The sequence below is a fragment of the Balaenoptera musculus genome, chromosome 3, assembly GCF_009873245.2.
Source record: "Balaenoptera musculus isolate JJ_BM4_2016_0621 chromosome 3, mBalMus1.pri.v3, whole genome shotgun sequence".
Taxonomy (NCBI): Eukaryota; Metazoa; Chordata; class Mammalia; order Artiodactyla; family Balaenopteridae; genus Balaenoptera; species Balaenoptera musculus.
Window position 1 is genome coordinate 162,522,747 of NC_045787.1, and position 106,761 is coordinate 162,629,507.

Below are 106,761 nucleotides of genomic sequence, written 5' to 3' on the forward strand. Positions count from 1 at the left end.
ATCCCCAGATATGGGGATGCCAACAGGAAATGATCTCAGAAAAGTCATTTCTCCGACCAGTCAGAAAAGACAGTGCTCTCTGCCCAGAGGGGCCCTTTCCCCTTCCCTCACCCCGGATCCCAGTGGCTTCACCTACAAGACACTTTCGGCTGAGGCGGCACCACTCCTGCACACAGGACACAGGTCTGCTGCCCCATCCTCACCTCCTGCAGCATGGAGTTGATTGACAGCTCACAAGCATCTTTCATTCCTCTCTCCATAGACCACAGGTTGTTCCTTCAAACAACTTTTCCTTTTTTTAATTCTTTTTTTAAAGATGTTTTTTAATATTTATTTTTATTTATTTATTATTTTTATTTATTTTGGCTGTGCTGTGTCTTAGTTGTGGCATGCGGGATCTTTGTCGGGGGGCATGTGGGATCTTTTGTAGTTGCGGCACACGGGCTTCTTAGTTGCGGCATTTGGACTCTTAGTTGCCCACACGAACTCTTAGTTGCAGCATGCATGTGGGATCTAGTTCCCCGACCAGGGATCGAACCCAGGCCCCCTGCACTGGGAGCACAGAGTCTTACCCACTGGACCACCAGGGAAGTCCCCCTTTTTAAAATTCTTAAATGAATTTATTTTGAAAGGAAACTTTTGCTGTACAGCTGAAACTAACACAGGATTGTAAATCAAATACACTTCAATAAAAATTAATTTCAAAAAAAAAAGGAACTTTTATGCCACTGCCACAAAAGGAAAACAACACCATTTCCGTAAGTGGAGGGCAGCAGAAAAAAGAACTACATTGGTGGGGGCAGTGGGGAGGTGATATTAAAGTCGGTTAATGCTGCTGCCTTCATAAGACTCAGAGCTGGGACTAGGGTGAGGTGAGGAGAGTGAGGCACTCAGGAGCAAAATTTAGGGGGTTGCTGGCTCTCAGGTCTGGGCCTCACTCCCAGGGGCCTGAGAGCCATGGCCTTGCCCTCTATTCCAGCCATGGATCAAAGACTGCTCCCTTCCTTAAAAAAAGGAAAAAAAAAAAAAAAAAGAAAGACAAAAAGGAAAATAAATGAAAAAGGAAAGAGATTACTGAGGTGTTGAAAGGTGTCAAAAGCAGCTCATGCAGCTCAATATCAAAAAAACAAACAACCCAATCCAAAAATGGGTGGAAGATCTAAATAGACATTTCCCCAAAGAAGACATACAGATGGCCAACAATGAAAAGATGCTCAGCATTGCTAATTATTGGAGAAATGCAAATCAAAACTGCAGTGAAGTATCACCTCACACCAGTCAGAATGGCCATCACCATAAAGTCTACAAATAGTAAATGCAAGAGACGGTGTGAAGAAAAGGGGGCCCTCCCACACTGTTGGTGGGAATGTAAATTGATGCAGCCATTATAGAGAACAGTACAGAGGTTCCTCAAAAAACTAAAAACAGAGTTACCATATGATCCAGCAATCCCACTCCTGGGCATGTATCCGGAGAAAACCATAATCCGAAAGGATACATGCACCCCAGTGTTCATTGCAGCACTATTTACAATAGCCAGGACATGGAAGCAACCCAAATGTCCATCGACAGATGAATGGATAAAGAAGATGTGGTGTGTGTATATGTACAATGGAATATTACTCAGCCATAAAAATAGAATGAAATAATGCCATGTGCAGCAACATGGATGGACCTAGAGATGATCATACTAAGAGAAATAAGGCAGACAGAGAAAGATAAATATCATGATATCGCTTATATGTAGAATCTAAAAAAAATGATAAAAATGAACTTTTTTACAAAACAGAAATAGACCCACAGACATAGAAAACAAGGTTATGGTTACCAAAGGGGAAAGGGAGGGGAGAGAGGGATTAACATATACACACTACTATATGTAAAATGGTAAACAACAGGACCTACTGTATAGCATAGAGAACTATACTCATTATTTTATAATAACCTATAAGGGAAAAGAATCTGAAAAAGAATACATATATATGTATATATATATATATATATATATATCTGAATCACTTTGCTGTACACCTGAAACTAACACAACATTGTAAATCAACTATACTTCAATTTTAAAAAAAGAAAGGAGAAAAAAGAAAAGTGTCAAAGATATAACTACAGTAAACTCAGACTTTGACTTTCATCCATGCAACCATTATTTATTATTATTTTTTAAAAATTATTATTTATTTATCTATTTATTTTTGGCTGTGTTGGGTCTTCGTTTCTGTGCGAGGGCTTTCTCCAATTGCGGCAAGTGGGGGCCACTCCTCATTGCAGTGCGCGGGCCTCTCACTATCGTGGCCTCTCTTGTTGTGGAGCACAGGCTCCAGACATGCAGGCTCAGTAGCTGTGGCTCACGGGCCCAGTTGCTCCGCGGCATGTGGGATCTTCCCAGACCAGGGCTCGAACCCGTGTCCCCTGCATCAGCAGGCAGATTCTTAACCACTGCGCCACCAGGGAAGCCCTATTTTTTTTTTAATTTTTTTTTGGCTGCCTTGGGTCTTCGTTGCACTGCATGGGCTTCTCATTGCTGTGGCTTCTCTTGTTGTTGAGCATGGGCCCTAGAAGGCAGGGGCTTCAGTAGTTGTGGCTTGCGGGCTCTAGAGCGCAGGCTCAGTAGTTGTGGTGCACGGGCTTAGTTGCTCTGCGGCATGGGGATCTTCCCCGACCAGGGATCGAACCCGTGTGCCCTGCGTTGGCAGACGGATTCTTAACCACTGTGCCACCAAGGAAGTCCCATGCAATCATTATTGAGCACAGCTGTGGACCAGGTGCTGTCAAAGGTACAGGGGACACAGCCTTGACCGCAGCAGGTGTGCTGGAGTGATGCGGACAATGAACAATGAATAAAACAAGTGGAGGATTCTGGTTCCCCCAGGCACTCAGAGGAGGCCCTCAGAGATTAGGGGAATAGGAGAAAACCCACATAGGGCTAACACTTTTCTTGCTGGTCAGCTTCCACACCTTGCTAGGTGTTAAAAATATTTTAAATGTCACCTCTGACTTTATAGCTGCTGCACACAATATCACCCCACGATCTCCCTGGCCTTCTCTCCTATTTCTCTCCCCCCTATTCACTTGGCTTCAGCCACACAGGCCTCCTTGCTCTTCCACACCTACCTCAGGGCCTTTGCACAGGCTGTTCCCTCTGTCTGGAAGGCTCTTCCCCAGATCTCCCATGGCTCCTCCCTCCTCACCTCCTTCAGGTGTTTCCTCAACTATCATCTCCGAGAGGCCTTCCCTGACTGCCCTATTTAGTTCAGCAACCCCCCAGCACAGCCCCCTTTCACTAACCTGCTTAATGTTCCCACTCCTAACATTCTGCGTAATTTCTTATTTATCATGTTCACAGCCCTCTCCTGTGATGAAACGTCAGCCCCACAAGGCAGAGATTTGGGATTGGCTTGTTCACACCTGCACCCCCCCAGTACCTAGAACAGTATGCAATAACATAGCCTGGCATGCTATGTTTGTTGAGTGAATGCATGACTGTCAGATCTGTAAAAGGAGGAACGTAATGCCTAATTCATCTCAGGGCAGTGGAAAGATGAAATGAGGGGAGACCTATGAGCCACAAAGGAGAAGTTGTGACAGGAGAGATGGCCATGGTGGGGTTGGGGGAACACTGCTGTGACCGGCTCAGGATTTTTTGAAATTGGGGTGAGATTCACGTGACATAAAATTAACCATTTAAAAGTGAACAACCCAGTGGCATTTAGTACATTCGTGCTGTGCAACTTCCACCTCTATCCATCTTGTAGCATGTATCAGAACTTCATTCTTCTTTATGGCTGAATAATGTTGCATCGTGTGGATGGACCACGTTATTTATTTATTTATTTATTTATTTATTTATTTGGTTGCGCCAGGTCTTAGTTGCGGCTCGCAGGCTCCTTAGATGTGGCATGTGGACTTCTTAGTTGCAGCATGCATGTGGGACCTAGTTCCCTGACCAGGGATCGAACCCCAGCCCCCTGCATTGGGAATGCAGAGTCTTAACCATTGCGCCATCAGGGAAGTCCCTGGACCACATTTTGTTTATCCATTCATCCATCCGTGGACCCTTGGGTTGTTTCCACCTTTTGGCAGTTTCTAAACACACTACTATGAATGTGGGTGTCCAAGTGTGTGCTGGAGTTCCTGTTTTCAATTTTATCAGGTATCGACCTAAAAGTGGAATTGCTAGCTCATAAGGTAACTCTATGTTTGACTTTTTGAGGAATTGCCAGACTGTTGGCCAGAGCTGTTGAAAGCAGACCCCCATCTGATAGAAGACTGGAGATGGGTTTATTCCTCCCAAAGCCCCTGCCCAGAACACAGCACTTCTTTCCAGGACTGGTCATGACCATCAGCAGCATCTGTGGTCTCATAGTCCATAACCCTGGAAACCCGTGATGTGGGGGCCCAGATGGGGAAGATGAGTCATGGGGAGAAACTGACGAGGGCACTTAGCCTAAACCCCCTTCCTTCCCCTCCCCACCCCCACATTCCAGGACCCCCTTGCAGTGGCCCTGGGAGGCCGGAGTCCACCCTCACTGGGCATTGTCAGCTCCCAGCCTGCGGCTCCCAGAAGCCCTTGCAGAATGGGGAAGGAGCCGAGAGCTGTGAGAAAGAGGTGGAAACGACAGCTAGGCTTGCACACTGTTCCCAGCTTGGGACTGCAGACCTTCCTGTTGGTGGCTGCCAGTTCCCCCCTCTCGCACCCCTACCGCCCACCAGCACCCACCACCCCCAGCTGCTCCCCTTCCCCAGCTGTGCCTCCCCACCTCTGACCACCTCCGGCTGTCTTTCTTTCCTTTGCTTCTCGTTAAAGCCTTTAAATTTTTTTTTTTTTAATAATGGGAAGACTTTTTTTTTTTAATTATTTGCTTTATTATTATTTTTTTTTAATTTTATTTATTTATTTATTTATTTATGGCTGTGTTGGGTCTTCGTTTCTGTGCGAGGGCTTTCTCCAGTTGCAGCAAGCGGGGGCCACTCTCCATCGCGGTGCGCGGGCCTCTCACTATCGCGGCCTCTCTTGTTGCGGAGCACAGGCTCCAGACGCGCGGGCTCAGCAATTGTGGCTCACAGGCCTAGTCGCTCCGCGGCATGTGGGATCTTCCCAGACCAGGGCTCGAACCCGTGTCCCCTGCATTGGCAGGCAGACTCTCAACCACTGCGCCACCAGGGAAGCCCAGCCTTTAAATATTTGTAAATTTCAAAATATCGTTTGCAGGGCCTGGTTCACAGAATTGATGAAATGTCATTCTCATGACCATGGGTCTATCCATGACCCACTTTACTCATTAATTTTTAAAAATTCCTTCAGGTATACCCACAAGCCCTCAACAAGAAGTGGGAGATGGCCCTGCCCTCTCCCTCCACCACCCTGAATTCTGTTTGTTATTTTCTCACTCCTTTATTTTTTTAATAATAATCACTTGTATTTTTATTTATTTATTTTTAATATTTATTTATTTGGTTGCACTGGGTCTTAGTTGCGGCAGGTGGGCTCCTTTGTTGCGGCTCCAGGGCTCCTTAGTTGCAGCTCGCCGGCTTCTTAGTGGTTGCATGTGAACTCTCAGTTGTGGCATGCATGTGGGATCTAGTTCCCTGACCAGGGATCGAACCCGGGTCCCCTGCACTGGGAGCACAGAGTCTCATCCACTGTGCTTCCAGGGAAGTCCCACTCCTTTATTTTTTTAAGTTTTCTTAGACATGTTGGTATGCTGAAAACTTATCTTGTATCAATTTCTCTGTCTGAGCTTTATGACTTGGGTGGCTTTCAGATGGGCTTTGGGGACTTCTTTTTTGCTCAAGATTCGACTATGATCAAATCATCAGATCACAGGCTTTAAATATATTACAATTTTATTTGTCAGTTACACCTCAATAAAGCTGGGGGGGTGGATAAAGATTCTACTACAAAACCTGTCCAGCTGCAAATTAAGATTTTTGCACTGCATCCAATTTTTAAAATGAAGAAAGGAGTGTGTTGCCAGGACCCAGCCATCTGGCAGTTGGCCCCCGGGGGTTCTTTTCCACAGCCGTGTAATATTCCACTGTTTCTCCAGTTGCTACTGAGGAAACATTAACGTTCTGTTAAAGTCTTAACAGCCATCTTGTTAATGTGCTGCCTTTAAAGAATCATTGGTGTTGCTCCTTTTAAGCAACTCGCTTCTCTGTTCCCTCTTACTTCCCCAAATCTTGGGGATCGCTGGGAGCGGGGGGTGAAGTTGGTACACTTTGGGTTCTGGCTACCCCTGAGGAGCGCTCTCCAACCCGAGGCCATCAGCTGCCCTGTTGGCCCTGCAGCTGCTTATAAACCAGCTATTTATAGCCCCACCCCACCCCCAGCCCATGTCACTGCCCACTTCCTTGGGGCCACCAGTGAGCTCAATGCTGATGGGGAAGGGGAAGTGGGTTGCTAGGTGCTGGGGTTTGTTTAGGGTTTGAGGGTGCCCCTACAATTTCCTGAAGGTCTTCATTTCCTAGAAGCTGAGAACACTGAGGTGATAGCTCAATCTACTTTTCTTACCTCAGTCAGTTCGGGGTGAGGGAGGAGGTGGAACAGGGCGCAGGGACCCCGTGCCCCTTCCTTGGCCCTAAACGCAGCCCTCTAAGGCATCACAGCTTCTTGCTTCACCTCTCATTGGCTTTGGGCTCCTCCTCCACATCTTCCTCTATCCTCCATTCAAATGGGGTACAAAGTGCCCCTGAGACCCCCATAGCCCCAGCCCCGGGAGACTGAGAGGCCTGCGCAGTCTTGGGGGCCCGGGCTAAATAGGCACATGTGCAGTGCCCCCCCCCACTCTGCCCCAGGGCCGTGGCCCCAAATAGCTCAGCTTCTATATTTAGGGGTTTGCTCAGCAGTGCCAGGGAACTATAAATACGGCCCAGCTCTGCTGCTGCCTCCCAACTCCCCAGGCTGGGCCGGGCCGGGTAGGGGCCAGGGCTTAGGAGGATGCCAGCTGGGGCAGGGCTGAGTCTGCACCAGGAGTCCCTGGTCAGGTGGATTCTGGAGGCCTGGCCTCAAGGGAACCCAGGTGTCCAGCCTGCAGGAGGAGACAATGGGTCCATTGTTGGGCCTTTCCCCAGGTTGAAGGCCATCAGCCTCTGGCCTCCCACCCCCTTCCCTCACTCCATGGGGTTTCCTGGCGCAGGGACAGCTGTCTGGCCTCACAATAGCTGTGCCGTCCTCCTGGAGCCAGCAGCTGGGCTCATCCGCGTGGGGGCTGGCCCGGCCCCTTCCTCTGCCATTGTCTCCCTTCCAGGGGGTTTCCTGTTATGCCCCCTCTACCCGAAGACCCCATCTGACCCCCTCTCTCAACCTGGGCTTGTGAGGGTGCTGGGCATGGGCTGATGGCACAAGAAGCCAGGGGGCAGGACATTGGGGTCCCCTCATCTCCCTCCCCACCGCAGAGGGCAGCAAAGAAAAGGGTATCATCCTAACAGTCACTGCTGTAGTTCACTGTCTACTCTCAGCTATATCCCTGCAATCCACTCACTCTCTTATCATCTTCACCAGCCCTGCTGCGAGGTTCTGACCATTTCATAGATGGGGAAACTGAAGCCCAGAGAGGCCACATCACCCACCCAAGACCACACGGTCCAAAACATGGGGAATTCCCTGGCAGTCCAGTGGTTAGGACTCCATCCTTCCACTGCAGGGGGCATGGGTTCGATCCTTGGTCGGGGAACTAAGGTCCCGCAAGCCATGCGGCGTGGCCAAAAAAAAAAAAAAAGGTACATGATCTCCCACAGCACCACTCTTACTTATTACTAAATAGATTTTAAAAAAATAAAATGAGGAAGAGACTGGGTTTGTCCAAGACCTCTGATATGAGATGGTGGTGCCCTGTGACTGTGCATGTCATTTTACTACTCTGTGCCTCAGTTTCCCCATCTGCCAAATGGAAATCACAGCACCTGCCTTCTAGGCTACTGGGAAGATAAGTGAGTTCAATCCCTGCAAAGTGATTAGAGGGCAGCCAGGTATATAGTAGGCGCTGGATGAATACTGTCATCCACTGTGATGATGTGTTACCATGGCAGCTATAATAATAAAAATAAAAATATGATATAATAAATAATACTATCATTATGATTGGCTGACTAGTCCTGGATCTGCTACTTCCTAGCTGAGGAATCTCAGGCCAGTGGCCCAACCCCCCAAGTGCTGGTTTTCCATCTGAAAAACAGGGATGCATGTCCCTACCTCACACCATTGTGGACAGAGGTCTCGAGATTGTCCAGGGCTCTGGGGCTGGAACTTCAGGGCAGAGGAAAGGGGGAGAAACACTGTGACACCTCAGCAGGGGCAAGATCATGAAGCCTGTAGTGGGCTTCCTTCAGTGGAGGGTAGTATTACTAATTATGCAGCCCTACTGGGTGCAGGCTTTGCTCTGGTCCTACAGAGACACAAATGGACCAAAGTCCTGCCCTCCAGGCTGACAGTCTAGGGGGGGTGGGGGGCAGACAGTAAACAAATTAAGTAGGTAAATTTCGTGATGGGGGGATGGTGAAGGGCGACAGAGAACTGAAAAAGTAGGGAATATTCGGAGGATTACATTTATGACATGGGGACGGGGGGTAGGGGGTAGGTCAGGGAATGTTTGGGCAAAAACATGAAGGAGAGGAGGGAGCAAACCATGAGGTTATCTAGTTCTCTGGGTAAGAGTGCTCCAGGCAGAGGCAACAGCCTGTGCAAAGGCCCTGAGGTCATGCCATGCCTGGTGCTTTCCATAAGGAAAAACTGTAGCCAAGCTACCAAGGAGAGAGTGGGAGGAGGTGAGGGCAGGGAGGTGACATAGCAGAGCAGGCTGGGCCTTAGGAGCCGAGGAAGGACTTAGGATTTTACTCTGAGTGAGGTGGGAGCCATGGAGGGTGCTTGAGCAGAGGAGTGATGAGATCTGACTCAGTTGTTCCCAGGCACCCTTGGGCCACTTGGAGAGGAAAGGAGTTGGGGTGGGGTTTGGGGGGGATGTCCCTCTTCGTGCCTTCCCCAGTCCTTCTCTCCTGTATCACTGGTTCCTTCCTTACCCTGCTCTGTGAGGCCAGTAGGCAGGAATTAGAATCCAATTCACCAGAAAGGAAAACTGAGTCCCAGGATGGTTAGACCTGCTCCAAGGGCTCAAGACACATCCCTGGGGGAAGAGAAGGCATGATTGCAACCCTCGGGCAGCGGGTCCCCCAGGCTGGAACCCCTACCCCCCAGCTTTTTCAAGCACCAGCTGTCAGACCTGTGGGCCTGTGGGGGTGGGGTGGGGGCATGTCCAGCCCTGGAATTTCCAGCTTTAAGGGAAAAAAGCCAAAAATCCACCTTGGGCCTGGTCTGGTCCCCTCCCCTCCCAGTCTCCTCCCATGTCCACTCCCCTCCCCCTGAGGAAACTGAGGCACAGAGAGACCTCAGTTACCCTGATGGGACCCCTTTCCATGCCCTGTCCAGGTCAAAGGGACAGCAAGAGCATGAAGGGGTTAATTTTAGGACTAGGGGTGCTCCATCATCCCTGGGATAATGCTTCTCTGCCTTTGGCCATGAGTGACCTTTTTTTTCCATGACTGCAATCCTCCCCTTTTAAACTATTATGTACTTAATATTTTATTTAATTTTCTAAGAAGCTGTTGCATCCTTGAATCCATTCATTTAAAAAAGAATCTTTATATTGATGTCCTGACTGGGAAACCCTTCTCATTGCCTCAAAGAGTCTGTAAATTTACAAATAAATAAGAACACAAGGAACATAAAACCATGGATTCTAGCTGGATAAACCTCAGGGCCACCAAGGTGTTAGCACCCAAGAGAGACTTTCTCCTGGACCTTGGGCTCATTGCAGGGACCTGGGGACTGAGCTGCCTACCTGTGGATCTCTGCCTAGCCACTTGTTACCTGTACCTCAGTTTTCCCCTTCTGCAAAATGGGAATCATAGCAACACCTGCCTCGAAGGTATTTCGAGGGGTAAGTGAGTTAAAATAGATAAAGAGATAACTCTAGGCAAATCAGGCCTGGCTCAGATTAAGTGCTTTCTAAATAATAGTGTTTTTTTAAAAAATGATCAGAGGCTCAAGATAAACCAGTCATACGACTTATTTGAAAAGGAAAACATCTCTCTTATCATGTGTTTCTCTATTGCACTCTGTGCAGTGCCCAGGAATGCCCAAAATATAAGTTTCCTACCAGGTGAGACGCTGACCCAGAAAGGCCAGCTCCAGGAGCATGGTGGCCCCGAGGTCCCGCAGTCTCTCTTCTTGGCATCAGCCTGGCATCCATGAGGGCCCCTTTGTGTCCCTCCCCCAGCTCTTCTTTGGACTCTGGCCTCTCTGTGCCTCAGTTTCTTCAACTGGAAAACAGAGGAGGAGGGTCCTGTTAGCTCAGAGGCTGGCCCTGGAGACTCAGCCCGACGAGGCAGCAAGCACAGGGTGGTCCCCCAACGTGGGTGCCCTGAGCTATCATTTCGGACGTGGCTCCTCCCCAGCCTAAATGCCAGACAAGGCAAGACTTCCTCCTTGCCCCTGGGATCAGCCAACCCGAGTACACAGGGGCCAGAGAGTTCAGACACTCAACCGGCAGGTTGTACCTCTATGCCACTTTCGAGTGTGTGTGTGTGTGTGTGTGTGTGTGTGTGTGTGTGTGCGCGCGCGCGCGCGCGCACACAAAGCGCCCCTGGGTCTGTGTTTTCACTGCACTTTCCTGTTGGCTTTCAGCTGCCCTGCCAGTTCCAGGGAGGGCCCTGGGCCAGTGGCTGCCCCCGCCTTTATAAAGCGCTGGCGGGCCTTGGGGAAGCCTGCACAGCTGCCCAGCCTGGAGACACAGAGAAGCCCTGCCCTATCTTCTGCTTCCCCTGCGGGCAGCTTAGACCATGGGAGGCCCCCACGGCGTTGCCTCATTCGTCTTTCACGGTGAGAATTTGGGGGCCCCGTGGGGTTGGGAGCAGGCAACAAGGGAGCCCCTGACAGCACCATGTGGAGCTCCGGCCCCCTTTTCCCCGGGGAGAAACGCAAAGTGCGGTTGGCAGCTCTGGGGCCAGCCTCGGAGGAAGCCACATGGTCAGGCGGGCGCTGAGGGCACATGGGCAGAGGGGCTGGTAGTGCCCAGCACCCCCAAGCCGTGGCAGGATCCCTCAGGGCGCTCTAAGAGCCTGCCCCCTCTCCCAGAGAAATCTCTGAGCTCTCTACTGGAGCCACTCTGGGGGCTGCTTCCAAAGCAGGGAAACAGGTTTGGGGAAGGAGAGGGGCAAAAAGCGAGTGCTGGGACTCCTGAAGACAGCCGGGCATAGGGGAGCGCTGGGGGGCTGGAGGGCTGGGGGGTTGGGGGTGGGACCTCCCCACTGAGGGCTTACCCCCAACCTGTCCCCCACTGTCTCAGTGGCAAGGGGCAGCCCCAGAGACCCTCATTCTGGCTCCCCCAGGCCCAGCTTGGACTCAGCTGCGGGTGGAAAGGACTTTGCCGGTGGAGGGTTTGAACTTGACTTTTGCTGCGACTTCCCCAGGGCCTCCCTTCCCGCCCCACCCAGGGTGGCTCTACCGGTTATCGGGGACAGTTGGTTGCCAGAGCAACCAAGCAACAAAGAGAATGAAGAAATGGCATTTGGGGTACCAACCAGAGCTTCCCCGGGCCACAGGGGCGGGCTTCCCCGTGCTGGTCCGGGATGGCAGGCGTGAGCCCAGTGGCTCCCAGACTGGGAAGCAAGAAACTGGAATCTGTGTGGGGCACACCTGATGGGGGGCAGTGTGTCACTGGAACCAGATCTCGCAGCCCCTGAGTCTCACTTTCCACATCTGTAAAATGGGGCAAGGCTGGTCTTCACTTTACAGGGCTGTGTTAAAGGTTAACTGAGTTTGTATGCAAACTATTCCTGGCTTGCAGAATTAAGTATTAAGTAAACGGTATTTATTATTATTATTATTATTATTATTATTATTATTATTATTTCACTGGCTGGTCTGGGGGGTAGACTGGGGGGTCCTTAGCAGGAGGAGCAAGGAGAGGATGACTGCCCCGTCCCCACCCCAGGAATCTTACGGCTCAGGGCTCGGCAACGGGAATGCAAACCAGATGTGACTGGGAGCAGATGACCAGCCGCCCCACTCCCAGCTCCTGTTTGGGCGACTTCCAAGGACCCAGATGGAGAAGTCCTGGCCCAAGAGCCTCCGTGGTGGGGGAGCAGTGCCCAGCCCAGCCGGGGCAGAGGTCACAGGGCACAAAACAACTGTCCCATCCCCCTGAAGCATCTGGGGACCTTGACCCCATCAATTCCACCTTTTCCAAGCTCCTCTGTTCACCAGCTTCTTCCTGAATCTTTTTCTGGGCTCCAAGCCTCAGTCTGTCCATCTGCAGAATGGACACAAACAGGGCAGTTGTGAATGTGAAAGTTGCTACTGGGGACTTTGGGAGCTGGGGACAAATCAGCCCAGGTCCCATCCTACCAGGGAAGGTTATTTTGTGGTGTGTCCTGCAAAGAGGAACTGAGCCCCAGCCGAGGGGGAAACTAGCCACGCCCGGTGACCGGAGAGGAGGACGAGAGAAATCCTCACACGAGGGAGGGGAAGGACATTCCAGCCTCAGTTTACCTTGGCTGGGAGTGCTTGTGGGAGGGACTCTTGCCCACCGCCAGCCTGAGGGGTATCAAGTTTGGACCTAGGGGCTGAGTGGTCAGGGGACCCTCCAGCCTGCACCCTTGACAGCTCCGCAAGCTTTTCTCATGATGATGGACCCCAGAATTCCCCTGGGAGCTCCCTCCAAAGGCAACGAGCTATGAGTCATCCCTTCCCTTGGCCCAGGAAGTGACTCATGCCTGCCCTCCCTCCCGGCCCCCATCCCTCCGCCCACCGCCCCTTTTGGGTCTCCCTGGATTGCTGGGGTCTGCGCTGCCTCCCTGGCATTCCCACGTGGGCAGGGACTGGACGCCTCCCCCCAAGCCCTCCCCATGCCCCCACCTGCTGCTGAGCTGCCCTCCCCGCCTCTCTCCCTTTCCCTCTGTTTCCATCCCACCCCCTTTCTAATTGTTTTTCTCTATCTCTCTCTCAATCTCCATATCTGTGTCTCTCTGTCCAATCTCTGCCATTTCTGTCTCTCTCTGAGTGTCCTGTTTCTCTGTCCCTCTCTCTCTATCACTGTCTTAACTTCTGTTTCTCTCCATCTGTCTCTCCTCATCTCTCTGTCTCTGTCTCCCTCTTTCTCCCTCTCTCTCATCTCTGTTTTCTCTCCATCTCTGTCTTCTTGTCTGTCTCTCTCTGGTGAACCGTGAGGAGATCCCCACCTCTGAAGCCCCTGATGACTTGAGGAGGCCTCGACAGTGGGGTGCCCCTGAGCAGCAGGTACAGCCGGGGCGGAGGTGCTCGTCCAGCACCGCCCCCAACGTGAGCCCACAACATCTTCCTGTGCACAGGGGAGGCTGGGGTGAAATGTCACCACTGGGTCTCAAGACAGCCATGAGGGCTGACAGATGTTGTGGGCGTGGTGTGCATGCACCTGTGTCCCCGAGGACGGGTGTGCGGGCTGGAAGATCTTAGATTCGGGGGTGGGGAGGATCTGAGAAAACACCCAGTCCTTTTCCTCCAACCCCCTCATTCTTACATAGAGAAACGTTGCACAGGGAACTCTACTCAATATTCTGTGATAACCTCTATGAGAAAAGAATCTGAAAAAGAATGAATACATGTGGGACTTCCCGGGCGGTCCAGTGGTTAAGATTCTGAGCTTCCACTTCAGGCGGCACGGGTTCGATCCCTGGTCGGGGGACTAAGATTGCACATTCCTCGCGGTGTGGCAAAAAAAAAAAAAAAAAAAAAAAAAAAAGAATGAATATATGTATATGTATAACTGAATCACTTTGCTGTACACCTGAAGTTAACACAACGTTGTAAATCAACTATAATCCCATATAATTTTTTTTTAAAAAAGAAAAGAAACGTTGATGACAGTAAACGCTTTGACACACCAGGTGATATTCGCAGGCTTATTTCTCACACTACTCTAGGAAATGGGTCCCGTCACCATCCCCATTCTACAAAAGGGGAAGCTGGGGCTCTGAGAGATGAGGTAACCTGACCACAGTCCAGAATTTGAACTGCGGCTGCCAGGCTCCAGTCTGTTTACTGAACTGCTGCCCACAGAGCCCACAGGTCCGCGGGAGCCAGGACCCCCTCGGTGCTTGGGCCCCTTCTCCATCCCTCAGTTTCTGAAACCCACCTCCAGGTGGCAGGTGGCAGACCCTCTGGCCATGGGTGTCCAGTCTCTGGGAGGTGCCACGTACTCACTCTCTCCTTGAGCAATGGGCAGAGCCCAAGCCTGGGACGGGCCAACAGCCCCCTTTCCACAGTTGCTTCTCTCTTAGCATTGCATCTGCCCTTCCCTGCTCTGGTGACCCCCTTGACCCTCCCCTTCTCTGTTCCAGTGCTGTGTGTCTTGCTGACTCTGTCGGAAGCTGGATCTCAGAACACCAGGGGTGAGTCTGCTGGGAGCAACTCAGTCCACAGCCGGAGCCTGGGGAAGGGGCCCTAGACCCTCACCCACCCCCTCAGCCCAAACAGGAGAGAGGCCTGTTGCAGGGGGAAGGCCAGGGTCATGCCTCCCCAGCACCCCCTCTTATGGAGATGATCCTGCCCCCCTCCCCAGCCCCTGACTCAGCCCTCACGTTCTGACCAAGGTCTCCATCCCCACAGACTGTGCTCCGTGGTGCCCTCTGAACTCCTCATGTGTCAATGGCACCGCCTGCCGCTGCACTCCGGGATTCAGTTCTTCATCTGGGGAGATCTTTACCAACTTCTTGGAGAGCTGTGATGGTACAGAGGCTTGGGGGTGATGGAGGGACATGCAGAGATTGTGGGGTACAGTCCAATGCCTGTGGGGGGACATGGGTGTTGGTTGGGGGCTTCAGCCTTTCTCCTCAGGACCATCATCAAGGACAGAAAAAAGAAAAAGGAAAAGCTATGAGAGAGATGGAGAGATGAGACATGAATAAACATGGCTTCCTGGAGAGAGAGGAGCTGTGTCTCCAGGAGTCTGGAGTCTGTGCCTCAGTTTGCCCTTTCGGGACTGAGGAGGGGGGTGCAGAGCTTCCACCCCCCCCCCACTTAAGCAGTTCCCACTGTGTCCCAATCTGAGGTGCCAGCCAGAGGGCCAAGAAGAGCAGAGCTGATAGACAAGCTTTAGGAATGGCTTGCTCCAGCCGCAGCCCAGCCTCAGCAGTATTGCCTGAGAGTCTAATTCTTTCTAAAAAGACACTGATTAACCATCAGGACCAGTGCTGGGGAGCCAGGTAGGGGATGGGGATCTCTGCCCTGACCAAACTCACGCCTTTGGGAGGTGACCCTTTGCCCTGCTGTGTTCCAGACATTAACGAGTGCGGACCACCCTTGACAGTGTCCTGTGGAAAATTAGCAGACTGCGAGAACACGGAAGGGGGCTACCACTGCATGTGCAGCCCAGGATATGAGCTTATTTCTGGGGCAACAACGTTCAAGAATGAGAGTGAGAACACGTGTCAAGGTAAGAATGACCCTGCATCTTCCACCTCTCCATCCATGAGGTTTGGGGTCACCCAAATACTGAGTCATTCCTGTAGCATCCAGGGGTCAGGGCTTTGGTTACAGGTGTAGCACCCAGGTCTGAGTTGGGAAAGTTGTACCTGTGCCTTTCCCACCTGCACAGAGAGGCAGGGCGGCATGAGCCAGGGACCCAAATCCTGGCTTTGCCACCTGATAGCTGTGTGTGTGACACTGGCCAGGATACTTATTCAGAAATCACTGTTAACATGTGAGATGTGATAATACTATTGTGAGTGTATGTTTTTGTTTATTTTTTAGAGTCTCTATCTTTTACAGATAAAAACAAAAGTAGCTTTGCCTTTTAGTAACTGTGTGATTTTAGGCAAGCTACTTCCCCTCTCTGTGCCTCAATTTACCCATCTGTAAAAAGGGGGTGACCAGTGGTGCTTATTACCTCATAGAATTGCCAGGAAGGTATAGGAGATCACAAAACACAAAACAGTGACGGCTGTTGGGTTTTTAAATTATAATGATTATGAGTTAATGCACCCTCTCCAGGATGGGCATCCCTGTGGTTCGTGCCCCACGGTGCGTGCTCAGGAGCAGCTGTCCCAGTCCATCCCCTTACCAGGGACCCAGGAGGAGCCTGGTCTCCACACATCACCAGGTCTTGCCCCCTTTCCAGAGGGGTCAGGCAGGCAGGGAAAGGGGCAGATGGGGCCAGCAGTGGACAGACAGGAGCCACGACTCCAGAGAGGGGTCCAGAGAGGGGGTTAGACACGAATACTGAGGATGGGGAGGGGAAGGTGGGAGGTGAGGAGGAGGCTGAGCCCAGGGTCCAGAGGACTCTGAGTAGGGTCCATAGGCCCACCCTGCTGCTACCTTGGTCCCAGCGCCTTCCCTCCTGCCCTGCAGAGGGAGGGCGGCAGAGCCTCCCTGGTGGGAGGGAAGAGAGGACCTGCATCTATGTGGAGGTGCTGCTGGTCCACAGGGGCCTCTGTGGGGGTACGCTATGCTTGAAACATGTGGCCTGGCCAGAGCCTTCATGTGAATTGGAAAAATGTCCCTCATCTCCAGGTGAATACGGTGTGTTTAGGGAATGGAGAGTGAGCTGGTTTTCCTCTCCCACTTGCCTCCTTGGCTGGACACCCTTGTGCAGTCAGCAACCTGCACAACTGCACGTGGTGGTCATGGAGCCCACTCAGTGTGCCTTGACTGGGGGTGCCACCCACCCACTGTTGTGAGCCCCTGCAGAGACACGGATGAACAAGAGTGAGGTGTGAGAGGGACCTCTACGGACCTCAAGGAGGGTGACTGCGAGAGAGCAGCCTGCTGGTTTGGACCAGAGCTTGCTGCCTGAAGACCTAGCTCTGTGACTGGCTCAGCTGGACTGTCTGTGCACCCCTTCCTCAGCATTCCAACCTTTGTCGCACCTGAGGATGTGTCCACGCATGTCCTGGCCGTGGGGTCTGCTATGGGCAGGAGACACAGGCTGCTCCCTGGGTTCCTCATCCCACTTTCTCCAGGCGTCAGAGGGCCGTCCTGTGCACCTACCTCATCTCCCAACCCTCTCTGAACCCCAAGGCTCAGAACCCTTTGCAGAGGGTCACTTCCAGATGTTTGGAACATCCCCCCGGCCACCTGGCATCTTATTTGCATGAAACAAAAGAGGCGCTGGCATTCAAGATACTCAATGAGGTCACAGCACCGTGTGTTCCGGCACAATATCTGCCCTCTTCGCCGCTGTTAGTGACTGCTGGGAGGAGACCTGCCCCGCTGGGGCCCTCTCAGACCCCCTGGGCCATGGTGGACCCTGGGACCCTGTCCAGAAATGCGGGAGGAGGGAGATTCAAGGACAGGCCCACCGTCCCTGGCCAGCCCTGCCCTGGCTCAGAAACCTGCCTGGAAAAGATGCTTCCTGGCACCCTGACCCCAATTCTCAGCCGCTCAGCTTCCGTCTATTTCCCCACACAAGGCTCCACCCTGACCCTCCCCAGTAATTCCAGTTCACGGACCTGAGGCAGCTCTGATGACTGGGGCCTGGGAGGACGTTGTGTCAGGGGTGGGCAGGGTGACATCGAGCCCCCAACACGCTGGAAGAATCAGATGAACAAAGAGGCTCCCATCTGGACCAGATGACAAGAGAGGTTGTCATCAGGGACCATTGCCCCTGGCCTGACGCTCTACTGAAGAGATCAACCCAGGCCCCACGATGACCCAGACCACTTGGGGACAGAAGATGGGAGGCTGAGCCCCACTCAGCAGGGTCCACGGGTCTACGTCCCTGGTGAGAGGCCAAGGGCCGAGATGACAGAAACACCTGCCACCCTTCATGCATGAGCGCCTGCTCCTTGCTCCAGCCACTCAGCCATTGCCCACTGCACGCCTTGCTCAGATGTGGATTCTCACCACTTCCTGCCAATCTAGGCGATGCCTTCGTGGGAATCAGAAAAAGGCACCTTCACAGGCCCAAGGCTGCCTGGCCAGACATCAGCCCCACTGTCCAGCACAGCCTGGTGCCCACTGCCCAGGTGGCCCTGGCCTTTCCGGCATCACCCTCATTTTCTGTGCCACTGCCCCAAAGCCTCGTCCTTGAGGGACGTGGCTCAGGGGTGGGTCGTGGTCCATCTCCATGCGGCTGGAGTCTCAGAGTGAGCGTGGATAGGAGAGTGCTGTCCCGCCAGGGTCACCAGGATCCAAGGAGAACTCAGCTGGCAGCACTCACTCTGGGGGAGTCAGGACAGAGTCCATCACCGGGAGCCAAGATGGGGCCTCCCTACTCAGGGAACACAGCATCTCTCCTGCACTCAGTTCCCAGGAAGGCACCCACCACAGCTGGGAGCTTCCCAGGGAGGCTGAGAGAGCCAGAGCCGGCAGACAGGGGAGGACTTGGGTCACTCCTGGCCCCATCTGGACAACAGAACAACTGGGCCGCCATGCTCACCCACAGGATGCCTCCATGTGAATTAGAAAAGACCCACTCACCGGGGAAGAGAGAGCGGGCCCTTCTGGATGCTTCTAGGCCAGGAAATGTGGCCAACCCCCCAGCCCAGAAGGCTGTCCACAGCTGCAGGCATCCATCATCCTCTCCTTCCCCTTGCAGATGTGGATGAATGTCAGCAGAAACCCAAAATCTGTAAAGGCCGCAGCATCTGCATCAACACCCAGGGCAGCTACACCTGTCAGTGCCCACCCGGCTTGGAGCTCAACCTGGAGGACCCAAGACTGTGCACAGGTAGGGGCCCTGGGAAGACAGTGTGAGGATGGCCTGGAGCTGGAGAAGGAGTCGAGGCGGTTCCTGGAGCCTGAAGAGGAGGGAGAAGAACCTCAGGTTCCTGCAATGCCAAGGGCCTGCCGGGGCCCTGCCCAAGGATTCGCCTCCCCGAAAGGTCCCACCACAGGCCAGGGAGGCGGCAGAGCCTTCTGGGCCTGGGGTTCCCTTGTGGAGTTCCCTGCCCCCGTGAACATCCCCCAGACCTCGCCCCTTCCTCATCTGTCACATTCGAGCAGAGGAAGCTGTCACTTCCTGTTCCCAGAGGGAGAACCTCAGTCCAGGGCTGGACTTCCAAACCCCATGACTCAGTCTCCCTCCTGGTTTTACCGCCTATAAAGTGGGGCCCCTGCCACGCCCATCTTGCAGGGAGGCTACCCAAAGCCTAAGCTTTGAGGGTGAAGTTGAAGGTCACCAGGTGATGGCACGTGCAATCACAGTGGGGTCCTTGGTGCTGGGCAGTGATAAGCGGGTACAGTGAGAAGTGGAAGTGGGGGCCGCCTGACCCTCTGGCTTTGTCCTCAGATGTGAATGAATGTACCTCGGGGAGAAACCCATGCCACAGCTCCAGCCACTGCTTCAACCTTGTGGGCACCTATAAGTGCCACTGCCGTCCAGGCTGGAAGCCAATTCCTGGGGCCGCCAGCGGCCCAAACAACACCGTCTGCGAAGGTTCAGAGCTCAGATGCTATGTTCTTGGAGACCCACACTCAAAACATCTGATCACATATTCAGTGGCACCCACACAAACCAAACAGAAAGAATGCTGGGGGAGCCCTGCTGTGCCAGGCATTAATTCCTTTGAGGCTAAATGTCAAAACATCTGGGGGTCCTGGAGAAGGAGCTGGGGTGCCAAGAGAAAAGCTCCCAGGGACTCCAGGCAGCAGCTAATTACTAACTGAGACGAAGATACTTCAGTATTTTCACAACCTGCCTATCTGTATGGGGCTCACCTGCTAATGTGTCAGAACTCTGCACACTTCCCATAAATAACCTCAGCGCCCACCGTTCGAGGATGTGCAGTCACCAGACGGCATCACCTCCGGGGGGTGGGAGGGGGCACTAATATGGGAAAAAGAGGGGCCTCATCAGGGCTGGGACAGAGCCAGACCCCCTTCTTCGTGTCCCCAGATACGGATGAGTGCAGCTCCGGGCAGCATCAGTGTCACAACTCCACCATCTGCGTCAACACCGTGGGTTCATACATGTGTCACTGCCGCCGAGGCTGGGTGCCCAAACCCGGATTCCAGGAGAAGCAAGTGGACACCATCTCCTGCGAAGGTACCTGTCCTGACCTGACCCCAGACCCCTCCTACAACAAGCACAGACACTCTCACACCTAATGAACTGCTGTCCTGTCCCCTGCAGAGATCTCCTTCCCCACCTGGACCGCACCCCCTGAAATCAAGAGCCAGGTGAGTGGCCCCAGCAGGGAGCAGGAGGCAGGAAATCCCTCCACCCAGCTCACTCTGTCCGCCCGTTTTCCCCAAGCTCCCCCATCCAGGATGAGGTTCTCTGACCCCTCTTCTGTCCCCTCTCTCCAGAGTCTCTCTGGCTTCTTTGAAAGAGTCCAGAAAATGAGCATAGACTTCAAGTCAGCCTTGACCCAGGAAACCATCCAGGTAAGGGCAGGCCCTGGGGGGAACCCCAGGACAGTGTGGGGTGGCTGGAGGATGCTTCCGTGTGAGTGGAGATGCCCAAGCAGGGGCCTCTGTGTCTGTATGCACAATATACACACACCATATATATACATTGTACAAACACAGACATACATATGCACTCCAAAAGGTACACACACATTTGAGAGGGATATAATGGCAATAGAATGAAGCAGTTGAGAATTTCACCTCTGGAGCCAGGCCTCAAGGTTCAAATACACCCCATCCTACCCGCTGCCACTTCCTGCTGTGTGACCTCAGGCAAGTGACTCCCCCTCTCTGGGCCTCAGTCTCCTCACTTCATAAATGGTGCCTGCTTCATACAGTTGGTGAAAAGGTTTAAATGAACTAATAGAAGTAAGGCTCAAAGAATAGTGTCTGGCACACAGTATAAGCAGTATACGTAAGTTTTGGCATATGTCCTTAGCCTGGTAGAAATATTGAGCCCCTAAAAAATAATAATAATAACTTTTAAAAAGAGAAATATGTGAGGAACTTCCCTGGTGGTCCAGTGGGTAGGACTCCACACTCCCAATGCAGGGGGCCTGGGTTCCCTGGTCGGGGAACCAGATCCCGCATGCATGCCGCAACTAGTAAGAGTCTTCATGCCCCAACTAAAGATGCCGCATGCCGCACAAAGATCCCACGTGCTGCAACCAAGACCCGGCGCAGCCAAAACAAATAAATAAATATTAAAAAAAAGAGAGAGAGAGAAACATGTGAGCCCCTTGTGTCATTTAAAATTTTCCAGTAGCTACACTTTTTTTTTTAAGAAATTCACGTTCTTTTATTTATTTATTTATCTATTTTTGGCTGTGTTGAGTCTTCGTTTCTGTGCGAGGGCTTTCTCTAGTTGCGGCGAGCGGGGGCCACTCTTCATCGCGGTGCGCGGGCCTCTCACTATCGCGGCCTCTCTTGTTGCGGAGCACAGGCTCCAGACGTGCAGGCTCAGCAATTGTGGCTCACGGGCCCAGTTGCTCCGTGGCATGTGGGATCTTCCCAGACCAGGGCTCGAACCCGTGTCCCCTGCATTGGCAGGCGGATTCTTAACCACTGCGCCACCAGGGAAGCCCCCAGTAGCTACACTTTTAAAATATAAAAGTAAAGAATAAATTTAAGAGTAAAAGTAAACAAGTGAAATTAATGTGAAAATTGCATATAACCCAGTAGATTCAAATTATTACCATTTCAACGTGGAGCCATATTTCAAGCGACACCTGTGGCTCGTGGCAACTGTTCTGGGGCAGTGCAGACTTAGAAAAGGGCCTGACATAAAGCCCGTGCCTGATAAATGTTAAGTGCTGTTGTTGTTATAATACGTGCACACAGGCATATACTCAGTCCCCTTACTTGTCTTCTGGCTACTGCAGTGTCTTGAAGATTCCCCTGTGTCTGTCCCCCAGGCAATCCAGGTGGTTCTCCAGTGTGTACCCCAGTTGTTGGGGCGGGGTGAGGGGAGGTGAGATCAGGGTCCTTCAGGCAGCCCCTGTGGTGCAATGACCCAGCAGCTGTCACCCAACACCCACAGTACCTCATCATGTCAGTGGATGACCTGTTGAAAACCCCAGGGGACCTGGAGGCCTTGGACCTGTCTTCCAGGCACCACACAGCCACCTACCTGTTCTCAGGCCTCGAACAAATCCTGAGGACCCTGGCCAAAGCCATGTCTGGAAGCTCCTTCATCTACCATTCGCCTGGGGACACAGGTGAGACCCTGTCCTGCCCCGCCCCAGCCCCGGGCCCCCCTCATACACCCAGAGCCCCTGATCACTGCCCCCTCTCCCCTCAGAGCTGTCCCTGATGGTCCAGGAGCAGGGGAGTGGAAACATCACCGTGGGCCAGAGCCATGCACGGATGCTGCTGGACTGGGCCGTGGCAGCTGGAGCCGAGCAGTCCGGTAATGGCAGGATCCGGAGTGGGCACCTGAGGGAGAGGGATGGAGAAGCTGGGATATGGCTAGGGGTGAGATTCAGAATATGCAGCAACTGAAAACTGACCCATGGGGAGGGACGCCAGGCATCACAGTGGACTTGGTGAGCCTGAATTAGACATCTTAGGAGGGAAGATGGGGCACAGAAGGAAGCAGAGCAGAGGGTAGCCAGCGTGTCTGTCCCCCAGGCCCCACCGTGGTAGGAATCCTCTCCAGCCCGAACATGCAGAAACTGCTGGCCAACGCCTCTTTGGACCTGGACTCGGAGAAGCAAACCGAGCTGGAAGAGATCTACGAAAGTCCCGTCCGCGGCGCCCAGCTCAGGCTTCTTTCAGCCGTCAACTTGGTCTTTCTGAGCAACACGAACACAGATAAACTCAACTCCAAGGTCACCTTCGCCTTCTCCCACCCTGTGAGTCCTTGGGTGGGGAGGGGGGATCAGCCCTACTGCTCACCCCATGGCCAAGGTCACCGTGGTCCCTCTGCAGCATTTGTTTCCCCACCTCCACCCACTCTGCTCCTTCCTTACAGGTATCTCAGGGCCTTTGCACTTGCTGTGCCCGCTGCCTGGGACACCTTTCCTCCACATGACTCAGTCCTTTACCTGTCTCCAGTCTTTGTTCAAATGTCACCTTCTTTTCTAGGCCTTCCCTGACTTGCTTATTTTAAATTACAATCTGTAATCACGCCCCACCTTTCCCCTTTGCTCTTTTCTTTCTTTCTTTTGCACTCAGCACCTTCTAACACACTGTCTAGTTTACTTATTGAATATTTATTAGGTTTATTATTTTCTGTCTGTCTCCCCCACCAGTATGTGAGTCCCAGAAGGACAGGGACTTGTGTCTGCCCTGTTTACTCCCGTGTCCCCTGGCCTGACACACACAGTAGGTGCTCAGTAGACAAATGCCAAATGAAAAACAGCCGTCTTTGGGTTCAACCCAAGCCCAGCACCCAAGAGTTGGTTCCAGGCTAACCTCTACCACCGCCCCTACCTGCTCACAGCGGGAGATGCCCGGGACACGGCAGGAGCTGATCTGTGCCTTCTGGAAGAGTGACAGCAACAGGAGAGGGTACTGGGCCACCTCGGGCTGCCAGACGCTGGGCAGCGGGAATGGCAGCACCACCTGCCAATGCAATCACCTGAGCAGCTTTGCCATCCTCATGGCCCACTACGATGTGGAGGTGAGCAGACCAGGGGCCATCCTCAAAAACCCACAGGTGGCACGGTTGGCTTCGGTGAGACAGGCAGCTGGTTCTTGGGGATACGGTCCACCTGGTTCTATATGGTTGCACAGCGCAGGTGGCCCTACACCACACCTCCCAGCCCCTTCCCTGGGACCCCCCCCCCAGGCCTCCACATGACCCAGCAACTAAACAGAGTGGCCTGGCACTGCAGGCTCTGCTCCGGCCAGTGCCCCTCTGACCGCTCACCCCTAACAAGTTGTTAAATATCCCTAAAAGCTCCTGAGGGAGCACCACTTTCTGTACGTGGCCTCAGAGGGATGCATAGGTACGCTGGGCCATGTGAATACCTGGAATGGGCCAGGCAGAGTAGGGGAGGCTGGTGGTCCAGGCCCAAGGCCCAGGAAGGACAAAAATGTGGGTTTTGAGGAGCTCATAGTTGTGGCCAGGTGTAGGAGGGGCAAGAGATGAGGGTCAGAGAGGTGGGCTCATCAGTGTTGGGAAAGAGGGTTGCAGCCATTGAGGCCTCACTGGGGACCTTCTCAGGAGAGCTGTCTGGGTGTGTAGTGGGGAAGCCCATCCGGAAGAACTAGGGATCCCTGCTGCACCCATGGGGGTGGGGGTGGCGGTATTTAGGATGAGACACAGCAGGTTTACTCAGATGTTGATGGCAGAGGAGGTGGGGGGGAGATGAGCCACCTCATCAGAGTCCTACAGGCCAGGTCCCAGGTGCGTGTTGGTGGTGGGGCCCACAAGGAGGGCAGGAAGGCCTCAGAGTGCTAATCGAGTCCCACCCACCCCGTCCTGCATCCAGGACTGGAAGCTGGCCCTGATCACCAAGGTGGGACTGGCTCTGTCGCTGGTCTGCCTGCTGCTGTGCATTCTCACCTTCCTGCTGGTGCGGCCGATCCAGGGCTCGCGCACCACGGTGCACCTGCACCTCTGCATCTGCCTCTTCGTGGGCTCTACCATCTTCCTGGTGGGCATCGAGAACGAAGGCGGCCAGGTGAGGCCCCGCCCCGTGGAAGGCCCCACTCTCGCCTGAGCGCTAGACCTACCTGCGAAGGCCTGGAGTGGAATAGCCCCGCCCACTCCCAGCTGGGTCCGGTGGTCGGGCCCGGGAAGCCCAGGGCCCCGCCCATTCGCCCGCTTTAACCTCGCACGTCCACGCCCTGACTCCGCCTGCCATCCGGCCTCGGGCCCGCCCATCGCTGACGTCACCCGCCCCTCTGTCCCTCCGCCCCGCCCCCGCCCCGCAGGTTGGGCTGCGCTGCCGCCTGGTGGCCGGGCTGCTGCACTACTGCTTCCTGGCCGCCTTCTGCTGGATGAGCCTCGAGGGCGTGGAGCTCTACTTCCTCGTGGTGCGCGTGTTCCAAGGCCAAGGCCTGAGAAAGCGCTGGCTGTGCCTGATCGGCTACGGCGTGCCGCTGTTCATCGTGGCCGTCTCGGCAGCCATCAAGATCCAGGGCTACGGCCGCCCCCAATAGTGAGTGCGAGGTGGTGGGAGAGGGCCAGGGCGTGGAGGCTGCACCCAAACACAGTGCCCCTGCTCCCCTCTGGGTTTCCTGGGTGCTGACCAGACCCCTCCCTTCTCGCCCAGCTGCTGGTTGGACCACGCCAACGGCTTCCTCTGGAGCTTCCTGGGACCTGTGACCTTCATCGTTTCGGTAACTGCCTCACTCCCCACCCCACCCCACACCTGTGGAAACCTGAGGTGCTTGGCTCCACAGAGCCGGCTACACCGGCTTTCTCCCTGTGAGTTCCAAGGACACCCCCTAATCCGAATTCTGTGCTCCCCACCCAGTGCAATGCTGTCATCTTCGTGATTACTGTCTGGAAGCTCACTCAGAAGTTTTCTGAAATCAACCCAGACATAAAGAAACTAAAGAAGGCCAGGTGAGAGCAGGGGCAGGGAGGGGGCCTGGCAGGAGTGGGTGTGTGAGGTGAGGACCTTACGCGGCAACTGCCCACCTCCCCACAGGGTGCTGACTGTCACCGCCATCGCCCAGCTCTTTGTGTTGGGCTGCACCTGGGTCTTCGGCCTGTTCCTCTTCGACCACAGTAGCTGGGTGCTGTGCTACACCTTCAGCATCCTCAACTGCCTGCAAGGCCTCTTCCTCTTTGTGCTGTACTGCCTCCTCAACAAGAAGGTGGGCTGCAGGCAGGGCTGCGGGCTGGGACCCTAGTCCGGGGGCCCCCTCCTCCCCTGACCTGGCGCCCTGTGCCCCACAGGTGAGGGAAGAGTACCGGAGGTGGGCCTGCATGGTCACCAGGAACAAGTACTCCGAGTTCGCCACATCCACCTCTGGGTCTGGCTCCAGCCACAGTCAGACTCAGGTAAGGGCTGAGCCTGGAGCGGGGGGTGCAGGCCATAAAGCAGCTGGGCCTGGGATCAGTTCTCACGGGGCTCCTTTCTCTCCAGGCCCTCAGGCCCTCAGAGTCTGGCATGTGAAGGCGCGGTTCTGGCCGGGCCAGCGGCTCCCGTGGCCTCAGTAGCTTCTGCACATGCTGAAGACCTCCTCTCCTCTCCCACTGCTCTGCTCCCTCCTGCCTTGGTCCCCATACGCACCATGGAGAGAAGGGTGACACCTGCCATCTGGCACCGAACTCCAGAATACCCAGCAAGGGTGGAGAGTCGGACCTACTGGGCCTGCTTCTGGCTGCCTCTCAGCTCCACCCCAGCCAGGACCCAGGGTAGGGGCAGAAGCTGGCCCAGGACTGCAGCCCCTTGCCCTGGTACACAAGGCCCAGACAGACTGAGGGCTCCTGTGCCCAGCCTGGCCCGCCCCCCTCATCTGTCTTTGCTACAGAACAAGAGGCCAGGGTGCTGGGACTCAGCACCGGTTAAGCTAAGACTGAGGTCAGGGGTGGGAGGAGGGCAGGGCCGAAGGCTCATGGTACAGAGGCCCATCTGCCCCCAGGGCAGAGGGTTCTCACTGATGTGAAGGCTGTGGATATTGTGTAATGTTTTGTATCTGTATAAACCTTTCAGTGTTGACACTTAAAATTAAATATCACATTGACATAGAAAGTGGCATTTCTTCCTGGCTAAGGACTCGGAGACCAGGCCCATGGTGTCCACGAAATGCCGAGAGCTGACAGAAACAGACATGGTGGGAGCCAGGCTTCCATAATAAAAATTTATTCTTACACAAATCTACAGCTTTTAAACAGTAAAAAGAAAGGCCCACTGTCACCTAGGAAGAGAACTTGAAGCAACACGTGGGAAGCAGGGAGGCTCCGGGACATCCGGGCACGTGGTTACCGGCTCTGCTCAACTGTAAGACACATACAGGGAAGGCCAGTGAGGAGGGGGCAGGGGGAAGAAAGGGCCCCACCACCGTGGCCCCCCAGCCCTGTCTGAGCCACTTACTGTATGTGGAGATGTCTATTTCTTCTGGAAGCTCTGCCACATTCACTTCAAACCGGTCCTGGACATCATTGAGAATTTTGGCATCATTCTCATCAGACACGAATGTAATGGCCAGGCCTTTGGTACCAAAGCGACCCGCACGGGCCACCTGCAGGGAGACCGGAGCAGGGGTCAGGCCACAGGACGCAAGCTGGGGATCTGAGAACAAGCAGGGAGAGGTCCTCATCCAACACCAATCCTGGGAAGGGGGCACCAGGGAGGGGACACCTCTGGGGGGCCACTCACGCGGTGGAGGTAGGTGTCTGAGTCCTCGGGCATGTCATAATTGAAGACAATGTTGACACGCTCAATGTCCATTCCTCGGCCAAACAGATTGGTGGCCACCAGGATCCGCCGCTGGAAGTCCTTAAACTGCTGATAACGTGACAGGCTGGGCGCAGGAGGAACAAGGGGCGGCCATCAGAGACAGGGATCCTGGGCGGTGTTCCCCTCCAAGGGGCCTGCCTGGGGCTTTGAGGGCGGCGTGCACTCACCGCTCCTCCTGGGCCATGCCCCTGTGGATGGCAATGGCTGGGAAGTTCTGCTCCACAAGGAGCTGGGCCAAGGCCATGCAGCGCTGCACCGACTTCACAAATATCACCACCTGTGAGGGAGGGAGCGGCAGTCAAGGCCAGAATCCCTCCCAAAGGCTTAGAGCCCCAGGACAGGCCACAGGAGTGCGGAAGCATCACCTGGTTAAACTCCAGCACATCCAGGAGGTCAAAGAGCTTGCGGTTCTTCTCACTGTCCTTAAGTTTGACGTAGTACTGCTGCAGCCCATGCAGCGTGAGCTTGGTCTCGTCGTCCACAAACACCTCCATGGGCTGCGCCGGAAGGAGAGGAGGAAGGGGCAGGCAGGGCTTACTTCTGGGCATCCTGCCTGCCGAGAACCTTCCAGGAGCGACTCCTTTGCTGTAATGCTTCCAGAGAGCCTGCTGTACCCCAGTAAATACTTCTCTCTCAGCAGCTGCATCTAGGGTCTGGTCTGGCTCTAGTGTAGACCAAGCTCTCAGCTCCCAGTGTGACAAGCGAGGAAGAGAGCTCTGCTGGCCTCCCAGCATTCGTGTGCCATGAGGGCAGTGTGGGAGTGGGGGAGCAGCAAGGACTCTAGGAGGCCAAAACTACTGCACCGAGGTCTTGGCCTCTACTCACGTCTTGCATGAACTTCCTACAGACGGGCCGGATCTCCTTGCTCAGGGTGGCGCTGAACATCATGCACTGCTTCTCGTGGGGTGTCAGGCGGAAGATCTCCTGCACGTCCCGCCGCATGTCTGGGTGGGGAGGGCAAGAAACAGGTGGACGTGAGCGCCTGCCAGACCACGACCCCCACCCGAGACCAGATCCAGCCCCTCCCAACCTGTGCCAGGGAGCCGTTGGCACCATGACGAGGGCGGTGTGAGCGAGGACTGGCTGGAGGGGAGAGTCCCAGGTGCCTGAAGGCCCGGACTCGGGGTGAGCACAGGCGCGGGAGGAGCGGCAATCCACTTACACGCTGCCAGAGCGGAGCAGCCGTGCCAGCGCGCCTCGAGCCACGCTTCAGGGAGGGGAGCCTGAGGCAGAGACAGCCGCTGGGGTGAGAGCTGCAGCCGCCTCCCAGGACACAAGCCCCATCTCCCACCGGCCCTGTCAGGGCTCACTGAGGGCAGGCAGGGGCCTAGAACTAACCCAGCAGGCAGCGAGGCCACGGTACTCTGAGGGCTAACGGGGACGTGTGCCTGGATACGGCTCACGTGGGGCGCCATGGTCCCACTCAAGCTTAAGCTCAGAAGAAGCAGGTCACTCTGCCAACACCAGAACTCTCCCTAAAATTGCTTACAGGAGACCTGAGTGCTGGCCACCCACGGGACCCCACTTCGGGGAAACCTCCGGCCTGCCCTGTCAGGGCCCGCCTAGCTCTGACGTCTGGGGGGCTGCGAGGGCGAGGAGGGTGCGGCTGCGTGGGCCTCCACAGCCCCCAGGCCCAGCGAGGACACTCACCCAACTGCTCCAGCATCTTGTCACACTCGTCCAACACGAAGTGCTTCACGTTCTTCAGGTTGAGGCTCCTGTTCCGCACAAGTGCCAGGATCCGGCCCGGTGTCCCCACCACGACATGGGGACAGTTCTTCTTCAACACCTCCTCATCCTTCTTGATGGAGAGGCCCCCGAAGAACACAGACACCTGTGCAGGTGGAAAGGTGCTTTCAACCATCTGGCGGCCGAAAGCTCACACCCCACCCTGTGCCTACGGTCGCTCAGCTAACGGCCCCGCCAGCGGCCCCCCAGCACCCCAGGCCTGGTGCCTGGAGCCAGTGGAGGCCTGAGAGTCTGGCCCCAGCTTCACCGAAAAGCAGCCCCAGGGCTGGGACCGGCACAGGCCTCTGGGGGCCATGCATAATTCATCAAGCTTTTAAGGAGCATAAACCACCACAAACCTCAAAGGCAGCCACTGCAGCCAAGCTTGGTTAATGCTGGCTGGGCTAGAGCTGAGGCCAGCAAGGCTGCAGAGGACCACATGGCACCCAACCTGGCCTGAGGGGGCTCACCTTGACGCTGGGCATGTATTTGGAGAAGCGCTCATACTCCTTGCTGATCTGGAAGGCCAGCTCTCGAGTGTGGCACATAACCAGGACCGTCACCTGTGGGGCCGGTCGGGGAGAGACACTCAAGACAGTCCCCTAAGTCCTCCCCCGGCCAGAGCCCACGCCGGTGCTCACCCCTTGGCGGCCCCCACCCCTCGGGCCATTGGAAGGCCCAGTCCAGATGCCTCCATCTTCTCAACGCCCGTCACCTGGTGCTCATTCCCTGTGTCTTCTCACAGCTCCTCAGCTGTGTCTCCCTACGCCAGGTCCTGCACTGAGGCCTCAGTAAGGGTTAGACCCAGCCTAGCTGGCGACGCGCCCCACGCTAACAGCTTCCTGAGCCTGCCCTCGGGCCGGCCTGTGGCCACCGGGGGGAGGCTGCCCCTGCCTCCTGGCCCACAACACCAAGCACTGAGCCCACACCATGGCCTCGAACGAAATCCTCCTCTCCTTGACCATGCACCCTAAGGTCGGTAACAAGGGCTCGCGCACCCACACACAGCCCGAGGATGTGTGCCCCAGCATGTCAAGAATGAACACCAGCATGCACCTCAACTATCCCCCAAAACAGGGGACTACAATGTTCACGACAGGAGAAGTACAGCTATGGCCTATCAGCAATAACAACAGGAACAAAACCGTGTTCAGTGTAATCCCACCTTCGTAAGTGTGCACGATCTAGAAAAGCACATATGGAAATAACAGCCATCTTGCTGGATGGTCAAATTGTGGGCACTTTTCAGTTTTTTCTCTTGGCTTGTCGTTTCTGGGGCGATTTTGTTACAACTAAGTACTGTGTTTAATTTTAAAAATCCAGAAAGAGGATGCGGGAACAGGGATTTTTAAAAAGAGGAGCCATGACTCCTGCTGCCTCGGGTAGCTTGGGCCTAGGAAGGAGGGTGCCCACCCACCTGTCCGTTGACGGGCTCAATCTGCTGCAGGGTGGCCAACACAAAAACCGCTGTCTTGCCCATCCCTGACTTGGCCTGGCACAGGATGTCCATGCCCAGGATGGCTTGTGGAATACACTCGTGCTGGACTGAGGGGGAGAGAGCACATGAGCTATCAGAAACCGGATGTTCCCTCTGCGCAGGCCCCTCACCGGCTGGCTGAGGGGACCACACTGAGGCGGTCAGAGGCGGCCTCGGCGGGAAGGACCAGGGAGGCATACCCTCGGATGGATGCTCGAAGCCACAGTCCACTATGGCCCTCAGGAGCTCAGGCTTCAGCAGAAAGTCCCGGAAGCCAGAGCTGTGGATGGAAACGTAGGAACCCTTGACATCTTTCTTGGGGGCAGCTGGAGTGCTCTCCGGAGGAGCCTGGGGCTCTTCATCTTCCTCGTAATCCAGAAGCTCGTTTTCCACATCCTGTTCCGCCATGGTGCTGAGAAACAGAGGAGGGAGGGAAGGGCTGAGGGAAGCAACTAAGGTGACCGATGCGTGCAGGTAAACCCACCCAGCATGGGAGAAGAGGGAGATGGCTGCACAGAGGCCGCAGGCTGTTGACACAGTTCCCAGAGGGGCGAGGTGCTGGCGTCAGCTCTTGCGAGCTGGCACAGAAAGCCACCCAGCCACTGAAGTCAAGACCGGACATCGTCCTCCGATCCCTCTTTAGCTCACCCCCGACACTGACTCCAAGAGCAGGTCTCACCACTCCATCTGCGCAGCACCTCCCAGCTTCTGCCTGTTGTGGCCACATCTCCACCACGCCCCGCCAAGCCACCTCACCTGTCCCTGCACCCTGCCAGCCACGCCCACATGTGCACCCACACCCTCCACCTCCAAGGGCTTCCCACTGCTCTAAGCGAAACCCCAATTCCTCTCCACTCGCAACCCTCCCCACTGGCCCCTGCCCACCTCATTCCACACCACCCCTTTCAAACCACCCCCAGCCTTATTTGGCTGCTGATACTCATCGAGCCCCTACTCCAGCTCGGGCCGCCCACCCCCACCCCTGGAAACGCACTGCTGCACTGCTTCCAAGTCCCTGCACAAATGCCTCCTTCTCAGCATCAAGGTCAAGGTCTCAGCTCTAATGAATGGCCTCAGACCAGCTAGCTTCAAGGAGTCCCCTCCCCTTCACTCCCCAAGGACCCACCCAGCCTACACCGGGCAGGACCCCCCCACACCCCGCTTTCCCACTCCCGACCTGGATATGTGGCTGCCAGGATGCTGGAGAGACAGGAGTTTGTGAGGAAGCAGTGTCTGCCCAGGCCCAGCTACTCCTGCTATTTGTGGTCTGCACAGGGGAACAATTAAGTGCTCTCATGAAAAGACCTCCCATTGGGCCCAGAGCCAATAAGAATACAGCTGAGGTGGTAAATGGAATTAATACAAAGCACGCTCACCTCCTGGCTTCGTTTAATCCAATACATACAGAGCGCCTACTGGGTGCAGGCTGCAAGGGACCCAAACATGAGAATACTGTCTTTTGTCCTCCCTGCTGCAACCCAGCCTCCAGACTAGGGGGTGGAAGTACTAAAGCAGTCCCTCTTCTTCCTGAGCTGGATGCTGAGGGTCCCGGGCCCAATTTCTGGCCCTTCTGCCACTCATTCTCTGTGACCATCAGCCCCAGGGCTTTAACCACCTCTGTGCAGCCTCCCAAGCTGTGCCTCTATGGAGACACAGACTCCATACTCAGTTACCTAGCTGCCTCCTTCACCTCTCCCCCTGGAAATGGAGGCCTGTTTCCCCCGTCTCAAAAAAGGCAATTCCATTCTCTAAACTGTTCTGTCTTTTCTCTCTCTTTCCCTGTTCTATCAGCCAACGAATCCCGCCAGGTCAATCAGGCCACTTCTCACGCCGGCCACCTTGCCAGTCTCAGGCTGCCATCTTTCTTTTTAGATTAGAATGGCTTTATGGAGATATTCACATGCCATACAAGGCACCAATTAAAAGGTACAATTCAGTGGTTTCTTGTACAGTCATATATATGCGCCATCACTGCCACTATCAGCTTTAGCACACATTTCCTCAAAAAGACTACATCCTTTAGCTACCATCCTATGCCACCAACTCCCTTTGGCAACCACTAATCTATCGTCTTTTTATGAATTTGCCTATTTTGGACATTTCATATAATGGAATTATACAACACGTGATAGTTTGACTTCTTTCACTCACATGCTTTCAAGGTTCGTCTACATTGTAGCCGTGTATCAGTACATAATTCCTTTTCGTGGTTGAATAATATTCCTTTGTACTGCGATACCACAGTTATTTTATCCACTGTCAGCTGACGGACATTTGGGCACCATCATCTCTTGCCTGGATTATGCCAATAGCCTCCTTGTTGGTCTCCCTGCTTTCCATCCCCGACTCCCCCTTCCATGCCCCTCAGCAGCTGGAGGGAGCCTATAAAAGCTAAGTCAGAGAATGTCATTCCTCTGCTCAAAACCCTCTACAGGTTCACCCTGTGTTCAGAATAAAACAGTCCTCACCACGGCCTAGCAAGCCCCACACAACCTGACTCCCTTTACACTCAGACCTTATCTCCCCCATCACCCTCACTCACTGGCCTTGCTGCTGCGCCTCAAACATGCCTCAGCGCCTTTGCACTTGCTGTTCCCACTTCTTTCAGACCTCTGTTTCTCCAAAAAGGCATTTCCCGTTGGCCCAACTGAAAATGAACCCCCTCCAGTCATGCCAGCCCAGCATCTAGTACAGGGCCTGACATACATGCGTAAGCACTCAACAGCAATGGCTGAATGAATGGAATTAGAATCAGGGCCTCAAAGCAGAGTTTAGAGGCTAAAGTTAAGCATGTATCCTTGTCTGATTCTTGAAAGAAGCAATCTGATACCAACACTGGCAAAGACACGAAGGAGTCAGTCCCCGGGCATCAGAGAGAAGAACAGGAGCCAGCAAAGGCCAGTCCAGAAACCACCAGACCCTTTCAGGGAATGGAAAGGACTGGCTGCTTGAAGTAGAGGCAGAAGACAGAGCTGGAAGAGCTGGTCAAGCCCAGGGCACTCATACTTAATTTACTAAGCAATAAAGAATCGCTGATTAAGTTTTTGAGTTGTGACTCAATCAGGATTTGCCCAAGAGCAAGTTACTCCAGAGAAGATGGAATGGGGTAAGAGACCAGCAGCAAGGAAAACCAGACACCAAATTAACTACAGTGGGGGCATTGTTAAGGAAGAAGATGGTGGAACACCCTACAGGGTGGGACCACCCCCTGGGAGAACCTCGGACAGAAAAGAGCCAGAGTCATCTACTCTGGGCTTCAAACCTGGGAGTAGATAGTGTATTAAAAAAAAAAAAAATTAGGAATTGAAAGTCTTTTTGTTTTGATGGGGAAACAAATTTGGGGACAGACTAAGTTTGATATACAAAATTTTCTAGACTAAGTGACTAGACAGGATCTAAAGCGCAAAACAAATTAGATCAGGAAAGGATTTGGCGGTGTTTGTTCCACCCAGAGAGGGTGGCCGAGACAGCTGAGGCCCCAAGAGCTGATGAACTTGAAAGCTGACACCAGAATAAGTAACAACTCTGACTCGAACGCGTACCCTTTCACCCTGAAGTGTCCCCAGAGAGAATTTCTACCTAAGAGTTTGTTCCTTATTGAATATCTTTATTGCCCGAAATCTCTGGAACCACGAATCCTAAACGCAAGAGTGGGGGAGGAGAGAGTCTCTCGAACTCGGGGAAGACCGTCAGGTCTACAAGCTCCGGCTTCTCCCACCGCGGCGCCACACCCCGGCGTCGCCCCCTGACGCCCTCCCCGAATCGCCTCGGGCCTCCTCGAACAGGCAGGCCTCCCAGAACCGGGTTCAGCCTGCGGGCGGCCATGACAGGCCCTGCCAGAAGCGGTCTCCGCACACCGCGCGCCAAAGGCCGGCCCGCCCCTTGCGCGTGCGTCCCAGCGCCCAACGGCCGCCAACGCGCGCGCCGGACACCACAACCGCCCCGCCTCCCCTCGTCTCGCACCCAGTCTTCGTTCTTCCCTCAACCCCTGGCGTCTCCCATCGCCCGCTCGCCTGCAGGTCCGACGTCTCCACACCGCGGCCCCGCGCGTGAGCCCGCCGCTCACCTGATTCCTCGTTCGCCTCCGCGTGCTGTGAGGAGCGCCAACCGACTCCTGTTACCGGTCGCGCGCCCCGACACGAGCTATCGCGCTTCCTGTCTCGTGCGTCCGACTGCAGCTCGGCTCACTGGACCGCTCGCATTTCATTCAAAAGAGGCGGAAGCGATGATTGGATTCTGCGAGAGGCGTCTGGAAGCTATTGGTGGAGAATGGAAAGAGGGCGTGCCTCATGCCTCGGATTCATTGGTCAACCTAAAAGTTGGAGCCCGAGTGGGCTGACTGAGGCGGGCGTCTGCTAGCGTGCTGTCATGTGATCGGGGTTGTGAGCTCGGTGGGTGCCGCCATATTTGGTACGGGCAACTGAAGCCTGGATATGGGCCCGGGGTGAGCGTCTCGCCCTTATGAAATATGGCCTCTACGCTGGGCTCAGAACTCAGTTTTCAAAGTGGATGTCCATCTGCGAACTCCTGGTCCTGCAGAGTGGAGGCTCTGAAAGGGTTCTGAGAAAGCTTGGGAGCTTGGAATGACTCCAGCGTGGAGAGGACATTTAGCACCAGCAGTGGGAAAGGGGCCCCTCAGGGCGTGGGAGTGAGAGAAATGGTCCTAGGCCACAATTCCCGTTTGCTGAGAGTCATTTCCTGGGTCAGACACTGTGCCAGTGACAATGCAGGTTCAGGCCAAAAAACCAAAACCAGATGTTTTCGTCATAAAACTGTTTTGTTGTTGTTAATTTTACTTTTCCTTGTATTAAATTTCCCCAACCTTTTTCTCCGCCCCCCCCCCCCAGTACTTTACTGAGTTGAGCTAAAGTGTATAGTAAAAGGAACAGGTCCATGAGTTTTGACGATTGACACCCGAGTGACAATTACCTGGTGAAGATATGGAACATTTCCGTCACCCCAGAAAGTTCTGCTGTGTCCCTCTGAAGTCAACCACACCCCTTTCCTCCTGCCCCCACCAGGCAACCAGTATGTGGATTTCTATCACTATCGTTCTGTCTGTTCTTGAATTTCATATTAATGGAATCATGCAGTAGATTGTCTTTTGTGTCTGGCTTCTTTTGCTCAACAAAATGTTTTGAGATTTTCCACATCGCTGCACATAGCAATTTTCCTTCTTTTTCATTCCTGAGTAGTATTCCACTGTGTGGCTATACCACAATATAGCCAGTATAGTTTCTCCACTCACCTATAGATGGACATTTGGTTTTTTCCCAGTGTTTGGCCATTATTAATAAAGCTTGTACAAGTATTTTTGTGAACACAAATTTACTTCTGTAGGGGAAATACCTAGGAGTGGAATGGTGGGTGGAAGATGATGTGGGTGTTCAGCTTTAGTAGATCCTGACAGTTTTCCTGAGTGGTTGTTCCACTTTACACTCTCGCTAGCACCCTGTGAAACTTCCAGTTACTCCCAGTTCTTGCCCATACCTCAGTCTTTTCTCAGCTATGTTAAGATTGGGGGATTTGGTGGGGGGGCGGGGAAGGAGGGAAAGTAAGTAGGACAAACTCAATAAGCCTGCTCCAGCATTCCAGTCTCCCTAAGCCCCTGACACAACTAAATCTTCCTCCACAGTTTTCCAAAGAGGTTCAAGCATTTCATTTTCATTTAGTATAAGCTATCTCAGGGTCCATGTTCTAGACAACCTCAGAGCTAAAGTCATCAGAGGTATGTAACTTCAGCCGAAAAGCCCAATGAAGAGAAACCAGTCAATCCAGAGGGAGGCTTTACATAATATAAGGTAAATATTGTATGTACAATAATAATTACATCCTAACACTTATAGAGCACTTCCTGTGTACCCAACAGGGCCAGGATGAGGGTGATGCATGCAAAATTTAAGGGGGCACCAGGGACTTCCCAGGTGGCACAGTGGTTAAGAATCCGCCTGCCAGTGCTAGGGGACACGGGTTCAAGCCCTGGTCTGGAAAGATCCCACATGCCGCAGAGCAATTAAGCCCGTGTGCCACAACTACTGAGCCCACGTGCCACAACTACTGAAGCCCCCGCGCCTAGAGCCTGTGCTCCGCAACAAGAGAAGCAACCGCAATGAGAAGCCCGAGCACCGCAACGAAGAGTAGCCCCTGCTCGCCACAACTAGAGAAAGCCTGCGTGCAGCAACAAAGACCCAACGGAGCCAAAAATAAAATAAATAAATAAATTTTTAAAAGGGGCGGGGGGCACCAAACACCAAACCAAACAAAAAAAACCAAAAACACTCAGTCATCAAGATAAATTATATTTGAACACACTATTTTAAAATCAAAATTAATTTTAAAAATCTATCTAAAATCTATGATGAACAAAATATCAAAATTTTAAATAAACACAGGGTCAGTAATAGTGCTGCGTGAAGCCGAGCCATATTGGCACCTGAGGCAAAAGGAAACGATAAGATCTACTGATCCTATCTTTCTTTGGATTTTCTGCATTATTTTGATTTTTAAAAAACTGTGCTAGGACTTCCCTGGTAGCACAGTGGTTAAGAATCCGCCTGCCAATGCAAGGGACATGGGTTCAAGCCCTGGTCCAGGAAGATTCCACATGCCGCGGAGCAACTAAGCCCCTGTGCCACAACTACTGAGCCTGTGCTCTAGAGCCTGTGAGCCACAACTACTGAGCCTGCGTGCCACAACTACTGAAGCCCGCGCGCCTAGAGCCTGTGCTCCGCAGCAAGAGAAGCCACCACAATGAGAAGCCCACGCACCGCAACCAAGAGTAGCCCCTGCTTGCTGCAACTAGAGAATGCCCGTGTGCAGCAACGAAGACCCAACACAGCCAAAAATAAATACATTAAAAAAAAAATTGTGCTAAAACATGTGTATCTTGAATTTGGGGGTGCCTCTTAAATTCTGTGTCTGAGGCAAGTGCTTCCCCTCCTCACCCCAGTCCCTGTCCCGGTGTTCAGCCTTGTTCTGAGAAATCTAAATATAGGAACAGACTAATCACCACCTGGAGCAGATGAGGTGCGTGTATTAGCACATCCATTGTCCATATCCATTGTCGGGTGGTTAACGAACAGGAGCTCCAGAGAGGATTAATCTCAGTCCCAAAGTCACACAGCTGGCAGGGATTCAAGCCCAGGCCATCTCTCATCATTAGACATGGCCAAAACCTCTACAGGTGGAGACAGAGGCCAAAGCCAGGTAAGTTGGAAGCCTGGAGAAAACCAGTCCCCAGGGAGAGAGGAGGTGCTCCAGGAAAGCAGGTGGGAGGTGAGCTTGGAGTAATTAGATCATCTGAGATGATGCAGGAGGAGGAGGAGACAGAAGCTAGTTGAGTCCAGTAAAGGAGTCTGGGAAAACAGGAAAAAAAAAAAAAAAGCCCAGCACACCCACCATCCATGCAGCTGTGGGCGGGGCAGGGGGGCGGGTTTCTATGCTTCAAAACAAACAAACAATAACAAAAAACACAAGAAACAAAAAACCCCACCAACTTTAAATCCAGAAAAGATCAGAGCCTGCTAAAGTACCTCCACCCCCCAAGATGAACAAATAGTAACATTTGTCACGTTGGCTTGATTCACTTAAGAATTATTTTAAGATACAGAAAATTTGAAAACACCCACCCAAATGGCTAAAAAGGAAAAGACTCACAGTACTGAGGCTGGAGCAGAGGCTGTGGAGAAACCAGAATTCTCACTGCTAGCAGGCTTGGAAAATGAGAAAACCACTTTGGAAAACAATTTGGCAGTTTGTAGTAAGGTTAAGCAGGGTATCTCAACCCCAGCACTCTTGACATTTGGGCTGGATCCTTCTTTGTGGTGGGAGCCTTCCTGTGCATTATGGGATGTTTAGCATCATCTTTGGCCTCTCAATGCCAGTAGCACCCACGCCTCAATGTCTCCAAACCAAAAATGCCTCCAGACATTGGTAATGTCCCCGCCCCGGGGGGGGGGGGGGGAGGGGATCATCCCAGATCAGACCCATTGGATTGAACAGGCACCTATGTCATGACTAAGCAGTCCTCCTAGGTATAGACTTAACAATCAATGAAAAACTTTTTGTCCCCAAAAAGATATGAACAGTGAACATTCTCTATGCATAATAGCTCCAAACTGGAAACAACTGAAATGTCCATCAACAAATGAATGGATAAAGAAACTGTGCTCCATCCATACCATGGAATAACACTAGAAATAAAAAGGAATAAACTATTGATATACACAACATTATGGATGAATACCAAAAACATCGTATTCTTTGCAAACATACTAAAAATCACTGGACTGTACACTTAAAAAGGGTGAATTTTATGGTGTGTGAATTTTATTCTAATAGAAAACAAAACAAATATATTGAGTGAAAGAATCTAGACATTTTAAAAAATCATAAAATGATTCCATTAGGTATGAAGTTCGAGAACAGGCAAAATTAGTCTATGGTGATAGAATCTACATGAGAAGGTTGCCTGGGAAAGAACACAAGTAAAACTTATGCAGCAGAGGAGTGGCCTGGGTGGTGCCACAGGGGTGTGTACGTATATACAAATTCACGGAACTGAACACCAAAAGATTTGCGTACTTTACCATATGTAAGTTATACCTCGATCAAAATAAAATGAAAGACGTAACACCTTATCGTTAAAGTGGAAGTCACTTCTGTTCACTTCCCCCACTCCACTCCCCTCCCCCACTACAGAAACATCCTCAATAAAAATAACGATACTGAACAATTACTGCACGCCTATTCTGTGCTTTACAAGAATTCATTTAAGCTTCCCAGCAACCTATGAGGTAGGCGCCACTATTATCATCCCCTTTTACAGATGAAGAAACTGAGGCACAGAGCAGTGAAGTAACTTGCTCAGGGTCTCACTGGTCATAGGCAGTGGTGTCAGGATTTGAACCCAGATAGCCTGGCGGGCCTCAGCCAGGATGCCAGGCATATAATGCAAGCCTGCTACTCAGAACATTCCACAAACTTAATACACAGTTTCACTTTCTGTTTTTTAGTAATTGATATAAACAATATCAAACTGTATCATTTTTTTTAACTTGCTTTTTTATCCTCCCCTCCCCCCCCCCCCCCCACACATGGTGTTTTTGAGTTTAGCCTTGCTGATACATTTAGTTCTTCTGGTGTCAGATGAATCTACTCCCATTTCTTTTCTCCGGCCTTGACTGGTGGAGACTTGGTTTGCAAAGAACCTTATATTTTGAGAGATAACCCTCACTCAGTTCCTCCCCTGCTAAGAATCCACCAGTGGTTTCCACAGTCCTCAGGGTCAAGTCTGAATTCCACTCCCACCATCTGCAACATCTGGAGCCTTCCCTCTACTCCAGGTTCATGAGCAGTAAAAAAAAAAAAAAAAATCCAGCCATGCTTTATGATACCTGGTTTGTTCATCCATCTATTCATCCAGCAGCTAGTTTTTGAGTACCTTCTGTGTGCTAGACCCTGTTCTAGGAGCCAGGGACCCAACAGTGAACAAGACAATGATCCTTGCCCTCTGGGAGTTGACACCTTCCTGGTGAAGTCAGGCAAGAAAGAAAACAGTAAAGTCAAATTTATTAAAATTTGCAAGGAGGAAAAATCAAACTATGTGAGGAATAGAGTTTGGTAGGGATGGAGTGGGCCTTGTTTTAGGTGGAGATGCAGCCAGGGAAAACTTCTCTAAGAAGGTGGCATTTAAGTAAAGATGGAAATAAAATGAGAAAGAGAGAATGCCAAGATGAGAAGGAAAAGCACTGCAGGCAGTGAGAACAGCCAGAGCAAAGGCCCCGAGGTAGGAATCAGCATGTGTGAGGAGCAGTGAGGAGGTCACGCAGCCAGAGTGTGAGTGAGGGGATTGGGGTGGGAGATGAAGGCAGAGGAACTAGGACATGCCGAGTTCTACCTCACCCACCTCTAGGCCTTTGCCCTGACTGTTCCTTCCACCAGACACCCTTTTCCTCTTTATTTATTTTGTAATTTCCTAATTTGTGCCTTAGTGCCAGCCCTTCTGCCTCCTCTATAGTGGGGCATCTATGTCCTCAAGGCATTCACTGGGCTGGGATACCTTTCTCCTGACAGCTCACAGTGTATGCATTCACTCATTCCACAACGACTGAGCGAGCTTAGGCCAGTTACTGGGAAATTTCAGAGAGGAGTGATATTTAAAATAAATAAAACAGAGCCATGGGCCAGAGATGACAGGGCATGGAGGTGCTCTGGGAAGGTCTCCCAGAGGAGGTGACATTTAAACAGAGACCTAAATGATCAGAAGAGGCCAGCCTTGGGGAGATGTGAGGGAAGGGCATTACAGACCAGGGAACAGCCAGTGCAAAGGCCCTGTGGTTGGAAATAAGGTGAGAATATTTGAGGAACAGAGAGAAGGCCAGTTTTGCTAGATGGGGATGAGGAGAATGGAGGGGGATGCGGCTGGACAGGTGGGCAGAGGCCTGACAGGACCACCCTGTAGGCCAGGTGAGGAGTGGTGTTTTTCCTAAGAGCTCCAGAGAGCCAGAAACAGGTTTTCCAGCAGGCAGAGGTGGGGGTGGGGTGGGTGTGATTTAGGGTTTCCAAGGCCCCAGAGAGGATTGGAGAGAGGCCAGAGGAGCTACAGGGAGGTGCTGGTGCAGTTATCATATTTGGCTGAGATTATACAATAAGTCCTTGGTCTCCCTGTTTCAAGCCCAGAGTGCGACTCTGTTTCCAGTGCTACCAAAGTCCCCAGTGGGTGCCGATAAATATTCACCGAGTAAATGAATGCCGGAAGCTTGGAGAGAGAATTTGGCAGGGTTCCCCAGCTCCATCCGGGGAGGCAGCCTGGCAACCCGGCAGACAGCAGAGGGCCCATCCCTGGATAAGGTGACCCAGTTCCTGGGCTGGCTCTCAGCCTTGCTTTGCCCCCTCATCCCCATCTGTAAAATGAGTGGGCTGGAGAATTAGAGGAAGACAGGGCAAGGACTATAAACATCCTGACTTTATAATTGGGATGAGGGGCTTCTCTCTGAGCCTCAGTTTCCTCATATTTAAATCAAGAGCAAAAGCACTAGCTCAAAGGTTTCTTTAATTCAATGGATGAATATTCGAGGAACTGCCAGGAAGCAGGTGTAGCTGGAGGGAGTGAGCAAGGGAAAGAGGTGGGAGAAGAGGAGAGAGGGAAGGTGAAGGGGGCAGATCATGCAGGGCCTTGTGGGCTGCGGGTAAGACTTTGGCTTTTACTCTGAGGGAAGTGGGAGCCAAAGAGGGATCTAGGCAGAGGAGGGACATGACCTGACTCAGGTGTTCCTAGGAGTCCTTGGGGTGTTGTGGGGAAAAGAGACTATGAGGTCGAGGGAAGAGCCGAAAGACCTGGGAGGAGGCGCCTGCACTGGTCCAGGCGAACGATGATGAAGACTGGACCCGGTGGAGAGAGTGGAAGGGTGAGAAGTGGGTGGATTCTGGATTGGTATAATTTCTCCTCCTCCTCCTTCTCTCTCTTTCTCTGTTAACCACCACCACCAACAACCAGCCCCAAAGAGTCGCCCAAAGGAAAAAGGGAGAAAGAAAACATCCCGCCCCGGTCTCTGGGACGGTGCAAACCACTCACAGCTGCGGGTAACCAAGGTACCCGCAGCCCTCCACGCTCTGGCGGGTCCCAGGAGGGCACCAATTAGGCGGTGCCGCCAGGGAGCGCTCCCCGCCCCGCGCCCCAGGGACCGCGGCTTGGCTCAGTCACCGGATTTGAAAGGGAGTGCGGGGCCCGGCCACGAGCCCGGCTGCATGCTCCAGAGCCTCCGGAGACCCTGAGAAGCTCCTCAAAGGTCTCCACCTTCTGCCTCTGATAGGGTAGGAGTCTGCATTGTGGAGCGCCACCTGCATGCAGCAGCCCCGAAGAAGAGGCGGGCCCCCATTTTACAGCAGGGAAAACTGAGGGCTCAGCGGCCACAGGGCCCGCAGCGAGTCCGTGACGGATTTAGGGTTCAAATCCCTTTTCATAACAACGGCAAAAACACTAAAAATCACAGCAACTAACCTTTATTGAGCGTTGTGTTCACAGCACTTGGCATGTACTGTCTCATTTAATTTTGCCAACACCTAAGGGGTGGGTAGGTAAATCCTTCCCGTTTTACAGATGAGGGGCTTTTAGGGTTTGGGGACTCCCCCAAGGCATGGAGCGCTGGGATTTGCACACAAGTCTGCTCAGAGCTTGTCTCCAGCCTATGGGGAAGCTCCGGTGCCCTAGAATGACGGACCGTTCCAAGAGGCCTGAACTTGCAAACACAGGCGGGGATGAATTGGATTTGTTTTTTGAGAGGTCCCGGGAGGCCCAAAGGCCTCCACAGCTCCCCGCTTTAACGTGGCTCACTCTTTTCTTCGGGTTCCTGCGCGCTCAAATGGGGCACCCGTGGGCAGAGGGAGGATTCAGAAAGAGGAAAGGGCCAGGGAAGAGGACAAGGCGCTTTCGGCCGGGGAGGGGGGCGTCCGGCAGGCAGGACCCCGCAGCCCCGGGGGCCGCCGGGAGCCGCGCCCCCTCGGCCCCGCCCCCTCCTCGGGCGCCGACCTAGGCGGTCACGTGACCGAGCCAGGCGGCAGCTGGGGCCGGAGGGCGCGGCGCGCGGACACGGCGGCCAGGCCAGGCGGGGCTAGAGCCGAGCAGGCCGGAGAGGGCCGTGCGCCCGGGGCGGGGGGGTCGCGCCGCGCCCGCCCCCTCCCCGCCCCGCGCGGGGCGTACGCACGCTCCTCTCACCGCCCCTCTCTCCGCGCGGGGACCCCTGGCGGACGGCGCGTGGACATGGCCAGCGATGCTTTGCAGGTAGGCGCACCTGCGTCCTCAGCCCCCTGACGGCCAGCCGGCGCCGGGGACCCCCGCCCGCGTGCTGCCGGAGCCCCCGGGATCGGGGCGGCCAGGGCGGGTCCCCCGAGCACTGGGCGCCCCCTCCCGGGGCCGGCACCGTGGAGCCAGCACAGTCCCCTTCTCGGCAGGTGGAGGTACGCACGGGGGGGAGCGGGGAGGTCCTGCAGCACCCTCAAGCTCCGCCCTTCCCCGAGAATTAGAGGGGGCGCGGCGGAGGCTAGAATTCAGGTGTCTGTGGCTGGCTGTGCATCCCGGTGCCTGTCGCCCCTGCCACTCGTTCTCCCTCCCAGCATTCGGTTCCGGGCAGGTGCAGCTCCACCTGAGCAGGTGCCTGGCGCGGTGCCCCGGGAAGGGAGGAGGCCGCCCGGCCCGTTCCTCTCCCCTGCACAACAAAGCTCCAGCCGCCCCCACCTCCGGACTGAGCTTTATGATGGTCCCGACGCCACCCACATTGTCACCTGTTGCCGGAAGTGCCAGAGTCACCTCATTAGGTCGGGGACGGGAGACCCACACGGCCACCCGGCTGCCAGGTGGAACCTTATCCCAGGTGGGGAGTGTCCATGTCAACAGACTGGGGATTCTCTTATACCTGGAATCCCACCTGGGCATGGGCTGGGTCACCCCACAACATACACACACACACATACACACACACACACACACACACACACACACACACACACACACACACACACACACACACACACACACACACACACACACACACACACACACACACACACACACACACCTGACTGACACCAACCTGCCGCCCAGCCAGGTTCTTCCTGTGCCACCTTGTGGACATCACAGCCCTGGACTCACCTTCCCTATTTGTGGCAAGCAGGGCCAGGGTGACTTCTGAAACTTCTTTCGTTCAGTGACCCAAATCTGAGACATGTCCTGTACCTCTGGTGCCCCCATTAGCGCCTCATCATCCCTCCGTCGTCCTGTGGTTGCTGTGTAACTGGGTTCTCGTCTCCTTCTGCACCTGCCCCCACATCCCCTTTGTGTCTGTCCCATGACCCCCATCCCCCACCCCAGTCCTGCTGATGGCCTGCCAGCCTTGCCGAGGAGCTGGGCGTATCTGGTGTTGCCGATCACACAAGGTCAGACCTTGGGGGCTGGGGAGGGCTGGGGTCTCTGCGTCTACACCTCAGCCCTGGGAGGGCTGTGTAGGAATCCCCTGGCGCATGCATGCGCTTGGCGTGTAGCAAACATGACCTGGACGGAGGCTGTGATTCCTGGAACGAGGCTGGACCTGTGCCCTGGTCCCCTTTCCCATCTCCTTCCTGCTCTCTTCCCCTGTCCTGGTCATTCCTTTCTCGTGGCTGCTTGGGTCTGCTAACCTGTCCCTCTGTCTGTCCCAGTGTGTGCCTGTCTGTTCTGTGTCCAGAAAACGGATGTCCTGTCCAGATTCCGGAAACGCCCAAAGCATTGAAATCTCCGGACATGGGGTCTAGGTCCCTGGCCACTCTGGGAAGAGGGGAATTCTGGAAGATGGACCCGCTGGACTTGGGGTCTCCTGCTTCATGGTGGGAGTTGGGGGAGCAGGGATTCTCCAAGGCCAGGCCAGGCTCCTGATTCATGGGTTCATCATGCTGGCCCTCAGGTGACCCCTGCCCTAGGTAGGAGTGAGTCACCCAAGAGAGGAGAACCCAGGAGGGCGGGCCTCCCTCCCTCCCTCCCTCCCTCCCTCCCTCCCTGCTCTGCATATTCTCAGGCCTCTGGCTGGAGGAGGTGGGGCTGAGGGAGCCTGCCTCTCCTCTCTGCCTGGACTTCCCTCATTTGACCTCCTTCCTGGCTGTACCCCTGCTCTGCCTGCTGGGGATAGTGTGGGGCTGGGTGGCAGGTGGGGCCTGGTTGGTAGCAGGTGGTATTAGGTGAGCCTGGGTTTAAATTCCAGAGCTGTCACTTCCTAACGGTGTGTCCTAGGCCCAGTGCCTTTCCCTCTCTGAGCCTTGGTTCTGCTGTCAAAAAAATGTAGCTGGAGGGTTTTCGTGGTGGGGAAAGACGTAGACCAGGCCAGCACCTTGCATGTGGGGCTGCTGTGAAATCCTTCCTGGGTCACGGTCAGCAGCTCAGCATGTGCATCTGTGTCCTTTAATCCAGGGTTTGTAAGCCTCAGCACTATTGACATTTGGGGCTGAATCATTCTTTGAGATGGAGGCTGTCCTGTGTACTGTAGAACGTTGAACAGCATCCGTGGACTCAACCCAGTAGATGCCAGTAGCACCCCCAGTTGTGACAACCAACCAAAAATGTCTCTGGATATTGCCACATGCCCCCAGAAGTGGGGTGGTAGTGGAGGCGATCCCCTCCCCCACGGAGAACTGCTGCTGCCACCTCTCTGAGCCTCAGTTTCCTCACCTGTAAAGTGGGGGAGAATTATGGCAGTTGCTCAGGATAAATGTGAGGGGTCAGTAGGATCATGGGAGTGACGCTTTCGGCCTGAAGTAAATCCTCCCTGGGGGCAGCTGCCCTTGAGGTTGACTCCTGGTTGACAACCATGACTTTCTTCATCTCTGAAATGGGTTCTCATGGCGGCGGCAGATAATGTATGTGGGGCTCTTCATGCCGCGCTGACACCTAGCTCAGATTCTGGGCATTCCTGTTTGAAATCCTAGTCTGCCTTCTGCTGGCTGTAGGACTTTGGGCAAGTTACGTCGCCGCTCCAGGCCTCAGTTTCCTCATCTTGAAAATAGGGTGATAAGAGGGACTTCCCTCGCAGTCCAGTGGTTAAGACTCTGTGCTTCCACTGCAGGGGGCACGGGTTTGATCCCTGGTCAGGGAACTAAGATCTGGCGTGCCATGCGGCATGGCCAAAAAAAGAAGAAAGAAAATGGGGTGATAATAGCACCTTCTGGAGTTGCATTAGTTGACCTGGGTGCAGCCTATAGTAACTGCTATCATACTTGAGCTTTAATGGAGACACTCTCACCCCAACCCTCCAGCGCTGCCTCCTCACAATGTGGGCCTCAAGGAGGTGCCGCTGGGCTGGCCAGGCCCCTTAGGCCTCCAGGCTGTGGTCAGCAGCAGCGAGAGACCGAGCTGAGAAGAAGCCGGAAGCTGGGACAGGCTGCATCTGCAGGAAGGGGGCTGGGCCACCCATATAAGCACTCATGGGTGTTTGCGTATAAGTGTGCACAGGGGTAGACGCAGCGGGTGTGCACACACTTGCTAGCCTGCGATGCGTGCCCATGCCTATAGGTGTATGAGAGTGTGTGCACACCCAAGGCAGCCCCTGGAGCCTGTATACACGGGAGACGCTGCTCTTCACGTCCACACTAGTGGGCCTGTGAATGTGTGCACGCTGTGTACACCTTGGGCATCCTCTCGGGAAAGGGGGCAGGGGCCATCCCTGGGGTGCCTCCAGAGAAGCCGGCTCAGGCCTGGAGTGGGGGCTGAGAGGAAGGCCCTCTAGATGCCCCAGAGGCCCAGAGCTGGCCTTCTGCAGGGGTTGCCGGGAGCTAGCAGGAAAGAGGAAGTAGCAGGCGAGAGGCCCTGGCAAGGCTGAGGTTCAGGAAGAGGGCGGGGCCCTCAGCCGGGACCCAGGATGGCGGAGGCCAATCCCCCTTTGGACCGGGAGCTGGAGGTGCGGGCTGGGGTCCTTGTGGGGGGCCAGCAGGGGAGGACCCCAAGTGGCACAGGCCAGGGGCCCTGCCCCCGGTACCTCTCGGTTTTGGACTGAAGGGAGGAGACGAGGTGTTGGACTTGGAGTTTTCTGTTTGAGAGATGAAACTGGGGCCCTTTGGGCTTCCAGGCTGTGGAGATAGAGGAGGAAAGGGAGAGGGCTCTGCTGTTTAGGGTGCCGGTTGTAGAGGATGAAAGGAGGGGAGATGGGGCCTGTCTCCGGGATCTAGTTTGGGGGTACAGCAGGGGATAGATGAGGCCTCGCCCCGTGTCCTCCTCGTTTAGGGGTATAGCAGAGGGAAGGTGAGGCCTGCCCTCAGTACCTCCTAGTCTGAGGGCACAGCGGTGAGGAGAAGGGGCCTGGGACCCCAACCTTATGCTTTGGAGGGCATCAGAGGATCAGAGGCCTGCCCTTGATACTTCCTTGTTTGGGGAGCAGCGGAGGGAAGATGAAACCGCCCTCAGGACCTCATAACTTGGGGGATAGGGGAGTGGAGATGGGGCCTACCCTTGGGACCTCCTAGTTTAGGGGGGCAGCAGAGGGGAGAAAGGGGCCTGCCCTCAGGACCTTGTCATTTGGGGGGGCAACAGAAGGGAGACAAGGCCTGTTCTTGGGACCCCCTAATTTGGGAGGACAATGGAAGGGAGATAGGGCCTGTCCTTGGGGACCCCCTAGCTTGGGGGGCACAGTGGTGGGGTGATGGGATCTGACCTGAAGAATCCCACTGCATAAGGACAGATGAAGGGAGATTGAACTGTATTGGTGGTCCCCTTGTCTGAGGGGACAGGGAAGGAAGAAGCCCCTGCCCTTGGGACTTCGCAGTTTGGGGATGTCTGAAAGCAGGGACAGGGCCTTGCCTCACCTCCCACTTTTGGCGGCGGCGTTGGGGGGGTGCCCATCAGAGGACATGGAGCAGGCCCTGTGTCAGGAGTTACAGTCTGCGGGGGGGGGCCCGGCCAGGTCGGCTGAGCACGGTCTGCACCACCCCGTAGTCCTCCTGGCCCCGCTGACCCTGCTCCGTCCTCCGCAGAGCGAGCCGCGCAGCTGGTCCCTGCTGGAGCAGCTGGGCCTGGCGGGTGCCGACCTGGCAGCCCCCGGGGTGCAGCAGCAGCTGGAGCTGGAACGGGAGCGGCTGCGGCGGGAGATCCGCAAGGAGCTGAAGCTGAAGGAGGGCGCCGAGAACCTGCGGCGGGCCACCACCGACCTGGGCCGCAACCTCGGCCCCGTGGAGCTGGTGCTGCGCGGCTCCTCGCGCAGACTCGACCTGCTGCACCAGCAGCTGCAGGAGCTGCACGCCCACGTGGTGCTGCCCGACCCCGCGGCTGGCGTGCACGGTAAGCCAGGCTTCCCCGGGGATGCGGGGCAGCAGGGCGTTCCACTGCCCAGGGCTCACCCGCCGTGTCCTAGAGCGAGGCCAGCCCATCGCCTCTGACCTCCAGGGAGACACACTCGGTCACAACAGCACCGAGCCTCAAAACACAGGCAGACCAAAGGCCAAAAGCAACACCCAGAGAAAGGTACACACAGTCACACCCACACCTGGACAACACCAAAGGGCTTACACGGGGTCACACGAATATCCAGACGCACAGAGTCACACCACCACCCGGACAACACCCAAAGACTCTTTCTAAAATATCTTTAATTTTGATTGATTAAAAAAATTTTCAATTGTGATCAAAAAACACATAACAAAATTCGTCATTTTTAAGTGTACAGTTCAGTGGTGTTGAGTAGATTCACATTATCGTGCAAGGAATCTGCAGAACTTTTTCATCTTGCCACCGAAGACAAAGATGTAACACACATCACATCAGTAGCCAGAGACATTCACACACAGTCACACCAGCACCCAGACAACTCCAAGGCCATACACACTGTCATATGAATACCCACAGACTTCCATACTGGCACCCAGCACCCAGAGAAATGCACACACAGTCACGCCGACACACAGACAATACCCAGAGACTCGCACATGCTCACACCAACCCCCAGAGATTCACACTCACACAGAGCTGCCCAACCCCTACAGATGTCCACCGACCTATCAACAGCCTGAGACCTATACACACGATCAGACAAGGCCTGAAGACTCAACACCACTTAGCCCAACACCCATATACCACTTAGGTGTGTCAACAGCTAGAGACCAACATTGTCATGTCAACACTCAGAGATAACAGTTCAGCCGACACCCAAAACTTCATCCGGTCACAGCTGCACCCAGGGTGACCTGGACGGTCACACCACTCGCTAGAGACTCACAGAGCCGTGCCAGCATCCAGAGACACGCACGTCCAGCTGTACCAGCACCCAGACACGTGGACACAGTTGTACCAGTGCCAGGAGATCAGAAAGCACAGTTGTGCCAACAGTCGGAAGCATATGCCTAGAGTCACCCCCAGCACCCAGAATCTCACACAGTCATTCTAACACCTCGAATCTCACAGTTAACACTAGCACCTGGGGAGACACACACTCGCTCAGTTATGCCAACACCCTGTGGGTCACAGACTTAACCACTGCCACACCCACGGATGCCCACACAGCTGTGTAAGTAGTTGGGGACTTCCGTACGAAGGTAGATACAGTCACACCAACACCAAGGACTCAACGCACACCTGGACACTTGCCTGTGCTCATTCATGCTGGTCCTGCCCCAGTCCTGAAGGGGTTTCCCTCCGAGGGCTGGGGTGGTTGGGCCCTCTGGACCCTGGTCCCCAGCTCTTCCTCCCCCTGGCCCCCGGGGTGGATCCTGTCAGCTGGGGCAAAACCACCTGGGCAGATGGAGGTGAGGGCCGTGGTGACTCTGCCCCATCCACCCCCTCCAGATGCCCCCCAGTCCCCCGGTGCGGGCGGCCCAGCCTGCTCAGCCACCAGCCTGAGCCGCGTGGCCGGCCTGGAGAAGCAGCTGGCCATCGAGCTGAAGGTGAAGCAGGGCGCGGAAAACATGATCCAGACGTACAGCAACGGCAGCACTAAGGTGGGGGCAGCGCCAGTGCACATCCCCCCGTGTGCACGTACACCCTCAAGCGCATCACAGTCGGGGGGGGCAGGGTGGCACCTACCTCTGCTCCCCTGGGAGTCTGGGGTCCCCTGGGTTGGGGACAGAGGGGCTGATGGGTGGCTTGGCAGCAGGACTGGGGTGCGGGCAGCTCATGGGGGCATATGGGAAACAGGGTAACTGTGGGTGATGTCAGACAGACACATGGCAGAGACTGCCCCCCCCCCATACTCAGTTACCCCCAGAGACGGTCAGGGCAACACGCAGCCTCTCACTGCTGGTGGTCTCTCTCTGACACCTGTACACACAGATCAACACCTAGGTGCACACATACCATCATCCTAACATCTAGAGACACAGCCATGGCCATGACAACACCTAGAGACACACAGACACACATACACCGTCATAAGATCTAGAGTCACATCAGTAACAACGCTCATAAACACGTGAGGATAATCACCACAGCCACCTCTAGATACAGAGAGACACACACCATCGTATAACGCCCGGACACACACCATCGTATAACGCCCGGACACACGGCACAGGCCAACAGAACACCTAGACACACAGACACACACATCATTAAATTCACATTCGGAGACCAGAGTTGTCACACAGGTGCTCCCCCAGTTGTACCAACACTGAGTACACAGTCACAGGTTTGCACCAACACCCAGAGATACACCCACAGCACAGCCAGACCTATAGCTAGAGACCCGGAGAGCACCCGTGCCTGTGTGCGCACACAAATGCGAACATTATGTGGGAGGGCACGAACCATGCAGAAGTTTTTTTTTTTTTTTACCTTTTATTGATGTGTAACAAATGGACGTAAAGTGCAGAGAACGTTAAGTGTACAGACCGATGAATTTTTATCTGGGCACACATCACCCACATTGAAATACAGAACACTTCCTGTCACCCGGAAAGGGTTCCCTCCTGCCCCCTTCAGTCAATACACAGGCTTCTTTCACCACAGGTTAGCAGTGCCTGGTTTTGAAACACAGCACCAAGTGGATGGAAAAATCCACAACCAGTGTCCGGCGCTTGTACACACCACGGGGTCCTTGGCTATGCCCAGTCATCACTGTGCCTTGACCTGCACACACAAACATCGGGACTCCGCTTACTGCAACTGTCTCACGTCCAGTCACCCTTGGGCTCACCCACGTGGCTACAGTCAAGGCTGCACCCACCATGGGGAACGCTTACACACGTATGCCATTCTCACAGCTGACACAAATACAGTGCCTGCTGGTGCAAGGCACGGCTCTGAGCCCCACACGCGGATTAGCTCCTTTAATCCCCAGCCCAGTGTTGGTTGGTGCTATTAGTACTCCCCTTCCTGCAGATGAGCAAACAGGCCCAGAGTAGTTGAGTGGCTTGCCCGAAGTCACACAGCTGTTAGGCGGCAGAGCCAGGATTCAAATGCCATGGGCTACATCTCCCATGAACACCCAGGAACACACGGAGGCACATGTTATCACACCCACACGTGAGTGCTCTGTCACAGGGTCACCCAGGGCCTGCACGATGTGGACAGCAGGCCTGGTGGTCAGACCCTCATCTGCCCAGCCTTTCCCTCATGGCCCATCTCTGCCTCCAGGACCGGAAGCTGCTGCTGACGGCCCAGCAGATGCTGCAGGACAGTAAGACCAAGATTGACATCATCCGCATGCAGCTCCGCCGGGCGCTGCAGGCCTGCCAGCTGGAGAGCCAGGCGGCCCCAGACGAGGCCCAAGGTGAGTCCCTTGCCCTGAAAAAGCCTCACCTGCATTCCACCTTGGAGCGTTCAGCTCCCAGCCCCACGAGGGGTCCCTTTCTGAGGCAGGGAGGTGGGTGCTGTGACTCACCATGTGACTGGAACCCATTCCTGGACCCTTGCCAGGCCTCAGTTTCCCATTTTGTCCTATTTCAGATTTGCATGTGATCATGTATTGGCAAACCACAGTTCTTGGACCAAATCTGCTACTGCCTTCTTTTTTTTTTTTTTTTGCAAATAAAATTTTATTGGCACCCAGCCGTGCCCATTCATTTACTATCACTTAAGGCTGCTTTTGCACTGCGACAGCAGGGCCAAGTAGTGGCAACAGAGCCTGTGTGGTCTGCAAAGCCAAAAATATTTACCCTTTGGCTCTTTACGGAAATAATGTGCGGACCCCTGGACTAGGTGATCGCCTTGTCATGTTGGCCCCTGTGCTGTAGAACTGGATGGGTGTCCACGGCGTGTGTGTGTTTCCTTGTGTGTCTCAGTGTATGAATGCCTGGGAGTGTCTCAACCCCATTGTTAGCCTGAATTTGTGACAGGGTCTTGATGTATTGTGTGCAGAGAAGATTATCTGTGCTACTGACGTGTGTCAGTGTTGATGTGATGCTGACCGTGGGGACCAGAGGTTGTATGCATGCCCTGTAACTATGGTAGTTTCTGTGTCACCATGAGAGGTAAGCGTCAGCTGTTGGTGGGTGTTAGTGCATTTGGGCTGCTGTACCACAATACCACAGACTGGGGGTGGGGGCATGTAAACAACAGACATTTATTTCTCACCGTTCTGGGGGCTGGGAAGTCCAAGATCTAGGCGCCAGCAGATCCAGCGTCTGGTGAGAGCCCTCTTCCAGATTCATAGACAGCTGCTTTCTTACTGCGTCCTCACTGGTAGAAGGGGCAAGGGAGCTCTCTGGGGTCCCTTTTATAAGGACACTGATCCCATGCATGAGGGCTCTGCCCTTATGACCTAATCACCTCCCAGCGGCCCCACCAACTAATACCATCATATTGGCGGTGGGGTTTCAACGTATGAATTTTGCAGGGACACACACATGTAGTCCATAGCAGTAGCGCTTGGAACTCGGGTGACAGTGCATGTGTCTTTGGAGCGGGGAGGTGTCGGCGTGACTGTGTGGTTATTCATCTGTACTCTGAATGCCTACGTGGGCTTCTCAGTGACAGTGTGTGATGGTATGATCACGTCCCTGTGCTTTCGGGTGACATTGTAACTTTTGGTGACAGCCTGATTTTGTCCCCATAAGTGTAAGAGCCTTGATGACTGGGCACATGTGACAGCAGTCCCGGTGGGTGCCACACAGCTGTGGGTGACTGTGACTGTCTGAGTGCCCAAGTCTGAGTCTAGGTCGTTGTGCAGGATAGCGAGACCATCCTTGGAATCTACAGCCTTGGATAAGGGTGACCGTGACCTTGTGTCTCTGAGTGACAAGTTTCCTGCACCTGGGTGGCAATGTATCCTTGTGCCTGTCCCTGTGCCAGTGGGTCTCTGTGTCTGTGGGTGTCAGTGATGCTGCCCTGCCTATGTGACAGTATGACGGCATTTCTTTACCTGTCCCTATGCCTTATCCATGTGGCAGTGCGATTCTGTTCCTGTGATTCTCCCTGGGCTGGAGTTAGAGCCCTGGGAGTTTTGCCACTCTGTGACTGTGTCCTATAAGGGTATTTATATTTTGAGACCATTTCCCTCTGCCCCTGTGACTGTGTCCCTTTGCGGGGGGTTGACAAGGCAGATATCTATGTAATAGCCTCACCACTGTGACAATGTCCCTATGTGGCAGTGTGATGGCGTCTTTGTGAGAGTGTTCCTCAGTGTGTGGGTGTGTGTGTTCCAGTGCCTACACTGGTGACAAAGTGATAATGCCACTGTCACCCTGTGAGTGACAGTGTGACGATGTCTGTGTGACACTGTTACTGTTCTCCCAACTACATTGTATTTCATGGGGTGGGTGGTCACTATGCATTTATCCAGACCCCTGCTGGAGGAGATGAGGTTATTTCCAATCTTTTGCTCTTAGAAGGAAGGTTGTGAATAACCATGTAGAGGTGTTTTTTTTTTTTTTAATAAATTTATTTATTTATTTATTTTTGGCTGCATTGGGTCTTTGTTGCTGCGCACGGGCTCTCTCTAGTTGCGGCGAGCGGGGGCTACTCTCCATTGCGGTGCGCGGGCTTCTCATTGCAGTGGCTTCTCTTTTTGCGGAGCACGGGCTCTAGGCGCGCGGGCTTCAGTAGTTTTGGCACGTGGGCTCTAGAGTGCAGGCTCAGTAGTTGTGGCGCACGGGCTTAGTTGCTCCGCGGCATGTGGGATCTTCCCGGACCAGGGCTCGAGCCCGTGTCTCCTGCATCGGCAGGTGGATTCTTAACCACTGCGCCACCAGGGAAGGCCCTGCAGAGGTGTTTTTTATGGGATAAAGTCCCTGAACTGGGATTGCTGAATCAAAGGGTAAATACATTTGTGATTCTGATAGAAATGGCCAAACTGCCTCCATTGGAAAGCCACTTGTATTCCCATTAGCAATGAATAAAAGTTACTATTTTTTTTAAGTGTCCCTGTCCCTGTGTGACTATATCCTATCCAGTTGCCATGGTATCCCTGCGACAGTCCCTGGGGATGAAGTGGGACCCTGACAATGTATCTGTCCCTAAGACTTTGTTAATGGTGTGCCTGTATCTATGACTGTCCCCAGGTGACAGCTTAACTACATCCCTGGGACGTCCATGTGGGTGTGAGAGTGTCTGGATAAAAGAGGGACAGCATCTGGGTGGAAGAGTGGCCATCTGCCTGTGGGTGACAGTATGACTGTGTCACCGTGACCCCCCACCTTGGGAGAAAGTGATGCATATTGATGGCCATCTGTCTGTGGGTGACAGTGTGACTGTGTCACCGTGACCCCCCACCTTGGGAGAAAGTGATGCATATTGATGGCCATCTGTCTGTGGCCAGTGCTTGTTCCTGCAGATGGCTGCGTGTCTGGGACCGGGCTGGTTGGACCTGGGCCCAGGCTAGCCTCACTGCCTCGTGTCCCACACCCACAGGGAGTCCGGACCTGGGGGCTGTGGAGCTGCGCATTGAGGAGCTGCGGCACCACTTCCGAGTCGAGCACGCGGTGGCCGAGGGCGCCAAGAACGTGCTGCGCCTGCTCAGCTCTGCCAAAGCCCCAGACCGCAAGGCCGTCAGCGAGGTGAGGGACGCGGTGTCGACCCAGAGGGGTGGGGCTTCAGCGAGGGGTGGGACCTTATTTTCAGGGAGCCCAGGGGTAGGACCCAAATGGCTGAGGGCTTGGGCTTCCAGGGAGGAGCTCCAGGTAGGACTTAGCCAGTCGGGGGGAGGGGCCTGGGTCTGCACTTGGGGAGGGGCGTGCCGGATCCCGCCCCCAGCCCGGCCAGGCTCCTCCCACCGCAGGCACAGGAGAAGCTGACCGAGTCCAACCAGAAGCTGGGGTTGCTTCGGGAGGCGCTGGAGCGGCGGCTCGGGGAGTTGCCCGCTGACCACCCGAAGGGGCGGCTGCTGCGCGAGGAGCTTGCTGCGGCCTCATCCTCAGCCTTCAGTGCCCGCCTGGCCGGGCCCTTCCCCGCCATGCATTATAGCACCCTGTGCAAGCCCGCGCCGCTCACAGGTGGGTCCCGACGTCCACCCCCAATCCGGACCCTACCTCCCGCAGCTCTGGACTCCTGACCCCTCCGAGTCCCCCAGCCCCGAGACCCCCAACCGGGATCTCCACTCTCCCCAACCCTGGACTCCCATCCCACTGTTCCCTCCCTTCTCCATTCACCCCAACCCTCTAGACCTGGGCCCCATTTCCCATGCCAGACAGCCGCATGCGCCCTGGACTTCCCACCCCGCCTTGCCCTCTGAGGGACTCTTGCCCCCATCCCCATCCTCACTTTCGCCACCCCTCCCCGAATGGCCCTGCCGTTTTTCTCCAGCCGGAGTCCCCCAGCCCAGTCTCACAGTCCCTTGCTCTCAGAACCCTCAACCCTGAACCTCTGTCCCCCCACCCCCAGGCTAGCCAGCCCCTCCCTCCTTAGATCCCTCAGCCACTACCTCCCCAGCCCAGCCCTACCATAGACCCCAGCCCCAGTGTCAGACCTCAGATCAGCCTGCCGAATCTAAGCCCGGACTCCTAGTCCTACCTGGCTCACCACCGCCTGGACCTTCAGCCTACCCCCTGAACCTCTCTTCTGTCACTAAACCCCAGCATCCAGATTGACCCACCCGTCCCCTTGTCCCATGTTTCTCACTGCCGGACACAGCCATCCCTGCATCAGACCCCCTGCCTCACGCTGATAGTCCCTCACCACCTCCCCCTTGCATGCTGGCCACGTCTGCGCATGCCCACTTTACCCGCAGGCCCTTCCCCTCGTCCTGCCCCAGAGGTGACCACCCGCCGCCCCCGTCATGAGCCTGCCCCTCTCTCAGGGACCCTGGAGGTGCGTGTAGTTGGCTGCAGAGACCTTCCAGAGACCATCCCTGGGAACCCGTCGCCTTCAGTGGGGGTGCCTGGGGCCCCTGAGAGCCGCACCCCCTTCCTGAGCCGCCCAGCCCGGGGCCTTTACAGCCGAAGCGGAAGCCTCAGTGGCCGGAGCAGTCTCAAAGCGGAATCCGAGAATACCAGTGAGTGGGCATTGAGGGTCCGGAGGGATGAGGTGGGGTGGGGGGGTCCTGGATTTCCCACATTTGTGACATTCTTAAAGACTAGTACATCACACCCATTAGGATGGATACCGCAAAACAAAACAAAACAAACAACAGCTGTTAAGGAGGATATGAGAAATTGGAACTCTTCTGCACTGTTGGTGGAAATGTAAAATGGTGCAGCCACTGTGGAAAACAGTATAATAATTATCCTCAGATAATTAAACGTGGAATTACAATATGATCCAGCAATCCCGCTTCTGAGTAAACACACAAAAGAGTTGAAAGCAGGGTCTCGAAGAGATGTTGGTATACCCATGTTCATAGCAGCATTATTCACAATGGTCAAAGGTAGAAGCAACCCAGCGTCTGTTGACAGATGGATGGGTAAACAAAATGTGGTCCATCCATGCAATGGAATATTTTTCTGCCTTAGAAAGGAAGGACAGGGCTTCCCTGGTGGCGCAGTGGTTGGGAATCCGCCTGCCAATGCAGGGGACACGGGTTCAAGCCCTGGTCCGGGAAGATCCCACATGCCGCGGAGCACCTAAGCCTGTGTGCCACAACTACTGAGCCTGTGCTCTAGAGCCCGCGAGCCACAACTACTGAAGCCCGCATGCCTAGAGCCCACGCTCCGCGACAAGAGAAGCCACCGCAATGAGAAGCCCGCACACCACAACAAAGAGTAGCCCCCGCTTGCCACAACTAGAGAAAGCCCGCACACAGCAACGAAGACCCAACGCAGCCAAAAACAATAAATAAATAAAATAAAATAAATAAATTTATATTAAAAAAAAGTAAGGACATTCTGAAACATACTGCAACGTGGATGAACTTGAGGACATTACGCTAAGTGAAATAAGCCAGTTATAAAAAGACAAGTAGTATATGATTCCACTTATATGATCTAGAGTGGTCAGATTCATAGAGATAACGGTTGAGGGTGGAGGGGAACGGAGAGTTATTGTTTAGTGGGGACAGTTTCAGTCTGGGAAGATGAAAAGAGCTCTGGAGATGGATGGTGGTGATGGTTGCACAACAGTGTGGACGTACTTGATACCACTGAGCTGTACTCTTAAAAATGGTTATGATGGTAAATTTTATGTTATGTGAATTTTACCACAATGTGAAAGAAAACTAATACATACATGTTTAAAAGTATGAATAAAAGAAGAATAACAATAGAGTAACCATCTGTGTTACCACCACCCAGGTCAAGAAGTAGAATTCTCTGAGCCCCCTCATGCCCCATCCTCAGTTCCAGCCCCTTCCTCTGTCCTAGAGGTAGCTACTCTCCTGACTCTCATGGTTATCATTTCCTTGTTTTGCTTTGTAGTTTTAGCACCCATGTACCGTCTGAAAACAATGTAGTTTAATTTGCCTATGTTTGAACTTCATATACGTGGAATCATACAGAATGTATTTCATGGTAATGGCTTCCTTTATTCAGCATTGTTTGGGAGACTTATCCCTATCGTTGCATGAAACTATAGTTCATTCATTTTACCCCTGTTTAATTGTCTTAGACTGAGGCATGTCAAATTGCTGTCCTTTTTTAGGTAAAAAAATAGTTGAATATCAGCCATTTCATGGTTTAGCTAATAAGACTATATTACAATTTATATATTAATTCATGGACAGTGAGATGTTTCTAATTTAGGGCTGTTACATAAGCATTATATTTATGCATCTCCCGATGTATTACTTGCTTGCATTTTTCTAGGGTGAATACTTAGGCATATATTGCTGGAACTTGTATACGGCATAAAAGTGAATTTGGATGCCTGCCTCACACCACGCGCAAAAATCAAGTGGAGATGGATTAAAGGCCTTAATGTGAAAGGCAGAACTGTAAAGCTTTGTCACATAGCACAGCAGAATATTATGGGGGGAGGAGAAGATTTCTTCAGTAAGATATGAGAGATTACCCTCCCCCTGCCAGCATCTCCTGACACCCTACCCCACCCCCTGTTCCAGGTGAGGTGAGCACGGTGCTCAAGCTGGATAACACAGTGGTGGGGCAGACGTCCTGGAAGCCGTGTGGTCCCAACGCCTGGGAGCAGAGCTTCACCCTGGAGCTGGAGAGGGTGAGTTCGGTTAGGGGATGACAGGGCTCGGAGGAGGAGGAGTTTGAGGCCTCGGGCATCCCAAATGACGGCCCTCTTTCTCTCCCTTGAGGCACGGGAGCTGGAGTTGGCTGTGTTCTGGCGGGACCAGCGGGGCTTGTGTGCCCTCAAATTCCTGAAGTTGGAGGACTTCTTGGACAACGAGAGGCATGAAGTGCAGCTGGACATGGAACCTCAGGGCTGCCTGGTGGCCGAGGTACAGCCTGACCCCGACCCTGAGAAAATGCTTTGGCATCTCCTCCTCTCGGTTTTCCGGAAGGGGGAAGATGTGTTTTCCATTGGTCTCTGAATCTCGTTAGAAAAGTACATATAATTAGTCACATCAATGCGTGACTTAAGCTGGGAGTGGTTTTGTTCTGAAACAAGATATTAAAAAAAGAAAAAAAAAACAAACCCGAAATTTTGTCAAGCTAGGAAAGAAAAGCAAAACCTAGCAACATATCACGGAGATTGCTGCCAGAGCCACGGCTGAGCAGAGAGATTCCTTCCGCAGTGATGTCAGGGTTAGGGTCCAAATCAGGGTAGCCCACCCTGGGCACTGTGGACATTTGGGCTGGATCATTCTTGGTTGCAGGGGCCGTCCTGCGCAGTGTCGGGCGCTGAGCAGCATTCCCTGCCTCCACCCGCAGGATGCCAGTAGCAACCCCCCGCTCCACGTTGTGGCAACCAAAAATGTCTCCAGACATGGCCAGGGTCCCCTGATTAAGAGCCCATAGTCTAAATAACATTCCTGGGCTTCCCTGGTGGCGCAGTGGTTGAGAATCTGCCTGCCAACGCAGGGGACGCGGGTTCGAGCCGTGGTCTGGGAAGATCCCACATGCCGCGGAGCAGCTGGTCCCGTGAGCCACAACTACTGAGCCTGCGCGTCTGGAGCCTGTGCTCCGCAACAAGAGAGGCCGCGATAGTGAGAGGCCCGTGCACCGCCATGAAGAGTGGCCCCCACTTGCCGCAACTAGAGAAAGCCCTCGCACAGAAACGAAGACCCAACACAGCAAAAATAAATAGATAAATAAATAAATAAACTTGAAAAAAGGCCACAAGCAAAATTATTTTAAAAAAATAATAAATAAATAAATAACATTCCTAGCTGACCCCCGGTAGTATGGCCGGGCCCTGTTCAAAGTGCTGTGCTGGCACTGACTTGTTAATCCTCACAATAACCCAACGCAAACAGGACCATTATTAGTCACATCTGATAGAGGAGGAAATGAGGCACAGAGAAAGTCACTGGCGCCCTCATTTAACCAGAATTATCCTCAAAAATTCTTTAAATTTGCCCCTAACATATACATGTGTCCTGTTTTTTGTATATATATATACGTGTGTGTGTGTATGTGTGTGTCTCCCCATGTCCTTAAACCCAGGAGGAAATTTGTTTTTTTTTTTGCTACTTGCTTAGATTTTTAAATGCCACTTCTCTTTGCAAGAAGATCAGACCATGTGAAAGAGGTCAGAAATGTGAAAGAGAGACAGAGTTCACAATGCACAGTATAAAAAACAGCTGTATAATTAATTCTGTTTTCGGGAGTGGGATAAATATCAAGTGAGTCATTGGGTTCAAGTGAGTTTAAAGATTAACCTGAAAGAAGCTTTTCCTTGGTGGCCGGAGACCAAATATATATTACTCTAAGTTTTCACTAAAAAGTGCTTTCAAAATTAAAAAACATTAGTAAATTTTCACTAATTCCTAACACGTAGTTTTTTCTTGAAAAAGTATCTAGAAGAATTCTTAAAATATTCAAGGCTATTTTACTATCCAGGTGGAAATTCTTATGTGATCTCATAATCGAGGACTCCTGAAGGAAAGGAGCAGACAAGGGCAGACTTCAGATGGTAGGGCCACGAAATTATTCTTCTATTAGGAAGACTGTCCAAAACCCAAGTGGACAATAGAGGTGGGTGGCCCGGGGGATAAGTTCTGAGGCAGTCCTTGCCTTCAAGGTTTACTTATAACATTCTATTTTGTTCTCCCCAAAGCACCAGCCTGTAGAACTTTCTGCAGTTCTGTTGTCAGTGAGCTTACAATAGTTGAGTTCTGTTGTAGGTAGAAATGTTCTATATCTGTGTCATCCAATACAGTAGCCGCTAGCCAGTTGAAGTGTGGCTAGTGTGACTGACTGGGGAACTGACGTTTTCATTTCACCTAATTGAAATAGCCACATGTGGCTAGAGGTGACCAGATTGGACACCCATAAAGTGGCACAGTTCTATGACTTCAGCACCTTCTAGAAGATGCGTTGGAATCGGGAGAATTCAACTAGACCAGTGGTTTCCCCACGTGGGTGGGCGCCAGCATCACCTGGAGGGCTTGTTGAAACACAGACTCCCGGGCTCCACCGCCGGGGTTTCTGATTCAGTGGGTCCAGGTTGGGGTGGCGGTGCTGAGAATCTGCATTTCCAGCAGGTTCCAGGTGCTGCTGCTGCTGCTGGCCTGGGACCGCACCTGGGGAATCGGGACACTAGGTGACGTGTAGGGCCTGTTTGCTGGAGCTGTATGTACATCTCATTGGATCAGACCCACTCCCCACCCCTGGAGGAGGGCCTGCTTGCCTACTTCTTGCCTTTCCAAGATGGCACTTCAGGAGGCGGTCCTGTCGAAGGATGGATTGGCTTTGTGACCCCTTAATACGATGCACAGTACTCTGTGCTTGGATGCGATGCCACAGCGATCAGAACCCCCGAAACATACGGGCGTGCACGCCTATGATCTTGAGGGCTTCCCCACCAAGCTGCCTGGAGGCGGGCGAGGGTCCTCACGCTAGCCTCTCCCTCAGGTCACCTTCCGCAACCCTGTCATTGAGAGGATACCGCGGCTCCGACGGCAGAAGAAGATCTTCTCCAAGCAGCAAGGTGAGGGGATGGGCTGGGGCAGGGGAGAGACCAGGGGTCCCGGGAGTGTCACAGAGGGTGACACCTGCCCCCGTCTCCCCAGGGAAGGCATTTCAGCGCGCTAGGCAGATGAACATCGACGTCGCCACCTGGGTGCGGCTGCTTCGCAGGCTTATCCCCAATGCCACTGCCACAGGCACCTTCAGCCCCGGGGCTTCTCCAGGACCCGAGGCTCGGTCCACAGGGTAAGGAGGGAGGGCCCCGGCGTTCCGGCTGCCTCTGGTTGCTGCCCGGGTTGCTAGGTCTTAGAGGCACCCTCTTCCCTTTGCTGCAGCGACGTATCTGTGGAGAAGCTGAACCTCGGGGTTGACTTGGACAGCTTACCCCAGAAGAGCTCTCTGGGTCCTCCTTCCAGCCCATCAAGTCCGGTGAGCTTCCCCCTTGGCCTGGGCAGTGTTAGGGGACCTCCACTGCAGCTCAAGGCCCAGAGATCGTCAGGAACTTCCCTGGTCACAGAGCACACCTCTGCCAGAACCGGGGTCCTGTTCTCTCTCCCGGATAAAAACATGAGCTTGGGAGCCAGGCCACCTGGGTCCCGTCCCTGCTCTGCTGCCCCCTAGCTGTGTGACTCACGCCAAGCACCTTCACCTCTCTGTGTTTAGTACACTGCCCTGTAAAACGATCACATTTAAAACTCATGTCGATGACAGACGTCCAGTTAGTGGTTTTCTCTGGGCGGGGGTTTATTGATAGGAGGGGGGGACATAAGAGAGCCTGGCAAAGATGATAAAAATGTTCTGCATCTTGATCTAGGTCGGAGGTCAGCACACTTTTTCTGGAAAGGGCCATATAGTCAGTATTTTCAGCTTTGTGGGCCAGAGGGTCACAGTGATGACTAGTTAATACTGCTCTCATAGAAAGCAGCCACACCTGATACAGGCAGACAGGAAGGGGTGTTGCTCTGCGCCAGGAAGCCTTACTGAATGTCTGCCACTTTCGTGGATCATGAACTATTATTCTTCTTTTGATTTTTTTCCCCCAACCCTTTAAAAACGTAAAAATCATTCTTAGCTTACAGACTGTACAAAACATGGAGTTTACCAACCCTTGGTCTAGGCGACGGGCATCTGGGTAGATACGTATGTAAGAGCTCTTTCCATTGCCCACCTCACTGAGTGCATTTTATACCTCATTTTCTAAAAAAGTGGAAACAATAATATATGCTTCATGGCATTAAATTAAAACGAGATGCCTCATTAAATTAGATGAGTTTGGCAGAAAAAAAAAAATGCAAAAGTTGAATAACATTGAATGCTGGGGAGGATGCAGGAAAACAGCACGTGAATCACTACATCTCCTTCGGAGGGCACAGCTGGCTGAGTTAAAAAAATGGGCATTATCTTGACCTAGAAGTTCCACTCCTGGACATCTATGATGGACATTCACACACGTGCACCAAAATGCTTGAATGGTATAAAATACATCTAGAAAGGTACCCACGAAATCATTAACAGCAGCTGGCTCTGGGGAGGGCAGCTGGGGCAGGAGAGGACTGTTCCTATTGTACACCTGTTCACACTGATTGAATCTTTAGAACTGTCTCTATAGTGTAGAATGATGGACCAGTAGGTAAAATTTCCCACTTAAATTATTAATTTTGATTCTTCTCAAAGTTACATATGCATATGATGTAAAGAATTAGGTCACTCCATGGGACTAATACCAATAAAGGGGATAAGTAGATAAATGATAAAATACAGCATAGAATGTGCTGGGAAGAAAAATAAAGCAGAGAAAGGGGACAGGGAGTGTCGGAGCTTCTGTTAGTTATTTAATATGGCGGTCAGCTGGCCACCTTCAAAGGTGACATTTGAATAAAGGCCTGAAGCAGGTGAGGGAGGAACAGTGCAGGTGCTGGGAAAAGAGAGTTCCTGGTGGAGAGAACAGCCCCATACAAAGGTCCTGGGGTGGAAACATGCCTGGTGTGTTCAGGGCACAGTGAATGGAACAGTGTGGCTGAAGGGGGATTGAGTGAGGGGGGGAGGGGGAGGAGAGGTGAGGTCAAATTGGTGACGGAAGCCCTGGTGGCTATTGTGGTTATGGGTTATTTACTGTACTCTGACCTCCTCTGTCTGCCACAGACTTCTCTGATCCAGGAAACTACCACCACTCCTGAGCTGCCTTCAGAGACCCAGGAGACCCCAGGCCCCGCCCTGTGCAGGTGACACCCCTCCCCTGGCCACCACCCACCACCCCTGCCCACTGTCCCTTCCCCACCAGCCTCCTCTTTCCACAGCCCTCTGAGGAAGTCACCCCTGACCCTCGAGGATTTCCAGTTCCTGGCGGTGCTGGGCCGGGGTCACTTTGGGAAGGTGAGGTGTGGGGGCAAGGAGTTGGGGGTCTGGGGGGTCCAGACCTCCAGGTCCTTGGACTGGCCACTAAGGCCACCCCTGCCTACTGTGGTTCCAGGTGCTGCTCTCCGAATTCCGGCCCAGCGGGGAGCTGTTTGCCATCAAGGCTTTGAAGAAAGGGGACATTGTGGCCCGAGACGAGGTGGAGAGGTGGGGACCCTGCTCAGGCCCTCTGAGAACTTTGTTCTTCTGGGCAATGGGAGACAGAGCAGTCCCCTCCTTGGAGCTGCTGTGAGAGTGATTCATAACAGTCACTTGTACTTATTAAGCTAGTATTGGGTTGGCCAAAAAGTTCTTTCGGGTTTTTCTGTAATGCAGAGAAACCCGAACGAACCTTTTGGCCAACCCAATACTGACAATAATAACGACTCCTAGAAAGCACACACCGTGTGCTTTACATTCAGTAACGAATTCCTCACAACAGCTCTAAGAGGTAAGTACTGTTATTGTCCCCATTCTGCTGATGGCACAGAGAGGTTGAGCAAGTTGCCCAAGGTCACATAGCCAGTAAGCAGCAGGTCCGGGATTTGAACTTAGGGACTCGAGTTCTGAAGCCTGTGCTATTAATGGTGCCATTGTACTGCCTCTGCTTTGGGGTCAGGACCCTGAGTTCAGATCCTACCTCTGCTACAGATGTGCTTGGAAACCTTAGGGAGGTCATTTCACCCTTCTGAACCTCAGGCTCCCCTTCTACAAAAGGGGAGTAATAATGCCTTTCTTGCAGGGTTGCCGGGTGGAGTGAACGAGAGGATGACTCCAGAGCATTCATTCTGCACAGTGCCTTGCCCCCTGTAGATACCTGAGATTGTCCCCAATCTTCTTGACATCCTTTTATTAACCAGGAACCCAATTTAGGCTTAAGCAAATACAGGAATTTATTGCTCTGCATCAGAAAAGTCCAGGGGTGGACTACCTTCAGGCATGGCAGTACGCAGGTGCTCAGCTGATATCTCTCACTTCTGCTTTTGTCTGTGTGGGCTTTGCTTGCAGTCCCCTCGCAGGGACAGAGATGCCCCCCACCCTAGCAGTTTAAGGCTCATCTGCAAACTTTAGCTCTTCTTCCTTAATAATTCCAGCAGAAATCCTGAGATTGAGCCCCATTGGCTTGGCTTGCCCTTTTTTGAGCCAATTCCTGGCCAGGGAGATGGGGTGCTCCAAAGGGAAGTAACGGTCCCCCTGGTGGTTTCCCAAAGGGAAGTTACTAGGACGGTTACTAGGACAATGGATGGATTCTGGGTGCCTGGTTAGCACGTTCAGAAGCATTAAGCAACTTGCCCAAGTGTGCACAGCCATGCAAGGCCCTTGACAAACATCTGATGATTGATTGAGGACTCTAGGGAGTGGGCGAGTTGGTGGTAGGGAGCTGCTGTGGTCTCTGACCCCTGCCCCACCCCCATCCTGCCCAGCCTGATGTGTGAGAAGCGGATCTTGGCGGCCGTGACCGGCGCGGGACACCCCTTTCTGGTGAACCTGTTTGGCTGTTTCCAGACACCAGAGCACGTGTGCTTCGTGATGGAGTACTCGGCCGGCGGGGACCTGATGCTTCACATCCACAGTGACGTGTTCTCGGAGCCCCGTGCTGTGTGAGCCTAGGCCCCCGCCCCACACCTCCACCCACAGGCCCTGCCTCCCCCCAGCTCCTGGAGTTATGGGGTAATGGGGGGCTTTTGAGGATGTGGGAGCCTTATGTGACCCTCTGCCTTTCCTGGAAGCCCAGCTCCCTCACACCAGCCTCTCTCTGCAGGTTTTATTCGGCCTGTGTGGTGCTGGGGCTGCAGTTTCTCCATGAACACAAGATTGTCTACAGGTGTGTGTGTGTGTGCATGCGCGCGCGTGTGCGCGTGCGTGTGTGCACGTGCCCGCGTGCGCATATACCCGTGCATGCATGCTCTGCCCACTGGGGGGCACTGAGGCTTCAGGCAGGACCCAGATCCCCACTCATCCCTCTTTACATCCTCCTATCCACCCCCCCCCCAGGGACCTGAAGTTGGACAATTTGCTCCTGGACACCGAGGGCTATGTCAAGATTGCAGACTTTGGCCTCTGCAAGGAGGGTGATGAGGGGCAGGACTGGGATCTGAGGGGCCGGCCTCTGGGGTTTAGACAGAGAGGGGAGGGAATGGAGTCCCCAGCCCTACCTGGGTTATCCCCTACCCTGGTCCTGGGATAGGGCTGGCTGTCTGGACCACCCCATGCTGGGCTGGGCTGGAGCTGTGACCTCCCCCATAACCTCACGTGGCCCTGCTGCCCCCAGGGATGGGCTATGGGGACCGGACCAGCACTTTCTGCGGGACCCCGGAGTTCCTGGCACCTGAGGTGCTGACAGACACATCGTACACTCGGGCGGTGGACTGGTGGGGGCTGGGTGTGCTGCTGTATGAGATGCTGGTTGGTGAGGTGAGGCCCCAGGCCGCTCCGCCCTGCCTGTCCCTGGTAACCTGTATATGCCCGGTGGGGGGGAGCGGGGTCAGAACTGGCCTCCACTATGTGCTGTCTGATTGAGGACACGTGGCTTTGCCTCCCCAGCCTCGGTTTCTGTATCTGTAAATTAGGGTACTTACCCTCCTAAGTGAGCCTTGTAAAAGTGCAACGGGAGGCCAGGGTGGAGCTGGGTGTGGTGGGGCCAGAGGGGCCTAATTCACCCTGGCTCTTCCTGTCCCCAGTCCCCATTCCCAGGGGACGACGAGGAGGAGGTATTTGACAGCATCGTCAACGATGAGGTTCGCTACCCCCGCTTCCTGTCAGCTGAAGCCATTGGCATCATGCGCAGGGTGAGGACCCCCCCCCCCCAGCTTAGGGTGGGCCAGGGGAGTGGCTCTGGGACGAGGAAGGGGAACACTGACACAGAACTCCCTCCCCCCAGCTGCTGCGGAGGAATCCAGAGCGGAGGCTGGGATCCAGCGAGAGGGATGCAGAGGATGTGAAAAAACAGCCTTTCTTCAGGGTGAAGTCCCCACTCCCAGGACCCAGTCATCCCCCCCACCCAAGACCTAGTGGCTTCACCTCCAACACTGTCACCTCCCCTTGACACCTGCCTACTTTTCCTTCCCCCTCCCTTACCCTCACTGGCCCTCCTACACCCACATCCACTCCAGGCTGGGCTGGGTGGGGGGAGCATTGCCCTGTGTATGAGCCCAGGCCCCTCCCCCCACTCATATGGTGATCCTTCCTGAGACCCCAGGCCCGACACTTTCCCCCCCTCTATCTTGTGACTCCCTATGTTGATCCCCACAGATCCAAGGCCAGACAGGGTGCAAGGAGCAAACCCCTCCTGCGCTCTGCCCTGAGCCTCCCCTGCTGACCTCTCCCCTCTCTGCCCTGCAGACACTGGGCTGGGATGCCCTGCTGGCCCGGCGCCTGCCGCCGCCTTTCGTACCCACGCTGGCCGGCCGCACTGATGTCAGCAACTTCGACGAGGAATTCACAGGGGAGGCCCCCACGCTGAGCCCACCCCGCGACGCTCGGCCCCTCACGGCCACAGAGCAGGCGGCCTTCCGGGACTTCGACTTTGTGGCCGGGGGCTGCTAGCCCCCTCCCCCACTTCTGCCCCCACCGAGCTGTCAGTAGTTTTTAAAAAGGCCTTTGGGATTTGCTCTATCCATGCATCCTCCGTCCCTTCTTGTGCACAGTAATGGGGGTGGGGAGAGCTGGGAGGGGATGTGATGCGTGGCCGGCGGCGTAGGGAGGGACGGGGAGAGGCCCTGGATTATGGTGGGGGATCATTTGAAGGGGGCCAAGGGATGGTGGAGACTCGGGGCTGTTACTATGGTGGGGAGCATGGGCAGGCCGCCATGGGAGGGGGCTCGGAGCTGTGTTGAGGGACTTCCGGGGTTAGAGGCCAGTGATGGGGCATAGTTTGGGGGGTAGGGACTTGGGGTTGTGTGGGGGAGCTGAGGGCCACAATGAGCGAATGGTTGCGGGAGTCACGCATGACGGCAGCAGGGGCGAAAAGCGCCCCGCAACCCTCCCACTCTGCTTCCAGCCGAGCCACCGCCCCAAGACTGCGGCCACGGCATTGTGCGCATGCTCGTCCGGCTCTGCGTCTGTGCGCCCCCGCGTGACTAGTCCCGGAACTGCACACCCCGGAGGCGTACACAGCACCTCTGCGGCCCCCGCGCGGCCGCGAAGGTGCTGCAGCCACGACGGGACGCACCGCCCTGGGCTTGTCCGCAAAAAAGGTTTTAGTCCCCGAAGTCTCCGAGCTGCGGACCAGAGGCCGGCCCCGGGTGGTCTGGCTTAGTCGCCGGGCGCCCCTAGAAGTGACTGAGGCCGCTGTGCTGGGAGCTGCGCAGCGAGTTGGCCTCCCAAGCGCTCTTTAGACCCAGCCCCGTGGGGCTGCCCTTGGCACCTGCCCTTGAAGGCAGGAGGCGAAGCAGTTGGTGAAGCACAGCCCGGCGCAGCAAGATGTACACCCAGGGGTCCAGAATCTGGTTCCACGAGGCGAGGCGCACGGCCAAAAACAGCGGCCGCTGCAGGGAGCTGGAGCCCCAGCCCGCGATGGCCAGCACCACCAACACCTGTGGGAGAAGACAGTGTGAGCGGTGGGTGGTGTAAGAAAAGGGCACCGGCGAAGGGTAGGGCTGAGATGGATGGGAGAGTGTCTGGAAGGTAAGGAGGCTGTGAGGATGGACGGAACGTCACGGGGAGGGTAAATGGGAATCTAATTGGGAAGGAGCTGTGGAGAGAGGGGAGAAGAAGTGGGAGCCTTAGAGAGCGTGGCAGAAGCAAAGGCCTGCAGTGGGTGTGTGCTTGGGCAAGAAAGAAGTCCCAGGTATCCCAAAGGACAGGGGATTGAAGGGGAGAAGAGAAAAGGGGTGGTGATGGTGGAAGGAAGCTAGGGAATGAAAGCACTTAGTTGGGTGGGGTTGGAGGGGAACCTTGCCTGGGTCGGGTGAACTACAAAGACCCCAGGAAGGAGTAAGATAAGGGGACTGGGAGGAGGAGTGGGACGTCAGAAGGAGAGGGCGAAGGGTGGACTCTGGCAGGTGGGGCCTCGAGGAGGCAGTGCCCTGGCTGGGTCAGGGAGAGAGGACCCAGGTATCCCAGGATGGAAAAGGGTGGGAGAGGTCACGGAGGGCGTGGGAAGGAGCAGGGCTGGAGAGGCATGTGCGCCCCTCACCAGCAGGGGGCTCCAGCAGATGCACGACACCACCATGATGCCTACGAGCTGGCCCACCATCTCCACGTCGTGGGCACGGGCTCGCCGCGCTGAGCCACGGCCCAGGGAGCCGCCGGGGGCGGCGGAGGCCGAAGCGACGGACGAGGCGGACGAGGCGGACGAGGCGGAGGCCTGGCGGGGTCCGCTCCCTCCCCAGTGACGGCGGCTGTCGGGGCCTCCAGCCGGGAAGTGCCGTCGAGAGCGGCGGCGCCAGCGGGCGCGCAGCAGGGCCAGGCCGCTGAGCGTGTTGCACACGAGCGCGACGAGCAGCGAGGCCAAGCCGAGGCCGGCGAAAAGGCCGGCGAGCAACGACTGGCGCCAGCCTCCCGCCGGACCCAGACCGATGAAGCACCACGTACCCGGGTACTGCAGCTCGTAGCGGCCCACGCGCGCCAATGGCAGCAGCGCCACGGCCAAGGCCACGGCGGCCAGCGCGGCCAGCGCCAGCCGCGCGCGGGCCACCGAGACGCCGGCTGCGTGCAGCAGCGGCCGCGTGACGCCCACGCAGCGCTCCACGGCCATGCCGCAGCCCAGCAACAGCGGGCACAGGCCGAAGAAGACCATGCATCCGCCCAGGAAGTGGCAGGCGCCGCCGGCCGGCGAGCGCCCCGCCGCGTACAGGCGCAGCACCAGCGCACCCGGGATCACGTGGCCCGCCAGGTCGGTGGCCAGCAGGCTGGCGACGAACAGCAGGAAGGTGGCTGCCGAGCGGCGGCGCCGCAGACGGTCCGCGGCCTGCGCCAGCAGTGCCAGCGCCAGCACGTTGGACACGGCGCCCAGCGTCATGGAGAAGATGGGCAGCGCGGGCGACGCGCCCGCCAGGTCCGACAGCGGTCCGGCGGACGCGTTGGAGGCCCCGGGTGCTGTACACGTGGTCGCCTCGCCCGCCAGGCTCAGGTTGAGGGGCCCGCAAGGGCTCATGTCAGGTGCGGGGGGTGGGGCTGGGGAGAGGAGAGGAGGGGTAGGTGAGGTTCCACCATTGGCCTGGGACCAGCTGGTGGTCCCATCTCAGATCATCAGGACCCATTTGACCCCATGGAGTTCTTCTATGGACCCTCTGTCCATGGCAACTCCAAATGACTCTGGCTGCCCCATTCCTGATCCACTCCTCCTCCTCTTCCTTTTCCCAGCCCATCTCTTGCTCCAGGCCTCAGTCTGCCCTCATTGCCCTGTCCACCAGGGTCACCTGGCTTCAGCCCCACCTGTCTCTGACCCCACCTCTGGGCCTTAACCCACCCACTTCTGACACCCACCTCCCATTTTGACACCACAGCCAAATTCCTGGCCCCCGGCCCCATCTGATACCCACTGACTGACCCATTTCTGATCCCGGGGCACCATCTGACCCCACTGCCCCATCTTTGACCATCACTATGTCACCTTTACTCCAGTCCCATCCTAGATGCTCACAGCCCCACCTCTGCCACCTCTCTCCCCACCACTGCCTCTTTCCCCAGGGCCACATCCCTGTCCCCACAGCTCCATCCCTGTTCCCATAAACCCATCTCTGTCCCCTTGGCCACATCTCTGTCCACACAGCCCTGTCCCTGTCCCCAGAGCCCCATCCTTGTCCCCCACACTCCCATCTCTGAGCCCCATCGCTGCCTCTTGCCCAGGCCCTACCTCTGCCCACTGCTGCCTCACCCTGGATGCCCACAGTTCCGCTCCTGCCAGCTCCATGTCCCTGCCCCAGAGGCCTCAAGGCTAACCCGTCACCACCCATTCCTTGATAGCCCCTGGTGAGGGCTGAGAGGTCAGAACTGCCCGCTAGGTCTTATGGGAAGGGAGGCTGGACAGACAGTAAGATCAACAGGGACAGACAGATGGGCTGAGAGTCAAGGAACACAGGAAGGACAGGCTGGGGGAGCCAGGGCCCCATCCTTTCATGCCTTCCTCCCCCACTGGAGATCCTCGTGCCCCAGCCTTCTTACCCGGAGCTGCCTGGGACGCAGGGTCCCCATCTCCTGCCGCTTGGTCCCTGCTGCCCCGCTGCACCGGCTGCCCTGCTGCGCCCTAGCCTGCTGCGCCCGAGCTCTCCGACAGGCCGCTCCCTCCCTCCCTCCCTCCCTCCCTCCCTCCCCGGGTGGCTCTTCGCTCCCGGCCTCCTCCCGCTGCCCGCTCCAGCCTCCAGGGGCCGTTCCACCCAGCGCACGCCTCCAGGGGACCTGGGGTGACAGAGACCCCCTTTTTGTACTCCTGGCAATGGTCATGGGCCGCTCCAGGCCCCAGCTCCCCTCATGAGTAGGGGGGGGCTCTGGGAAGTTGGCCTGGCCCCCATGACCCGCTCCCCCTGGTGGGGCCTGAGCAGCCCCATTCCCTCCCAGGCGTGGGCCTCTCGCCTGCCTCATTAATAAAGCGGATAAAATCTAAACACTGGAAAACGTTTGAGTGTCGCCCAGGGCAGGCTGGGGCGGCTTAGGGGTGCTACTACCCCCACCGGGGCTGCAAGGTTGGAGGGCTAGCCCTGCGTGGGGACAGCAGCACCCCCTTGCCCTGCCAGGGCCTTCATGGATGTTGGGTGGGTGGCGGTGGGTAGTGCCCTGGGTGGACCAGCTTGGGTCACGCCCAGCCTGACCGGGAGATCCGCCCATTATTTACACAGGGGCTTAAAGCCTAGGCCAGGGCTGCAGCGAGTCAAACTCTTGGAGGGGGGGGGGGAAGAGGGAGGAGGCTGAAGGGGGGCAGGGGAACCAGGAAGATCGGTGACCAGTGGACTGTCTCCTAGATCCTGCTTTAGGATGTGATGAGCACACACACGTCCCAAGCCACAGACAGCCACACCTGTGGGCACACAGCTGCATCCTCACCTCCTGCCCTGAGAAGTAGGATCACATCCCTGAGGGGCACACGCACGGTCACACACTCGAAGATACACAGTCATATCCCTTAACACCCTGAGACCCCCCCCACCGTCTTGGCCTGTTCCCAGCTCAGCAGCAGTCACGTTCCTCGGGGCCTTGGGGTCAGCCATCGTCACACTGAGACAGTCTCACCTCTAGCACCAGAGATGGGCCCATAGTTACGGACGCTAACACCCTGAAATACAGCTCCCTGTGAAAGAGAACATCACACCCCTTAGTGCTGGCAAATGTAGTCTCACTCAGCCCTTGAGCGGTGCACACAACTGTTACCACTGACACAGCCCCCAGCCACACCCCAATATCACCCAGAGACGCCCCCTAACAGTCCAAGACAGGCCCCACAGGTACACACCACATACACCCAAGACACAAGGAGTGGCACCCCCTGGACACCCCGAGATCTAGCTGGTCACCCCCCACCCTAGCAACAGCAACACCCAGAGACACACATGCTGTCACACGGCCACACTCCACACAGAAGCCCTGCCAGTGACATCCACAAACACCCTGGAACGCGAAGTCATCACAGCCTGTTCCCTCAACACAGCCACAAACCACCAACACTCTTGAGAGACACAGTCCTACCTGCTCAACACCCAGACTCACACAGCCCCACCCCTTCACAACCGGAGCTGTGTATTAGCTCAGACACACAAAGTGCCCACAGGTGCCCAGCGATGCCCAGAGTAACCCGTCCCCGCCCCCGTCCAGCTGGTCCTCCCCACTGCCCCCTCCCAGGGCCCATTGCCTGCATGTGGAAAATGGGGACCGGGCGGGCTTAGACCTCCCCTCTCAACTTGCCCCCAAACATTCCTGCGGGGACCTCTGGCCTGGTTCCCCCCACTTCAATCCTCGCTCTTCCCTCCAGGTCTGGCCTGGACGCCACCCCCCGCCCTTCCCTGATCCCCGCCTCAATCCTTAAGGATGAAATGGGTTGTCAAAACAAGCACATCCGGTACAAAGTATGGCGCTCTATGGACGCTGGCAGACCCCACATGTCCAGTGTCAGCTGAGGTCGGGGTGCATCATGACTCCTCCCCCCCAGCCTCGGGGTGGGGTTCCTCTCCGTCAGCACTCAGCGGGGCAGGCCTGAGACTCCATCTTAAGCCCATCCCATCTTTCTTTCTCCATGCCTCCTGGCCCTGGGGCTCTCCATGGCCCTGGGTTGGAGCAGGCAAGGACCCACAGCCTTCTGCCTACCGTTCGCATCAGGCCAGGGGTGGCAAGAGCCTTGTTCGAGAGGGAGCAAGATTTACACCCTCAGCAGGCCGAGAAGCTCCGGCCTTGCCTGGAAGCCTGGTGGCTTGCGGCCAAGAGCTTCCTCAGGCGGAACGGGTGGGAGGGGGCGGGCGGCTGGGGCCAGCTCCTAATTCAATTTGGAGCCCGAAGAGGATGGATTTCAGCTGCTGCATTCTTTCCCAGCCCCAGCCCACCCTCCTCTCCCACCCCGAAGCCGCCACACAGGTCCAACAGCAGATTCTTTATCTTCCAGACAGCAAATTCAGATACGAAAGCCCACCGCCATCATCCCTCCTGCCCCTTCTGTCCGGGGCTGAGCTGAGGGAGACACAGGGCAGGGCAGGAGAGGGAGGGCATCTGGGGGCTTCACAGCAGACTTGTGTTTCAAATGCAGAGGTAACAGACTCCACAGTGGGGGCTCCTCTGGGGGGATGGAGGCGACGCAGGGGGAGGGTATTATTGCATTTGCTGAGGGGGGGACACCCCCCTTCTGCATGCCCTGCGTCAGGAAACTAGGGAAGTCACGACCCCCAAACAGAACCCAAGGCCCCAGGGAGATAGAGGGACCAGTTTGGCAGCTGAGGCGGAAAGTACTGGGGGCGGGGGTGGCCGCCCAATCTGGCTGGGCCCTCCCCGCGCCTGACCCGGCTGAGGTAGGTGGGGAACAGGGCGGGGCTGGGGTGGGGGGCTGGGGACCCCAGCCAGGCTGGGAACTGTTGAGGGGGTGGTACCGATTGGAGGGGGGCAGAGGTCGGGCCCCACTTCCGCTCCGCATCATCTTCGGGCTACTGAGCTGGGCCCGAGCTGGACACTGGGGTCCAGCCCGTGGTGTCTCCACCCCAGAGGCTCCCACCAGGCCTGGCCCAAGTCATCTCAAGGTCCAGCGGGAGGCCTAGTAGCGGCCAACCTTGGCGTCCCCAATGGCTCCCCAGACGTCAAAGACAAACTCATCCGGGAAGGCGAAGTCACCAAGCCGTTCATCCAGGGCCTCAGCCAGCTCGTCTGGGTTCCTTTTGTCCTTTCCAAGCTCTACCATGGTGGCCGCTGCGGGGGTGGGGGGGTGCGGCAGAATGGAGGCACAGATGACAGAGGTGCTCAGGGAGGACCCAGCCCCCCAGGACCTAGAAGCTCCTTCCCCCAAACTCCCACCCATCCCCAGATCCAGGTGCCCCCCACTCACCCAGCTCTGTATCCCTGATGCCCATGTAACTCTCCAGCAGGTCATCCACCTTCTCAATGGCCTTCTCCTCAAAGGCTGAAGGCTGGGGGGCGGGAAGAGGGACAACAACATCATAATAATGTGAATATAATTGTAATTGTACCTACTAAGTGACGTGTACAATTTTTACCACTTTCGGTATAGAAACCCACAGTTCATCCTCGTGACAACCGTGAAAGTGTCAGTATCATTATCCCCATTTTACAGATTAGGAAACTGAGGTCCACTTGCCCAAGAAAGGTCCCAGAGCTGGGAGGTGGCAGAGGTGGGTTTGCATCCAGTGCCCAGAGCCCCTCAACTAAGAGGTGATGCTGCTACCTATGAATTTCACAGGGAAGGGGGACTGGGGCCCGGCTAGAACACTCACCAGGTCCTCTACTGTGGCAGGACCCCGGGATCGGAGCCGGAGGGTCCCTCGGCCAGTGCCCAGCTGGGGACCGGAGCCTGGGCGGCCACCCCCTGAACGCACACTGATCATGTCTGTGGGAGACAGGGAAGGGGTGAGGGCTGGAGAAGGCCAATTCCAACATGTTCTGTGCAGGAACCCAGGCATCCCGGCCTCAGACAACCCTCCACCTTCTCCAAGCTTCTGTAGGCTTTGGAGGAATTGGAGGCTGAGGTGACCCCAGGAGGGCAGGACTCCTGACTCAGGCTTGGCATGGGTGTAGGAGGTGCAGTCAGGGGCTAGGAATGGAAAAGGCTGGAGGGGAGACTGGAGGGGGCCACTTCTGTTCCCAGGGCCTGAGGGACAGGAACGGGGTGGGTCCTGGGTCCCCAGCTGCTTTCCCCAAGGCCAAGGGGGTATAGCTGCTGGGCCACAGACCAGCCCTATCTGCCTGGGGAAGTGTGTCTGAGTCCCCCACCCCCACCCCAGGGGCCTTGGGCCCATTCCTGAGAGTTAATGAAGCCAGACAAAAAAGTGGGGGGGTTGGCACCGGGCAGCCAAGCCTGGCTTCTTGGGGGGTGGGGAACTGGCCAGGGTTGGGGGCGCTTGGCTGGGCTAATGGCTCCCGGAAGCTGGGTGTGGGGGCAGCTTCCTCCTTGCCTCCATCCTCCTCCCAGGCTGGGCGGAGAGCCAGCAGCCCCTCCCCAGGGCAGGGTGGAGCTGCCCCCACCCCCTTTCCACTGTGACCCGCTGGGCTTGGGCACCACCTGTTGGTGGCCCTTGGCACTGCAGCCAGGGCCCAAGTGAGGGGGACCATCCAGGCGGCAGGAGGCAGACCCTCACCAAAGGCCTTTCGGGGCTCTGTGAGCTTCAGCGTGAAGGTGCGGCCTCGGGGCAGCTCCTTGAGCAGCCGCGCCACCTCGTAGTGCCGGCAGCCCAGCAGGCTCTGTCCGTTGATGGCCTCGATCATGTCACCCACGCTGATGAGCCGGATGTGGTCAATCACGCTGCCCTCCTTAATGCGCTGTGGGCAAAGGAGCTGTCAGCCCCTGTGGCTCTGCTGTTGGGTCCTATGGGTAGGCCTTACCCTCAGGACTCTGGGTGCCCCACCCCCAGGCACCTTGATGAAGGCATAGCCAGCCCCGTTGTCTGTGATGGTGAGCCCCAACGCCTCCTCCGACTTGAACACCTCCACTTCCTTGCGCTGCCCCTTGACGTGGGCGAAGATGAAGTCCTCCAGCCCGATCTGGCCCCCCAGGAGCTTGTCCATGTCCACTTTGTGGGTGTTGAGGGTGCAGAACATCACCTACAGGGGTGGGAGATATTCAACCCTCACCTCCTTCCTGTGCCCTTTGCTAATCACCACCTGAGGGGGAAGCGAGAAGAGTTGGGAAAGGCCTGGGGGTCCCCATCACAGTGCCTGACCACCCCCAGAGTCAGGGCAGGGCCCCACTAGGGCTGGGTTTCTGTCCTAGCAAAAACTCCCTGCTGTTTCCGGGGTACAGAGCCTGGCACACAGTGGGTGCTCAGAAAATGCTTGTGGAATGAATGAAGGGGCACAGATACCCATCCTGCCTACTGAGACCCCTGCATCTACTCCCTGCTCAGTCCCACTGTCACCTTCCTTGCTTCCCTTCCTTTGGCCCCCAAAGTCCTTGGGGTGGGACCTCCCAGTGAATCATGGAGAAGTGAATGTTGCATCTGACCTCCAGTCCCCACAATCCGCTGGGCTGCAAACCTCTCAATGTATGATGGGAATGTAGCATCCAGCCCTGGCCATCCATTCCCACAATCCACTGGGGCAGAGGCCTCCCAGTGCCTGATGGGGACTCAGCACCCAGTCCTGATCTCCAGTTCCCCACAATACATTGGGCTGCAGGTCTCCTAATGCATGATAGGAACTCAGCATCCAGCTGTGGCCACCCGCCCCCACAGTCCCCTGCGGCACAGGCCTCTCAATGCCTGATGGGAATGCCGCCTCCGCCTGTGGCCTCCAGTTTGCCACAAACCAATGGGGTGCAGGCCTCCCAATGCCTGATGAAATTCAGCATCCAGCCCTGGCCTCCAGTTCCCCATAATTCACTGGGGTAAGGCCTCAGTATCTGCAGCTTCACCACCCGAGCCACAGCTCACAAACAGGATGCACGCTCAGGCCTCTCTCTAGCTCACCATCAGGGACCCCGGTGCCCGGCTCCCCAGTGGGTACCTCAGCAGCTGGCAGCCGGAAGGCCTCAGCAATCTTGCCGTACAGCTCCTTGACGTTGGTGAAGCCCTCGATGCGGCCAGTGGGACTGCCATGGGCCAGCTGGGTGTGGAACACAAGGCGGGGCCGCAGGGCAGGGGGAGGGGGGGGCAAGCCCATTTGGGGGGCCCCTGCCCCACCTCCGCCCAGGGGCCCCGGCTCCCCCACGCCCAGCCCACCACGGCCTGGCTCCGCCTCCTCATTTTCCACCAGAGGCGGCGCCTTTTTCCGCCGCCCCAGTCCCAGCGGCATGAGCAGCGAGAAGAGGGGGCACGCCCAGGAGATCTGCAGGACAGGAAAAGGGGCTCAGGGCCTGGGCAGTGGCCTCGGGCCACCTCGCCCCTACAGGTCCAATGAAATATTTAGAGAACAGACTGGCCTCAGTTCGAAATCCGGTCCCAGCTCAGAGCCAGGCAAAGCAAGATGATTGGCCAAAGGAAACCCAGAAGAAATGCCCCATATAAACGATTCAAACTACCACGAAGGCACGACTCTCTCTGAGTCTGCCCGTGTGTGCCTATTTACACGTACTCTTTTTTCCTAATAAACACTTTACTTGTTTCACCTAAAAAAAAAAAAAAAAAAAATCCGGTCCCAGCACTTAGACACTTGCACAGAAGTAATAATATCAGCTAATATCTATCATAACCCCATGCTAACTGCTCTGTATCTTAACCCTCACACCACATCATGGGGACCATATTATCACCCCCACGATGTGATTATGTGATATACCATAATATGTGATTATGCCCATTTAACAGATGAGAAAATGGAAACTCACAGCCTACATTTTCTCTTTTTTTTTCTACTGGTCACAGTCATTAATGCTGTGTGGTAAAAATTTCTGACTCCCCCCTTCAAAGCATGTAGGCAGATGGCACTTACTGGCCTCCTTGTGACTGGACAGGCATGTGACCAGTACTGGCCAGTGAGTTGTGAGAGGAAGTGACACATGACATTTCTGGGCTGAAGCATTTAATTACTGGAGCAAGAGCCTCCAGAAGTCCCTTTCTCCTGGTAGGGTGACCAGCCTCATTTGATGTCGTGGTGGCCCCATCAGGCCAGGCTCTGAGTGATGACAATGAATGGAACCCCCCACTGAGCTGCAATGGACACGTAGCAGGAACAAAAAATAAACCTTTGTTGAGTTTGGCCACTAAGATTTTGGAGATGTTTGTTATTGCAGCAAAACCTGTCCTGAAAAAAAAAAAAAAAAAAAAAAAAACCTGTCCTGACTGACACACTTTCCTCTTTACTCTCCCTCTACTCTCTCTTTCTGTCTTTCTCCCTCCCACCCTTCAAACAAATGTTTTGGGCACTTACTATATTCCATGCACCAATATGGATATTGCCTTCAATAAGACAAGCAAGGTTCCACATTTCCTTACCCAGAGTAAATAAGGAGCCTCTGAGGAATGGTTAATGGATGAAGAAAACAACCCTATATGGATAAATCCTGAGAGTTTACAAATACACATACATACGTATGTGTATATACATAATATGTGTATGTGTTTAAGGAGATACATACACGTGTGTGTATATGTTTTAAAAAGCTTTAATTAGGGAATTCCCTGGCAATCCAGTGGTTAGGACTCAGCCCTTTCACTGCCGGGCCTGGGTTTAATCCCTGGTTGGGGAACTAAGATCCTGCAAGCTGCATGGCACAGCCAAAAAAAAAAAAAAAAATCTTTAATTAATTATAATTCAGACTTCCCTGGTGGCACATTGGTTAAGAATCTGCCTGCCAATGCAGGGGACATGGATTCGAGTCCTGGGCTGGGAAGATCCCACATCCCGCGGAGCAGCTAAGCCCATGCGCCGCAACTACTGAGCCTGTGCTCTAGAGCCCATGAGCTACAACTACTGAAGCCCGCGCGCCTAGAGCCTGTGCTCCACAAAAAGAGAAGCCACCACAATGAGAAGCCTGCACACTGTAATGAAGAGTAGGCCCTGCTCACCACAACTAGAGAAAGCCCACGTGCAGCAACGAAGACCCAACACAGCCAAAAATAAATAAATAAATCAATTAATTTAAAAAATTATAATTCAAAAAAAAAATTATAATTCAAAGCTGTAATTAATAATTTCATAAAAGTGTGCTACAAAATGTACCTATGAAGGTGAGAAAAAATCTCTGTGAATAACTCAATCTCATTATTGAACCACTGCACAAAATGTATGCTGGCAATATTAAAACAACTTCTATTATTAAAAAAAAGAAAAAAAAAAAGACAAGCAACAAGGTCCCTGACTAGGGCCACCATGAGCAGTTACACTGGTTGTTCACTGTGCAAAAGCACCAGACCCTGGTCTGGTGATGTGTCTGATGGGAGGAAGGGTTGCATTTTTCTAATTCATGCCTAAGGTGCTGCAGAAGGCCAGCTAGCTGGGGCTCTGTCCATGCTGTCCAGAAGCATAGTCCAGAGAAGATATACAGTGAGCAAGCAAACGTGTAAATATCTAATATAATTTCTAAGAATGCTATGAAGACAATAAAACAAGACAAGTTCTACAGACAAGGTCAGGGAGGGCCTCCCTGAGAAGGTGAGGCTGAATCTGAGACTTGAAAGATAGGAAGAAATATCCATAGGAGGATATGAGGCAAGAACATTCGGGCAGAGAGAACAGCCAGTGCAAAGGCCCTGAGGTGGGGATGTGATTGGCATGTTTGAGGAACAGCAAGGAGGCATATGTGGTTGGATCCGAGTAAGGGGGACAACAGGAAAAGGTGAGGGCAGAGAAGTAACAGGCAGACTGTGCAGGGCCCTGTAGGCCAGAGGGAGAACTTGGGCTTTTGGTCTGAGTGAGGTGGCAGTCAGGGGGGGGTTCTGAGCAGACTCACAGATCAGCTGGAGACCAGTGTGGTTGATTGGAGTGAAGTGAGCAATGGGAGAACACGAAGATGGCAGGTAAAAGAGGTGACTGTGGGGGGGGGGCCTTGTAGGCTGGGAAAGAGTTCAGATTTAATTTTTTTTTTAATTAATTAATTTATTTATATTTTTAATTTTTGGCTGCGTTTGGTCTTTGTTGCTGCGTGCGGGCTTTCTCTAGTTGCGGCGAGCGGGGACTACTCTTCGTTGCGGTGCGCGGGCTTCTCATTGTGGTGGTTTCTCTTGTTGAGGAGCACGGGCTCTAGGCGCACGGGCTTCAGTAGTTGTGGCTCGCGGGCTCTAGAGCGCAGGCTCAGCAGCCGTGGCACACGGGCCCAGTTGCTCCGCGGCATGCGGGATCCTCCCGGACCAGGGCCCGAACCCATGTCCCCTGCGTTGGCAGGCGGACTCCCAACCACCGCACCACCAGGGAAGTCCCAGATTTAATTTTTAAGTCACATGTCCAAAGTCACAGAAGCTGGCTGCACCCTCAGGTCTGATTCCCAAGCCCAAGTTCATCACTGTGACGCTGTCCCCTAAGTGACTCAATCTCTCTGGGCCTCAGATGCCTGGTCTGCAAATGGGGACGTTCCATCCGCCTGGTTGTGGTGAGGATCAAATTATGCCAAATTACATTTTTCTGTGTAAAGGGGACTTTCTGCTCCTCTTCCAGGGGGCCGTCCTGGATTCAGTTGAGCCCCTGGGCTGCACCATCCTCATTCAGTTATTCATTCATTCATCTGTTCTCCAACACCTCCTCTAATATCACTGGTCCAGCCCCATCAGCACTCACCTAGATCAGTGCAGTTGCCTTCTCTGTGTCTCCCAGCTTCCGCCCTTGCCCCCAACAGTCTCTTGTCAATCCAGCAGCCAGAGTGATACTGTAAAACATAACTCATATCACATCTGTCCTCTGCTCCAACCCCTCCCAGGGCTCCTGCCTCACTTGGAGTAAAAGTCAATGTTCTCCCCTTGGCCCACAGGCTCCAAATGATCTGCCCACATTACCTGTGTGCTCTCATCTCCTCCCACTTTCCCCCTAGCTCATTCCCTCCAGCCACATGGGCCTCCTCCCTGTTCCTTCAACACACTAGGCGAAGTTCAGCCTCAGGGCCTTTGCACTGGCTGTGTCCTCTGGTATCCACACAACTCACTCTCTCACCTCTTTCAGGTGGAAAACATATTTCATTCATTTAGCTTGTTCATTGTCTGTTTTGCCTGTCTTATTCATTCCTCTCTTCTTAGTGCAAAGGACAGTGCTTGGCATATAGCAGCTGCTTAATAAATATTTGTGGAATGAATGAATGGATAAATGAATGATCCTAATACTCACCAGCCCACCAGTCTCTGTGCCCAGCTTCTCTGCAGCTCTGGGGAGCCAGAGAAGCACAGGCTGTACCACCTGCCCTCAGTAGGGTCTTGTCTCCCTGGCAAAAGTACAAGTCCTACCTCTGTGGTCCCTTATCCCTTGCTTCCCAGCATAATTCTGGACAGAATAAGTGCTTCATTTAGCAACGAAGATATTGTCGTTTTGTTTTTCACTCCCCTCCTAATCAACGATGCTAAATGACTTTTAATACATTTATTAGCCATTTGGATTTGCCCTTTTGTGAACTGCCTGTTTAAGTCTTTGCCCATTTTTAAAAACTGCATTTTTTGTTTTGTTTTGTTTTGTTTTGTTTTTTTTTGCCACGCTGCATGGCTTGTGGAATCTTAGTTCTCCGATCAGGGACTGAATCTGTTTTTAATTGCAATGCAATCTATATGTTCTAGATACTAGAAATAAAATAAATTCTGAATGAATAAACCAGTACTGCTCTGTCAAGTTATTTTACTACACTCAATGATACTACCAAAACAAAAACAAAAACACCCAAAAAAACTCCCCCACATCAGCACCTCACCTGGTTCCCCTCCAACCACCCCCCATACATCTTAGCAGAATGCTAAGAACATAAATCTGAAACCTGGATTCGCCACTTACTAGCTGTGTGACCTTGGGCAAGTGTCTTAACCTCTCTGAGTTCCAAGGAAATCATACATGTGCTTGGAACAGTTCCTGGCACACAACAGGAGTTCCATAAATGCTGGTAACAATTACTACTATTTCCATCTGTATCATCTTTCAGTCAGTTGCCAAGATTCAAACTCCCTCCTTTTCCCAGGGTCCCTACATCCTGATCACCAATTCCCAACATCCTTACTCTGCCTACACTTGATGCCCTGGTTCAGGCTGGCTTCGTGTCCTCACCCAGGAGAGGGTAATAATGGTGGTGAGGAAAGTGGGTGATTAATAAATTTGCTTTCCAGGCCAGAAGAGGCACAGTGGTGTGGGTTCAACTCCCACCCCTGTTACTTACCAGCTGTGTGGCTGTGGGGAAGTCACTTCACTTGATGGGGCCTCAGTTTCCTCATCTGAAAAACGGGCAGAATTCCTGTCTCTCAGAGTGCTTATGGGAATCCAAAGAGATTATGCAAGTAACTCAATTATCACTTTGCCTGACATCAATCTAAGGAAGTTGTTATTATTATTGTCATTATTGCTTCTTCCCTTGCCCTGCCCAGGAACATCCCAGTCCTCTCTGCCTGCCAAGGCCTACTTCAGGCCACCTCATCCAGGAAGCCTCCCCAGCTTGCCCCAGCCTGTTGGAACCGGCCCTGTGGTCCAAACTACTCAGGCCCACGAACTTAATTACATGTTGCCCTGGCAGAACTCTTGTCTTCCAGTCTTAGGTTGTTATTTAACTTCATGTCTCTATTTTAAAACATAAACCAGATTGCGTCACTCCCCAGCCTCAAATCTTACAACGGTTTCCCACCTGATGGAGGAAAAGCTCTAAACTCCTTAATGTGACCCCCAGACCCCTGCAGAATCACCACTTTGGGTCCTCTCCTGCCCCAGGCACACCATGCCAAGATTGGTCCAGCCTCAGAGCCTTTGCCCTGGCTGTGAGCCCTGCCTGATCTTTACAAGGCTGGCTTCTTTTTGTCATTCAGACCTCGGCTCCAAAGTTACCTCCTCTGAGATTCCCCCTTTGCCCACAGATTCTACCATGCCACTCCCTCATATTTTATTCATAACATTTATCACCCTCTGCAAGTATTTTCTTTATTTACTTGTTAACTTGTTTGTTGCCTGTTTCCCCCCATTAGAATGGCAGCTCCCCAAGAGCAGGGATTTTTGTTGTGTTCACTATTGTATCCTCTGTGCCAAGAACAGTACCTGACACATAGTTGGTGCCTAATAAATATGTGTAGAATAAATGAATGTGTCTTATGCCCTCATTCTGACTACTCTCTGAGTTCCCCTATCCTCAGAACATGCCCACTGTAGACCTGCTAACTGCCACCTCCCCACCACATTCCCAGTCTCCCCTCAAACCTCAACACAGGTACGGAGAAAAGGAGTTTCAGCCCCGGGCATCGAGCAGGTTGGCTGCAATCCCAGCATCCCCACCCTCTCTTCCCTGGGAAGGGCCTGAAACTCAACAAGCTCACAGCCACACAGAGTTGCAGTGAGGGGAGCAAGAAGTGGGGAAGGGGGTTCCTGGGAGCTCACAAAAGCTGGGGGGGAGACACCACACCCAGGCTCCCCTTTTCAGCAGGGTATTGCTTGAGAGAGGAGGGTGGGAGGGCCTCTGAATCAGTCTTGAAAAACCGGCTCCTGGGTGTTTCCAGGGAAAACGCCTACCGTCCTGGGCCCAGGCTTACCAGGGGGGCCCAAGAAGCACAGAACCCCAGTGGTGTTGGACCCCTGCCTATCTCTCCCGCAGATGTCACTCTCTTCTCAGGACCCAGGTATTCTGGCCTTGCCTTTCCAGCTCAGAGGACAAGGGCCATGGGGACAGCTTCCTGTTTGAGCAGCTGGTGAAAGCAAAGACCAGCAGGTGTGCCCCAGACGGCGTGTCTGGCTGGAGGGAGTGGAGTGGAAGGAGCTGGTCAGAAACACCTGAGCTTTGGAGCCACCGGGCTTCTCGTATTGTGGTGGAGACTCCAGTTCTGGACTCCGAGGCATGGGTTTGAGTCCCAGATCTGCCACTTACTCGCTGTGGGACCTTGGGCAAGTCACTCCACCTCTCTGGGTCTGCTGCTTCAGCTCTGAAATAAGTAACAGCACCTTCCATGAGGTATTGAGAATCAACGATAAATATGTGGTAAATACCTGATACGGAAGTGTTCAATAAATGCTAGCCGGGGTGATTTTTTTCATTATTATCTTCGGAACCTCGGTCCTCCCAAGGTCCCCCTAGGCCCTGGAGGATTGGGACTGGGCCAGCTTCGGGGAACTGCCCGGGCAGGGCTCAGAAATACCGATCCTGCGCCTGTCCCCGCCGGGATGGGAACTGTCCAGAGGTGCAGGGGGCTGGGGTGCGGCTGGAGACCCCATCCCGGCAGCGGGGAGCTGGGGTGCGGCTGGAGACCCCATCCCGATGGCGGGAGGCGTTTACCCCTGCCCCCAGCGGGAAGGCACGCGGCCCTCTGGGAAGGGGCCTCGGGCATCCCCCCGCTCAGCCTAGACGTCCAGCCGCGTCCATGGGGCCGGCCCCATACCGCAGAATCGGCCGGATCCCCGCGGGTCCGCGATCCCGCGGGTCCGCGCCGGGATCCCCCAAGCGGCCGCGATGCGCCCCGCCCGCGGGTGACACTCACCTGCGGCGCCGCCGCTGCCTCCCAGTGTGCGCCGGGTTCGGCCCTCGGCAAACTCAGGCCAGGGCCTCTCCCTCAGCCACGACCAGGGGGGCGGGGCCAGGGCCCGCGTCCGGTCAATCAGGAGCGGCCGCCCGGCGCTCGCGGCCAATCCGCTCCACTCCGCGCCGCCCCGCCCCGGGGGACCCGAAGGAAACATTCCAGAGGGATCCCTGCTCTTCGCGACACCTCCCCCGCGCCGCGGGGCGTTGGACCTTCCCGCCCCTCCTAAGCCGCGGAGGGCTGTACCACCGCAAGGCTGCGGAGGGGGGAGCTGCGCCTGGAGCCGGGCCAATCTCGGGGAAGGAAGTAGGCCAGCGGCCAATGGGAAGCTGGGGCCCCTTGACCACGTGCTGTTGGCTGAGTGTCCGTGTGGGGTGCCCTGGGTGGTAAGAGGGCGGGGGGCTGGTCGTGGGAGTCAGCTGACCGAGGCTGAGTTTCGGGGAGAGAATGCAAACTCCCGAAGTCCAGAAAAGCGGACCCTTTAGGAGACCCTGGAGGGGGCCAAGGGCAGCCCCCAATCCAGTCCTCTGCCTGGCCTGCACATGCCCCAGCCTGGCCGTCCTCGGGGCGGGTAAAAAGATGCATTCATTCTGGGCGGGCGGGGGACTGAGATGAATAGGGAGGGTCCCGAGTGTCCCTGCGTCCTGGATGGACAATGGACAAGGGCATTCATTCATTCATTCGCTCATCAAATATTTAATGTGCCCCTGCTCCGTGCCAGGCTCTGTCCTATCTCTACAGACACATAGACGAATAAGCTGAATGAATGTGCTCCTGGTAAAGGGAACAGGGCGTTTAAAGGCTTGGAGGTCGGACAGAGAGATACAGCACACTTTAAGAGAGTACAATATCGTAGGAACTAGCAAAGCAGCTAGCAAAGCACCTTTCGGGTGCAATGGAACGGAAAACAAGGGCAAGATGGCCTGTTCTCTTGCTGGCTGACCAGCGAATATTTATTGAGCACATACTAAGTGCTAGATTACAAAGGGTACCCAGCCAACCCCAGCCTCTGCCCTCAGGGAGCTGACTTTCATGAGTCTGTCTACTACATCTCTGTTCCCGCTCCCCGCAACCTCTCTCCTCCCGTTCCACTTCCGAGACTGGCACAGAGCAGGGTCTCAGTACACATGTGTGAATGAAAGAACTAGGTAATCTCACCATCTCCAGGTTTGGCTTGAAACCGGGATTTCTCCGGCAGGAGCAGGTCCAAGAAACAAAGACCCAAACACACCTTACCCAGGCGGGGAGACTCAGTTCCTAGGACAGGTGAGATTTCCTTGTTCTAGGAACAAGCCAGCCACTCAGACAGCTGGGGCCGGACCAGGAGTTCGCTGTGTGTTCTGGGAATTGTAGTTCTTGGAGACCTCTAACTGTTCAAACCTCAATGAACGATTGGGTCTTTGCAGTTCCCTGGGTGAGCTGCTGCGTTTTCCAGGCCTCGCTAGGGCTTGCAGAGGGACAAAATGAGAGGGGAGAGTGGGCCCTGGGCTTAGTTGCTGAGGGCTGCCCGGCCGGCCCCACCCAGCTGGCAAATACTGAAACTGCTGTGGCAACAGGCACAGCTATTGTCCTTCTCTTCCTGTTCTGCTGACCTCTGCCACCCCCATTGAGTGATCGGTTGCCTCTGGCTAGGCCAGTGCCCTCTGTGGGACTGTGTCCACTGCCCTGCTTGTGCCTGGCGTCTGAGCTGCCTCCTACACACCTGGAGAGGACAGTATGTGGGACATGGGGACAGCAGAGTCCTGAGCAGAATCCACCTGAATCCACCTGTTGACTGATGAGGAAGTGCCCAGGGAGGGGGGAGGGGTTGCCCACGGGCACAGAGCAACACCGGACGTCTCCTTCCTACTTGATTTTATAGCTCAAGAGGCTGGAAGCCTCAGCTGGTGAGGAGCTCAGATTTTAGTGCTACCTCTGTCCCTTTTGGGGGATGGAGGGAGAGAGTTCTGGAATGCCAGCGAATACATACAGAAGGAAAGTTTGAGTTAGAAAAGCACCATTGTGCAGCCACAAGATGAATGATTGATTCAGGCTGTGCTTTGTCAATGGGGAAGTGGATATTCAGTCTCAAAGAACCAGCCCACAGATTACTTGTTAATTTCAATGGCAAAAAGGTACCTTGGAAAAGGCACAGCGGAGAAAGCTGGCAGTCACCACCTCAACCAAGTGATCAAAAAACTTCACCACTGCTGGAACAGGCTGTCCTCACTGTGTTCCCTGCTGTGATGTATTACTGAGAAGGGCACAACATCACTTTCAAAGAACTTGGTCCTTCCCAAAGTGTTTAACCTGAATCTAATAACTGGGAAAAACCCAGACACATCCTGATGGAGGGACATTCTTTAAAAAACAAAAACACAAACAAAAACAAAATGGTCTGGACTCTTCAAACAGATCTATGTCATGAAAGGCAAAATCAATCCATTAATTAAACAAATGAATGACTGGGAAACAGTTCTAGATTGAAGGAGACAAAAAAGAAAAGGCAGGGACTTCACTGGTGGTCCAGTGGTTAAGAATCTGCCTTCCAATGCAGGGGACATGGGTTCGATCCCTGGTTGGGGAATTAAGATCCCACGTGCCGTGGGCCACGTGAACCTGAGCGCCGCAACTACTGAGCCGATGTGCTATAGAGCCCGCGTGCCACAACTAGAGAGAGAAGCCTGTGTGCCGCAGTGAAAGATTCTTCATGATGCACCGAAGATCCCACGTGCCGCACTAAGACCCAATGCAACCAAATAAATAAATATTAAAAAAAAAATAAAGTGAGAGAGAGAGAGAAGACAACCAAAATCAATGTTTGATCCTTGATTGGGTCCTTGATAAAAATTTCAAAAAAAAGGTAAATCAGCAATGAAGGATATTCTAGGGATAACCTAGGATATTTGAATGTTAACTGGACAATATTGGGTTGGCCAAAAAGTTCCTTTGGCTTTTAAGTTAAAAATAAAGACACATTTTTCATTTTCACAAAGAACTTTATTGAACAGTGTATTCACAGTTTTGTTCCACTACCTTCTGCCATTTTTCAGGCAACTTCATAATTCCATCTTCCCAAAACTTTTTATCTTTTTGAGCAAAGAACTGTTACAGGTGCCTTTTACAGTCTTACGGGGAATGGAAATTTTCTCATTAAGAGAATTTTGTAAAGACCGAAATAAATGGAAATCTGAAGGTGCAATGTCTGGTGAATACAGCGGATGAATCAGAACTTCCCAGCCAAGGTGTAACAGTTTTTGCCTGGTCATCAAAGAAACATGCAGTCTTGCATTATCCTGATGGAAGATTATGTGTTTCCTTTGACTAATTCCAGACGCTTTTTGTCGAGTGCTGCTTTCAGTTGGTCTACTTGGGAACGGTACTTGTTGGAATTAATCACTTGGTTTTCTGGAAGGAGCTCATAATAGAGGACTCCCTTCCAATCCCACCACATACACAACGTCACCTTCTTTGGATGAAGACCAGCCTTTGGTGTGGTTGGTGGTGGTTCATTTCGCTTGCCCGATGATCTCTTCCGTTCCACGTTATTGTACAGTATCCACTTTTCATCGCCCGTCACAATTTGTTTTAAAAATGGAATGTTTTTGTTACTTTTCAGTGGAGAATCACATGCAGAAATAGGGTCAAGAAGGTTTTTTTCGCTTAACTTACATGGAACCCAAACATCAAGCTGGTGCAAATGATTTTCAATGCTTGATTTGAATATTTTGAGTATGCCTGCTATCTGGTATAACATTGATTGCTCTCAATTAATGTCTCGATTTGACCTCTGTCAACTTCAACTGGTCTACCCAACCGTGGAGCAACATCCAGCAAGAAATCTCTTGCACAGAACTTCGCAAACCACTTTTGACACATTCGATCAGTCACAGAATCTTCTCCATACACAGCGCAAATCTTTGTTTTGCGTTTCAGTTGCGTTTTTACCTTTCTTGAAATAATAGAGCATAATATGCCGAAAATGTTGCTTTTTTTCCTTCCATCTTCAAGATTAAAATGGCTACTACACAAAAATTCACCAATTTTGATTTTTTTTTTTAATGCACGCTGATATGACAGCTGTCACAATACAATCTGAAAAAATTATTTCGAATGAAGTTAAAGACAACTAAGTGCTACTAGAGCCATCTTACGGAAAAAACCGAACGAAATTTTTGGCCAACCCAATAGATAGTATCATATCCATGTTAAATTTCCTGAGTGTGATTGTTGTACTGTGGTTAGACAAGAGAATGTTCTTATTCTTAGGACATACTGAATTATTTAGTGTTAAATTCATGATGCCTGCAACTGTCACATGTTTCAGAAAAAAATTATATATATATATACAACATTTTATATACAATATTATAAGATGGTATACATTCCTATTAACATATAGGGAGATAGAGAAAGCAAATATGGCAAAATAGTAACAACTGCCACTGAATCCAGGAGAGTGGTATATGGGTATTCATTTTACTATTCTTTTTTTTTTTTTTTAATTTTATTTATTTATTTTGGTTGCACCTGGTCTTAGTTGCAGCATGTGGGATCTTCACTGCAGCCTGTGGGAATCTTTACTAGTGGTGTGAGGACTTCTTAGTTGCGGCATGCATGTGGGGATCTAGTTCCCCGACCAGGGATCAAACCCTGGCCCCCTGCATTGGGAGCTCAGAGTCTTACACACTGGACCACCAGGGAAGTCTCTCATTTTACTATTCTTGTAAGTTTTCTATAGCTTTGAAATTTTTAAAATAAACACCTGAAAAAAATACCCCTATTCCCCTCCCATCCCTAGCGGCAACCCTCCAGTAGGTTTAATAGGCCCCCTTGCTTGTGTCTTTCCTTGAAAATGTGCATTGTTTTATATGGGTGTTCTCTTATATTTGGTTTTTTACTTTTTTCACCCACTCAGTACTGTACTGCTTGTTTGTTTGTTTTGCATTCTGCCTTGAAGATCCATCTGTATTGCTAACCTCTTGAATCTCTTTTCTTCTAACTTCTGCTTGGTGTCTCACGGGGTGCATCCCTCACATCTTACTCCTCTGTCCCCCAAGGGTGGAAACCAAGCAGCCTCCATCTCCCCACACCACAGTGAACAGCCTTGGACACGCCCCCTTAGGGACCTGATGAGAATCTCCCCAGGGGAGAGTACTGGATGCAGAGATACTGGGTATCTGCGCATACTCAGTTTTGCTATGTGGCCTTCCGGACTAGGTAGCCCCATCACATCCACTGGCTTTGCAGGAGGGTCCCATGTCCCCACATCTCCACCAGCCGTTGGCATTACCCAACTTCTAATTCTTGCCACTCTGACTCACTGTCAAGTGACATCACCATTGCTTTATTTTACATTTCTCTGATTTCTGATCACTTTGAGCATCTTATTTGCATGATGGCCTTCAGGTTCTCCTCTTCTGTAAATTGCCTGTTCATACTCTTTGCCCATTTTGCACTTTGGGTTGCTATCTTTTCTTGTTGATTTGCATGTGTTCCTCACAGAGTCTAGATCTGCACTGTCCAATGTGATCTGTCTAATGTGACACTCCGCTCTCCACATGTGGTTATTGAGCACTTGAAATATGGTTAATACCAATTGAGATGTGCTGTAAGTGTAAAATACACTCTGGATTTCTAAGATTTAGTAGAATGAAAAGAGGATGTAAGATAGCGCATCTCGTTAATTAGTTTCTATACTGATTACATGTCAAGATGACGATAATTTGGGTATACTGGGCTAAATAAAAAGTATTATTATAATTATTTTTACCTGTTTCTTTTTACTTTGTTAATGTGGCTACTAGAAAATTTAAAGTCACATATGGGCTTGCATAGTTCTATTGGATAGCACTGGGTTATTGAACCCTTGTCAGTTTCAATAATGATAGATAATGTTTAGGCAGAGTTTCCTATGTGCCAGGCACTGATCTAAGAACTTTATATTTATTAAACCATTTAACTCTCCTAACAACCATGTGAGGTGGATACAGTGTTAGACATTGCAGATGTGGTCTACCACTGTGTCATGTGACGATTCACTTTGTCCATGTTATCCTTCGTTGGAAAGAAATTTAAAAAAAAATATTCATTTATTTATTTGGTTGTGCTGAGTCTTAGTTGCGGCACGTGGGGTTTTCGTTGCCGCATCTGGGATCTTCGTTGTGGCATGCGGGATCTTCAGTAGTGGCAGGAGGGATCTTTTAGCTGCAGCATGTGGGATCTAGTTCCCTGACCAGGGATCAAACCCAGGCCCCCTGCATTGGGAGCAGGGAGTCTTAGCCAGTGTACCACCAGGGAAGTCCCGTTGGAAAGAAATTTTAAATTTCACTGTAATAGAACATATACATTTTGTGGTTTGTGCCTGTGACATTTCATTCAGGAGGCCCTTTGTTCCCTTAAATCACAAAGTTTTTTTTTTTTTAACCCATTCTATGGTTTTTCTTTTCCTTTGTCTTTTTTCCACCTCTAGGTCATCTCAGGTTGTGAGGTAGGATACAGTCATATTTCTCCATAACCTGCACTGCTCACCAGCTGTGTGACCCAGGGTGAGCCCCTTCCCTCCGTATACCCAGTCGCCTCATCTGTAAAATGGTGATCATAATAGGACCCACTTCCTAAAGTCATTACGATTATACTAGGATAAATGAACTATTCTGTGTCAAATGCCTACAATGGTGCTGGGCAGATAGTAAGTGCTCAGTGAACATCAGCTGCTATTATTAAACTGTTGTGGTGAATAACACAGTATTCATAATAGAAACATGATAGAAATAGATACATTTATTAATCCCTTACTGTGTGCCAGGCCATGTGCTGGCTGCTTTTCAGGAGTAATTCCACTGGATATCTCCCCCATTCTACAGAGGAGGTGTCTGAGGCTCAAAGAAGGGGAGCCACTGGGTTCCAAGTTGCACAGCAACTCATGGGTGTGATGCTTTAGCTCCTCCCCCAGCACCTGTGACATCCCTCTGGAGGTGTAGGTTGCACGCGAGGCCTGCTCCCGAGATGTGCGGGACAGGTTAGACCCAGGAGGGACATTGCTGAGGGACATTGCCTTGGCCAGAGTGATCTCAGAGTTTGATTGCCTGGCTCTTTGTGGCCTGTGGTTTGACTTCCCCTATTAGCTTGGCAGGACTGGACTGACTCAGCGGGATGGGCCTTGAGGGGAAGCAGAGGAGGTGGGCTTGACTGGGCTAGGTCCTGTGGCCCCAGGGCTCAGCCCCAGTGCCAGCAGCTGCCTTTGGCTGCTGGATTTCAGGAAGTCACCATAAAACCCAACAATAGTGCTGCTTTCTGGAGGGCTAATGGGTAGATCTCCTTTCAAAATACATCTCCAGTCATTTCCTACCACCTCCTTGGCCACCACCCGGTCCAGCCCCATCACCTCCCACAGCCAATTTCTCCCTGATCTCCCAGCTCCACCCTGGATCACCCCCAGGTCTATTCCCCACCCCCCCCACCCCCGGGCCCACAGTACCCAGAAGGTACCTGTGAGCACCTAAGTCAGTTCCCATCCTTCCTCTGCTGATGACCCCCACAAAAAGGCCATGTGCCCTTAAAATACTTTGATGAACTATTTCATCTGGAGTCAGGCCTGGCCACATTGATGCCCAGCATAATCTTCCCAAGAAAAGTTGAGCCCCCACTGAGACAAACCACCCAGACGTCAACTCCAACTTCCAGGCAAAAGCAAATCATGCCGTGTCCCTCCTGACTCAAGCTCTTTCAACTGGCTTCTCCTCTGCCTCAAGCATGGGGGCCAGTCTCAGCAGGGCCCTGACTCTGGGCCTGTCTCATTCCTGGGCACGTCCCACTTTACTCTCTCCTGCTCTCTCTGTTTCGCCCACACCGGGCCTCAAGGGCCTCGTGTTCCTCTGCTCAGTCTTGCTTGGTCCACGCCCCTGGTCTGTCTAGGAGCCTCATCCACAGGGCCGCAGCTCCAATGGCCCATCTCTGCAAACTGACAAGCTCCTATCCCTTGGCCTGTGTGCCCGGGGCCCACCATGCATCCTCTCTCCAAGCTCTCCGGTCATGGGAAGTATTTACTTCGCCTGCTATCATAGGCCGAATGGTGGACCCCCAGAAGATATATATGCCCGTGTGCCTGAACCTGGGAATGTGACCTTATTTGGCATGAGGGTCTTGCAGAAGTAACTGAATGAAGGATCTCAAGGTGAGATCATCCTGGCTTTAAATGGGCCCTGAATCCCATGTGTCCTTATAAGAGACGGAAAAGAAGACACAGAGACAGGAAGGGGAGATGGCCTCGTGAAGACAGAGGCAGGGATTGGGGTGATTAGCCACAATCCAAGGAACGCCAAGGATCATTGGCAACCACCAGAAGCCAGGAGAGGTGCATGGAACAGATTCTCCTTCGGAGCCTCCAGAAGGAACCAACCCTGTTGAAATCTTAGTTTTGGCCTTCTGGCTGCCTGAACTGCAAGAGAATAAATTCCTGTTGTTTCAGGCCACCCAGTTTGTTGTACTTTGTTACAGCAGCCGCAGGAAACTAAAACAGAGGTCTGTGTTTCCTGGAAGACTGTGAGCTCCACGAGTTCCCCCGCGCGCCATCCTCCCCCCCCTCCCCGCCTCCCCAGTGGCTTTGTTTGCCTCTCACTGGGTCCCCTGGGGCCTAGTGTTGAGCTGGCCTTCAGGAACTGTGCCCAATGACTAATACATGAATCCTGAAGTAGAAACAGGATCCTAGGAAATAGGGGCTTTCCTGGAGCCAGACAGAATATCCACTGCTTCCAGGTGGGAGCTGGAAGCAGTAGGGCATGGGGGACCCCTTGCTGGGGGTACCCACCAGCAGACCTCAGGGCTGGGTGTATTCCTCTGCACACTCCCTGACATGAGCAGTGATACGGCAAGTGTTGCAGGTTATCTTGTCTGCATCACTTTGTCACTCGATTACTCATTCAACAAACACTCAGAGTGTCAGTTCTGGGCCAAGGGCAGCCCTGGGTGCTGGTGATGCAAAGATTATTAGGGCATGGTTGGCGACCTCAAGGAAACTCAGGTTGCTCAGAAGGAGGACCTTCTGGAGTGTTCCAGAGGCTATCGCTCCTCTCTTCATGACAAAGAGGGAAGTTGTCTCACTGAATAATCATAGAGTTTGAGAACTCAGAAGAAATCAGACACCACCACGTCCCCCTCCGCCACCAAGCATGGAATCAGCAGGCCGTGAAAGCATTCTCAGATTCGTGGGAGGGAGCATGAGTTTCTGTACTTTAAGGACTAGATTTTAATAGAAAATAGCTGCTTATTGTTTGCTTTGTGCTATTTGGAAATGGAAGGTTGGTGCGTTGAAATTTCAAGAGACTGATGATATAGCTCAGGTACTTGAAGTTATACAATCAAATGACAGTCTCCCCCTTCCCCACCCACCCCCTAAACAAAGGAAAATTAAGACAAAGCAAAACCCAAAACCTTTGCAAGCTCCTGCCTCACTCAGGAAAAGCCAAAGTTCTCCAGTGGCCCACCAGGCCCTGCACCATCTGCCCTGCCTTCACCTCCCACTCACCCCTTGCTCTCCTGGCTGTTCCTTAAACTCAGGCATGCTCCTGCTTCAGGGCCTTTTCACAGGCTGTTCCTTCTGCCTGGAAGGCCCTTCCCTCAGTATTCACATGGCTCTCCCCTTACCTCCTTCAACTCTTTGTTCAAATGTCACCTTCCCCGTGAGGCATTCACTGACCATGTTACTTAAAACTGCACCCAACACTCTCTACCCACTTGTTTTATATTTCTCCATCACTCTCATCACAATCTAGCATATTAGAGGATTTATTTATTTATTCTTAATTTTTTTCTTTCTCACTCCACTCACTAGACTGTCAGCTCTGCAAAGGCAGGAGTTTTGGCCAGTTTTGTTCACTGCTGTGTCCCCAGCATCAAGAACAGGACTGGGAACACTGTAGGTATTCAATAAATATTTATTGAATGGACAATGCTTATTACGTGTCCGGCACTATGCTGGGTCCTTCAATGATTAACAACTAATGAGAATAACTAATATTTAAGGAGACCTGAGGCAGGTTTACCCCAAGTGCCTTAGAAATATGTGTTTGTGTTAATTGCACATTGCTCCACGCCAGGCCTGTGTGAAGTTCTTCTCAGGGGTTAGCTGTCTGAGTTCTGGCTCTGGGGGAGTGAGAAAGTTGGGAGTGGCTATGATTAGTCCTGTTTCACATGGGAGGAAACTGAGGCTCTGAGAGGTTTGTTATTTGTCCAGGGGAATTCAGTGAGCAGAATTCGAACTCAGCACAGTCACTCTCCAGAAGCCAGGTTCTTAATACCACGTTCTTTTGCCTCCCCAATGCCCTACCTTGCCCAGTTTTCACACCTCTATGAAGTCTGTACCTTCATTAGCCCTGTTTTTAAAGGAGGCCACTGACACTCAGAGAAGTGAAGTCACTTGCCCAAGAACACACAGCTGCAGAGTGGCAGAGCTGGGAATCAAACCCAGGGCTGCTCAGTCCTAGAGCCTGATGCGCCGCTGCTGCTGTCGAGTGAGCAGGTGGTGACAAGACAGCATGGGAGTGAGCCTGCTTTAGGTACAGTTTCCTCAAGTTGGGTGAGGGCTAGGGTGGAGCTGTGGGTCTCAGGGGCTTGCCTGGGGATCTGGTTCCTGGACCTGAGCCAAGAGCACTGACCCAGAAGACCTTGAACTCACCTCAGTCTTTGGAGTTACCAGTTGTGGCTGAGAAACTTTCACATTGGGATACAAAGATAACTGACACACAGTGCTTGTTCTGTGCCAGGCCCCGTTGTGTGCTTATATATCTATACCAGAAAATCCTTACAACCCTAGAAGTACTATTATTATGCCTATTTTACACTTGAAGAAACTGAGGCACAGAGAGGTTAAGTCACTTGCTCAAGGTCACACAGCTAGGAAGTGATTGAGCTGAGATTCAAACCTAGAAGCAGGAGCAATGGTAGAGGAGAGGTAGGGGCCATCAGACATTGAACTAGATCTTCACACCCACCTGAGCAGGCCTGGCAGAATCAGTGCGTAGAAAAACAGAAGTGAGGAAGCTATTTCCATGACATGTGAGGAGGAAAAAAAACAACAACATGGCATACAGTATGTACCACTTGTATAAACAAAGAAAAATATATTCATGCAGCATCTCAGAAGGAAATGCACAAGAGACAGTGGGAACATTCACTGGGGGTGGACTCAAAAGCAGGGTGGGAGGGAGAATTTTTAACTCTATGTGCCCTTGTAAATTTGGTACTGCGATTACACAGCCAAAAATTGAAACTGAATATTTAGAAATTATGCTTATGCTTATATAAGCAGACTCCCTCTAGGAGGATGCACAAAAAACATTTTTTAAAAAAGGAAAAATTTTCTAATGCCATGGCTTGTCTACAGTGGTCCTGAGGAGGGAGGGCACTCGACTTTTCACCACAGGCCGAATGTAAACTTTGAGTTTTCTACTGTTTGAATCAACGCGACACTCCTGGTGCAATGGATAAAGATGAAGTGGGCCCAAAAAAGAGGCAGCTCCACATGCACTGATATGGAAGGAACTCTGAAACGTGGTCAGATAGGCAGCATGGGAAAGTAAAATAGATCCGTTAAAGGGAAGCTAAGGAGGAGGAGAGGTCCACTTGCAGGCAACCAGACGCTTGACACACACAACCGCGTCCACTGTGGGCAAAAGCTGTACATCTGAGGGGCAGGCTTTCCGTCCACTAGGGTCCTTTCTGTCTTTTTCACTGTGAACATTTTCCTAGACTCACACTGCCCCATCCACCGCCCTGGTTAGGTTATTGCTCTAAGTTACCAGAACTGTGACACATTGAGGCTTTGTGCACGTTTGTGCTGGTGGCCCTTGGATATGAAGTTCACAGGGACCTGCTACGTAATGAGGGAGACGGGGGCGGGGGTATTGGCAGCCCTGGGGGTCTGTGACCCCAACCGAGGCCAGGGCCAATTCTGCAGCAAATGTCATCTTGGTCCCTGGTTCGGTAAACAAATCTTGTGATAAGGTCCCTTTTGGCTCTGATACTCCAGGGGTCACCTCCCAACTAGGATGGCCTCTCTGGGCTCCACATGGCTGCCCTTCTAAGACACCCATGTCTTACCCGAGTCACCGCCAACCATGTGTGGCTACCGAGCACTTGAAATGTGGCTGGAGCTACCAAGCAACTTCTATTGAATCTTAAAGAATTTGTTTTAAAAGACATAAAACATTCCCATCACTGAAGAAAGTTCTCTTGGACAGCACTGCTCTTAAGACTGTTTTCAGTGGTTAAATTCTTTCAGTGGGAAGGGAAAGCCACTCCTAGGTTGATGTTAAACATGGTGTTATTTAAGTTTTTACATCAAGACGTTTCGTAGCAAAATAGCAATACATTGTTTTCCGCCTGTGTAATTACTTACCTTAAAATAAAACCAGTTCCTTAAAAAAAATTACAAAGTCAAAGCAGTTTCAGTGGCCTGCAAATAAAGGGAGGGCAGGAAATAGGTCTTCACCAGGGCAGGACCAGCCCTGGGCTGGAATCCTAGTCTGGTTTGGCCAGGGTCTGCCTGACACCAGCCTGTTCTAGCAAGTAAGGAGTGGGGGGAGATTAAGAGGGTAGAACATACAACTCCCCTTGGCCCCAGCAACCAGACCTTGGAAGACTGGGAGGGGACCTGCTAAACTTTGGCCCCAACCTTCACAAAAAACAAGCTCTGAATCCACTGGGCTCTCCAGATGCCTGGATCGAGTCCTGTGGGTTGCTGTTATCTACCCCACATCCAGCTCAAGGAGGGTGACTTCTCTCTCCCTTGCAGAGGACTCCTGCTTTCTGCTCACCCCTCCCTCCCACCCACCCTGGCTGCCTTTGGAGGGTTGCCCAGACCCCACCCCAGCCCCTCAGCAGAGCCCTCAAACAGAGTCACAGGACCGCTCCCCTGAGGTTTAGCATCAGTCTTTAATGCTGTCACGCTGCACATTGACAAGTCACGCACTTTGGTCTTGTGTTGGCAGTGGCAACTTACAGTGAGTCTAAAGGTCTGAGCACCAGACTGGCCTGCAAGGAACAGATACTTGTTCCTACATGCCTCCCCCCGCCCCCACCAGGTTCCTTCCGAATTCCATCCTGGCCCCTTACAGAGCAGCAGCTGCTGTGGACTGGTTTCATCTGAGTGCACACCAACTTTACACGGAATTATAAAAACATATTTACAGACGTTCCACAGTGCTCCTGTAATCAGAAGCAAAGACCCTTTTATCAAAAGGGATTATACCTAGGGCTGTGCAAAATTCAAAAGGATCAGATCCTTTTGAGAGTCCAGAGTCCATTAAACAAAAAATTACCTGGGCCACTGGTAAATCCCAGGTGTGCCAAAAGATTGCCTTACAGAAAAGGAAAGTGAGCGCATTCAGCCTTGGAGCCAGGGGTCGAGAGGACCCCCTGCTCCGGCCAGGGCCCCAGACGCTCGAGAAGAGGCAGCTGCACAAGTTACTCGCTCACTGGAGGCCGGCTCCCTTGGTCTTGCTGGAACGAGAGAGGTATTGCTTGTAGGAGCCGGCCAGGCAGTTCGGCAGAAATAGTCTAGGTTCTCAATTTGAGATGACAAGAGAAAAGACGGGATTCTTCAGGGGAAGAGTAAGACGTGGGAGACAAATACAGAATAAAACATGAACTGATTACACAACAGAAACTGAGGAGTGTACAGGGTCTGGTAACCAAGAAGGCAGGTCCATACCACGTCTAACATCTGCAAGCAAAGGGACTACAGAGGGATCAAGTCCAGCTGTGGGTCTGCCTCTCCCCCTGGGCAGGGCCTGGAGGAGGAGGGTGTGGGCCCATCCTGGAGGGCGGCAGGACCCAGTGGGGCAGACTGGACTGCCTTTTCCTGCTGTCCCCACCACCTGCCACCCTATCACTCGAAAAACCACTTAAGTCTAGTGCACGACTTTAAAAGATTGTAATATATTCTCTGGAAAACATTCAGCAGTATGAAAGCCCGCCCTGGGCCCTCCCGCCCTCTCACGGGTCCACAGCTGGTGGAACAGTCTGGAAATCCTTGAGCTCTGGAAAGGTCCCTGGTCAGTCCTTGGGGAACATAGTTGACTATATCGGAAGAACCTGCTCAAGAACGGTTCTTGATGTCTGGGGAATCCTTTCGGGGAAGATCACTTCAAACTCAATAATGAGGTCCCCACGTTTCTCGGGCATTTTGGGGAGAGGAAGTCCTTCGCCAGGAACTTTTCGCCGCATGCCAGGCCTGATGACATCCTTGAATACAACAGGTATGGTCCTGCCGTCCAGAGTTGGGACATTCACTGTACAGCCACACAGAGCCTTGGAAAGCAAATGGACAGCATTAGATAGAGAGTAGCTTCGGAAGCTCACATCCTGCCCAGAGGCTGTTTAATGTAGGGTAAGCACCATGAGGCCTTTGTAGCTAAGACCCTGCCCCCAGATCCACCCAGGTCACCAGCACAGAAGCTCTGGGAAAACAGAGCTCTGGAAAGTCTTGTTGCTACTGCACCTCCCAAGCCTGGCACGCACCAAGAGCTCAGAAATATGTGTCAAGCAAATACTGAACTGTGTCAAAAAGCAGACTTCTCCCTCCACAGACGTTGCCCTGCCTAGTGCCTTACCTCCCGAAGGGTGATCCTGGCTGGGTAAATGACATCAGAGCCATCTCTCTTAAAGATATTGTGTGGCTTGTCCTTTAAAACAAAGACGATGTCGGCTGGAATGTTGTTGGAGGTCTGGTCTCCTTCCTTGGGGAAGGTGATTTTGGTCCCTTCTTTCCACCCCCGCTTCACTTCAATGGTCAAGATTTTGTCTTCGTTGCGAATGCTCTTTCCATCAGGGTTCAGCCGCTTATGAGAGATTTTCATTTTCTTGGTACAGCCGCTATAGATCTCTTCAAGTGATACCCTAAGGTCATGGGTGACGGGGGGATCTTGCTTCCTTCGGGTGGGCTCTTGGGCAGGGCGGGAGCGGCCAAAGTTCATGTTGGTGAAGCCACCCATGCCCATGGGGAAGCCTGAGAATGGGTCATCGATGTCCATGCCTTCCTCCCCGTTGCGCTGCCCAAAAAAGGTGTCAAAGGGATTTCGGCCACCGAAGAACTCAGCAAACATGGCGTGAGGGTCTCCATGGAATGTGTAGCTGAAAGAGGTACCATTAGCACCACCGCTGCTCCCGCCACTGGGGCCACTGCCCTTTAGGCCTGAAAAGCAAAAGCAGAAGAAATCAGATGGCTGGCTAGGAGCTTAGCTCTCCAGGAGCTTTCCTTAAGGAAAAAAGCTTAGGAGCCATTGTGGGAGGAATTTTTTTAGCCTGTCTGGGAAGAATAAGGAAGAACCCCAAGCTTTTACCTCCCACTTGCAGCGGCAAAAACAGAACCCTTACTCCCCAAAGTAGGTAGTTCATTGTGGCATGACAGTGGTGAAAGGCTCAAGCTCTGAGATGGCCATTATCTCTTGGGGTCACCCAGGTCTTCACACCTGAGTAACCCATCCTTCCTGCAATGTTACAAGGAGTACAAAGAATTCACTAACCTATCCAATTAAAAAAGCACAACCCAGGACCAATTTTCACTAAATGTTTACTCTTAAATATTTTAAGGCTAGAGACGTGTGGGAGAGTACAGATGAAGGTGAAACTGTAAACGGAGACTTTCAAATTCTCACACCCTGGCACTTACTGCCACCATTCTTACATAAAAAGTCACTTCTTTCTGAACACCAAGCCCAGAAGCCAGCCTGAGTCATCAACGGGCAACTGGACAACAAGAAAGCTTTCTTTTTCCCTGAAGAGGGCTACCCCGGGGAGGCTGGGCAGAGACACGCCCCATTGCTCCATGTACCTTGACGGCCGACTACGTGCCCGGCACGGCACGGAGCCAGGTAAGCACTTTACAGGGATTACCTCACTCCACTCTCAGAGAGCCCTGGGAGGTCGCTCGGCGTTAATTGTCACTCTCGTTTGCAGGCTCACTACACGCAGGCTATGCCCGGCGCTTAGCCAGAGGCCCCGCCCTGCACCCCAGGGCGGCAGAGCCTCCCACCTCGCCCAGGTGAGCCTAGGGCCCGCGGGGCCACAATGCCACCAGTCAAGCTAGACCTTCGAACCCTCTCCTCCTGCACCCGCACCCCCCGGACCGATCGGGGCCGTGGGCGGAGGCGGGCGCCCAGGGAGGGGCAGCCCCAGACATACTAGAAGCTTCTGGGCGAGCAGCGCAGCCAGGGCTGCTCCTCCCATCGGGCGGCCGCCTATCCGAGAGCGGAGGCCCGTGTGGCCAGAGGGCGGGCGCTGCTCGCCCCCGGGGGCCGGAGCGCCCCACACTCCCCGGGACGCCGCAGCGTGGCCGCTGTGCCTCGGTTTCTCCGCCTGTCAAACGGCGGGGCCGCGCCCCCGGCCGCGCGCGCGCACACTACCTTCCTCTCCATAGCGGTCGAAGATCTCGCGCTTGCGCGGGTCGCTGAGCACGTCGTAGGCCTCGGCGATCTCCTTGAACTTCTCCTCGGCGCCGGGCTCCTTGTTCTTGTCTGGGTGGTAACGCAGCGCCTGGCGACGGTAGGCCCTCTTGATCTCCTCATCCGACGCACCGCGGGCCAGGCCCAGCGTCTGGTAATAGTCCTTGCCCATTGCCCACGCCTGCGGCCCGCCGCCCAGCTGTACCCGTCCCCCGGCTCCGCCGCCCCCCCGCTCCCGGAGTCTATATACCCGCCCGGCGGAAGCTTCCAGAGCCCGCCAGCCCCCTCCAGAACCTTCCGCCCCGCCCCCTACACAGTTTCGACCAATCGCCGCCGCCCAGGCTGCTCTACGCAACATCCGGGGAGGGGCCGCGCCGCCAACAGCCCCCTGCGCGCGGCCACGCCCCTTCCCGCTCCGTCCTCGGCAACGCCTTCCCGTGGAGCGTGCCCCCCGGGAGACGGAGGCCCCGCCCACCCCCCGCGGGAACCAATAGCGATCTTGCTTTACTGCTCCTGATGACCCGGCCGGCCGCGCAGCCCTCCCCCTGCCTGGGTCAATAGGTTACGACGCGCTGCTGCGGGAAGGGGCGGGGTCGGGGAAGACTCCTTCCGTAGTAGAAGCAAACGTGCCCGCTCCTATCTCACATGGCATGGGAATCAGTTCCTGCCAGGAGTCTCGGGGCGGGGGGAGTTACCTAATCTTTCCTTGTCCCAGACACCCACCCTCCTTCTGGGACTAAAATTACCCACCCGCCCTCTGCTACCGGCTGTGGGGAGAATGCACTTCGGAGCCCCGGTACTGTCCCTGTCCTCATCCATACAGTACCCTGTAAAGCGAGGTGAGCACCCGGGACCAAAGTTCATCTCCCTGGAGAGGTCTTTTCAGTCCAGCTCCTCAAGCCTTTCAGTTTACCGTATTCTCAAGAACCCCTGCCACTGAAATTTGAAATTACCCTGTTCCTTGGTTTTCATGCTAAATGTCACCCTCCTCCCAGCCTGCGATCACCACGAGGGCAGGGACTGGGTCTTAACAGTGCTGGGTCTCCAGTGCCAGAAACGTGTCTGGAACCGACGCTTCGTAAATATTCCTGGCTGTTTTTAATACACCTGCTTCTTTTTCCCCTCCCCACTACCTTTATGATTTGGGGGAGACATGGGCGTGTCATACACCTCTCAGGACCTCTGTTTCCTCATCTGTGGGCAACATGATCCCTTTCGGCTCTGAGAGTCTGGGGTGTCTGTGGTCAAGGGCAGGGCTGACGGGGTAAGAAGGCTCAGAAAGGGGTACCACCTGAGAAGGGAAGAGGGAAGAGGGGGGGTAGGTGGTGGTGCCCTGTGAAGGGGAGAGGCTCCTGGAAGAACTGCTTGGGAGGTCTGGGCGGTGTGACACTGGCTCTGGAGCCAGACAGCCCGGTTTCATTCTTGGTTCCAGCTCTTCCTGGCTGTGTGACCTTGGGCTGGTTACTGAGCCTTCCAGGGCCTTTAGCGTCCTCATCTGTACAATGGGGGTAGTAGTTGTACCTGCCTCATAGGGCTTTGAAGTTGACGTTGATTCAACATTTGTGAAGTGCCCAGGACAGGCCTGGCCTAGAGAAAGTGCTGTCAAAGGGGTGACTAGCCGTCTGGTTGAATGGTGGGCTGCTGAGCCACCCGCTTCCTGGCAAAAAGCTTTTGGTAACTACTGCCCTTGTGCAGGCTGGAACTCCTGAGAAAGATGCCATGGCCTTCGCCTGCTGTCTAGCAGGGGGATTCCGGCCATCCCTGGCCACCCCCGACCCCAGGGTAACCGTGTCAGTAAGGACTCTGGACTAGGACACACACCAGCTGACCTGGGAGGATGAGTCTGGGCTGGGTGCCCAGGGGCACAGCACTGCAGGGTTCCTGAACCAATCATGGAGGGGACAGAGTTTGATTTTTTAAAAAGCTACATAAACAGATAGCGGGAGAGTCACCATGGGGAAAAACTCAGAGCTTGTGGATTTCCTCACACTTATAAATTTAAGAGTTAACAGATGTGGCAGCCTCCAAGGGTCTTCACATTAGCTCTGAGTGGGCCAAAAACAACATGCGAAGAGTGTCCTTGTGTTTAGGGGCAACCTGAGAGCTGGGAACTCTCCCTTCCTTGAGTAAGCCTGGGGTCATGTTCAGGAAGTTTTAATTGTTTAACACCCCCCCCCCCCCGCAAAAGAAAAAAACAAAAACCAAACTCAACATCTCTTCTTATGGCTATGATTCTTTGACCTGGACACTCACTGGGTACTTTGGAATGTTATTGGAAAAGTGGCCTCTGCAGAAATCTCAGCAGAGGTTTGAGCTCTCAACTCAGAGAAGAAGAGAAGATGTGATGGGTAGTTGTATGCATCGACTTGGCTAGGCAATTGTACCCAGTTATTCAATTAAACACTAAGTGCTGCTGTGAAGGTGTTTTGTAGATGTGGTTAGGTTAACATCTATAATCAGTTGACTCTAAGTACAGGAGATGACCATTGGTATTGTGGGTGGACCTCATCCAATCAGTTGAAAGGCTTTAAAAGCAAAGGGAGGGAATTCCCTGGCGGTACAGTGGTTAGGGTTCTGCGCTGTCACTGCCGAAGGCTGGGGTTCAATCCTGGGTTGGGGAACTAAGATCCCACAAGCCACGAGGCCAAAAAAAAAAAAAAAAAAAGCAAACAGTGAAAGGTCTTAAAAGCAAATACTGAGGTTTCCCTGAGGATGAAGCATCAATTCCTGGCCAAGAGTTTCCAGCCTGCTGGTCTGCCCTACAGATTTCAGACTTGCCTTGCCAGCCCCCACAATCGTGTGAGCCAATGCCTGAAATAAATCTCTTAATACACAGACACACTCACAAACACATATATCCTACTGGTTCTGTTTCTTTGGTATCCAATAGAACCCTAATATAAGAACTAAGCAGGACTTCCCTGGTGGCGCGATGGTTGAGAATCCGCCTGCCAATGCAGGGGACACAGGTTCGATCCCTGGTCCAGGAAGCTCCCACATGCCGCGGAGCAACTACTACTACTGAGCCTGCTATCTTAGAGCCCACGAGCCACAACTACTGAAGCCAGCATGCCCTAGAGCCCGCGCGCCGCAACAAGAGAAGCCACCGCAATGAGAAGTCCGCGCACCGCAACGAAGAGCAGCCCCCGCTCACTGCAACCAGAGAAAGACCGTGCGCAGCAACGAAGACCCAACGCAGCCAAAAATAAATAAAAAAATAAAAAATAAAAAGAACTAAGCAGGTGAGTCTGGAGTCGGTCAGCCTCCGTTGAAATCCTGGACCCACTATTTACTTATTTACTGCCTGTGTGATCTTGCACAACTTGCTTTACCTCTCGAATTGCTAGGTATGTCCTCCATAAAATGGGATAAGGGTAGATCTTACCTCCCAGGGTTGCTATGTGGATGAATTTGAGAGGGGCCAGGAAATGAACATCATAATAATAGCTAACACTGACATGGTCCTACTCTGTGTCAGGCCGGTTCCAAGCACTTGATGTGTATTAACTCATTTAATCCTGACAATAATCCTATGAGGTTGGACTGTCATTACCTCCGTTTTACCGGTAGGGAAACTGAGGCTCTGAGAGGTCATGTGACTTGCCTGAGGTCACCCAATGAATAAAATGCTGAGGTGTAAAGTGTTTAGCATACTGAGTATTTATGGTAAGCACTCAGCTTATGTTAAGATGTGATTCAGATGATGATAAAGACTTAATTTTTTTAAAAAAAAGCATCGCCATTTTTTTCAACTCTTCTTTTCATGAAAAAGAATTTCAAAAGCATTACAGCCATACAAGCTAACAATCTTCCCCTGGTGGAATACCCATGTGAAATAAAAACCTATGTTCACATAAAAACCCATGAGCAAATAGTTATCAACGCTTTATCTGTCATTACCAACAGCCATTAAAACCTAAATATCCTTCAGTGGGTGAATGAATAAACTGTGATCTGGCAACACGATGGAATACTATTTGGCCATAAAAAAAGACCGAGCTACTGACACAGGAAACAATGCAGAGGAACCTCAAATGCATTATGTTAATGAAAGAAGCCAGATTCAAAAGTCTATTTACTGTGTGATTCCATTTGAAAGGACCTCTGGAAAAGGCAAGAGTATTGATGCAGAAATTGGATCAGTGGTTGCCAGGGGCTGGGATCTGCTGCAAAGGGATACAGGGGAATTTGGGGGGGATGATGGAAATGTTCTATATCTTGACTGTGGTGGTGGTTACATGTCTGTATTTATTCAGAACTGTACACTAAAAAAGGTGAATTTTACTGTATGTAAATTATACGTAAATAAAAAGAAAGAAAATAAATCCCATGGACTTAAAAATAAAAATTAAAAAGGCAGACAAGATAGAACTTGGGAAACCTCTCTCTGGGGCTCCTGACACAGTGGAAAGTTGCTAACCAGCCCTGGCTTGTCTGCTACAGGCTTTACCTTCCCTCACACAGCTCTGAATCAGCTTGATCACACACCCAAAAACAAGCCAAGCCAGGTTCCTGGAAGAATCAAGATCCTATCTTACTTGCATGTGGGAAATAGAATTTCCCCTTTGGAAACTGTTCTAAGGGACTTATCACATTTGGCTCAGCAAATACCAAATGTATTTACTGGTCACCATTATGAATCAGCCACTGTGCTGGACAATCTAGCTGTCCCTACCAACAGGTATAGTCAGAGCCGTGGTACAGTGTCATGAATGGCTTGAACAAAGTGGCCAGTCTTCATTCTGAGGGTGGATTTGGTTTCTGCTGGCAGACTGATTACTGGAAGCCAGGTGAGGCCAACAAGGGGTCCTTGTTGACCTGTAATACTCATCAAAAATAAAGGACTTCTTTGCAGGCCGGATCATGCCTTTCTATGCATTTCTTGTAGGTGAGGAGAGGGGTGGAAATTATTTTTATGCCTCGGCTGGCACACAGCATAGTAGGTTCACAAAATTATCTGGTGCCTGTTGAGTGAGTTCAGGGCTCAGGGAAGCAGTCTCGAGAGGGAAATTCCAGAATGTTCTGAGTCTGTAGGAATGTGTGTGGAATCTCCAAAATGACATCTATTTGGACACCACACGCCTTACCTAGCTGGAACCCAGTGATAGGGAAGACATGCCTACTCAGACCACATTGGAGAAGCTGGAAATTGGCAGAACTGGCAAAGTAGCAAAACAGGGCTGGGTTTTAGGGGTTCAACCCTGCCCCCTCAGCATCTCAGAAGTAGACACCTCAAATAACTCAACTTCGTACGATTTAAACTTGTGGCCTCTGAGCGAGTAGTCCCCCATCCCCCTCCATGAGGCCAGGGGATGAGGCCTGTCGGTACATAAAGGATCTCAAGATACTGTGAGCCCCACAGCTGCTAACAGGAAGAGATCTGTACAAGAGAAAGTACAAGTATAAAACACTATGTTTTCATCTGTTTTGCCCAGATAGGCCCGATGAAAAAGGTAATGAATTTCTGAAGACCACAGCCTTAGCTTCCTTTACTTGGAGACAGGGGTCCCCAAAAGCTGTAGCTTCAGAAGTCTCTAGAGCCTAACCTGGATGACTAAGTGCTGAGCATTGACTCACCTTCTCCCTGCCCTGCTCTCCTGTGAATCAGCGATCTATCTTTGAGGACTTCTCACCATGTCCCTGATGCCAGGCCTCTGAGTTCTGAAGGGTTCAACAGTTGATGAAGGCTCAGGGGCAGGGTCTGGAATCAGGAGAAAGGAGATAAGGTGAGGGAGTGTGCCAGGTCCTGTCTTAAGTGTGCATGAGTCTGTGTGTGTGTGTGTGTGTGTGTGTGTTTGTGTGTGGTGGAAACCAGCCTCCCCAGCCTGCTGATGACTATCAATGGAGCAAAAGCATGGCATGGCCCCAAACCAGCACTGTCCAGTAGAGCTAGTGTGAGAGGCACAACCGCCAGCCACATGCAAGCTGTGTTTGATTTTAAATGTTCCAACAGGCA

General features: G+C 53.4%; 6 protein-coding genes across 25 annotated transcripts; 2 read left to right on the plus strand and 4 right to left on the minus strand.

The window, feature by feature from the left end:
• Positions 1-10,384: 10,384 nt before the first annotated feature.
• ADGRE5 (adhesion G protein-coupled receptor E5) lies at positions 10,385-26,550 on the plus strand. 5 transcript variants are annotated; one of them, XM_036848882.1, is made up of 22 exons: positions 10,386-10,556; positions 10,691-10,885; positions 13,238-13,303; positions 14,383-14,433; positions 14,651-14,770; positions 15,321-15,476; positions 18,579-18,710; positions 19,272-19,418; positions 19,878-20,027; positions 20,115-20,161; positions 20,291-20,368; positions 21,933-22,110; positions 22,194-22,301; positions 22,523-22,746; positions 23,337-23,516; positions 24,331-24,522; positions 24,776-25,002; positions 25,117-25,183; positions 25,321-25,412; positions 25,498-25,666; positions 25,749-25,853; positions 25,939-26,550. In XM_036848882.1, the coding sequence occupies exons 6-22, from the start codon at positions 15,404-15,406 to the stop codon at positions 25,966-25,968; spliced, it is 2,199 nt and encodes a 732-aa protein (XP_036704777.1). In that variant the 5' UTR covers positions 10,386-10,556; positions 10,691-10,885; positions 13,238-13,303; positions 14,383-14,433; positions 14,651-14,770; positions 15,321-15,403; the 3' UTR covers positions 25,969-26,550. The 5 variants fall into 5 exon arrangements, with proteins under 5 accessions (XP_036704773.1, XP_036704777.1, XP_036704775.1 ...); XM_036848878.1 differs by lacking the exon at positions 13,238-13,303 and having other exon boundaries at positions 10,385-10,556; XM_036848880.1 differs by lacking the exons at positions 13,238-13,303; positions 19,272-19,418 and having other exon boundaries at positions 10,387-10,556.
• Positions 26,551-26,642: 92 nt separating this feature from the next.
• On the minus strand, positions 26,643-34,668 carry DDX39A (DExD-box helicase 39A). 2 transcript variants are annotated; one of them, XM_036848324.1, is made up of 11 exons: positions 34,527-34,668; positions 30,661-30,872; positions 30,401-30,528; positions 29,454-29,546; positions 28,906-29,089; positions 28,081-28,199; positions 27,621-27,752; positions 27,423-27,532; positions 27,175-27,319; positions 26,890-27,037; positions 26,643-26,794 (listed from the first exon to the last, which is right to left on the minus strand). In XM_036848324.1, exons 2-11 carry the CDS (start codon positions 30,866-30,868, stop codon positions 26,778-26,780), a joined length of 1,284 nt encoding a protein of 427 aa, XP_036704219.1. In that variant the 5' UTR covers positions 30,869-30,872; positions 34,527-34,668; the 3' UTR covers positions 26,643-26,777. The 2 variants fall into 2 exon arrangements, with proteins under 2 accessions (XP_036704219.1, XP_036704220.1); XM_036848325.1 differs by lacking the exon at positions 34,527-34,668 and adding an exon at positions 34,075-34,393.
• Positions 34,669-43,039: 8,371 nt separating this feature from the next.
• Positions 43,040-67,312, plus strand: PKN1 (protein kinase N1). Of its 2 annotated transcripts, none has more exons than XM_036848191.1 (22): positions 43,040-43,241; positions 47,948-48,251; positions 49,752-49,903; positions 51,537-51,672; positions 54,750-54,895; positions 55,117-55,330; positions 56,134-56,328; positions 58,327-58,436; positions 58,528-58,671; positions 61,250-61,325; positions 61,408-61,549; positions 61,639-61,732; positions 63,446-63,525; positions 63,601-63,676; positions 63,774-63,865; positions 65,122-65,298; positions 65,460-65,522; positions 65,693-65,769; positions 65,970-66,112; positions 66,379-66,486; positions 66,579-66,659; positions 67,040-67,312. In XM_036848191.1, exons 1-22 carry the CDS (start codon positions 43,221-43,223, stop codon positions 67,241-67,243), a joined length of 2,835 nt encoding a protein of 944 aa, XP_036704086.1. In that variant the 5' UTR covers positions 43,040-43,220; the 3' UTR covers positions 67,244-67,312. The 2 variants fall into 2 exon arrangements, with proteins under 2 accessions (XP_036704086.1, XP_036704085.1); XM_036848190.1 differs by lacking the exon at positions 43,040-43,241 and adding an exon at positions 46,840-46,878.
• Positions 67,313-67,442: 130 nt separating this feature from the next.
• Positions 67,443-71,008, minus strand: PTGER1 (prostaglandin E receptor 1). The gene is made up of 2 exons (XM_036848192.1): positions 68,835-71,008; positions 67,443-68,232 (listed from the first exon to the last, which is right to left on the minus strand). The coding sequence occupies exons 1-2, from the start codon at positions 69,792-69,794 to the stop codon at positions 67,969-67,971; spliced, it is 1,224 nt and encodes a 407-aa protein (XP_036704087.1). The 5' UTR covers positions 69,795-71,008; the 3' UTR covers positions 67,443-67,968.
• A 2,191-nt stretch (positions 71,009-73,199) lies between these two features.
• On the minus strand, positions 73,200-85,681 carry GIPC1 (GIPC PDZ domain containing family member 1). 14 transcript variants are annotated; one of them, XM_036848694.1, is made up of 10 exons: positions 85,543-85,681; positions 83,739-83,793; positions 82,056-82,110; positions 80,489-80,576; positions 76,784-77,104; positions 75,698-75,883; positions 75,421-75,601; positions 74,560-74,672; positions 74,154-74,235; positions 73,200-74,017 (listed from the first exon to the last, which is right to left on the minus strand). In XM_036848694.1, the coding sequence occupies exons 5-10, from the start codon at positions 77,069-77,071 to the stop codon at positions 73,866-73,868; spliced, it is 1,002 nt and encodes a 333-aa protein (XP_036704589.1). In that variant the 5' UTR covers positions 77,072-77,104; positions 80,489-80,576; positions 82,056-82,110; positions 83,739-83,793; positions 85,543-85,681; the 3' UTR covers positions 73,200-73,865. The 14 variants fall into 14 exon arrangements, with proteins under 14 accessions (XP_036704589.1, XP_036704593.1, XP_036704592.1 ...); XM_036848698.1 differs by having other exon boundaries at positions 83,645-83,793; XM_036848697.1 differs by lacking the exon at positions 85,543-85,681 and adding an exon at positions 84,346-84,515 and having other exon boundaries at positions 76,784-77,161.
• An 11,596-nt stretch (positions 85,682-97,277) lies between these two features.
• Positions 97,278-101,096, minus strand: DNAJB1 (DnaJ heat shock protein family (Hsp40) member B1). The gene is made up of 3 exons (XM_036848539.1): positions 100,767-101,096; positions 98,976-99,556; positions 97,278-98,673 (listed from the first exon to the last, which is right to left on the minus strand). Exons 1-3 carry the CDS (start codon positions 100,975-100,977, stop codon positions 98,443-98,445), a joined length of 1,023 nt encoding a protein of 340 aa, XP_036704434.1. The 5' UTR covers positions 100,978-101,096; the 3' UTR covers positions 97,278-98,442.
• Positions 101,097-106,761: the final 5,665 nt, after the last annotated feature.

Excerpts from the sequence above, each read along its gene's own strand:
- ADGRE5 (XM_036848878.1), top strand. The coding sequence starts at position 10,846 with ATGGGAGGCCCCCACGGCGTTGCCTCATTCGTCTTTCACG. Across the intron at positions 20,162-20,290 it reads CCCCTGAAATCAAGAGCCAG|AGTCTCTCTGGCTTCTTTGA; the intron begins GTGAGTGGCCCC and ends CCCTCTCTCCAG. Across the intron at positions 22,111-22,193 it reads CCATTCGCCTGGGGACACAG|AGCTGTCCCTGATGGTCCAG; the intron begins GTGAGACCCTGT and ends CTCTCCCCTCAG.
- DDX39A (XM_036848324.1), bottom strand. The coding sequence starts at position 30,868 with ATGGCGGAACAGGATGTGGAAAACGAGCTTCTGGATTACGAGGAAGAT. Across the intron at positions 27,320-27,422 it reads GGCATGGCCCAGGAGGAGCG|CCTGTCACGTTATCAGCAGT; the intron begins GTGAGTGCACGC and ends TCCTGCGCCCAG. Across the intron at positions 27,038-27,174 it reads CAGACACCTACCTCCACCGC|GTGGCCCGTGCGGGTCGCTT; the intron begins GTGAGTGGCCCC and ends GTCTCCCTGCAG.
- PKN1 (XM_036848190.1), top strand. The coding sequence starts at position 46,840 with ATGGCGGAGGCCAATCCCCCTTTGGACCGGGAGCTGGAG. Across the intron at positions 63,526-63,600 it reads CCAGGCCCCGCCCTGTGCAG|CCCTCTGAGGAAGTCACCCC; the intron begins GTGACACCCCTC and ends CTCTTTCCACAG. Across the intron at positions 63,866-65,121 it reads GCCCGAGACGAGGTGGAGAG|CCTGATGTGTGAGAAGCGGA; the intron begins GTGGGGACCCTG and ends CATCCTGCCCAG.
- PTGER1 (XM_036848192.1), bottom strand. The coding sequence starts at position 69,794 with ATGAGCCCTTGCGGGCCCCTCAACCTGAGCCTGGCGGGCGAGGCGACC. Across the intron at positions 68,233-68,834 it reads TCTGCTGGAGCCCCCTGCTG|GTGTTGGTGGTGCTGGCCAT; the intron begins GTGAGGGGCGCA and ends CTTCTCCCACAG.
- GIPC1 (XM_036848694.1), bottom strand. The coding sequence starts at position 77,071 with ATGCCGCTGGGACTGGGGCGGCGGAAAAAGGCGCCGCCTCTGGTGGAA. Across the intron at positions 74,673-75,420 it reads AGAGCCCCGAAAGGCCTTTG|ACATGATCAGTGTGCGTTCA; the intron begins GTGAGGGTCTGC and ends TGTCTCCCACAG. Across the intron at positions 74,018-74,153 it reads CATCAGGGATACAGAGCTGG|CGGCCACCATGGTAGAGCTT; the intron begins GTGAGTGGGGGG and ends CCACCCCCGCAG.
- DNAJB1 (XM_036848539.1), bottom strand. The coding sequence starts at position 100,977 with ATGGGCAAGGACTATTACCAGACGCTGGGCCTGGCCCGCGGTGCGTCG. Across the intron at positions 99,557-100,766 it reads CGACCGCTATGGAGAGGAAG|GCCTAAAGGGCAGTGGCCCC; the intron begins GTAGTGTGCGCG and ends TTTGCTTTTCAG. Across the intron at positions 98,674-98,975 it reads CCAGGATCACCCTTCGGGAG|GCTCTGTGTGGCTGTACAGT; the intron begins GTAAGGCACTAG and ends TTGCTTTCCAAG.